Raw genomic sequence first — 144179 nt, forward strand, 5'->3', positions numbered from 1 at the left:
ACACATGGGCTGGTGGTAAGAGGGTAAAAAAGGGGGGTTCATAACATAAGCCAGTGTCTCTTTAAAAAAAATTGAAGTTTCTTGTTGTATTCTGGAATGAGGTCAGACACGAGGCTCCTCATTGCACGCGCTGATTATTATTAGATCCCATTTTCGGCCAATCAGCGCCGAGGGGGGCGTGAATTTGGCGCAGAGGCAGGGTAGCGACAGCGCGCGATTGGTGGATTTTTATCGCCGTTGTATCACGGAAAGGGATAAATGCAAGCAAGGGGGGCCGGGTCTGGAGGGCTGCTTGAAACGCGACTGTGGGTCTGCAAGGTGGACAGTGTAACTCGCTCTAGCTTCTTTTTTTCCTTCCCCAGCATGCATGGCTTTTGTTTCTAGGAGCAGGGACAGAGCTGATGCAGAGAAAAGCACTTACCTTACACACTGTACCTGGGAGCCCTTTGAAAGTGCCCGAGCGCACAGTGTGACACTCAAGTCTGCGCTCTGCAGCTGTATAGACTGTGTTCAGTGAATTGATTTTATAACACAGAAGGAACAGACTGAGACACCGATTACAGGGTAGCTACAGCGTGGATAGCGGGCTATGCTGTCCGTGCTGTTTTAACACCCACAGAACCTGGAAATTAAACTTTTTTTCTACGCATCTAGCCTTTTAAGGCTACTCTGGACTGAAGTTCAATCGACTTTACTGCGCAACTCAGGAGTGAATAATTTCTTGCACTGTTTTTCTCAGCTCAGACTGTGAAGAGGAGGCGAAAAGAGCTGAGTTTGCTTTAAAGTGAATCAGAGGACCAAGGAGAGAGGGAGAGAAAGAGCAAGCACACCGCTCTCCCTCTGTGTGTATAACTTGGCAGCATGGTGCAGAAAATGAGCCACACAGAGAGCACCGCCGAGGCGCTGTCTTTTTTCGGCGGAGATTCGAGCTCCGATTCCGGGGCTTGCATGGACCTGGACCCGGCCGCCTCGCCTCTCTCGCCGGGCTCCACGGCTTCCTCGACGGCCAGCGACAAGTTGGGAGAAAACCCGGCGTGGTGTAAAACTCCCAGCGGACACATCAAGAGACCCATGAACGCGTTTATGGTGTGGTCGCAGATAGAGAGGAGAAAGATCATGGAGCAGTCCCCGGACATGCACAACGCCGAGATCTCGAAGAGGCTGGGGAAGCGGTGGAAGCTGCTCAGAGACAGCGACAAGATCCCCTTCATCAGAGAGGCGGAGCGGCTCAGGCTCAAGCACATGGCGGACTATCCCGACTACAAGTACCGGCCAAGAAAGAAGGTAAAGTCGAGCGCATCCAAGCCGGGCAGCAGCGGAGACAAGGGGGAAAAACTTAACGGTAGCTCTAACAACACCAGCACTAAGACGTCCTCATCTTCGAGGAAGAGTGGATCCAAATCACCCAGCAGCAGCAAACCCCACAAATCACTTTTCGGGAGCAGTAGCACCAAAGCAGCACTGTTTGCCTCTGAGCACCCATCAGAGCACCACCACAACTCTCTCTACAAGTCGAAGTCTGTCTCTTCAGCAGCCAAGCAGATACCAGACAGCAAGAAGCCCAAGCGAGTATACGTCTTCGGGAACAGCGGTGCGAGCCCCGCGTCCTCCGTCGTGGTACCAGCCAGCCCGACGCTCAGCAGCTCGGCGGACTCCAGCGACCCGCTCAGCCTGTACGAGGACGCAGCCAGCGGCAGGGAGGAAGGCGCCGACTCCCCCGGCAGCAGCGGCAGCCTGGGCGGGTCTTCGGAGCGCCACGGCGGGCACACGTACAGCAGTCGGCGGGCTTCCTCGCCTACCCCCTCCGGGTCTCACTCCTCCGCCTCGTCCCACTCGTCCTCTTCCTCCTCGGAGGACGAAGAGTTCGAGGACGACTTACTCGACATTAACCCGAGCCCCAGCTTCGACAGCATGTCGCTGGGGAGCTTTGGCTCCTCCGTGCTGGACAGGGACTGGGATATGAACTTTGAGTCCGGCTCCGGGGGGTCCCACTTCGAGTTCCCCGACTACTGCACCCCCGAAGTCAGCGAGATGATCTCCGGGGACTGGCTCGAGTCCACCATCTCCAACCTGGTGTTCACGTACTGAGAGAGAGGGAGAGAGCAGAAGGTAAAAAATAAAAAGCAAAAAATTACGACCAGAAACAGGGGTTCCTGCTACAGTGGGCGCAATAGTTTGTGTGCACCAGACTAATCTAAAACCCACTAAAACTAGCCTCCGTCCCTTCTCGCCCTCGTAGGCAAGAACTGCAAATCCTTGGAAAGCTCAACGTTAAAGCGAATAACTTGCTTTTTTGTACTTTTCTCTGGATACGTGGAGTGTGGGACTCGGTACAACCACGAAAGTGGAGGGAGTTCAAAACAAGAGGAGAGGGAAGGAGAGACTGACTGTGTTTACTGACAGTTAAACTCAGTCCTGGACTGTTTTGAACTCAACAACTTAACTGTGATTGATTTGCACGTTACGCGGTCCGCCGTTCACTTAATCAATGTCTGTCGCCGATTTAGAGAAAAAAAGGGACATTTCACAACTTTTTACCAATCGCCAAGTGAACTTCACCACTAAAAAGGTACACAAATAGGACTGCCGTGCGACATTTTTATTGTGGTGTGTCACCGAGAGGGATTTTTAATGAAACCGAGGTGGGTTGATGTTTTTTTTTTTTTTTTGTTTGTTTTTTTAAGTCGAATATTTTCTCAAAAGCAAAAAAACGTGTTACGCATGATAGCCTACTTTGTTCCTATCTTGTGCTGAGATTTTTTTTTTTCTGTGAGACTGTCGAACAGTTTAAAAACTAGTATTAGGGTTATTTAAGTGGATAGGTGGCGCTCGCTTCGGTTCTTCTCTTTAAAAAAAAAAAAAAAAAAAAAAAAAAAAAAAAGGACATTGAAATAATCACCAGCTGTCGTATTTTCAGACTTCAGGATTCAAACGCAACTTCAAATCTGTGCTGAACTTTATACACGTGTTCTCTATGATTCAGGACCAAAATTCTTTAATTTTCAGATGATAGCTATAGAGAAATCCTCACCGATTTTTTATTTTTTTTTCATCCTCTGAGCTTTGTTTTGTACATTTATTCAGATGCCATTTTATATGGGATGTCGTATTTATATACTGGGCCAAGCATTTTTGACTTGATCTTTAATTTTTATTTTCGTTTCTTGTATACATGATCTAGTCCTGTTTTTTTTTTTTTGTTTTTTTTTTTTTTTAACACGGTTGTTCGTCAGTATGTCTGTGTCTGTCACATTTCCTTCTCAGGCGAAGGGCTAGAGTTTTAAAAACACACAACTTTTCATTTCTTTTTTATATTTAAATGTACACACTTTTTGGACACTTAAAAGAGAGGAAACAGTTTGATTATTTTCTCAGTGTATTTTTGTACAAATCTATATAGAAAATGGGGGAGTCAACAATCGGTGTGTGTAGCCTACAGCTGTATTGGATTTCCTAATTTTTAATACCCCGGCAGGCTGGCTTTCATGCTGCCTTCAAGTGCTTATGGTGAGCGCGTATACTTATGTTGCCTGTTGAAACGCCTTTGTACGGACAGACAGCAGAACGGAGCTCAAGACTGCGGTGCCTATTGTTTAGAAGTCAAAGGCACCAAGCTACTTTTTGACAGAGCAGAGGAGCTAATATGAATCAGGTGTGTAATTTGTGTTTGAAATAATTGAACAGGCAAAGTTTGTATAACTTCTACCAGCAAGTACTGATAAGAGTTCTTTGATCCCTGAACATCTGCAGTACAGGCAAGACATACTTTGTATGCAATTACGGTTTTTTCCCGACAGCACTTGAAAGCAGCACCAGTCTTCGTATCAGCCTACCTTCTACGTTTACAGTGCCAGACTCCAGACTCCTTAAAGACACAGGAACGCATTATTTCCAGAGGCTATTCACACGGACCATGTGGGTTCAACAGCATCACTAGCTCTTAAGCAGCCGCTTGCTAAAACTGCATTTCCTGTCAGAGATCTTGCCTACGACAACAACGAGGAGATTGTAGCTTTAAATTTGACTTATTTCTTGATGTTTTCATTAACTGATGTCACATTTGCCAATCAGCCACTGGATTGATCAATATAGCAAGCAAACAACAAGGATGACAACATCAAGCATATTCAAATTTCTGACTTGAGTTCCGCAAACACCTACTTGTACTGCGTTTCTCATTGTATTTGAATATATAATCTTTTCTACTTGTCGGCTAACTATTAGCTAATAATTGTTTTAGTATCTTTATGGCATGGTGAATAGCATTTGTATTTCCGATTCAGGTTATTAGCTGTTGTGTTTTTCAGAAAAAAAAAAAATGGAAAAAAATGAGGAAAACGATGAAACGTGAACTCGATCTTTGTATATTTGACTGTATCATAAAGCAAAAAGATTGTGTGTTTATGTACGTTGTTGCTATTGAGGACAGGCACTGTCTAGAACTGCTATCTTTTACACATCCTTACTTACATTTAAGGTGGTCAGTTCGGACTGTTTTTTTTATATATATATGAAAGCATTTTTAAATATATTAACTTTATTTTTCATCCATCCTGTGCAATATGCTGTGTAGAATTATCATTTATTGTCTCTAATCATGCCATAAACAAAGGAACCACCCTTTTTTTGGGATCCAGAGAGAGGGGGGGGGGGGGCAAACTCATGCCAGCTAAATTGTGTCCATTCACTGCCTGTCAGATTGTTGATACAAACTTGTGTACAGAACTTTTTCAAGGAAGGAAATAAATATCAGCTGGAACTGAAACTCTACTGCTCTTCTCTTGATTATTGAATGTTTGCATTTCTATTTGACTGTCAGCATTAGCCAAAAAGTGTGTAGATGACACAGAACTCCACAAATAAGAAAGAAATGACTATCATTAACTCACAATGATCATAATTAACATTGTGTTTTGATCAACTTTTGGCCTCGACACCAGCTTTTTAGTAGTTGTTCCATTCTCTATGGCCGCACATGAATCACTTGGGTAAAAACAACAATTGCTGGCAAACCTTATTATGTGGAGTATGTCCTAAAGTACTTGGAATAACCACTAAAAATGAGCAATGAGTAGAAACAGCTTTTGGACAAATCCACTCCAGTCAGCTGCTACTTCAAATTATAACAAAATGACTGGCGTCTGCCGATTGAAAGAAAAAGGAAAAGAAACACGTTCCCATTCTTCGGAGCTACTGGTGAGTTATGAGTATGTTGATTTGTAATCTGAGGTGAAAATTCACTGCAAAATGAGATTATATAATCCATACATGCACATTTTTGGGATTAGTGTAAATGCCCACACTTGGTCAGCACTTGGAAAAAGCACACTTTTATTCACAGTTACAGTAGAACAAACAGGGCTAAATTTGAAAGAGTTTTACAAGTGACTCCAACATCTATAGACTGGTCTCTGACAGACTTTGGAGAGCTTACGGACCCCACTGTGGATTCAAGAAATAGATGCATTTATATGGACTGAGACAGAGCAAATCAATGAGATGGGTCTTAACCCCACCATGACATATATTTGATAAGTTTTCATGTAAAGCCCCTATAAGGCTTAAGTCCATGTCATGCATTCAATATATATCTTAGAAGGGGAGAGTTGAGCTGGGACCTGGATCTCCCATACCGATGATTATACAACCATATGGCATGACCTCGCTCTGACCAAACCGTATCTGCTCCTTTGAACTCTGTTGTACAGGTTTTTTTTTTTCCTTTCTTGCATCAGAAAGAAACCACATGAAACGATGCGCTTATCTGTTCAAACATCCACGTGATATAGATTTTTGGCTTAAAGGGTTAAAAAAAAAAAAAAAAAATCACATGCATTATGCATAACTTAAATCCATGTTGTCACTGGGTTGAAAACAGAAAATAGGGCATTGTCACTTGTAGTGGAAAGGATGCGCGAGGTGTATTCTCGACAACACTGAGTCACATAAGTGAATCTGCTTCTCAGATTCTTTGGGTGTGAATGAGTTCATTGCTTTGTTAATCACAAGCGGATGTGAAGCTTTACATGCATGAAACATTATAATAAACAACGACGGTTGCACAGACAGATTGATATTTTACAAAACAGTCACTGTGATAATGACGATGCACTAACACCTGCTGATAAGAAACATTGCCTATTTCTCCTGCATCCCTTGGATAAATAATAAAGATAAAAAGCCAAAAATCCAGCAGGGAGATTGCAACTGACCAGATGAAGCCTCAACCTCGTATGTTAAGTTTCTCTTTTAATTCCTTAAAATATATTCATCCTGATGAATAGCAGGTTGCACATTTACCTCATTAGTAAAAGCTGCCTGCGCACCAAGGCCACCTTAATTGGCTGACGGGGCTGTTTATTGGAGGATACACAATGATCAATTCAGAAGTTGAATCTATTATTCTATTATATTCTATTCTGTTCTATTCTATCATTCCAGCCTGTTGTGCTGTTTGCTGGCGTCCAGACAGTCATGATTCCCCCTTCCCCCTCTCCCAGACAGATCCTTATTGTGGGGGAAGGGCTGTTTTAGCAGCAGTCAGCCGAGGGCCCTCCAGCGTAGCTGACAAGCATGTCTGTCTGTCTGCAGTATGTGCATGAGTCCTGTGTGTGAACATTACACCACATGACATGGGGATCTCCGTAGCAAGATATAAAAAAGAAAAAGAAAAAAAAAACAAAACTGTACGCCCATTCTGCATACATCAGCAAAGATTCAGCATATATTTATTTCTTAACTGCTGTACCTCGTCTTCTGTCAGCTGGTCGAAAAGAACAAACTACGCCACTGGAAGCAATGCACTGCACACGCTGTTGTATTTAATCCGATAATGATTCGTAATTGGCTATGCAAAACCATCACATATGACACAAACATCATTATGGTGCAGTGTATTGTTATTTTTTTTTTAATGCTGTAATTGGATGCAAAAATAACAGCAAGACGTTCACGAGTTCTAATGCACAGTAACAGGATGACATGATAAATTAGATAAACATGCAAAACAAACTGTCAGCTGCATATGTTATACTACTTTAAAATACACGGGCTATGGGTGTAAAAAAAAAAAAACAGCTTTCATATTTACACATGTAAAGAAAATACAGTGAGTGTGCTCTAATTCATGAAATCATAACTGAGCCCCCAGCATCAAAACTAAATGCAGATCTACGCCCTTCATTGCAGCTTAATTGGCTCTGTGCAATAACAGTCTTTGTAATACCCGCCACGTACTGGTTTATTTTTTTAACTTTCCAGTGACAAACACGAATCGTGCAAGGAGATAATGTCTTCAGTATGTGGTATAATCTTGCACCTTTTCTGAACGGTTCCAGCACTTCTCTCTCCCCATGCGTGTGTGTGTGTGTTCAACTCCCCTAAGCTGTATGTAGCCTGTTCAGTGTGCAGTCTCATGCCTGGCTCAGCTGACTCCTCAGTGGGAGATATGCAGGCGGCAGCCAGGGCAGAGCGGAGCCGAGCGGAGCAGAGCAGAACAGCCTGACTGCTGGAGTCAGTGGCCCAGTAAAACCACAGCAGGGGGGATAAGAGCTCTGCCGGAGGGGGGTGAGAGAAGTATGGCTGTATCTCTACGCCTGCCTGTCTGTATATGTAGCTGCTCCGAGTTCAAACCAAAGGGGGAGGTTCGTGGAGTGGAGGTGGAGGTGGTGGTGGTGGTGGTGGTGGCGCTTTTTCTTCCTTTGTACAAATGCCTTGCCTTTCATTTGGTTTCAGTACACACACCGTTTCATGAGCAGTAGCACTTCCTCTCCATTATTTATCTGTATCTGTCTGGGATATGAGTAGAGGACACAGTGGTGGTGTCTGTTATCATTAGTTTTGCGAGCCTCTACCTGACTAGCTCTGGCTAGGTGTCCCCACAGGCTTTGCATTCGCACAAACGCAATGCAGGCAGGTTCTGGTCCGTCCGTGGGTTTCAGTCAGGGCAACACACACTGCATTTTTATCTTCCTCTGAACCAGTGGGTGGTAAACGACTCTCTCTGCATGTATTTGCAAATGCACGTCCGTTTTCATTTTAGTTGTTTCCTTTTTATCTGGGGCATGGAATTATTGCTGTGAGGACAACATACCGAGGGGACACACTTTTTCTTCCCTTCTTCCCTGCCCCCCTTTCCCCTCCAACACACAAAGTGGTACCACCATGCAGTGACTGCAACACCAGAAGCATTTTGTCTTATTTTTCCTTCTTGGGTAACTTAATGAAAATAATTTGACCACACCTGCACTGAACTCCAGTTTACAGTTATTCTGTCTCACTATTTGATGCAAGAAGTAAAGTTTCTTAAAACTGATGAAAATGGAAAAAAAAAAGGTTAAGATATCACAGGGTTGTATTTTTTACTATAGCAGCAGGTGTATGCAAATAGCAGCCGGGGGACAAGCCGATAAATCAAATCAAGTAGAAAACCACCAACTTTTCTCATGCATATTAAAGATTTAAAGAACACATTTAGTAAAAAGTACTAATTCTAGGTCCATTATGTGTTGGATGATGTATAATTTTCAACTTTTATGTTTGTGTGCGTGGGCGTGTTTTACACATATGAGGAAGATGACTGGAACCATTTTTTGTTTATCTAAATCTCACCCTGATCAACTCATCATATGTCTTTCCAGAGCCACGTTTTCACCTTGTAGCGGCGCCACCGATTCCTGCCACTGTTTGTATTTACTCTACATGCCACCATTGTGCAGCACAAAAACAATGAGACCTTTTTCTTTTGTCCCTTCCTTTGTTCCCCTGCTACTGGCGTCCAGACACAATGCAGTCTCCAGGCGGTGCATCCAGGAAAGTTTCTGTCAGACGGCCTGCGCCTTGTGTGCACACACAAAAAAAAGACACTGAGAACAAAAGACAAGATGAGGGAAAGAATGATGAAGCAAAAAAAAAGGTGGTGGGACATTTTTTGAGTGTTAGTTTTAGTGGGCACCACAATGTGTGTGTGAGAGAGAGAGAGAGAGAGAGACGGAAAGAACCTGCACAAAGAGGCGCAAATGAGTAAACAAATGACAGACAAGCAAAAAGTATAATAATTACAATCGAATAAAATTAGATAAAATGCAGCAAATCAGTTTGCCACAACAGGTGGATAAATCAAGTAAATGATTTGGGAAACTTATTTAAAGAAGTTGGTGAGCATCAATAGATAAAACGAATAAACCATTAGATTTGGGCACCATGCTCTCTATCCGCAATCAGACGTATCCACAGTCCGATATTGTTGTAGGCATAGTTGTTTGACTTTGAGAGGGCGGGACTCTTTGGAGAGCGAAATGAACTAGGCGCGGCCAAAAGGAGCCCCATCCATCTATCACACGTGTAGACAAAGGGGGACTCCACAACACAAAGCTAGATGTGCCCTCTCAAACTTTTTCCACGACGCACGGCAAGGCGCGCAGAGCAAGCAGCCCCCAGGTGAGTTGCCTCCGAGCGGGATACTGCCTTTGCTTTCTCCCCCGGAGCGATTTTTGAATTTATTTCCAGTTAAAAGTTGCGGCTGTAGTTGGTGCGTCAGCGCTCAAACTTGAGCACAAAGCAGGAGGGGAGAGGGAGAGAGACATAGAGAAATAGAGGCAGCAAGGAGGGAGAGAGAGAGAGAGCGAGAGGAGCGGTCCCCTTTTCCTTTGTCTGATGCGGGGCGCTTTGAGGAGAGAACTTGAGGGGATGCTCTGACACGCATCTCCAAAACGCACAGTAATACCCAACTTGTGTTATTTAGAATGAATTAGACTGCGAGCTTTAGTGGAGGTGAGATGGAGTTTGTGTTGGTGCCGTATTTTTTTGTCTCCTGGGGATGTTGCGACACACAAGACAAAGCAACTGCCTGTCAGAAGTTTGCGGAGGAAAGGATCTTTTACGCACGCTAAGGAAAGACAAAGTGGCAAAAAATTTGGCTCACAGATAGTTTGTAAATAGTTTTATCTCCTGCGTTAGTTTTATGACACTGGTGTGCCCGGTCTTGCGAAGTTGCCCCTCCACTATGGGAATTCAGCACAATGCAATCAGGTGTAAAGTCTCCAAGAAACAAAACGTGGACACAGATTTAAACTTTTTTGCACGAACAAGGGACGATGTTTGGAGAGGGGAGGATGCCAAGAGACGAATCCCAAATTGGTTCGTGTTGTAGATCTTAAAGAAACTTGTTGTAGTTTATTGGAAACGGATCAACAGGTATAAGTCGCTGCAGCTTCTTTGTTACTGTAAAGGCTCCTTTGTTCTCAGTCCATACAAAGAAAAGCAGCAGAAGGAGCGCAAATCCACCGGGAAACAACTTTGTTTTGAACTCGTACAATTAATTTAAAAAAAGATAAAAATATTTTCATTTCATTTAGTTAGTCTTGGTATTCCAAAGTGCTCATTAAGCGTGCATTTGCTTTCCCCCCTCTTTCTTTTAAATATGTTAAACCCGCGGAAACATCTCAAGACAAATAGTTACTAACTTGAAGTGTAATAGACAGTTTCACCTTGGTTATTGTGAAGTAATTACAACATAAGAAATGAAGTTTAAATGATTTTAAGAAACTTTATAAATCTTGTGAAGGTGTGGCCAAACAACTTGTTTGAATTTGCTGCATTCCACAGTACAGTAGCCCTACCCTTAAACTTTTTATCAGGCAACACAGAAGAGAATTTGCACCTAAGGGTTTGGCTTGTAATATAACACAAAATTAGTTTCACATTTTGGAAGAAAAAAGGGAATTTCGTTAGGTTTGTTTTCCAGTCTTTATTTTTTTTTTTAACATAGATATACACATTTCACCCTCACCCACACAGCTCACTCATACCAACTTTTACACAGCTTATTCACACCTAAAGTTGCTAGTTAGATGTTATTAGCATTTAAAATGTAATTTAATTTTCTGCTTTGTTTCATAAGCGATGAACATAAAAAGCAGTAAAGTTTTGATCACACTGCTCTCAGTATTTTTGTTTTTTTCTTAACTTCTCTGTCATTGTCTTTAGGTGGGATTTCTGTCACAGATTAACCAGCAAAGCTTTTCCTCCTGTGAGATGTTAAGGACATAAAAAAATATGTGGAAATCACACGGAAGATGTAAAGTCACCCATCAAGCAACTTTTCAGACCAAGAGGAGGATTAAGAGACTGCAGTTTTTTTTTGTTTTTTGAGAAGGTGAAGACTTATCACAGAAGGATTTATTCAGACGTCTTCAGCAGTAGCAGCCGCAGCAGCAGCAGCGCCAGTCGGATTGTGTCTTAGGCACACTTGGAAATCTAAAACTCCCGGAGACACTTTGAGGATTATAAAAAATGCGTAGTATGCCTCTTTACAAGACACGTCTCGGGCCAGTCCTCGGGACTGCAGGATATTGCATCTCTGATCCTCCTCGGCCCTCTGCATGGGTAGGTAATATTACTTTTTTAGTGGGATGTGGCACTTGTTCAACCACTTGTTTGCAGGGCCGGTAGAGCTGTCCAGCCCACACCACACTCACACACACATACACACATACGCCACTGCATTTATTTTCCTTCATCAGCTGAATTTTGTGAGAGGTTGAATTGGGCCTATACGGTCACATGGGCGTGACTGTGACGTTGAGAATTCTCAAACATGCAGCGGTTCGGAGACCACTGTCTGATGATGATTATAGATACAGAAGCATTGTCCTTGCCTAGGGTTTTGTTAACTGACAACACAACTTAGAGGCTTGGCTTTTCACGCTTGTCATGCACTCTTGTTAAGACGCTTAGTCAATAAAACACCCAAAGCATCTTTAATGAACATGGACAGATTTTCAAGTTCACACCCGACCTAGATCTAGTCTTTACAACAAAACAGAGGGACAAACTTAAATTTCATATGATCAAATGCAAATTTCATATACAATATTAGACGCTACTACATCATGTTTGAAGTATGGATGGCATGCAGGACCCCGGATATTATAACATGCAACTTCATCATGTTTATTTTTTTTACATACATGACCTTGGTCATCCATTGCAGTGATGAAAAAAAAACAGCTGGGCGTAGTCCAAGTGTTCATGATCAGTTACTTTGATTTGGAAACTATATAACACTTGCAGGAGTAGCAAACGTGTAGTATCGTTGCAGCATGGTTTATTGAAAAGAAGAGTGCAACAGTTGCTGCACCTCACCTCAGTGAAGAAGGGGCATTTGTGTAATGCCCGTTGCTTGTTTCAGTTAATGCAGACGAGCGTTTTACACTTAGAAAAGAGTGACAAGAAATTTTAAGCAACCTGCAATTCTACTATACAGAATGTAAGGGAGAGGGGACAAGACTCACCCCTTTCTCTCGCTTTGCAGCCCCTTATCAATGATGTCATTGAGAGCCAATGGGAGCATACTATGGTGCTTGTCGGCATCCAAGCTCCGCCCCCAGCCCCCTTTGTGCATGGCAGCCCACATGGTCCTGCAGCATCACATTTTCACCATGCTTTACTCTGCAGCAGAGAGAGAGAGAAAGAGAGAGAGAGAGAGAGGGGCAGAGATATGGAGATGTGGCTCTTGGCTGTGCACTCTGATGTTAATTTGCCATGTCTGCTCAGAAATGAGTTGTTTATCACTGTAAGCGTACAGCATGCAAGGAACAACATGGGTAGCGAGAAAAAAAAAATGACATAAATTTTTTATATTTTTACATTAAAGATCAGCCAAAAACAAGTGAGCCCTCGAAACATACAATTTAAACAAGAATACAAGGAAGGCTAAAAGCCAGCCGAATAACACAGATGTTCTCTTTTTATATCGCATTTAATTAATGTTTGCCGAATTCTAGTAAATTAGTGTTAAATTATGGGGGGGAAAGATCTAATTATAGGAAATAAATAATAAAAGATTAAATCAGCTCAAGAGAACATGGCGGTACCTGACAGTGTATATGTCAGCTTGAAAACTAATACGAGCACTTGCTTTTAAGACTTAGGCAGAGCAGCATTTACCTGTATCCCCGTTGCTCCTGAGGCGCAGTCTCAGGTCGCAGCCTTGAAGTGGCTGGATCAGCGTGAATCGAGGTCAGTCAACAACGTGGCACGTACATGGGGATATAGGTTAGTGGTAGAGGATGGGTGCTGATGAGTCATGCGTGTGCAGTAAGTACAACATAGGATCAGAGATCGAGAGAGTATGAGGAGAATTAACCATCCACCAGTCATGCTCAGATCCTGACCCTCATCTCTGCGTAAGCCTTTCAAGTTTTTTCTTGAATTGAATGATGTCTGTATCATTTCTACAGTCAATTCAACTTTTTTTATTTTATAATTATTTCAACTTTGGCTGGATCTGAAGATTAGGCTGTGCTCACAACCCTATCCCTGGAGCTCCACACAAACCGTTTACCTGTGCAGCGTATTTACAAGTGAACAGATTCAAACCAGTACACACACACTGACTGAACTTGTGAATAAAAACGGAAACATCAAGTTTGCCGTAACTAATCATGATGACAGGCCCGGTACTGAGCTGCAAATCTACAATGCAGTGGCGTGAGCTCTCTTACCTCTATTACAGAATAGAGGCACTGTGTGCTTAATTACTTTGCTCATCAGCAACACTATTATCAAGTTTAGTGCGTATTTTTTATTTTTTATTTTTTGCCACATCTGCCATTTGGTGGACGCTTTGTGAGACCACACGCTCTTTTGTATAGCTGCTCCAGTGGGATTCGTGGGTCTAAACCTAATCTGCTGAGTTACACAGGACACATCTTCCAGTTCTGTCTCAGACATCTCCGTGTTTAAATCTTGTCCAATTACATTACTAGAACACAGGGCGTGCCCGTATATTGTACTGATGTTATGCAGACTGTATAAGTCCAGAATACAACACTGGGCCTGGAGTATAACTAATCACCACCGTGAGCCTAATTCTCTCAGACATCCTGTGGTCAGCCTCCGGAAAGCTATCAGGTTTATTTTTTTACCACTCATTGCATGCAGCTTGTGGGCACTTCAGCTCGTTGTCCCTCACAGAAATCACTATAATGCATTTATAGTTTCTGGTTCATCGAACAACAAAATGACAGCAGATACTTGTTATGGTTCAATCTGTTTCTGAAGCGTTTGACGGTTACACACGCAGCCCCGTTGACCCGTCGCTGTGCATGTTTACACTATTGAAATGATGCTATTTCTTCACTCTGTAATGTTTGATGGTCTGATACAAGCGCTGACAGATGGCCAAATAAATTTTGTGCTGGATCTTGAAAGCGTAACAGCCGCTAAAACAGATTTGTGTTATATAGTATGTGCCTTGATAAAAAAAAAATTAAAAAAAATTGAATGAATGGGACAGGAAAAGGAAGTTGTCAAAAAGCAGCAATAATAATCTTGTTTAATCCGCTTCCCCCCCTTTTCCACAATTTGAATTTAGGTTGATGCTCCTTTTGTGCACATCAGTGAGTCACAGGACACTACACTGCCGGTACAGTGCAGCGAATTACAGTGCGGTAAAACATTAGGCCCACCGTTACTAATCGTGACGACAGTCCTAATTCTCCAAGCCACAGGCATTCTGTGGTCATCCTGTTGCAAACTATCAGAGCTTAGTTATACCACTCGGCGCCTGTAGCCGCGAGATAAGTTAACGTGCTCTGCTGGCATGCTAATACATACCAGTACTAGGGGACAGGAATAAATTATTTCTCTATGACTGCGCACAAGGCAGAGCGTTTGAAGGAGGTGAGGGAGAGACAGAGAGGGAACATAGGGAGATGAAGCAGAATGAAGAGACGTCGGGTGGGATGGGCAGGGCAGAAAGGAGGGAAAGAGAGAAAGCAAGACGGGAAACACGGCGATGCAGATTGAGAGGGGAAAGGAGATGGAAAGTGAGATGAAAAGGACAAGAATGATCCAGACAGCAGGCTTTAAAGGGCTTTTTATATCAGCCTTTCTTCCGTTTATAGTTACTCCCTTACTGTGACTGTGGTGGGAGAAATAGTCATGAGTGCAGTACTCATTTTCTTTTCAACTGTGAGACATACACTATATAAGACAGATAACTGAAAGCCTTTTCCCAGATAGGTAGCATTTAAAGCTATGAGCTCAGGAACCAGACATTTTCCAGAAAATAAAAGCCGTACAGATGTATTTTACTGCTCTGACCTGAAAACTACTCAGCCTGCACCCACAAACATGACCTTTACAGGGATTTTGCCCTAGTTTTAAATATTCAGATCATGCAAGGAGAAATAGCTGGCAGACAACGTTTAAAAAAAAAATTAAATCAAAGTGAAAACCCACTAGTGTAGCTTTTAGTAGGACAGAAAACAGCACAGAGACAGCATGTAATAGCCACTTTAGATCTCTGAGAAGAAATTATGACTTTATGATGCAGATTGTTTTTTTAGCTACTTTAGATTTGGGTTTAAATGTTAATGTCTTGTTTTGTGCCACGTTGTGTGCTCATGCTTGTATGCCGGCTGCACATTTGCCCTCTGGGATTTTAGTAAAATCAAAACCCAAACTGCACACTATTGCATGACAAATCAGTCGGAAAACACATAAAGGTAAGCGCCAAATCAAAATTCACCGGATGATAGCTTACATGGTGTGTCGCACAGCAGGTCTAACTGTCTCTGAAGATATTGCTTTCTACCCATCTTTCGTCCCAGCCTAGGTACTGATACAGGGACACGGATTCCAATAACAGCTTTAGCCAGTTGTCTGTCTGTCTATCACAGATCAACTTATTACCTCCATAAATGCACAGCATGTTGCTGTCTGGGGATGGACTGATAATCCCTCTAAAGACCAGGGTTTTATCAAAGCTAAATCTGCTCCACACACACACACACACACACAAGGACGGGCTTGCATCAGGGATACCCACACGGGAGCATACAGACACACATGTGGCGATAGACTGGCCTGATAAAAACGCAGACATACATGTAAAGACTGGGGTTTTATCACAGGCAAATCTGTTATTGTCTGGTAGTTATAGGATTACGAAGCGGCGATTTTAAAGGCACAAACATACGCATGTGTCATTAGGGGATGAACACTTTCTTGCATGCTGAAGGCACAGAGTAGTAAGTTAAAATCAGCAGTGGCACATGTTAATACTCTGACTGAGGTTTAATGATATGATAAAAAAACGATGGATGGCACCTTCTATTATGTGCAATTTTGATTTGCTTTTTCCATTCACAGCCAGATCATCGTCTTTACATATATATACATTCTCTAATCACCAAACATTGCAGCTACAAGGTGTCTTTCTTTTTCTTATGGGTTCAGTGGATAGTTTTACAGCATGCTTTTTTTAAATTCCTGAAAATCATGTCTCCCTCTTTGAAAATTTGAAGCAAAGAGCAACGACCCAACAAGTGTTGTGTTGATCCAGTCAGGTGTGGAAAATGTTCGCGCTGCGTCTGAGTGAAGCGGGGGAACTCGCTGTCAGGCGCCGTATTGAACAGTGTAATTGAAATGACACCTGTCTCAAGCTAATTGATCCGTAGCAGTGCCAGACCGCGGTGAGCGAGGAGAAGCTAGCCCTGGGCGCAAGGTTATAGAGAGAAAAGCTGCCGATGATGGAGACCTAGCTTGCGGCCTAGCATGCCGGTGTCCTAGGGTTGAACCGAGACTGAGCTGACGCTGACTTCCCAGACTATCAACTTGAAGGAGGGCAAGGCCCGCCATTAGTGAATGGCTGAAATGTCCTCAGTAGTGCGTACTCAGTCTTATGAGTGCATGACCTGGCTATATCACTATTCTTCCTCCGTATCCAGAGTGGGAGGATTACTCTAGCTGCTTTGCTATGTAATGTCATAGTAGCACCCATTTGTGACCATGGTGAGTGGGCAGGAATTAAAGGATAGCTTTACAAGTGTTACACTTTTATACTTGTGAAATATTTCTCCGGGCTGTGAAATGTCATCCCTTGACTTGTTTTCAGTGAGTTTCCGTAACTTGCAGTGTGTCCTACATGGTCAACACCTGTCAGACCACTGCCTTTGGTCAGACCACTGGCAACCGATTGAGCGTGTTGAACTGGCAGAGTTAGTGAGAGAAACCACTTGGGTTGGCTGGTCAGCTTAGCAAACCAGTGACCAAGAAAAGAAAATGTCGAAAGTAAGCGAATGGCAGTGGGCGCACACAGAAAGCTTTTGTTTATTGTTTTTTTTTTCACCCTCAACTCATCGGAACTTTCCAAAACGCAAATATATTCACAATGACATGGTTCTTTTAAATGGAAGACGTGTACACCAACAGCTGAGGCCAGCGCTGTATCACGGTTTGTTGTTTTTTTCCCCAGTTTACCAGCTAATCCTAGTTCTTTCAGAATCTAGACTACTGCCACTTGCTGGTATAATCAAGTGCAGAACGTACAGTACGTGAAAGTGGTCTTCAGTCTTTGCGTCTGTGTTCAAGTGCAACTTTTAATCCCAGACACGAGGCGACGTCAGCCTTCAATTGCCGGTAGTTCTTCGATGTCGGCTTCAGTGTGGCCAGGCCTTAACCCAGAGCAGTGCTGCACATTGTTGTAGGTTATGTATAGTTTTTAAAGGCAAGGTTAGAAGGGGCTACTTAGCTCCCTTTTCTTCTTGTACACAAATCTGCTGTAATTGTGCGTCACCTTTACACATTCCCCTCTACAACATCCTCCTGCCAACCACAGAGCCATAATATTTCTGTAAATTACGTAGCAACCTGTTTAAACTGTCAGTCACAACAGACCTGAGTGCAAACTCAATCTTCTACCAGCCACGTCTGCTGAACGTCTGCTGAAAATTAAACCGTTATATTCTCCTTGAAACCGATGTCCTTTAATTTTCATGAGAACTTTTGACTGTAATTTTTTGAAATATTTACTTTAGAGAACGAAAGAACAAAAAAACATCACAGAAAATTGGCAAACTTTTTGTAGAGGGAAGGGAAGAATCTGCAGTGATGTAAAACCGTAAAGGGGTGCAATAAATGAGCACACACACTCCAATCCTGCTGGCTCGGAAGTGTCACCTCATTTTTTAGAGAATGGTTTTCAGTTATTTGATTATATCAAGCACTCGTTTTCTCTAATAGTTGGTGGTTTACTTGGGAACTTCAGACTGATATAAGAGCTATTTTTAGAGAGGTATTGCAAGGGGGTGTAGCATTGTTAAGCTGTCAGTTAGGTGTCATATTAGCAGTAAATAGTGTCTTGTATTCCTTAAATAATAACTGTTTATTAGATACTCTGAGCTGTATACTCGTCATTGTTGCGGCAGTAGCATTCGAGCTGATCCGAAATGTTATCTTGCGTCGTCTTTTCTCTGCACCTTGTCAGGACGGTGTACTATTGTTGACTAATACTGAATCTGATCTGTTTTGATGGAGATATCTTTGAGCTTAGCTGGATGTGGCGTGATGAATCAGATTATGTTCTGTAACACGAGCTGAGATATCAGACTTTAACCCGTACCAATCTTTGCTTTTCTGGGTCTAAGACATTTAGTTTTTTCCTTTGCGCATGTGCACAAGTCTAATCACAAGTCTAATTTCCAGGAACTTTTTGTTTTTTAAATATCAAGATTGCAGCATAGGAGGCACATCTCCATGTCATCTGACTCAGTGCTGACCCCAAAATCACATGCTGACGAGTGACAGCAGCCAGAAAACACACCAACTTTAACATGACGACTGGGCCTGGATTTGTTTGTATGTATCTTTAAAATGAATTTTCTGAGCTCCACATATTCACACACAGCTTTAGATGGACTTCAGTATCTACAGTCCACCCAATCGATCCAGTTTCCTTTATTCATCCGCCAATTTATTTATTTATTAATTTTTTTCTGGGAAGCACCTTTTTTTTTTTGATATCACGCTGTATGATTGTGTAATACCACGCTGTAAGATGAGTCAGAATTTATCATTGCCTCAAGCATCACTCATATACGGGAATCTGCGTTTGTATGGACGTGGCATTTACAGCAGCGTGATGCTGAATGTAAAAACGGAGAAAGTTGTGTTTCCTGGACACAGATTATGCCTCAGACTGAAAGCCTTCCCGTAAGAGCATCTGCATTGACACGCTTTTCCAGTCCAGTGCCGGACATAATCTGAGTGCCTGGAAATGGGCTGAATAAGCCGAGGTAAATGTCCCACTCTCAATAATGTAGTAGTGCCTAGCCGGAGGGGGCCTGTCCGATGGACACAGGTGGATACAAGCTCAATTTCCTGTAAAGCACGCCACCACACACAGCAGCTATGTAGGTTTTCATTTTATTTGAGCACTCTTCGAACAATGGGGACATTTACTGAAATAAATATGCAACATATGTAGCTTAGCATGTGGAAAGCTAACTTATTTCCAGGTATCTCATACAAATGCGTGCTTCCTCCATTTATATAGGGTCCAAAAATCCATCTTGCTACGTTAATCTAAGGCTTTTATAGATAATATAAAAAAATCCAGTGGAGAATAAAGGTTGACATATTTCTTTTCAGGTCTTTTAATTTGAGGTCAGTGTGTAATCTTTGGTGGGAATGTGTCTGAAAGAGGCTCAGTCAAGCCCTGTTGTTATTATTATGCATATAATTACTATGCATCAGCTGTTAGCTATTCTTTAATATGCTGTGTTGCCAGCACCAGGGCACAAGGTCAAATTCATAGTACTTGTAAATGTCCTTGCTGAATAAAATTAGATTCTGACTTGAACTATGTGTGTGTGTGTGTGTGTGACTCGCTGACAGTCACTGAAATGATCACACACTTGCACAGCCAGTCCATACACTGAGTTTGGCGTACAGCCTGTGGCCATGTTCACAACACCTCAACTTGATGCCGCAGCTCTCGTTCAGACCAACCATCCCGTGCTGAATCACACGCGGAGACAAATTTCCTTTCAGACAAGGTCAAGGCTTCATCTTCAGCTGAGAAGTGAGCTGAGTAAGCGTGAGTCATGCGTTCAATTATGCATTAGCCTGTTACCCTGCACACTCTGACAGACAAGTAGCATCCAGATAGCTGACACAGCCTGGACTTACAAGTGACCGGTTGGTATATTACCCTTTCTTGGAAATTAAAAAAAGAAAATGGAAACCCTTGCTGTTACATCAACATTAACTGTTTTCTTAAATTGACTTTTGCGTAATTGTTCAACTAGCTGCGCTAAATCTACGGTATGCTACTTTCAACTTGTTAACAAGGCAAATTTCTGTTCTTCCGAATACAATCATAGGCAGTATGAAGATGGACGCGGAAGCCAAAGCAAGTAGAGCTCCCCCTGGTGGCTGTCGGAAGTCTAGGTCATAAGCTCCACCCCCTCCATGTTAGTGGATGTGACTTGAGTCAAACTAAAACACTAAAATACACATCACGGAATTTTTTTTCAAGGATGGTTTCTGTCATTCTAGCTAGTTAGTATAACGCTGACGCATGTTCAAGTGTCAATTTCCTGGATAAGTTTTGTTTAGTTAGTTATTTGACGCTATAGAAACAGGATGTGACATAGTGGCAACCGCCAGTTGCCATGCCAACCGCTCCGTAAAGCAGTCCCATGGGACTGTGAGAGTTGTAAAAAAAAATAAAAAATAAAAAAATAAGCACAGTGTCTAATCCAACATTTCCTTGTAACTGGTGGAGGCAGACAAGAGCGTAGTATTAATTAAACGAAAACGAGTCTGGCGGAAGTGGGGACACATTGTCCATATTTATATAGTCTATGTATTCTAGATCAAATTAAAAACGCTTACAGGCCATTTAATTACGCATCACAATGACTCATTTACTTTTATTACAAATTACCTGCCTTTACGTCACAACTTCAGACAGCCTAGATGAACCTGACTGGCCTAGTTTCTAAAAAGTAATCCAGTATCTTCTGAATATTCTTGCACGGACAAAGTTAATCCTGGTGCATCATTTAGACTACTTTACATTTGGGTTTGGCAGATAATCCACTTCGAGCCGCGACAGTGTTTCATGCGTATCAGTGTGATTCATTTGAGAGCCTCTCTTTTTTTCCTGCTGTTTGTTGTGTGTATGCCCATCTCTGTTCTGATGTTTTCTGTGCTCAGATAGACCGAGGCTGCTTTACCAGCTACTTAGTAAGCTCTCTGATGTCCTCGGCTATGTGTGTGGTAATGAGAGCTGCTGACACAGTGAACTGTGGCCACTCAGACACAAAGATATTCAGTATGAAAGCATGTCGGCACAAGGACGCTTGCAAATAGGTGTTTGCTCTTTCTTCCCAACACTTTCTCCTTTTATTTGACTGCGTTCCCCCACTCTAATTTATTCCATTTCTCTTCCCCTGTTGCCTTCCCCTCCTCTTGGCCTCTGTATTTTTTCTCTCCGACTTATTATTTTTTTTTTTTTCTGCCCGATTTTCTCTATCACACGCAGACACACTGTGAGATGCTGCCTTGCCACAATAGACAGTGAGAGCACCGCGCCAGCCTCCTCTTCAGTTCACCGCCAGTTCACTCGGCTCCACACTGACAGAAATGACGCTGGACACAAATGCAAATTTGACAGCGACAGTGATGCCAGCCACTTCACGTTAGCATTACTTTAGGTACCAATTTGCATTCACTTGAAAGGGCGACTTTCAGACTTTTAGACACGGGTTTGTATTATTCTTGTCTCGTTGGAACTCAGTCGGTTTAAGGCTGATAATGCTCTGTCACTTTTCGCTGATTCATCTGTCCCCGCAGCATCCAAAGAATCTAAAAATATTCTGTCAGACCTTGTGAAAGCAGGAAAAAAAAATCTCATTTGATGAAATTGTCACAAATAGCATCATTATTCTCTCCAAAACAAAGTGCATTCAGGGACACACTCTGCATAAGTTTGATTAGTCACTTTGTAACATCCTTGTGAAATCTATTACTCCAACAATAGTTGGATAGTTTGGTGCATTCACTTTTTACAGTGTGGATGGTTGGTAATCTGGTTGGCTGACAGGGACAGGCTAGCTTACCGACTGTTTCACAGTCCCAGAATGTAAGCTAAAGAGAGTGTGGAGGAAAGACAAGTCGTCCTTGTCATGTGGAGTATTTTTTTTCCTTTTCTGTTGGACCGTGCCCTTAGACAAATGTAAGAATCCCTGCTGAGTTATGCACTTTCCATCATTCTGTGTGTATGTCTCTCTCATCATTTCAAGCTCTCACTCACACACTACCTCCTCTGTCACTTTGTCTCTTTTTCTCTCCCCTCTAGTTACACTTTGACTTTGTCTCCTCTTTTGCCTCCCTCTGCTTTTCTCTCCTTCAGTCTCATGCTGGTATGTATTGCTGTCTTTCAGAATTTGCATTTAAAGTTTCTTTTGCGCCAGAGCGGTCCGCCTGTCACAGTTGGGATGCCTGTCTGTCTTTTTCTCTCTTCCTCACTATTTCTCTTGATCTCTGGCTGCCTTTCTGGCTTGCTGCCTGTCTGTTTCTATTTCTCTCTCTCTCTCTCTGTCTGTATCTCTCTGTTTCTCTCTTCCTCCCACTCGCTACCTCTCCCCGTCTGCATTACCGCATCCGAACATGAAAGTGTCTGTCTCCTTACCACTAATTTTTTTTCTCTTTCTGTTTCTTTTTGGTCCCGTATCGGATTGTCGAGCCGCTCTTCTTTTTGCAGGTGTGCACTGCCTCCGTTTCCTGACTGAGTCACTGTCTGCGTTCATCCGATCTCTGTGAGAGTTTGCTGCTTCAGAAGGTCTCCCTCTTCAGATTACCTCTGACTTGCATGGGAAGGATCATGATTTATTACTTTTTGAGTGGGTTTCAGATTACTCGGGTGACACCCACCTGTTAAACGTCACAGGTAACTCGAAAAATTGAACCAGACTTCAAGATCTGTGAATGTAAGTCCTTAGCAGATGATTCGCAAATGTGCAGCTTGCTGACTTGAACTTGGCTCTGAATACAGACATTGTTTTGTTGCTAAAGAGTAAAATATATTCTGCCACACATCAGCTTCCAGGCCTGACTCTCTCTCTCAGGGTTGTAACTTCTGTCATGCTTTGGTACTCCCTCACATGTGGACTAATCTTGTTGTGCGGTCTTGCAAAAACCAGCAATATTTCTAATGAGAGAATGCAGGAAATACAGTTGTTTTTTTTACACAATATAGTTTAAAAATCAAGGACAGGATTTTATGAATTAGATCTTTCAAATGAGGATTGATTTTTTAACCAGCCCTAAGAGTTAAATCTGATGGACGTGGTGTGACCTTGTGTGTTTTTGCTTTGCTTGTGTCCACGCCATGTTTGTATCCCTCAGTGTCCACATGCATACGCTTACAGCATGCTCCAACTCTCTGCACATTTCTGCAATTCCATCCAGATATTGTCCTTTTGAAGTCCTCAGTGGATCTGTGCCTCATTGGATTTCCCATTCAACCCATCCGGGACATCTCTCAATCACTGGGACGGAATTTCCTTTCAACAAACCCAACCAGTGGGGCCATTGTCTTAAATTGAGGAGCCATAAAACTCAATTTCCCATAGAGACAGGGGGTATTTTGAAGTCCAAATGTTCTTATCTCATGCACTGTTAAGCGAGGCAGTGGGGTGTGTGGGTAACATGGTTTAGAGTCCGTCTGTCGTAGCCTCGGGGTACGCGGCTTCGAGTGCGCACACAGACACACGTGTGCGCGTGTACGAAAGTATGCATATTCACACACATGGGAACACACTCTGTGACACACATGCACACACACACACACACCTCTTTCTCTCAGTAACACCTTAACAAACATGCCCACTGCCCCGGGGCTCTATGGCTCCAGTCCTACTCGGCCTTGGCTGCAGGTCAGAGGGGTCAACTGAGAATCTCACTTCATTAATCGCATCTGGGAAGCTGGCAGCTTTTATGTGCTTATATGTCTCCATATGTATTTAGCCTTTATTCAACTTTGACTGGATGGTAACATATGGAGCTAAAGCTTTCTTTTAATTATCCAACTGGATCGAGGAAGCAAAGCAACTGAGGGAATATTAGATATAGACAGGCAATTTGTCACATTTGCTGTTCAATGAGAATTTCGGGAAGTTAGTAGGGCGAATATATGTTAAGCATGCTCAAACACAGACGTATAAACATGTACCACGCGGAGCAGCATCCCCTGTCAGATTAATTAAAAGCGATGGATTATTGCAGCAGGTTGTTGATCTGAAAATTTGCGTCATGCGCAGGTTTGCCGAGGTTATTCATGCGATAACAACAGAGCTACTAATTGTGGAGAAATATTTAGACTTTTCAGTAAACACATTTCAATGAAAGGCTCCCGAGCACTTAATCTCCAATCTAAGCTGCCCTTTAGGGGAAATTGTGTTTCCTGTCACATTCGATTGTGTTCGTTGAAAATGATGCGTCAACAACAACAATTACCTGCTTAGGTTTTTCACTGTAGCACAAATCCCATCCTTCTTTTTTTAACTCGTGCACACTTGGAAACGGGTAGAAACTTGGATAGCATGCGCCTATCCAAGCATCTTTCAAATTCTCACACAATTCTCACGCACTCAACACACACAAATTGCTGGCACGAAGGTTTCACCTCTCAGTAGTAGTCGACTCTCGGTGGCCAACATCAGGAGCTTCTCTCATGTGCAATGCGGCTGTTTTGCGTGTGCGCGTGTTTTCATGTGACACGGGGAGAGAATTTGTGTCTCTTTGTGTGCATGCCAGGAGAAGTGATGTTTGATGTGTGTGAGCATATGTGAGGTTGACAGTAGGTTGGGGGGTGGCGGGTGGGGAGGGGGTGTATTTGTGTCAGCACAATCAACATGGAAGCCGTAGCGAGAGGAAGTGAAGAATGTCGGAGCATATGTGAGCGTACCTGCGTGTTTGCGGCGCGTCTTTGCCAACATTTTTTTTATTTATTTTTTTAATCTGAACATTATGCTCACTGGATGGGGAGAAGTTAACGAGATCAAAAGCTGCTTGCATTGTATCACTGCTGGCCCCCTTGTGGTTGACGCAATTCAACATTTTATCCACTTGGCAAGCCAGAAGGAAACATGTGCAGCTGAAAGACTGTGTTACCTACAAACATCCTCCTCCCGATGTTAATTCTTTATCCTTCTGGCTTCAGTTTGAGCTCGTTTGAAAACTGGCCTTTTATTAAATGAGACTCCAAACTCAGAATCTATATCTCTTGTTTCTTTTACTTTGTTTCCAGGTCACTCCGGACTGTGTGCTTGTTGGACCGTCGCACAAAACGCTCGTGCGCGCTTCAAGCTTTTGCTGAGTGAGTAACACAGAGCACGACAGACTGTGTGTGAAGTGCTAAGTGAGCAGAAGACTCCATGACAGCCTCTCACAGTGTTCGCCAACAGCATGTTGCCTTGGCAGAAGAACTGTCCTTTTGGCACAACTAGGGGTATCATTGATCAAATGTGTTTGGGTGTATATGTTTGTGTGTGAGTGCAGTTCCTACTAAGCATTTGTCAGTGTGTTCTGAACATCAACTTGAGTCTGAGGAGGCGAGTGGCTTCCTGCTCTGGTAATGGCAGAATAAGACGCCTTTCACCACGAATGTGTCGTATCTGCTGATGACATCACCTCCAGAGAGAGTATGTATTGAGATCAGATACCAATGCGCATATAAACAGAACAATGTCTTTCTGCACACACACACACACACACACACACACCAAGACGCAAGTTTGACCGCAAAACAGCAAATAGCGAAAGCAACATCTTCTGACAGACTGGTGAACCTTAAAGTGGGTTTATCAACAAAGCACTCTGCAGCGGTGAGGAGGAGGAGAAAGAGGACATGAAGAGTCGAAAGTAGCAATAGGGGTCTTTTCTAGTTGAAAGTTTACCTGAGAGAGAGCTTAGGATCAAGGCAGAGTCGGCGGAGTCTCGGCTGACCTAAGCCAGGGGTACAATAGATAGAGAACACACCAATTTCAAACTTTGGGAAGTTATTATCGAAGAATTCAGAGATGTGTCTTTGTCATAAAACGCATTTTCACCACAGGAACTTTTACCAGGAACTAGGAACCTTTGGAGATGCTCACATATATGACAAAATCCAAAACAATTCAAAGTGAAATTTAAATTTCAGCTCGCACTCTACATATTAAGACATTTCCCATCAAACAATGCAGTCTTCTGTTTTTATTCAAGGTGTTGCATGATGTCAGCGGCAGAAATGGGAGATGATCCACCCAGACGGTTTCCTGCCACTGAATATGGAGCATTCGCGCACTGCGCTCAGCTCTCAGTGTGACTTTAATTAATCAGCATTCAGCCCCATCACAATTTTGTAACAGTGTCCCAAGCTATTTTGATATGACCCAACAAGCCTGGCTGTTCAACTAATTAAGCCACAAAGTTGCCATCGCGGCCAAATTTTCAAGTTTAGGGGTGTCCCGAGGCTGCCGTGTTTTTTGTTTTCCTTTTACCACCGCGGTCTTCTAAATTTGGATGAGCGGGCCTAATTAGAGGTTGAATTTGGTTGCAAAGCGCTGACTGCACCGCTGAGTTTTTACCCAACCTTAAAGCGCTCCAGAGGGCTGTCTTAGTGTCTAAACAGAATTAAGTGCATACAATCCACGCGTTGATGCAGCCGAATCTTACTCGTGACACTCTTCATTTTATGCCGTTGGAACTCTGGTAATGGATTTAAAGAAAGAAGGAAAGACACAAATAAGATGAAAGCGGAAACCCCAAATGTGTGAGAAACTGCTTCGTTAGACTGTTCAGCCCGTGCAGATTTGGAATCTTTGACAGCAGAGGTTTGATATCTGCAACAGTCCTTCAAAAAAATCTCACCTATAAAATACCGCAAGAATGACGTCTGCAGGTCATAAAGCTTAGTTATGTGAAGTATCGGGCCCATGGGATGTTAGTTTCCACTTATAATGTATCTGCATTGCCAAAAGCAAAGAGCCTGAAGTTCAGCCCATTAAATGAATCCAAGCTATCCTCAGGCCTCTTTTCAGTCCAGCAGGGTTTTATGAGGGTATATTTCACTGACTCACTGGCACAGCTGAGCAGGGAAATCCTTCTCTTCACGGTCTAGTTGGGATGACTGATGCAAATATGCTGCTGCTGAGTCCAGACACTGACACCATCATCACACTGACCCAGTTAAAGAGAGCGAGGGAGCAAAGGAGAGACGGAGAGAGATGTTCCGAGTCATTTGTGACTGCATTTATTTGTACAACTCCATGTGTTTTAAGCAGTTTCCAGGGCTTTTTAAAGCTTTTAGTCATGCGTGGGATCCCTGTGATGTGGGAAGCAGGAAGAGATATATTGCAGGGTCGTTTCAGATCAACGTACGGGATGTTTCCTGGACACGCAAGAAAGGAAAGGATCGGCCTCAGATCATTTTTGATGTATATTGTACGTTTGCTGCGGAAGTGCACATGTGTTTTCATTCCGCGCCGTATTTTCCTGAATAACACATATGGTAGCTGTTAGGCTTGCATGGATGTTTTGGGCCGGTCTTCTCATTGATACTAAAGCAGTTGTAATGTTTATGACGATATTATGACTGTATCATCTTCTTTTAATAAAGTAAACATTCATCATCTTTATTTGTCAGTTAAGTGTCTGTGTCCTCTCTCTAGCCCTGTGGTCAAACTGAAATTAGTTTAGGGGCCACGTATGGCCCAATTTGATCTCAAGTCGGATGGACCAATAACATAACAGCATAATGACCTATAAATAACTCCAGATTTTTTTCAATTTGTTTTAGTGCTAAGAAATAAGTAAATTAGGAGAATGTTTACATTTAATCAATTATCCAAAAAACAAAAAATAAAATTTGTTTTCGCCACATTCTGCTGATTAGTTGTGGGTCTCAGTGTTCTGTTCTGTCCACTACTCTTACTGAAACAGAGGACAAATTAGAAGTTGAATTGCAGTCTTCTATGTTAATTTCTGCAAATTTATGCCGCGAGCCAAATTAGACCCTCTGGCGGGCCTGTTCTGGCCTGCGTGCCATATGTTTGACACTCCTGTGTTAGACATCGCAGGGCTACCCTTTCCTAGAAATTACACTGACATATTACTAAAGCTTTTTTTTGGACACAAACATAATTGCTGTCTGGATTACGTTCAGAGACAGGCGATTTTTAAGTGTTTGAACTCACAGCACATGCTGGTTGAATTTTCTTTAAACCGTTAATCCCCTCTTTTATTTCTTATTGATGCCATCAAGGCCATACTTTTCCGTGCAGTTATTGTAATTACATGAATATAAATATCTTTCAAAGCCACTGGATGTCATGTGGCCTCTCAGTCACCTTTGTAGGGTTAGGCTTCTACTGTTCTTGTTTGTATTCCATGCGAGCGGTGCTGGCCTTACTGCTCGTTAACCTTTCCTAATACGACCTGCATGTATTAATAACACTCAGTGGGAAAGGTCAATCAATGTATGTGTGCATGTGTGTGTTCGTGTAATTGTTTGTCACCAGATATGCTTATGCAACCTATAAGTGGCTCGGTATAGGAGGTATATGGGCTTGTCAGTGAAATGGTGAGGGTAAATTGAATTTGCTCTTATTAATTAACCAGGACTGAGGGGTTTAATGTTGTCGTGCGCCTGCGTGTCCGGGGCCACAGGGAAAAATCTTGCTAATGATGCCTTGTAATCAAATGTATTGCATATCATTTTGTTTGTCCTTGCTGCATGGTCACATTTACATTTAAATACACTTGCATTGCCATTTGTGATAAGATTTAGAATGACGGGGGGGAAAAAAAGCACAGAACAACCTTTGATGTATGTGTTTGGCAGATGAGTTGACAGTTTACATTTTCAGTGATTGGCCATTCACTCACACAGACTCTCACCTGATTACGATATGACAAAACTACAGCACCTTCGTTTGCACTTTGAGTTTCTTTGGCTGTGGATTCAACCGCTGTATGGAGATAACTTATTTAATTTAATTCGGTTTGACCTTAAGGGTTGTTGTAATGATTGTAAATGTATACATTTGACCTGAGTGACCGGCTTAAGGGAGCAGAATCGATTGTCTCATTGAGATGTTGCATGTGGGTCCCGGCTGACCTTTTTAGCGTGACAGTGTTTGGATACGGCGCTCCACAAAAACGGAGCAAAGACAAACTAATGTCGTCTTCACATGGCCATGGGAAAAGCTGCTTTATACAGTACTGCGTGGCACAGAGTCACGAGAAAATAATGATGAGATGATGTTTACAGTGTGAATTCTGTCTTACACGCTTTGTTTCGTTGTCGCCGGGAGGTTGACAGGTATGTGGACTCAAACAGTCACAAGAAATAGATAAAATAATTGCAGCATGTAACTCCCCTTGAAAGTACAACGCTTTAACTTTCACATTTCTGTACGTGTAGAGAATGAATATGCACTGTAGTATGTTTATTATGTGTGGGTATAGAAAAACACTCAATACAAGATATATTCATTAGTGGACTTTAAAGCCTTTTGGTAGGTGTTTTAACTTCGGTATGCTATATAGTTATTGCATTTACTTGAACAATGGATTATTGTCTTGTAGAAAAGAGACTATGTTGCGGTAGCCTGCTGTCAAGTCTTATCTGAATTTGGATTTCATCATGGAGCATTGGATAGTCCTGCAACCAATCAGAGCCATTTTGTTGTGAACAAATTTAACTCCACGGCGCCCAGATGATGTGCATGACTACGTCGCTGTTACTCTTCTGTCCATCACCATGTAAAGCCCCGTCCCGACGATTTGATTGGCTCAGCAGATCTTTGCCGGAGCATAATCAGTTCCCAAAGGTGCAGTTCCAGCCACTAAAGGTTTGTGGGCGGGGAAGTGCATCTGGCTTCGAGAGTATAGTGGCATTTTCATCGACAATCACCTTCTTTTTTTATACTACAATCCTTCATTTTAACATTGTTTCCTGTTTCCATTTCCAACAGAGGTCCACCATACTACTGCAGCCCACTCTGACACAACGCAGCAGTGCACCGGACTGTGGATTTAGAACTCTGACATGCCGCAAAATGCAGAGAGACTTAGCCGCCGCTCACTCATTTAATCAGTGACAAGCTGACAAGCCCATACACATGTATCTATACTAAGCCCCTTATAGGTTGCATAAGCATATCTGGTGGCAATTACACAAACAAGCACCATGCTGTGAACTCATTTGGCAAGGCCCTGAATGCAGCATTCAAAAAAGTCTCATACTGCAGCTGAAGGACACAAACACACAAAAGCTGTATGGATCCTGCCTGGCTTGAAAACTACACTAGTATAAGAGATCTTTCCTAAGCAAAAAAGTAAGGAAGACCTTTTAGGGTCATATTACGTAAGCCAATCTGTGCTTTAAAAGATAAACCACATAAATAGTTGTTAGTAAGGTTTGTAACCTGCTGTTTCTGGTGACGAATTTTGTCAGTGTGGAGAGTCAAAGGATACCAGTCCTGGAAAATCCAGTATGACTCTCTACAATGAAAACTGGAGCACATTTATTTAGACGACAGCAAATGGTGCCAAATAGCTGTCAGTCACAGTCAACGGCAGCTTTCAGTTTGTAATATGAAGACTTATGTGATGTGAATGAGTCCTGGGTTTAAAGTGAACTTGGTAAACTACTGAGGTAAAAAAAATAAAAAAATAAAAATTGATTACCAGGCAGAACAAAAAACAAAGAATGCTTAAAATAATAGACAGAGCCAGTACTAAAGTCTGTCCACAGAAATGGTATATGAGCGTCAGTCTGTACATGCTGGACTGCCAGGTGGACCCGCCACAAGCCTCACCTTGTCTCTGAAGCTGTACCACCCAAAACCTCTTGGTTTCTTGGTTAAACTATTGTGCAGATCAGTGACTTTGGCACCTCAGATCTTAGCATGCACTCTAAGTTCAGCTTTCATTTAATTGCAACCAACCAAGGACCCAATTTTGGGTCCCAATCCATATTTTAGAAAAACAGCTGACACAACCCACTGCAGATGAACATTTTATGTTTTCTCGGTGTGTGATTTCCAATCTGACTGAGACCCGATAACGGCGACATTGCTGTTACTCATTCCCTCAGATCCCCTGCCTTCGTCTCTCCTAATCAGATTTCTCTGGTTGGGTTATTTATCATCGCCAGCTCTGACTGTGAGTGATGCTTGGCTAATGGGTTTAGCATTCAAATGTGCTGGCTTGATGCGACAGAATCCCAACAAGGGTTGTCATTCCCGTGGCAGGAGCAGCTTCAGAGTGGCGTAAATAAGAAGGAAATAACATTGTTGAAATTTGCATTCATGTCATGTTCTTTTTTTCTCTTTTTTTCTTTTTACATTTGGTCGGATTTATATTGATTCAGATGTGTCAAAATGAAATGGAGACAGAGAGGCGGAAAGTAGGAAAATAAGAAGAGGGATGTAAAACATATTTTGCGATGGAGATGTCTGTTGGTTCAGTCATCTACCCATGCATCCATCCATACGTTTGGGGCAGCTCTGGCCTCGCGGTTTGTGAAGTGGGACTGAAGGGTCACTGGTTGGACGCCTTGTTCTGACAGGAAGAAATAAAGACGTCTCTTCATTGTCCTCCCCCATGACAGAAACTCAAACTGACAGAGCAAAAATAGAATTAAAGACAATATATTCAGTAGGAATATATAACCTTGGTACCTTGGTATATATACACTGATCAAGCATAACATTATGACCACCGACCTAATATTGTGCAGGTCTCCCTTGTGCCTCCAAAATTTCTAAACTGTTTTTGTGTGTGTTCCTGTGTCAGGCTGCATCCTGCTGGGGATGGCCACTGCCATCAAGAAGTGTCATTGCTATGGGGCGGAGGTGCCTGGTCTGGTCTAGGTGGGTGGTACATGTCTAAGTAACATCCACATGAATGCCACGTCCAAAAGTTTCCCAGCAGAACATTGTATTGTCCCAAGATGCTCAATGTTATTTACTTCTCCTGTCAGTGGTTTTAATGTTGTGGCTGATCAGTGTATACACACACTATATATTAACCTCAAGTGCCAGCATACACTGTTACTACCAGTAGTTACAGATGGGTTAAATGATCAAAATCACGTCGGACAGGAAAATCCGTCCGTTCCTACTTTTGAATCTGATTATTTCTTTTGATGTTTTTTTTTTTTTTTTGAAGGTTCATGACTCACTCAGAGAGAGAGCGGAAATGAACAAATGAGCTTAAAAAAAAACCTAAAACAAAAACAGAGAAACTCTCTGACAGGATGGGGTACACACACACATAAATGAGACGGTGTAATGCGATTGACAGTTGTGGTTATGGCAATAATTATAAGTCATAAACCAACAGCTGTGAGAAGCTCTGCCTTCCGTCTATTTTCACGACTACACCTGCGCCGCGTGGTAACATTATGCGGTATGCGGACGTCATATCTCCTCGTGCCTTTTTGTTTAGTATATTCTGCGGTGATGACAGAACAGTAAATTGTAAGACATCTGGTAGTCGGTCTTCACCCATTTCTTTTCTTTTTTTTTTTTTGTTCTATGATATGTGGTTGAGTGTCAGGTGTATCATTTTCCAATGTTTGATCTAAGACCATAAATTAACTGAGAGCAGTGATAACAAGACAGCGTGCGTGCGTGTGTGTATGCCAGACTCTTCAGTCTTCACTGCCCCACCACCTGTTCCATGTAAATAGCTCCATATGTGTGGATGAAAGACTTTATGTGGCTCATGGGAAACATTCTGGACACCCTTATCACCTCATCAGTCATCAGTTCCCTGGTTACAAATACTGACATCGCTTCTAACAGACGGAGGCAAGACAATTAAAACTTCCCACTGATAATAAGGTCAGTGTGGGATATGAGTGACATTGCGGACGTTTCATCTATTTAGTTCCAGCCGTTAATTCTGCTCCTTTGCCATTTCATGAGGGTGTAGATTAGGACAAAAGATTACTAATCAACTACTTCTGAGACATGTCCAGACTTGTATTCTGGTTCTGGGGTTTCACAGTTTGTCTCGTTGTCACTTGGTCTTGTTCCAGGATTGTGTTGACGCCTACCACACGTGCACACGTGCAACCATTTGACCGAGATTTTGTGTCTCCATTAACAGGTAAAAAAAAAAAAAAAAAAAGAGAAAAACGAACAAACTGGTGTTACAAGATGTCACGCCACATCTGTATGACCTTAGAAGTCTGTTTAACAACCTGCTAATCAGGTTGAGTTTGACAAGGTGTGAAGCACCTTTGAGGAGTTCATTATGCATGGTTGCGCGTGTGTGTGCGCACATTTGTGTGTGTGCTTGTTTGTGGTTTTGACAGGTCTCAGCTGGTATTATAATGTTTTGTACAAACATCTAGTCTAGTCGTTGTTGCATGTGCAAGATGAATCATCAAAGGCAGGCTGAAGAGCAAAGCTGCACTATATACCCATAGCTCATTCTCCAGACTCTAATGCTTACTTACGTTTGAGATATACTAAGTCTAATACATTCTGGATCTATCTACACTGATCAGGCATAACATTATGACCACCTTCCCAATATTGTGTAGGTCTCCCTTGTGCCTCCAAAACAGTTGTGACTCATCAGAGAATGGACATGGGCCTTCTGAGGGTGTCCTGGCAACAGAATGTTATTAGTGGGGACTGTTTGGGTCCTATGGGTTGAGGGGAGGGGCCTATGTGGATCATCCCACAGATACTTGATCAGTTTGGGATCTAGTGAATTTGGAGGCCAGGTCAACACCTTGTGCTGTTTTTCATGTTTTTTTTTTTTGTTTTTTTTAGTTGTTCCTAAACTGTTTTTTTTTTGTGTGTGTGTGTGTGTGTGTGTCAGGCTGCGTCCTGCTGGAGTGTCATTGCTATGGGATGGGGGTGTCTTGTCTGGCCTAGGTGGGAGGTACATGTCTAAAATAGGGCCGGGACTTTAACGCGTTAATTAAGATTAATTAATTACACAAAAATAACGCGTTAATTTTTTTTAACGCATTTTAATCACACTTATTTTTGCACCGCGGAACGTTTCTCACTGGATGAGTTTCGGCGGACCGATTATACTGGAGCACCAACTAGCGTTCATTACCAGTGTCCTCAACAAGCAGCGGGTGCTGCCGTGAGCCCCTCTCCCGTCCCAAAGCACTCACAGGCGGTCAGTCTCACAGTAGCCCCGCGCAGCAGCGATCAGAGCGGGGAGAACCACGCCACCGCGTCCAGACTGCAAACGAATGACGCATGCGCAAAGCTGCCGCTGATCGCGCCCTGGTTTACAGAGCGGGATGTAAATGTTTCTTCACTGTCACACTAAAATAAATAATAAAATAATAATCCATTTAGATTGTTAATTTTGTCAAGTAAAAACCGTTTGTACAAAAAATGTTAAAAATATTCTAGTTATGGCAAAAAATGCTCATGTTCTTCTGTGCCTGTGACTTGTAGGCTAGAAACTAAACCAAACTTAAGAAAAACTAAAAAAAAAAAAAAAAAAAACTTAAGTTACTGTGCCAGAGTGTCTCTTTAGAGTCATTTTGCCGATACCAAGCCCGGATAAAGGAGGCGCGTTAATAATACAGCGTCCATCACAATTACATCCAAAAGGTAAATTATGCAAATTAGCAGATGACGTCATTTAGCGACTTCTAGCGACTTTTAGGACAACCAATAGCTACTTTCCTTTCCTGAAGAGTTGGCAACACTGTTCATTACTTCAGACAACAACAAACCACATTGAACATGAAAGAAGAAGCTGATGAGACCGCTTTGGTTGGCCCCGTGGATGGGAAATTTAGTCATTATTCAATGGTATACTAAAAATCCATATGAAAAAAATTACTTCTCACTGTTCTCAGGTCAAATATTTATATGCGATTAAAATGCGATTAATTTCGATTAATTAATTACAAAGCCTCTAATTAATTAGATTAATTTTTTTAATCGAGTCCCGGCCCTAGTCTAAAAGTTTCCCAGCAGAGCATTGTATTGTCTCAAGATGCTATTAGTTGACCTGTCTGTGGTCATAATGTTATGCCTGATCGAAGCCATGGCTACTGCCCCTTAGCCTTTTACTTGCTGGTGTCTACTTGGTTTGATCTGATCCTCTGTTTACCCTTACAATCCATCACATTTAAATCTCAGCATTGTTTTGTCTCACAGGTGAAAATAATCAGTTGTTATTTTTCCAGATCTGCTTACTCCACAGGACGTATCCCTATAGAATTTATTTCCAATGAAAGCTAAAATGGCATTTAATCTTCACAGTTCCTCCTTCATATAGGTTGATGGGTTAACAACCCCTTGTGTGCATGTATCATTTTGATTTAATGGCAGTGTGTGAGTGTTTGTTTGCATAAACGTGTCTATGCTATGCGCCCCAGCATGACTTCAAGTCTCCTACTTAGCTTTGTAATTACCTTTTTTTTCCAGCTATGACTCTTAATTGGAGCACGGGAAAATAAGTGCTGTACACATGCAGACACACAGATTAACGCGAGCACAGTTGAACAGCCTCACACGGAGCGATTGGGACTCTTAAATGTTCTTAATTAAGTTAAAGCTCCACAGTGACATGTATTCGTATTTATCTGTTCAGATTTTTCATTTAGCGATCATTTGCGAAAGCGAATCCTTTGTGCGTATGGAAAGCCCCAGAGAAAGCACAGTGACACTTTGACAGCCTGTTTCTTTTTTTTTCTTCTGTTGTTGACAAGTGCACTACATGTGCAAATGCATTAAAGAGCGAGCGAGAAATCTCATTGTTCATTCAGACTCACAGGAGGTAACGCTAAATGAGAGTGAGGAAGTTTTTGATTGACTGCGGAAAATGGTAATCCGTTTTCTTTTTTACATATTTTATTTCTTAGTAAGTGGGAAGCCGCTCATCAGCATTTGTCACGAGGACAAGGAAAGTAAAACTTGATGTCACCTAATAACTTTTTACAGCTTGAAAAAAGGGACTGACTCTTAAACTATAATTAAGGACTTGTCATTGACACATTTCATGTCGGTGCCACCCAACCAATTCTGGTCAGCGATGTGCTTCAGATCAGTTAAGCTGAAGAAATGCAAGAAACTGGTATAACTGGCATGATAATTACTACACAATCAGCTTTTAAAAAATCGTAGTCAGGTATTTCCTACAAGATCAGCGAGTATGTAACACACCCTGATGTATGCGACGGTGTTTTGCAAAGACACAAAGAGGAAGAGAGAGTTTGTACAATTATAGCCTGTGGTTTGATTCATACGTTAGCATAACAGGAAGAGCTTCCACAGAAGCAATTAGAGGTAAATCGCAGTGGCTTTCTCTTTGTCACTCTGCCAACACATCCGATGTGTCTTCCTAAAGGTGCCACGGCATCTTACAGCTCACTGCGAATCTCTCTCTCTCTCTCTCTCTCTCATTACGTGACTGTCCCTGTTCAAAGGCAAATTCTCAAATTCGGAAAACATTCCATATGTTTTTGTACATGTGTGGTGATTATCACCTTCACTCCACCAGCGACACAAAGTTGCTAAACTTGAGATTTATTCATATCAAAGCGACAAAGTTAGATATAGATTTCGACGGAAGCAAAGATATCGCAGTGCTGACAGAAACAGAAGGACTGGAGTGTGGAGTGAGACTAAATAATAAGGTGAATTAGTTTGTTTCAAATAGAACATATCACTTAAAGAAAGCTGGTTTCCTTAATTCCAACAGTTTAACTACTGGAAACAAGACTTCTCCCACATCACCAAAAGTCCATTTTCAGTGTTTGACAATTCAGGGTTTTTCACACTTGAGTGAAAGGAGTTTCAAACAAATCCAAAATGCGCAGACCTTGAACTCAAGAGTTCAGGCCCTTGAATATACGTCATTCTGTAGAGCGAGTGTCAAACATCCAAAACAAGTTCTTGAACAGAGGTGGAGTTTAAATCCAATTTCTGACTGGACCAAAACTCCCAGGCCCTGAAAAGAAAATAAAGTAAGAAATAAAAGGAAAGTCAGAGTGGAAAGAAAAAGACGCAGATTACTTAAGCGTGTGTTTTGATTTAGTTAGCCAGTTCCAGCGGTGAGGCCGTATTGGTTTTTTTTATTTGCATTCGTCTCCTGCAGTCTGTCAGGCTTTCTATACACAAAGACAGAATGTGAGACCATTCCTCATTTGTGTGTGTGTGTGTGTGTGTGTGTGTGTGCGTGCGTGCGTGCGCGCGTGTGTGTGTGCGTGCCATTTTGTGACAAGAAAGCCACAGATTATTGCACATGAAATGTTATTCATACAAAGCAGCTCTAGCGTGACTATCCCCCTGCTACAGCACTCAACAGCCTATTGGAGAAATACAACAGAGCAAATCTCAGTGAAAATAACAGCCTGCAAATCTCACAAGGGAGATTCTCTCTCACCTCTCTTCATTTCTGATTTAACTTTTAACATTTCTTTTTTTTCCGAGAGAGGTGCTTGTGTTGGTGACAAAGAAAGTGTTTTTCAAATTAACGGAAACGCTCCACACATATGTGTGTTGGGATTGGTTTCGGTTTAGTAGAGAGTGTGTGTTTCTTGAAACACTTGCATTGAGGAAAGACAGAAAGGTCTCTCAAGTCAGGAGGTGGCAGCAGTTGAGTGAGGAGCTGGCAAATAAATCATAGTCTGCTCATTATTTTTAACTGTAGCATTTATCCCATGATCGGCTGATTACTATAGCCATAAACTAAATGAAGTCTTATTTCGCTTCTTTGCATGTTGGTGCATCTGGTGCACAGGAAGTAATTCATTTTATTTACTGCGGTAGCCTAGCTTTATGACACCAGCCCAGTTTTATTACAGCAGCGATACAGCCAACACGGTGGAGGAAAAGGTGTATCCAGAGAAAACCCAGTCAAATATATTCCATATTACAATATTTATCGTCAGAGCAATAAAATATGCTGACATGAACGTTTATTCCATATATTTTGCAATAAATAAAAAAAAAGGTTGCACTTAGAACATCTGTGATTTCTTCAGTGAGATACATACAAACAGTAGATTGTGTCACATGGACACTGTGGTTTGCACTTTCAAGTGCAATTGTTTTCTCGAGTTTTCCTTCCCCAATACTGAATTCTCAGAATTTCACACTCACTTTACAAGCTCTTATTACCGTCTTATCCCCCAACTGAATCACGTACAGTTCCCATCAGCTCTTCCTGCCCACTCAGTTTTTGAAATGCTCCGCAGCGTGACCGTATTACGTAAAACATGCACGTCATGACCAGAACAGTAGCCCCGGCAGTGGCTGGACAAGAACGCAGCTGGTATTTGAGTTTGGTATGTGCTTGCACAAGCAGTTCTGTGCGCTACCCAAAAATGTCTTGAAAATCTCACAAGATTTATTGATAAGCTGATCTAAGATATTTACCGATGTGGATCTCTACTGGCGTTAAGAACATTTGGTCCGCCAAAGCTTTGTGGGGCAGTGGTAGTAGATTCTGATTCAGATGATAATCTGGTAGTGACAGGGGGTTACACCAGCTGTTGTGGACAACAGCTGGTACTTTATTTTTATTTTTTTTATTTTTAACTCTAAATGGATTTAAAAATATACTAGCTTTATTATGACAAGGAATTTTTGTTGTAAGGGAATCCTGCTTTAGCCATTTGGCTGTCCTCTGACTTCACAGGATGAAGAAAAATGGTTTAAAATGCAGTTTCTATGGATCACCACCTGTGATTGTCGGTTTAGTGGTGGCGGTACTATATTTCTGGGTTCCTATGTTCCATTTTTGTGAGCACAATAAATTAGAAAACCTTGAGGAAACATCTTCAGCAACAAGCAAGGTCAAAGGTCACCGTGACCTTACGGGTCTTTAGAATCCATACGGTAAACATTAGACATATTCCTCAAATGTCTAAGAGTCCACCCTCATCTCTTCCATGAGTCCTCTGTGATCCTCTGTTTCTAAGTGGACAGCATACGGTATTTCGCACTGGAAATTGTTCACTGGAATCATTTGAGTTTGAACAAACAAAGATGGAAGCGTCAACTCTAGTCCTTGACTGCGAGCAGCTATTCCGACAGTGCAGGGCAGATTGGAGAAATAAACAGCTGTAATTTCGCTGCGGCGAGGGAACATACACAAACAAGCGTTCTCAGTTCATCACAGTTCATTTCTGCTTCCTTCCTCATCTAAGTTTTTGCTTCTCTCCCTCTCTTTCGTTCTCTTTGCGTTCCCATGTCCTTTGCATCTCATCGTATCAGTGTCATAGTTATCCACTCATCCCTGCTCATTTTGTTTTTATGCTTCCATACCCTTGTCTGTTCCTAAGCCGGATCTTGTTGCCTTTCCTCACTTTGTTTTTCTCCCCTTTGTTTCTTTTCTCTGGCAGCGCTCTGTGATTTCCTCACCCTGCTGTTCTGTTTTTGTCTGTGTAGTCTCTGCGAGTTGTTTATTACTCCTAAATATGCCACTTTCCTACCCCGAGTTATCTTCCCCGAGTAACAGTGTAGAGAGAAATGTATTCATTTTCATGGTGTTCGGCACACCCGTCTTTTATTTCCCTCTAGATTATTTTTTTATGGCTGTTCAGCGTTGTCTGATGTTATATGGTGGGAAGTGATGGGCACAGTAAGGGAAACGGGCTCTCCGGTGTGTGTTCCCTGTGGTGAAGTTTTAAAACTGTACTTACGCATATTCTGCCGTTACTCTCTTCTGTTGAGTTCGACCCCCATGATGAAAGGCTTCTTAGATTTCGCATTGGAACACAAACAATCAGCATTTATGCAGTCGATTAAATTATGATTTCATTGCTTATTGTACCTACACCTCATCTTGCCCTAACGATGGCTCCTGTCTGCTCCCAAAATTGTAAACCACGGCCTTGCTCATCGCTCGGGCAAAATTCTGGTAACATATTGGAGCAATAACAGAAGGTAAAACTGTGCAAGACGTATTCTTTTTAATAAATAAGATTTAAATGTTATTTTTCTTTCCTCTCAGAAAAGTCCTTGAACGGTAGCTAGACAAGCGCCGGTTGCCAAGCAACATCCAAGCGGTAACTTTTGGGTTGGCATGTTGATTTTAACATCATGGCTAATGTGCCTATTTCTGTGCGTACGTGTTTTTTAAACACGCAATCAGTCAGTCAAACCCGCAGTCAACAACCTTGTTTTATAATATGTATTATTTCTGGTATTGGTGTGCGCGCCGTTCTCGGGGTAGCGGCTCAGTCTTGCTAAAAGCATTACGGCACATATGAACAATCCATTCGCATGCCTGTAATTGCATGGATGAATATTAAAAGGATTTTTCAAATTCTGATTCCATTTCACAGTGTTAGAAATGTTCTCGCTCTGTGGCAGTCCTCTATTGTTCAGTGCCTACTAGGGATACGTCCTTACTGTATAGAAATGAACCATATTTCAGTCTAACACTATAGCCTTGTGTGAAAAGAGAAGACAGCTGAAAGAATGGCCTCTGTAGTCGGCCCTTGACGCTTATGATGCCTTCGACTTTTTAACCCCAACTTCCATTGGACAAAGGAGTACCCTTCGTTTTCTGTCTCCTTTTCTCATTCGCTCTCCCCCGTGCCGGTCAACTCCCCCCCGTCTCCCTCTCTCTCTCCCCCCCCCTGTCTCATTACTTCCCTCTGCCCCCCTCACACAATTCCTTTCTTTCCTTTCTCGGTGCCTGTGGTCATTTTCAGTTGCTGATGGAACTGACTCTGCAGCTTGTGTGTGTCTGAAACAGGAGGAGCGGGGAAGCGGGTGAGACGAGAGCGAAGAGGACAAGGCAGTAGACAGTAACAGGATAATAGGAGGGGATTGAGAGAGCTCTGGAAAGTGAGAAAGATGTGATGGGGAAAGAGGGAGAATTGTGCGGCTCGGCATCGCCTTGACGCTGATGCTAGTCTGCTGACGTCCGTCTGCTGAAGTATCTCTTTCTTCCTCGGTGCCTCTTATCTGTCCAAATCCCTCATTAATGCCCACTTGTTCCGTGAACTTTGTGTTAGAATGACCACAGCCAATTAGTTTTTTACAGTTCCACGCTCCACTTTTTTTTTTTCTTACTCCTGCCTAATTATCTTAAGCTAAAGTTCAGTTTACCGACTGTTTCATAAACATTAAAACGCCCTTACATTGCCTTGCTGCCTCCCTTTCCCTCCCTGAATATGATCAATCTTTTTCCTCTATAGGCCTCAGCTGTCTGGTATCACCCCATCCCTCTGCTTATATTCGTCCATTCTACTATGTAATTCGAGAGGGAACACGGTGAAATAATCCCCCCTCAGTCTGACCCACCGTTGAACCTTTGCTTGCTTTGACAGATTGCTGCAACACAAGCCTCTCATTTCATCAGTGAAAAAGAGTCTTTCTCTCCCCACCTCTTCTTTTTTTTTTTTTTCTTTTTTAGATGTGTCCTGTCTTTCACCGCAAATGGACAGCAGTAAAAAGATCAAGTCCGGTGCCATTATAGTGTGCGATACGTGCGCTTTGTCCACCTCGGGTGCCATAGGTGCATGTGACGATTGTGAGTGTGCGAGGGGCGCCCATTTGTGAGATAAGAGTATAGCAGAGATAAGGGACGTGCAGACAGTCATAATGATTCTTTTGGCCTTATGTTGAACACCCTAAAACGCGCCATCCGGTCTCTGTGAGTTCACAGCTGTGGGGTCCAGGGGGATGCAGATTTTTGTGGGTGGAACACACAAATAGACTCGTCAATAGATGTTTTTTTTTTTTTTCAGAAAACAGAAAAACTTTTAGCCTTAATTGACCCCATGTTTAAAAATAAGTACTCTACAGAAATTGAAAAAAAAAAGCATTTACAGCAACCTGCATAGGTGGCTCCAAATCTCAAGTACTTCACTGCCCCTGAATTGTCCGGTTATTGTTATTACCTGGTGTGAAATGCAGCATTAGAAACCCTTGTCAGGTGAGTAAGAACATAAAAGTCCTTTTGTTGTGGACAGAATGAAAGGTTATGGCAGTTGAGAGCGAAATTAGAGGTTATAAATGAAATTGAATATTTCCTCCACGAGGACATTCGGGAGATTGAGAACGCAATCATCGCTGCCAGAGCTGACAAAGACTAAAACGGGTGTGAGCGCTGTTGTGTAAACCAGATTGGAAAAAAGTAAGATCCTGACATTGCGAAGGTTAGCCCTACAGTGTAGGAAGCAAAGGCAAGGGTTTTGTGGATGTGATCGGGGCAGGAGGAGGGAGGGAAGGAGAGAGGGAGGTGAAGGGAAGACGGGCAGGGAGAATTTGAGAAAGGCGAAGGAGATATGAGACAGCAGGGGCTTGAAAGAGGTAAAAGAAGAATTACCTGGCCAGGTTGATCTGAGAGGTCTCAGGAAGGTCATTCATTTGACACGGCTGGCTGCTCTCTGCCAACCCTGACCACCGGGTCATGCTCTCTCTTCCCATTTTTCTCTCTCTTTCTCTTCACGCGGTGTAATGTCTCTCAGGATGAAACTCTGGCAAGATGCCTCCCATAACACCTTCCCCCCCCCCCCCTGCCATGTCCTTCCTCTCTTTCTTTCATAATGTTTTCCTCTCCTTTAAGCTGCATCTCTCCTTCATCTCTTTGTCTCGTCCACGCTAAAACTCCAAGAATTGTAGAAAAACGTATAGAAATAGAAAAGTGTCGGCTATCAGATACACACAGTGATAGGCTTGGGAGATAATTGGTCAAAATAAAATGACTTGATGGAGAAATTATTAACATTTAAGAGGTCTGTTAGTCATCTTCATTGACAACATGTATAATATCTACTTTTTATCAAAAGTGCTGCCTTAAGGTTTGTTTATACTCCTGCAAGCTGTAGGGGGCTTACACTGGTGAAAAGATTTCTACCTGTGCGCTGGAGTGTCGGCATTGTTCTGCAATTACGCCGCTAAAACGCTACGCAGCGATTAGTCAGCTGTGTCGAGTTCCACTCTGCACTTCACACAATAGTGAGTGGAACTGAGCGGCTCATGTTGGAGTTGAAGTTAATTAATGTGGATCAACAGAGAGAAGACGTCTGAGCAAATGGCTTGGGTTGAAATGTATTTTGGTAGAGCCTTGCCTCTGGAACGTAGGTACGATGCAGGTACTGGATAGATACGGCGTAAAACTGGCGCACCTCTACAAACTGAGCTTCATCTGCACGCTCGCCTTTATCCTTTCGGGTCCTAACTACACCTTTCAGTGCTCGTATGATGGGCTAACCTTGCGGATCCCAGCAGTGATTATTTGTGTTTTTCAAGCTCTCTCAGCTTTCCTCACTCCGTGTCATTGTTTACAGGCGGTTCAAATACAGCTTTGAAGTGATTAATCCATATATCTACATCTCGAAACTCTTGCCGCGCTGAAGATGCTTTGCAAAGGGAGGTCCAATGATTCCACGAGAAGCTGGAGCGCGGGGATCCTTCAATCAAACACATCTGTTTACAGATATCGAGTTGTTTCTTCTAGTTTTCTGATGGTGCATTTGAGGGTCAAACAGTACTGGGGCTGTACTGACTTGTTGGATATTTGAACTCAAAAACACCAAATGGTACGAGTAACTGCTGCGGTACGTTTACAGCAGCCGTTCCATTTCTAGTTATAATTGTGCTCTGGCACGCCTAAATGGAACAGGCCCATTATTGATGTTATTAGTTTTATCAGTGCTCTTCCTGTCATAACATGTATGCTGTGAGCTCTGTCGCTGAGTTCATCATGTTTTGGATACCTCTGTGGAGTGAATATACGTGGTATTATTAGACCACTTCACTCGGTCATAGATAGAGGACAGGAAACTGACTGATAGCACTGAATGAACAGGTCGCCTAGGGGTGAACAGCAGACACTACGATACAGACTCAGACGTCTTTTTGTAGTCTTATGTTTTTGCCTTGACAATGTGTAGTCAAGATGAGGTGTGAACTTAACTTGACATAAAGAATAGGTGAGAACCGGATGAACAGAAAGACAATAACGCAGATTTAAAGGTAAAGAGAAGAGCTGTTGAGCGAGACAACAGGAGAGAAATGCGTAAAAGTAAGAGCAACACGAGGAGAATAACAGGAAGCTAAGGGTGAAAGAAAGGGAAAGGTGATGATGACATTTCGCTTTAAACCTGATATACTATTTTGCCACATGGGGCAGAAGACTGCAGCATGGTTTGATACACTGTATTTTTATTATTATTTTTTTTTTTTTGCACAAAAATAGAGTGGAAATGAAAATACAGCGGATGGAATATTAACTTTGAACTTAGCTGTTGTGTCAGATGTAAAACGATACTGGTTTGCCGTGTCAGAGTACAAAATATACGAGCCTTTAAAGTTTCGAGAGTTCATGACTCCTTTGCCCTTTCGGGGTCAGAAGGACATGCACTGTGGGATTGGCTGTACTTGTGCATGTACATGTGTGTGTGTGTTACTGTGTGTGCATTTCAGTGTTTCTAGTCAACTGCACATCTGACACGGTCTGAACCCTTAACCCCTTGCAGTGCAGATCCTTGGCTCAGGACGTGCATTGCTTGGCAGGCTACCCAGGAAACAGCAGTGGTGTGTGCGCGTGTGCATGTAGCTCTGTGTGTGTGTGTGTGTGTGTAATTGCTAGGTGTGTGGGAGAGGTGTTTGCAGTCGGTTCGGTTTTGGGCTTTCGCCTTGAGAAAACCTAAAATTCTTCCAAAATAAGCAGCTGAGCAAGACCGAGTTGAAAATATCAAAAGATATATCAACGTTCAAAGTATGCTTTAAATCCCTATTTTGTTACTTTTATTGGAAGGAAAAAAGACGACTGGGCGGATGCTCCTATGAACTATTGCCTTTTGAGAATCTAATTCAACCTGACACATCTCCGCTGTCTAAAGTGTTATTCTGAAAAACGCGACTTTTGCATTTTCTTTTCAAGTGCACCGAACTACATCTGCATCACTTCGGTTCCCCTCAGCCAGGCTTAGGCTCATTAAAACAGTCAGTAATACTGCATGTCAGTTTTTCCCATATGGACATTTATCAAGTCTAGGCCCGGGTTCATTTTCAGTTCCACCTCCACAGCTTGGAAAACCAGTCTGTGTGTACCTTGCAAGAACAAGGAGTTCCTAAGAAATTCTGAGCTGATTGTGGCTTTAAGCAGGTGATCTGTTATCAGTAATAGATTACATTCTAAAAGTAATCTTCCTTGTTCACGCTATAAATGCTTTTATGAGCCTCGGGCCTTGTACAGTATAAGTCTTTCATCTATAAGACTTTCAGCTGTGTGTTAGCTTTGCCAATAAGACATGCTGTTTAAGACTTGGCAGCTAGTCCGCAGCCCCCACAGTAAATGGTTTGCAGCTGACTTTTATGCATGGTGGTTTTCTAACTTTGCGAAATGATTTTTTTATTTATTTTATTCCATTTTTTTGCAGCCAATTCACTAAGGTTATCAACGTCCGATCCAGCGGCTCGTCTGTCAGCCTGCAGCATGTCTGTAACTTAGGAACCCTTTAATATTTACAGCACACCCACCTTTAGATGAAAATGTTGCGGCCTGTTGTTGAAACTATTACCTTTCGAAATTCGAAACGTGCCAAGACTTCGACAAGTTGATTGAAAAACCGAAGTAACTGAAAGACGCGTTGGTAGAGACGAAGATAAGTGTGTGGGAGCATGTGTGTGTTTATCCGCGGCGGTAAAACCATCCGTGGGAGGCATTCCTTTCTGCCTGCTTCGTAACTTGACTTAGTAATCACACAGAGACGCACACACCTTGCGTTTTAACAAGATGGGCCTGTTGTGCTTGTTCTCTGTAAAAGTGACAGCTAGAATACAGCAGGAAGGGAAGTTATAGCAAAGATAATAGAGGTTACTGTGTATGTGGGTGCATGCCTGTGTGTGCAGAGGGGAAAGAAGGTAGGGGAGGGCCCTGCACTTTAATTATTTACAGCTGAGCAACCGAAACTCCCTCTCTGTCTCCCTCTCTCTCCCTCTCTCTCTCTCTCTCTCTCTCTCTCTCAGTCTACCCTATAATCCGCAGTTAAGTAATAAACACAGTTAAAGTTTCCATCTCTCGCTCGCTCTATCATCCTGGGTGGCCACCAAACTGCCTGTGTGCGTGTCTGGATGCATGTGTGTGTGTTTTTGCCTCTTTGTCATGTTTTGTTTGCCCATCTTTGGCCACGGTGTGACCTTTCGTGACCCAAATTATGGTTCTTTTTACTTTACAGAAAGCAGATTTGATTCCATTTGTTTTTTTAGAAAGAAATATACAGAAACTTAAGTCATTCGAAAAGAAAAGGGTGAACAGATGAAATGGATTTAAATGCACAACAGAGACAGTAGGTAGGATGCAAAAGTAAAAGTTTTGCTGGGTGACGCAGTTGCGTTGCCTTTGCGTTCATTGCTGTTATTACACCTGTGTGAAAGCCTTTAAGATAGAAGAATATCAGGCTAAGGCACACAGCCTCACTTTCATTCTACTCCAAGCAGTCTGTGGAGAGCTCCTCTGGAAGAGGCTTTGAGCTTAAATCTCTAATTGTTGCAGCAGAAGTGGTTTCTGCTTTTATTGAGGTCGGAGGTCAAGCTTTGCTACGGCAAAGCACCACAGCAGGTGGGGTAGGTGGAGGCTGGCACACTCTTACCCTTCAGTGCATTATGCTGCCCGACATTATTTCTGCGTGACTAAAAAATAGCTCTGACTTTTTTTTCATGCTCATGCTGTGACCACGAGTACAGTGTTATTTATTCAAGCCTATGATTAAATGCACCTGCCCTAATTGAGATGCCGTAACTTTGCCCCATTTTCAAAAAAATATTATAGCAATAATGCAACAGGATTGGACTCCGGGGTAGATGCAGGGTTGGGAAAAAATAAAAAAGAATAAGTAATGCGATATAACATGTTTGCCAGTAGTTGAGCGGCGTTCGGTTTTATTTGCTGGAGTAATACTGCTCCAACTGTTCCAACTGTTTCAACTGTCGGTTGGTGGTTACAGCTTCCCGCTTTCAAATGGGCTACTGTATGCAAAGTCGTTCAGTTGCAGGAGTTAGATGCTTTGATAAACCGAGCTCAGTAAAACAGTGGGGCTGTGAAGTTTTACGGCCTCTCTGGGTTGTCAGGCCTGCTCGGTTCGAACAAAAAACAGTGAGCCCCTGTGTGTGTGCGGTTGCGTGTGTGGAGAAAAAAATAAAGGGTGGACGGAGGGCGTGTGCCCTCACCCTCCCGATGTTTTCTCTTTATGTTGCGCTCTGTTTGTCCTGGAATCCTGGGGGTGAAATTGGTCACAGGTGTGCTGCTCTTAAGAGAGAGAGAGAGAGAGAGAGAGAGAGAAACATGTGAAATATGCCATAAAAGTTGCAAGAAAAAAAGAAAAAGGCAAGCTTCAATGTAAATATTTAAATAACTGAGCTGCTGACGTGGTGAGTTGGCCGTGCATAGGTGGTTTTCGCCACTTTGTTTGTGTAATGCAGACATGAATCACAGCATGTAAAGCTGCAGAGGAAAAGTGAAAGAGGGACGAAGGGAGGGAAACGAGAGGGTCTGGGATGCGGAGCCAGGATGGTATGAGAAGTTGCTGACACCACTCCTCGGCCGTAGAGCATATAGAGCGCCTCTATATGGTCTGTGGGTGGCCTGAAACACTTTGCGAGAGTGCAGGAGTTTGAGCTTGTCCCGCGGAAAGTGAAACCCGCCGCTCCTCTCGAGTCCTACATCAACAACCAGAATGTTTTTGATGTGCTCTATTTTAAGGTGAGAGCGTTGAGAGTGTCTCTATCTGAATGCCTCTGTCTCTCTCCTCTGTCTGTGTGTGCTTTGTGCATTCCTCTCAGTGCACTATGTGAAAAAAAAAAAAAAAAAAAAAAAAAAAAGGGCTTGCCTGGGTAACTTTTCCTCAAGTTAATGATTCAGAAGAGGTTTTGGCAGACTAAATTATCACCCTCTGAAAGGACCCATTCATATCCTACATGTGACCGGCACATATCTGCCCTAATATTCAGCTCAAGCCAAGAAAATTTGAAGCAAAAGTGCAACAAACCTCATCTGGTGCTATATCACTCCTGGCCTGAACAAACTAAAATTGCCATCATTTTTTAAAGAAAATGCAGACAATGGATAATATATATTGAATACTGTTGTTTTCTAAGTGATGGCTCCCTGAAAGAGCTGCTTTCAAGGTGTTACTTTCTTTAACCCCTGTTTTTTTCTGATGGGGTACATTCAAATACGTGCTGGTTAACCATGCAGACCATAAATCACTTAACTGGTGCGTTAGCTGGTTCAGCTTCTGAGACGTTCCGCACATGCACCTCTTTTGCCAATCCTCATATGAAAATCATGAGATGAACCCCCCCCCCCCCCCAGATGAAAGAGCAGAAAGTGAGCCGGCGTAATATGACAGCTAAATTGACGGCATTGGGCCGGCTAAGCTGACTGTTCTGAAGGTCTAATGAAAGGTTCCTTTGAGAGGCCATGTCAGCAGGTGAATGGAGGTGAAATATGTAGGCTCCCTCTTTCCTTCTCTCGCTCCCCCTCTCCCCACCTGTCCTCTGCTCTCCCCATCTCTTTCTGCCTCTTTCTCCCGCCTGAAAAGAAAGCCTGTCTCTGCCTTGATAACCAGAGTTATTATCAGCTCCGATGGTGGTCTGAGACCTGTGCATGTGTGACTGAAGGCCACAAACACTCATCACAGCTTGAATTTATACCATGAACAATCCTACTTTCAGGGAACTTGTGTGCAGTGAAGGCTGAAGCAATACAGTTTATATACAGTATCTATCTATCTATCTATCTATCTATCTATCTATCTATCTATCTATGCGTGCTAACGGAGGATGGCATTCCACTACAGCTACCAGCTACCTTTGATGGCCCTTCGTGATTTATAGCAACATTAAAAGGCTGTTGCCGGCGTCTGCATTTTTTATTTTATGCTCCCTCTTCCTTGCATGAGGAGATGCCGTGACTGATTAGTGCGACACAGTTTAGTGAGACTGCAGTCAGACTGTGCTGCGTGCTTTTCAGCGATTCGATTTCAAATCTAACATCGCGGCTTTGGCGGAAAGTTTTCAGAAAAAAAAATAAATAAGAATGTCTCTTTTGATTACAGAGCCACTGGACGTACAGTGTCGGACAGGGCAAAGAGGGAATTCAGTAAACTCACTGGGACGCGCAAAAGTCACGGCTAACGTGTTTACTCTGTGTTTGAAAACGCCTCCGCAACGCACCGCCGGTTTAACTGACTCTGACAATTCTATTAGTTTTTGCAGAAAAAAAACAAAACCAAACAGGGAATAAATTAAATCACATACTTATTGAAGGACATGTTTTTACACGATCCCTCTTTTTCTGTTTCCGTTCATAAGTGAGTAGTACTTCTCACCGTTCAAACCGCAGCTCAAGACAAAAATGGAATCTGACACCACCTTGCATCAGGCCCCTGGGCTAGTGCGAGAGACAATATGTTGTTCTAATATGCTAATTCCGCATTAAGGATTCAGTGAAAATGAGCGTGTGAGATGATCACACCATTAAAAGTTAGCATTAGCAATGTAGTATGTTAATCAGGCCAGATGGGACCATTCTGTTTGTGTAAATGAACTCTCTCCACTTGTTTGCGGGGAGACCTGGAAAGATAATCTTTGACAGGCCTTTGAAAATATTTTAGTTAGAAATACACTGCGTTTGTGTGAAATATATTGGCTGAAGCATATTTTCTGAAATATACAACTTCAAGAAACCCCCCTGGGTACCATCCTGCTATCGACCTGCGATGTGCAGTGCATTCCAAGAGTTTTAGATGATTATGAGCTGTAATTTTTTTAATTTTTTATCCATTCCCCATATGTTGTTTACTTAATATTTTGGATGATCTCCCGTAAGAAAAAAAACTAAAATACTAAACAAGTCAGTGGAGCAAAGCTTTTAAAGGGAAGTGAAGCTTTCTTCATTATCCCGTACACCTGTCTCAGTTAGGCTGCTCTACAGCGCCTACAACTGGTTCAGGATACAGCTGCCGGATTACTAGTCGCCGTGTCCACGTCACCCCAGTTCTTGCATATCTTCACTGGCTCCCAATAAAATATAGGGTCACATTCGTAACCCTTCTGATCACCTTTCAGGCACTACACAACCTTGCCCCAAGTTACACCTCCGATCTTTTAACTTCATACTCTGCTCTCCCACTGCGATCTTCTTATCGGTGCCTTCTTTTCATTCTTTGCTGTGCTGGCCCTGACCTTCTTGAATCAACTTCCTAACAATATCAGGACTCACTGGGCTGTTTTAAGCTGCTTTTAAAGACTCACCACTATAGACAAGCCTTTTCTCAGATTACCATGCTTTCACTACCTGATTCACCGCCAGATTTGCTTGAGTTGTGGATTCATGACACGTTTTATTGCTTTACACCATTCTTTGTTTGTACTTTATTTCTCTTTTACTGCATTCATTTTCTGGGCATTTTGTGCTGCACTCTACTGATATACAATACAACGTGATATTAAATCATGTGGCGCTGCAGGATTTCACCGAAATTGACTGCAGGAGTTCCGTCCTTCAAACTAGTTGTAATCATGTTTAGGTCTTACGCTTAAAATCAGATTTTAGGTGCTTGAGGTCACACTGAGGTCTTATTTGTGCGGTTATTCTGAACTGCACTTAATAAACATATGGATGTACGGTATCCCCTGTGAATCTTCAAGCATGCTTCTCAAACTTTTAATCAATGGCACACATCCAGATTTCTGATTTACAAAATATTGGAGCAAGTCAAGCAGAAACCTGGCAATAGAGTTTTATGGGTCAGTTACGGCAACAACCATGGCCAAAGGCATCAGATTTTGCAGTTGCCCCTCGTCCACCTACCTATGTCCCAATTGCAGTATTTCAGGACCGCCTAACCGGACTTTCTTCAAATTCGGCACAGAAGGTAAATTGGACTAAAGGATGAACTGATGACATTTTAACAGTCAAAGGTCAAGGCCACCGCAACCTCTCAAAACACGTAACTCAGCTCACGAGCACAAAACCACGAGTGAAAACCGTGAGGGAATTTCTTGACATACAAATCTGGACTCAAGGCTGCATGGACTAGAATTTGGCGGTCAAAAGTCACCGTGGCCTCACAAGAAACATTTTTTGGCCTTAACTCAACATGTCATCTGCAAATTATGGTAATAAACAAGTGATGACATTTTATATCCAAAAGGTCAAAGGTCAACTGTCATGCTGCTGCTGCTGCAAAAAAAAAAGACAAACAAACAAAAAAAACTTCAAAGCCTGCATATCTAATGTGAGTCTAAACAGACACGGAAGTAAACCACAGCTTGATTGGTCGGCGGAGGCAAACAACCACAAGGAAGTCATTACTGTGTCTTAACAGGGGTGATCATTTCTGATTTTGTTAGCCCACCACTTGTGGATAAATGCAGGAAAAAACAGCTGTTGGTAGTATAAACGGTTGGCGAGGGCAAATTCCCCCTGTTAAAATGCATTACTTCGTCCCCATAACACTGTCATTACCCTAACAACACTGAACAAACTGTTTCACACATAGCCTAATATCCCTCCTTCTGCCAAAGTCAGTGTGTTTTCCACCACTGTCCCCAGGCATGTTCTGGCTCTCTGGCTCCATAATCCGGGGCATATTCTGAGATCCTCAACCCAGTAGCAAGCTTTGTCTTTGGGCTTAAGACCAGCTCTGCTCTTGGGAGGTCCAACAGCTCCTCCAAAGACCTTCTAGTCTTTTTTTTGTGTGCGTGTGTGTGTGTGTGTGAGAGAGAGAGAGAGAGAGAGAGAGGATTTTTTATATTCAGTCATGCTGTCCCAATCCCCAGGACAATTAGAGGTCTTCACAGAGCAGTTTACAGAAAGTGCAGAGAAGCTGAGTGCTGTTTTGGAAGTTGCAACGGTCCCTTGTGTGACTGAGCAGGCTTGGAACAACAACATTAAAAACGATAACTTGCACAACACAAAATCAGAAAGTTTTCATCTCCTCGCTCAGTGTGCTTTATTCCACGAATAACAACAGAGGTCTGAGGCGCATAGATTGTAGATAGTATCACGCTGTGCTAATACATCTTTACCTGTCAGAATCATGCAGAGTATTTGTTGAGAAGGGACGTATCATGGTTACGTGACCTCTAGCGGTCATGTGAGACGGCATCAATCGCAACAGCAAAGGTCCCATAGTAATATATGTTTATAAAGGGAACAAAGGAGGTCAAGGGATGATATGGAGTCACAATGCATGACACAGTGAAGGGAGGCCGATGGGGTGGGTGGATGCACCAAGAAAACACTGGACTTTAACAAGTAAAATAGGTTTCTGTTAATCCTGACCTTTCCATAACCTCAAATCACATGTTCAGAACGCCGTCATTTCAGCCGTTTTTTTCATAGTTTATTTGAGTTATATCTCTTGCCAAAGCTATGATTCTACATGCGAGGGTTGCAAGGAGGTTAAGGTTGTGCATTGCAAACAACACAGTATGCGCTGCACTGAATATACAAAGCAACTGTCACAACAAATTCCCCACATTCTTCTGATATGAGCGAGTTTGGCCTTCATTTTCACTATCTGTCCTAAGAAAATAGCAAATTAAAGCCCTGAAACCAACCGGCGTTACTCAGCATCCACTTACTAGATCTATTAAGCAGTCAATTTGGAGGTGTAAAATTACCAGGATGCACTCGTTCACCTTTCGCTTGTGCATATGACTCCTGCTACCAAACTAAACACTGCTCTCTCTGCCCCCCCCCTCTTCTCGGCTATTATCTTGTCAGCATGAGGTCATTGTCTGAGCCAAGCCCAATGATGTCATTTCCTTCATAAACAAGTCCAACTTCCTCTTGGGAGTCCGTATCAGCTGAGTTTATCCTGTGAGTGTCCCAGTGGGAACTGGATGTGTTTCAGAGTGTTCTTCCCTCCCCCTCAGTATTAAGAAACACTTGTAGCTTCTTTTCTACAGCTGGATGAGCTGCAGTAATCACAGTATTCTCTCCACCAGACTTTGTTTAGCTCCACAGTGTTTTACAAAGCATAAGAATAGGCTTCTGGTGTACTGCATAACCTCAAAAGGCTAGTTTGGTGAGACAAATGTTGACCTTAAATCCGCACTGTGTATATGTAGAGTCTGCTTTAATTCCCTGACTCACTGAATAGATTAACACAGTGAAAGGATTTTTGGTGGAGCATTGTTTGCTTTGTACAGCAATGTGGATCAACTATGCAATTACAGCCTACACTGATGTCAATGCCCAGGCACTACATAATGACAAATTCAACAGCTTCACCCTGTTTGACAATTTAAAAAGCACTAGATTTTTCAAGCACAGGTTGCAGTTATGTGATTTGGGAAGGTAAAGAGAACGTCTACTGTATGCAATGTTGTTTTGGGAGGTTTTATGGAGCAGAGCACAGCTGTAGCCTGCCTGCAACAACATGGGCTGGGTTATTGTATTTAGCCAATGTAATCACAATCTAGAATGAGCTTTAAAGCTGCTGGTTACTGTTGAGGGGAAAAAGAGCCCTGTTTGCTTTGCCAAATCCCCTCCTTGCTGGGTTTCTCATGGAAGGCTGATATGGGTTAGGAGTTTAGCACCGCTACACACCCATGTGTTTTAACAGTTCTCCGCCACACATGTTATCAGCTGAGCCATGAATGTGGGAAAACCCCGCAGACAGAATGACATCATGCCCCGTGTAAAACTAGATATATTTTAACACACAAGGGCGTTACTGGGAGGAGAATGCAGGAAGTGGGAGAGATTGTTGAAAACAACTTGAACTAATGAAAACTAACAAAGACACACAGTGTGTTTTCCTTTGCATGATGTGAAAAGGTGCAAAAGTGCACCGCAACAGTTTATGGAAAGAAAAATACGGTGGGAGAGCAGTTTAGGAAGATCAAAGGCAGGGAGAAGAAATCCAAGTTGTGAATCATCCTTAAATTAGATTTCCAGCAAGAACTTTGCACCTCTAATAACTAGCTCCCTTGACATTTTCAAAGTAATGTTGACTTTCTGACCTGCATTTATGTGTTAATAATTGATTCTTAGCTTCAAATACTTTTTTTAAAAACTGCTCCTTTAAATGCTCTTTGTCGCTGAAACGTTTTTAACAGCCAAAGCTGCTCAGCATGTGCTATCAGTTTAGCCATAATGAGCAAGAAGCCCAGTGGCAGAATGACATAATTTATAGTTTAGAGCTAACATACAGGGGTGGAACTGGAAAATAGTAGGGAATCTTTGGAAATAAGTGAGCATTAAGAACAATGGAAACAATGATGGCTGCAGTTTTTTTAAGTTTTTTTTTGGAAAAGGGGGATGATGAGAAGCCGTAATTCACTCACAGTAGAAACTTGAGCAAGCCGAAGTAATTGCTTTCGACAAGAACACAAACAGCCGGCGCAGTGTCTCATCGGTGCTGAGTGGGGAAGCTGAAGATGAGGAGTACTGTCTCGCCAGCAGTGGAGTCTACAGTGTAGGCATCTCAAATGAAGGGCGCTGGTGATCGCGCTGGGGCCCCCCGAACCGGCAGCTGAACTTGTAGGAGTTTCTTTCAACGTATCAACTCACAGCTGAGGTTCTTGCAGATTCTGTAGCTTATAATGACCAACTTTCAATGGAAGTCAATGATATGAAGGTGGAAATGCTTGAGGAATACTTGGCCGTTTTGTAAGGCTGTTGCTCATAGTGTTAACATAGTGTCAGAATTGGTCTACATGTGTTACAAGGTGATGCAACAGAGTAGATGGAGCTCCTTTTAAATAGAAGGAGCTATCTACCATGAATGTTTAAGAAAAAATACAGCGTGTCAGAACAAAATGGAATTGATAGTGGGATATGATATTTGGGTGGACATCGTAAGACCAACGCATCATGTAATGATCCAAAGTGAACATAACTTCCCCTCAAATGCATTGTGCATTAATAGTTAATACGTACATTAATGAGGATGCACCATTGATCAACATTTGATTTAAAAGGCTGGAGTCATATGAGCACTGGTACTTTGTAGCACTGCTGAGAGAGAAGTGTTTGGCTGCACACATTATTAAACTAAAAGGGGAAAAAGCTTCAAAGAAGATTACATCACCATCATCTTCACCACCATGACCACTGTACTGACCAGCACCATCATCTGCACCCCCGCCGCCATCATCATCATCATCATCATCATCATCTCCCAGAGCTCAGTGCAGTAGCATAATGACTCTGAGATTTAAAACCCTGCTGGAAAGATGACATCATTCCTTTCCCCCTCCATAACTCTCCAGTGCACCACTGTCAGAGCCGAAGAGCAGGGAAGCAGTTGTGTAAATGATGTGATGTGCTGGCATCTTTGCAGGAATTGTCAGCTGCTTTGCTGTCTACATCTCACAGAAAGTGCCCCGTAGGAAAGTTGACATCATTCACACGCTGCAGAACAATAACCACCATCCCTAATCCTCTGACATAAAATTGACATATGTGCAGAAAAGGGAAACCATATGACAACAGTGGGAATCGTTGGCCCTTCTGCAGGAATCATCAGCTGTTTGGCATTCGGGAAATGAATTGAGGGGATTGTATTTCAGCAGAGCAGCAGACTTGCAAGAGACATAGTCCATGAACTGTGACTGTAAGGGTTGAAACCTTCTCCATGAAATGCCGTCACACATCTCTGCGCAACGCTCCATGTGTATGTACAGTGTAACGTCGAAGATCGCTTAACAACCCTCCAGAGTGTGAGTGCAGTCTTACCCTCAGGCTAAATGACACAATTCATAGACGGAGGAATCTCGGTGAAAAACTTGAAACCGAAAAAGAAAAAACGAGAAGGTCATAACGAAACCACAGAACTCAAGGTTACAAGCCTAAAAACTTGGTTAAAAAGGGTTGATCTGCCTCGGGTGCTTGAGGTTGTTAAACTAAAACCATATGTGCTACAAGCAAAATTAATCCTACTGGGAAGGGTGATGCCAACTGTCTCAGATAGATGTGTGCAGAACTCGTGGATTAGCACCCTGAAAGTGACAGCATGGTGGGAAATCATGACCACACTGCTAGAAAGGTATGTGTTTGCTAGCTGTCAATGTTTTCCTAGGGAGGGGGGATAAAGAGAGAGAGAGAGAGAGATCGTGCGTGTGTTTCTGGCCCCAAATGCCAGAGACACAGTCATGCGTGGACGTACACACAACACTGTAGCAAAGTGGTGTGGTTTCACAGAGAGCTGGCAGCAAGGTGATATCATCTCGCTCAAATGTACTGCAGCTCTAGTAATATGCATCAGCTAATGTGTCAGTGTGCGGTGTGTGTGAGTGGGTACACTTTCATATTTGCACCACAGTAGTCACCAGTGTGACACAGAAGCCTCTGACACATTTTAAATTTTGAATGAAGTCATTTCTAGCATGCAAAGGGTGCCTCCAGAGTGATGTACAGTATACTGTACATGTGTCATTCTGTGCCGTGTATATTGTGTATAGGCGCGTCATGCTGGCCAACCAACCAACCTACAAAAACACATACTGTACTAATCTACACCGATCAGGCGTAACATTATGACCACCTTCCTAATATTGTGTAGGTCTCCCTTGTGCCTCCAAAACAGTTGTGACTCATCAGAGAATGGACATGGGCCTTCTGAGGGTGTCCTGTGGTGTCTGGCAACAGCATGTTCTTAGTGGGGGCCTTTGGGTCCTATGGATTGAGTGGAGGGGCCTCTGTGGATCAGACTTGTTCCAGTGCATCCCACAGATACTTGATCAGTTTGGGATCTAGTGAATTTGGAGGCCAGGTCAACACTTTGTGATGTTCTTAATGTTTTTTTGAGTTGTTCCTAAACTGTTTTTGTGTGTCTGTGCCAGGCTGCATCCTGCTAGGGATGGCTGCTGCCACCAAGGAATGCCATTGCTGTAGGGTGTGTAGCTACCTGGTCTGGTCTGGGTGGGTGGTACATGTCTAAGTTACATCCACACGAATGCCATTTCCAAAAGTTTCCCAGTAGAACATCGAATTGTCACAAGATGGTCAATGTCATTTACTTCTCCTGTCAGTGCTTTTTAATGTTGTGGCCGATAGGTGTAGTTACTCATATTGCTCCCTCATCAATTGATGTTCCTCTGATGACCAATGGCTTTAAATGAAAAAAAAAATAAAAATGCTAGTGACGATTTCTAAAATCCATGTGTTTGGCATTTATACTGTAACACAGTTAAAAATCAAGATGATATGGCATCTAGGGGCGGCACAGTGGAATGGTGGTTAGCACTGATGCCTCAAAAGTTCCAGGTTCGAATCCAGACCGACTGGGGCCTTTCTGTGTGGAGTTTGCATGTTCTGTGTCTGCGTGGGTACTCTCCGGGTACTCCGGCTTCCTCCCACCCGCGACCCTTCACAGGACAGGCGGTTACAGAAGATGAATGAATACGGCATCTAGAGCCTCCAGCACAATATGCTATCTAACTCTATAAATGTCTGATACAGGGTGGCTACATGTGTTATCTGATACATTTGCATCAGTGTTTCATAGTTTTTTCTTCTTTGGCTCAGCTTGTAGAGTCGTTCAGCAGGGTTATCTGTTCTCACGAGTCCAAGGAGAAGGATGAGTATCTCCTTTTATTGTCAGCACCACCGGAAAGCCCGTAAAAGGGTCTGTGGGCTTTAACAGCCTGAATCACTGATACGTAATGAATCATTTGCAGGCAGAGCAGAGAGAACTATAGTAATGAGAGCGGAGTTTGGCGTCTCCACATACCAGTGGGAAACTGCATATGCTGAGCTTGGCTCGGGCCTCAAAGGGGCGATGACATCACTGTATGAATAATGAAAGTTTGATGCCTCAAGTGCTCTGTATATGTTACACTCTCTTTAGATGTGTCCTTAGGAACAATGCTTGGTCTGTGACTCAAGTGAGTCATGTTCACTTCTATACAGAAAACGCCGCGCTTTGTTTGTAAATCAACTGAACAAGAGGGAATAAGTTTGCCAGCTGAATCATTATGAAAACCATGTGGCTCATTTACCTACATGTGAATCAGCTCCAATAGCATGATTTTGCAGTAGGTGCTCGCAATCAGTCACGCGGCTGTGTATTTATTAAAAGTGAAACAGTAAATGATCGTCTCTGACTGAAGTTGACACGGAGTAGTTTTTTTTTTTTTAAGTGACACATCTGGTGCTTTGAGCTCCAGCTCTTACATAGGGATGTGGTGGTGTACGTTACAGATCTAAAGGATTTTTCATAATTTTTGTCCATATTTTAGAGGTCCCATTTGGGTTTAGATGTTCTGATGTTCAGAAGGAGTTGGGAGAGTGTTTGAACTGGAACGGGGATGTAAATCAAAGTGTAGTGTATGACCATGTTCTCTAGGTAAATGGACTAGGTCTCGAAAGGTCTCGAAGCCTTCACCTAATCATTTTTGGAATCCCTCACAGCAGAGACACGCACACATACAAACTGCTAGACTTGTCTTCCTTCCTATGGAACGTCAGCTCTTCCTTGTTTATCTAGTTGCCATAAAAACACAATCAGCCACAAGTCAACACCGAACGACTCCAAACAAGCAGGATTATTGCTCTAATTAAGCTTTAATAAGCCCTTATTAAACGGCCGCAGGCCTCGTTAGGCGCTTCATTAAGCCATTTCATCCTTTTATTCCTTCATTAAGTCTCTTTTTGTTCTCTCTTTTCTTCTCAGGGAGTGTGGGAGTGGAGAGGTCTGGGAGATCACGACCTTAATTCTCTCCAAGACAGACGGTTTAATTAACAGTGGAGGAATCCTCACCGACTCCAGACCTCTGCAATGAGAACGTACGGGGGAATTGGATTGCCAAGGTAAGGCACTATGCTAATGTGTTTTTTTACTGGCAATATACACTAATAACCTTTTAAGTTACACCAACTGTGTTTCCTGTATTTTATGATGTAATTAGATGGTGATATTAAATGCATGAAAACGTGCAGCATTTTTTTAATATATATGTAATTTAGCAGTGTTTTAGAGAAATAACTGTTAATGAACTACACCAGCGTAATTAAGTGTGAACATATTTTTACTCTTTTTGTTCCCCCGCTAAGCAGGAGCTGATCATAAGTGTAAATGCCACTAGAAAAAAAAAAGCAGGTCTGTAGTTCTCCTTTATGTGCACAGCTATGTGCCACTTTCACAAGGCCTAAACTGACATTTTCAGCTGCAACAGCTCTCAAAAACTTCAAAAAGTTATCGTCGCGCCACTTGCGTGTAGGTTGTTTACAGCTAGAAGCAGGAAATGTTGGCCTATTAATTTCATAAAAGCCTACCGAGTGTAAGCCTGACTGTGAAAGTGAAGAGTAGGAAATGTTTACCACAGTTAGAGAGCAGCCCAAAGTGGCTAACCAGCAAAACTTTCTAAATATTCTGCAAACAATCTTACCGACTCTTATGTTTCACATACAAACTTGAGCTAATCTTGAAAGAGGGAGACATTTAACTTCTTCGCTGGTTTACACTTTGAAATGTGTCTCAGGATATAATGCGGTATAAAATAACATCTAGTGAGGACGTGGAGCATGTCATTGTCGTGCATTTTTTTTTACAAATATCCACCGTATGTTTGGATTTGTCAGGTTTGAATAAAGGGAATAACTGAGACTAGAAACCTAAACCAATTTATACGATTATGAATTTCAAACACGGTCTCTTTGAACGGCGCAATGGAAAACGTTCACCCTGCAGCTTTAAAAGTCAAAGATTATGTTCAGTAACACCTGCGTGTTTTTAGTGTCTGCTCTGTGGGGGGATTTCCCGCTCTCTGTGGAATATTCAGAGGATAACCTTGCACACACAGCCCTTCATCCACTCTCACGTGCCTGTAAACAACGCCTGACTGTGTTTGCTGTGCACAATGAAGAAAGTTATACCCATGGGAATCTTAAGGGACAGGTGTCTTCCACAACAATACAGTTTATTATTGCGAAAGATTCACTAGCTGTAAAGAGTTATGCCTTGTGAAGGTGGGAAAGCAAGTAAATTTGCATTTCGGGAAAGTCGTAGCTATGTTAGGCGGCTGCGAGTCCAGGTGTGAATGAAGACAGTGATAAAATACGGAGCCAATAAACAAAGAAGCGAAATTAGCCTTATTTTTAGACTGATAGGCCGAGAGAAAGAGAGACAGAGAGAAATAATGTGTGTATGCGTATGCACACGAGCATGTGTTTGTATGTTTATTAGCAGTCTGGATCCTGCTGAGGTGACAGATGTTCCTGGCAGAGGCAGGCAGAGAGACAGAGTGTCCAAATTAATCCACTGGTGTGTCTATGTGTGTGTGTGTGAAGGGGAGCACGCTTCCCACTGGAAGTCAGAAAATCTGTCCTTCACCTGTCTCTGTTGTCTTCAGCCCAGTGCGTGTGTGTGTGCAGGCTGGCACGCTTGACGGCACACAAGTGAAGCTTCCACCTTCAGCCATGAGGTGATTAGGTATCCTGAAGCTTTTGCAGATGTCCAAACCCCAGGATCCAGCCTTTGCCTCCTTCAGTTTTTTTGATTTTTTAGTTTTTTTGATTTTTTTTCCCTGGCATTGTTGTTTTTGAGTTCTATTAGCTGATGATACCACAGTATACACCGATCAGCCACAACATTAAAACCACTGACAGGAGAAGTAAAAGACACTGACCATCTTGAGACAAGTCAATGTTCTGCTGGGAAACTTTTGTTTGGACCGAGCCTCCTTGATGGCAGCAGCCATCCCCAGCAGGATGCAGCCTGACACAGGCACACAAATGGTTCAGGAACAGCTCAAAAAGACATGAAAAACAGCACAAGTTGTTGACCTGGCCTCCAAATTCACTAGATCCCAAACCGATCAAGCATACGTGGGATGCACTGGAACAAGCCTTATCCACAGAGGCGACTCCCCCCAACCCATAGGACCCAGGCCTATGGGTTGAGGGGAGTCGCCTCTGTGGCCACTAACAACATCCTGTTACCAGACACCACAGGACACCCTCAGTGGTCACACGTCCATTCTCTGATGAGTCACAACTGTTTTGGAGGAACAAGGGAGACCTAGACGATATTAGGACGGTGGTCATAATGTTATGTCTGATTAGTGTCTGTGCACTATAATAGTTCTCTCTTCCTGGTCCCACTCTACCATACTGCAGTAAATCATTCAATTGCTTGTAATTCACCTGACACACACATATATTTCCACCCACTCGACATACATTTGTATACAGAAACGCACACCGCAAACTGTTGATGCTGACTGAAGAAGCAGACAGACGTGCACCCACACACACACATACACACACAGTCGGGAACACAAATGAGCGTCGGTTTGAACGTTATGCAAAATCATAGCTGTTGCATAGGAAAACACATGAGACACACACACACACACACACCCTTATCTGTCAAGTGATTAGTTACACAATTAGAAGCATAAGTTCCATTAAAAAGCAGAAGCGCTGACTGTAACTGCATGGAGGGAGAAATGAAACTCTAAAGTGGTAAGCATATATGAGGATGTATGTTTTACATTTAGATCCTCAGAAAAACATCTGAAAGATGTAACACTGACTTATGCTGATGCTCTACTAAAGGAACCTTTCCAGGCCGTTTTGTGATTTGCTACATAATATTTTATTGTATATCCACAATTGCCTGATACTTTTAAAAAATTAGGACATTCTCGATTTTGGTATAAGTGAGTCAAGCCTGAATCTAAAAGAAAATAGGGAGAGAGACTATAGAGCAAATGTTGAACCCTCAAGATCACGGTTTGCAACCTTGTCCGCTGAGAAACCCAACCCTTGGCCGAGGGACTTAATTAGCTGTAATTGTAGCTGTAGACGACTCAATGAAAACAATCAAAGGGAAGCAATTACAAGACCTTGGTCACCAGCCCTAGAGGCAGAACTTCAGACCGTGAGACAAGCGCTTACAAATACGAAATCGAACACACACATGCTTATATACAGGCAATCACCCACACACTTCCTGCCTGTTTCATGTAAGACAGTCTTTTCTTCCTTCTGTTTGGAGAGGAAGTGTGGGTCTAATGACTTTTCCTATGCGTCACAAACACTGCATGTGGGAGGCAAACAGCCGCACCGCACGTGTGCGCATGTGAGGGCTTTTATGCATAAATGTATGAGTTTGCGAGGGGCTTGACACATGCAGCTTTTGCATTTGTTAGAGGCTTCATGTGTATTTACGAGTTTGTGTTTTTTGAGAAACTTGAGAAACAACGTTAGCGTTTTTGAAAAAAAGTTGAGCGTGCGCTCGTGCCTTCACAGGAAACGTGCACATGTAGCCACGTTGTTTTTTTTTGTTCAACCCCTGCAAAATGAGGTCTTTCTGAGTGGAATTTTGTTTAACTCCTTGCGTTAGATGTGACCCTGTGCACTTGTGAGTACTGTAGGTGTGTAACAGTTTGTTTTTGCAAGTGCTTCTTGCTAGTTCCTTGTAAACACAGCCACCACTGAGAATTCACACATGTTGTAAATCTCACTTTTCTTCAGTGTTTCTTTTTTCATACTACTCACACTCTGTATATCAATGCTGATCAATATTTCATTTCTTGGGAGAATTAGTTTGAACCATGTCAAAATTTCAGCTATAATCTGTTCTGGTAATATATCATATATTTATGATGGTTGCTGCCAATACTTCTCCTAGCTTTCGGTGTCCCACAGCATTATTTTAAAACTTTGAAGTAAAATCCTACCCAGAAATCATCAACAAGCTGCCAAAGTCAACTTTTCAAAATAAAACATTTAAAAGTTTTATGCAGACTCTTGGAGTTTGATAGGAAAATAAGCTGACAGAAAACGGCATCTAAGAACATCCTGTACGCATCCGGCACTACAATACAAAGAGCGTGCATATGTTTATTTAACATCTTTGTCTAACTTAAACAACCGCTATTTCTTACCAATCCCCTACTTCAAACACAACACTGATTTATGTTTGCAAGGTTAGCTTATTGAACTATTCATGCAACCAAACCTGTGGGGGTTAAATATCCCAAGAATGCTAAACAATCAGCTCTCTGGCTCTAAACTACATCACCAGAAGGCTGAATAATTCTTCATGGGTTGCCAGTTTGAAACACACTTATCTAATCCCACAGTTCTCGGCTCCCCAAGCTGCAGCTGCGGTAAGCTTACACGGTTCATCTGGGGCCACAGAGAAGTGTTTTGCTCAAAACAAGTACCCATTCAAAGACCAAGGTTGGTTCTTAGCTATGAGCAAGTGACTATTGAAACATTATTTTAGGTGAAATGAAAAAACAGAATAAAAAAAAAAAAAGTGTTTTGATTGGATCCAAGGCCTCTGCTGAACTCTCCCTCCAAATTCATCATTCCCCTTCTTTACCTCTGCTCCCTGCTGCCAACTCCATCATTTTCTTCACCGTGCCCTACGCTTGCGAACACCCACTCGCCTGTTTCTTCCCTGTCTTTCTCCCTCTCTTTCATGCCTTACCTCCTGTTTACCTCCCTCCCTCTCTCCTTGCCCTTCCATTCCACTCTGTCCTCCATCATTTCATTCCAGACTCCCAACCTCCATCAGCAGCTGTAGCTCTCAGCCCTGACTGACTGTTCCTTTACATGTTTCATCTCCTCATGTGTTTCTCTCTCTTTGCCTTCCCACCCGTGGTATTTCGTGGTATCTGTCTGCCTCTTTACAATAAACTTCCAATATGCTATATCGTCTTTCATTGTACATTTCTGCTCCCGAAGCTACACAACTTTTGGTAGTTAGAGTAGCATTCATTCTGACATTTCACTAAAAGAAGAAACATCTAGCAAATAAAAACTCAATAAGCCTGTAAACTATCATTATCATCTGTCAAGTCATGAGTGCTGATGATTTATTAAGCCACCAGTGAGAAAATGATGGAGCATTATTCATTGTTAAAGATGTTGTGGGGAAATATTTATTTGCCTTCCTAAGGTGGATTAGAAGATTAGTCGCACTCTCCCATTTGTCTGCCACATGTAAAGTTACAGTTAGCAGTTGGTTAGCTTAGCATAAGGTCCGGAAATAATATACATTAAACAAATGAGATACACCAATCAGCCACAACATTAAAACCACTGACAGGGGAAGTAAATAACCATCTTGTGACAATGCAATGATCTTATGGGAAACTTTTGAACCGTGTACCACCCACCTACCAGACCAGGCACCCCAACCCATAGCAATGACACTCCTTGATGGCAGCAGCCATCCCCAGCAGGATGCAGCCTGACACAGGCACAAACACAAAAACGGTTTAGGAACAACTCCAAAAAACAAGAAAAACAGCACAAGGTGTTGACCTGGCCTCCAAATTCCCTAGATCCCAAACTGATCACGCATCTGTGGGATGCACGGGAACAAGCCTGATCCACAGGACACCCTCCGAAGGCCCATGTCCATTCTCTGATGAGTCACAACTGTTTGGGAGGCACAAGGGAGACCCACACAGTATTAGGTCGCAATGTTATGTCTGATCTGTGAATAATGTGCGAGTCTTAGAAGATCTGAAGTGAACCAGACTCACAGCTAAGCTACGCTCATCTCCCTCTGGCTGTAGCTTCGCACAGACATGTGAGAGTGGTATTGATCTTCTCTGCTGACTGTCAGCAAAGACCAGTGTTGAACATCTATTTTTCATGTCATCATGTCTTTTTCAGTCTAATTTCAACTTCTCAAGTGAAAATTGCCCTCACTTTAGCATTTAACAGTGTTTTGGTTTGCGTGGTGCACGATAGCAGGCCTTCAGCAAATGGATTACATACTGCTTTATTGATTTAAAAAAAGAACACTGACTCAGTTTTGCCCTTTGGATTTGTATTCATTTACTCATTAAGTTTATATTATTTTTACTATTTTTTACAGCACATTAATAGGTCTTGAGTTTATCATTTCCACCAGGAACATGTAAAAGGAATGAGTTTCTTTCTCTCCTGCTCTCTTTAGTTCTTCAAATCCCCTCTTTCTCAGCTCCACGTCATGAGAAGTGAGACAACTGTGCAGCTGAGTTGGATTCAGTTGAGGTCAGACACATAATGTTTGCTGCCCTGGGGGATATACAGACAGGCTACGAACCACAGTACCTGACTCAGTTGGAAGTAGATGTCTTGTTATTCTCTCCCTCTCGTTCCACCTCTCTCTCACACACTATCATTAAAGCAAATAACAATGATGAAAGAAACACCATCTCTCATTTTACTATCACTCCTTCTCACTTCCTCTCCATCTCATCTCCCGTGTGCACGCAGACGCGCAGATTTGAATGATTTATTTATGTCAGCCTCAGCAGCAATCACTGGCGCGCTCAATGAGAATCCGATACCGGTGCAGTTTGGTGTTTTAGCAGAGAGATGTTTCGCGGTGCCTCAATTTCAGCTAATTTTGATCAGCATGCGTGTGTGCGTCAGCGTGTGCGAGAGTGTTACTTTAAATTCACTTGGCTTTTCCTGACAAGTTCGATCTGAGTAAACAAGGAGGGGAGAGACCGAGAGAGAGAGAGAGAGAGAGAGAGAGAGAGAGAGAGAGAGAGAGAGAGAGAGAGTGAGAACGTGGTGAAGCAGTGAGACAGACAGAAACAGAGCAAAACACTTACTCAGGGCTAAACCCTGAAGTCATGGGCAGGAAGTAGATATTTTCCCAGACTTACTTTACTTTTTTTTTTTTTTAAAGTCTGATCCGACAATTGTAGCTTCCTCTGAGGGGCTAATAATACAACAGAGCCATTGTGCAACACGGCGTTTCCCCTCGCCTGATTTAGCAAGAGAGAAGGCGTTTGCATGCAATCTATCCACTCCCAGTGCAGTTAGGTGGAGTTTTTACTGCCATCAGATTGGATTGTCACACCACATGGTAATAATGCACTATTATAGTCTGGCTCAGATGAACATGAATACACAGATAACAGTTCTGTAGTTGGTCACCACTGTACAGTTCTCCGTTCCCTGTGCCTATCTTGCCGTGGCACTGTAGTTTCCTTTCAAATAATTTCTCTTTAGATGGAGTAGTCATGTGGAATGTGTGACTAAAATGGAGACAGAATTACACCAAAGCAGATAATGAATATATTCATACAGAGGCCAAAGCGAGGTGCACATTTGACGCTCTACGAAATGAAAAGAGGCCTCTAACAGAGTGAATGAATAGATGTGACGAGAGGAGATGGAAGTTTGAGATTTAAAGGAAATAACAAGGGAAATGAAACTCACGTACTTTTAGTTATTGTGTTATTTCCTAACACTGATCCATAATATAGATCATACGGCGTGCATTGTGGTTGAAATGAAATGGGTTTTTGTGGATGAAATCTTTGTGGCTCCTTTATGGCGTAGCTAAGGCAAGGCAGAATTCACCCACCATTCATTATATCAGTATGGTCCTATATCATCTGCCTTACAGACCTGTAGCTGTATGCTGACTAGTAATAGATCCGCCTGTGTGTGGGAATATGTTTCACATCGGTTTCCTGACACAGTTTCACTTTTGTATAATCATATCAGACGTTCGTTGACCTAAAGCCCAAAGTTATAGGCGATTTTGAGCTGCCCCAGACAAAAGACAGAACATTAAAGAACATTAAAATGAATCATGGCAATGTCTTACTGAAGGTCATGACTTGTTCCTACATCTCACTGTGAGAGAGGGCCAAAAATGTCCATTATAATAACTTCACAACCAAAGATAACCTGAGACAGAATTAAGACATGGTCAGAAATCCAGCATGAGAACCTCACAATATGACCGTTGCTGCGAGCTATGTTAAATCAATCGGGATGGGGCATTGATGAGCTGATCAATACATTGTCACAATGCGGTTTGTTTGTACACGTTGTATGTACTGATGGCAAGCGACAAATTATGTTAGTAGACAACACACACACACACCCACCCCTCCACACACAAAAACTCACTCTGGCCTTTTTTCCTCAGGTCTTCAGTCTCCTCTTGTTTCTCATTGGAATTTCTGAATACACATCTATTACAAGGTCTCGACTTTTGCTTGGCTTCATTCTTTACCACCACACCACAGATCCTACGGTTGTGTTATTGGCCTGCGCACAACCTTTGAGAATTCCAAAATGTAGGTGTCTTTATCCTACATTTGCAACTGTGGAAAAGCGGGTTTGCCAATCGCTCTGGGTTACAATGTTTAACTGTTTCTGTGTCCAGTGTAAAAAGACGTGTTTCCAGAACATAAACAATAAACTCCACTTTATTCAAAGTTCCTGGGAACCTCTTTCAACCCATTTGACGAACTTGGGCAGCTGCAAGGGGAATTTCAGGGATATATAAAACCCAAATGTTATGACTGCATGTACACTGATCAGGCATAACATTACTACCACTGACAGGAGAAGTAAATAACATTGACCATCTTGTGACAATGCAATGTTCTGCTGGGAAACGTTTGGACCTGGCATTCGTGCGGATGTTACTTAGACATGTACCACCCACCTAGATCAGACCAGACACCCCCAACCCATAGCAGTGACGCTCCTTGATGGCAGCAGCCATCCCCAGCAGGATGCAGCAACTCAAAAAACATGAAAAACAGCACAAGGTGTTGACCTGGCCTCCAAATTCACTAGATCCCCAACTGACCAAGTATCTGTAGAAAGCACTGGAACAAGCCTGATCCACAGAGGGCCCTCCCCTCAAACCATAGGACCCAAAGGCAACCACTAACAACATTCTGTTGCCAGACACCACAGGACACCCTCAGAAGGCCCATGGCCATTCTCTGATGAGCCAGAGCTGTTTTGGAGGGACAAACAAGGGAGACCTACACAATATTAGGAAGGTAGTCATAAAGTATGCCTGATCGGTGTATAAAAGTTTGTGGACGTCATCATCTTTCAATTATTTGTGTGTGAAATTTCTTAGTCATATTTAATGGGTGTAACCATGCAGTGTTTTCAGGGACATGCGTCCAAATCTGATTAGCTACTACTGTAGCTACTGTGTGTCGATTGTTTCATTGTGATGCTTGTTAAACTCAAAATAGTACCTGGTTTGTCTCCATGTCTTCTCATTGCATTGAATTAAGACTTCTAAAGTTTGGTTCGTACACTTGAGCCACTGTATTTGCATTTTTTAGATTAAAATGATCCATAAGAACAATGCATGTCTTATTTGTCCTGTGGGATGGGCCTGAGTTTTATTAGAAACTGCATTGTGGGCAGGTGGGGCACTGAAAGCAGTCCCACACAGGCTTGAAGGCTGAATGCAAGATGAAATTACTGGTTAAGATGGATGTTTTTTGTGGTGTGCTTGACACGGCCTATTAACAAATATAAATGGTCTTGCAAATGTAATATTAACCCGAGCAATGCCTCAGTGTTCACCTCACTTCCCTTATGCTATACCTTTACACCTGAAAATGCGGGCCTTTGTATATTTTATGTTTTGTTGACTTTTTAAACACAGAAAGCTTCACTTAATAGTAATCTTTCCTGAACACACACATGATCAATGGTGGGTTGGGAGATTAGATGATAATATGAAGTCAAAAGGAGAGCATTACTCTTGCATGAGTTGTGCGTAAAAGATATTATATGACCCAGACAGCGCAACATTAGTAAGACAAATCACTGTGTATCCCAGCTCACCCTTGATCCCCACAGGCAATGCACACTCAGTCTGTCTGGCCAGGTTGACCAGTTTGTCTGTGTTTTTGTGTATGCATGCATCCGTATCTGTTCATCTGGCTCCTGGCCTACCTTGCTGTTTGCCTCCATGTTTGGCTGACCATGCATCTTTCACCTTATCAGTAAGTCTATCAGTTTGCGTGTGTATGTGTGTGTCCATGGGTGAAATGACCACTGGGTTTCCTGCTGTGTTGACCACATGCTCAGCTCGATTCCCCCTTCCCTCCAGTCCTCAGTTTTACCCCACTTGGCTGCTCTACCTTGACTCTCATGTTGTTCTGTCTGGCCTGGCTGCTCTTTTTGTAGTGAATGGTCATGCTATTCAGGCTTCTCTATGCATGGGTGTTGGGGCCCCATGTGGGGTCCCTGCAGGCGAAAGCGGTACTCCCTAGAAAGAAATGCTAATAGGAAAACAAAACAAATTTAGATTTTACGGCAGTGATTCAACCACTGCTCACTTCCCTAACAATTTTATATTTTCTGCTGACAACATCGGAAGCCAAATACGTCCTTTTTGGATAAAGATCTGAGTCACAAGCACGGCATGACCAGGTATATCACCTTTCACTGGGCAGATAAAGCTATGAGCACTACCTGCACTGACTCACACCATACTAAACAAAAAAGATAGTAAACAATGTTACAATGCTGCATACTGAAAATTACCTAAACTGTATATGTGTATGGTTTAGAGTTACAGTATGATATTAGGATGCCACTGCTGAACGTTATAGAAAGGGGTGGGGAAAACAACTAAGGACAGAAATGGTATGAAAATGCCAGTGGCTATTAGTTAGATAGAGACCCTTGCAAACTGACACTATAACACAATATGCAAGATGTCAAAAAAGTATTTACAATTTAGCCTAAAACTGAAATTTCAGCGTTTGGCTTGTGACAGACTGCTTGCTGCATATAAAGGCATTCTGAGTGCCAGGACCCCACAGTTTTCCCAATTCTTCCTGCTGATGTGTCACATCTCATTGCCTGTAACTGGGTTTTCAGCTCATAAAAACTTAGTCCTGGGTTATTTTCCCTGGTGTTAGTACATCCCGCCACACAGCAGCTTTTAGGCATTTTCCAGTTTTTGTCTCGGCAGATAGAAGTGACAAGAAGGCACCTTGACGTACTTCAAAGTCACCGGAGACTGATGAATTATTTTCCCCTCCAGTGTGGGTGGACTTAATTGAAGAATACACCACTAACGGCTTCATTACCATGAGAAAGTACAACACAATCTCTCATCCCCTCTCTCTCTCTCCCTCTCTCCGCTTGATCTGAGCTCTTTGCCTTTCCTCCTCCTCGCCACATTCTTCTCTAGTCAGAGACAATAAAGGTCTAATTTGTCTTGGCAAGGAGTTCTGAGTGCTAATGCCTGTCCAGCAGGCCTTGTGGTTAGTAAGCGTCAGTGGGTGTGCATATGTCATGCTTTACATGTCTGAAGGCATTGCGTACTTGGTGATGTGAACAGTTTGTGTGATTAGTGATAAAGTGTGCAGATATACTTGTGTATCTGTGAGCAGGTAGTATATATAAGCTAAACTGGTCTTTTTGTTCATGTCTTTTCATTATGGCACCAATTACCCGGGTGTGGCTTCGAAAAGGCCGGGAAGACTTTTAGTCCAGAGACAGGAGGTAAACCGGCGTGTCCCGGCCTAAGACTGATCTGGATGATTAGAAGGTGTGTCACGGTGACATAAAGTAACAAACAGGGGATTTGGCACGGGGAGTGTTTTTGTTTTACCTGCTTCCTTCCTCCGTCTTAACAGTTTACAAAGGATATCAGGAAATGAGGTTCTGAGCTGCGCAATGCTTGCGGCACAATATCAATACAAAGGGGTTTTATTTTCTCTGATCCCATTACATTGTGACATGTTTAACTGCTTCTTTTTGCTGATTGAATTTTTCCCCAACAAAGTGCCCGTGAAATTGTTGAAAGCACGTTATTGACATTAAGTCCACTCAGAACAATTGAAATAAGTTCTTGCACCTCTTTGCCCTGCTGTAAACATTCACTTGTGCCCTCTTTAAACTTTCTTCCAGACTCTATTTAAAGGGCAGACTCCAGTAAAACTCCCCAGCTGTCTGCTCTCTCTCTCTCTCTTTCTCTCTCTTTTCTCTCTGTAAACCTAGCCAGCTGTCTGCCCTCCACTTTTGACCTTGTTTTGATGAACACTGTTGTATGTGTGTGTGTGCGCACATATATGTCAGTGGGCTTTCATTGCAACCTTTGACCTTTCAAGACTGACAGGCTAAATCTAGCCACCCTGCCCCTCTCTCTTGCTCTCGTCTCCTTTTCTTCCCTCTGTTTCCTGACTGATAGCCTGTCAGTGGGACAAGCTCTTGGGCTAAGACTTGGTGTGTGTGTGTGTGTGTGTGTGTGTGTGAGAGAGGGTGGGTGGGTGTTTCATTGCCACTGAGACGGACAGGAAAGGGAGCATGTTCAAGTGTGTTTTTGTGTAAGGAGGTCACAAAGGAAGACGCTGTCCAGACATTTCAAAAATAACAACCTATATAGTTGTATGGTGTGTGCGAGTGTGTGTGTGTGTGGGGGGGGATGGAAAGAGTATCTGGCAATTATTTAGTCAGGCTTTGACCTTTGACCCTCTCTTTTGACCTCCCATATCCTGTTCAACTGGGGCGATGGACATGCATTCATACATATGCACATTCACATGCCCACCCCTACACACACACGCACACACCCTGGGGTCTGAGGGGGGGTGTTAGTGTTTGTGTGGGCTGTGAGTAAAGTCAGACGTTTAGAGATTTTCAGGGGGAGAACAAACATGACAGAAAATTGATCAGACATGTTTCAAACACACACAATTAAGTAGCGGCTGCACACGTCTAGCTTTAATACAGCCTATGTTTCACTTGTTCATTCCTGTATACCTGTCTGGATGTATTTTATGTTATAACTTGTTCGTTAGATGATTACTGCATGCATAGCTCTGCTGAGATGGTACTGTATCAGCCTTATATTAACCCTCATTATGCAGGTCTAGACATTGTGTGTTTGTTGAGAGCTCATGCGTACAGGGCCGTAGCGCTGAAATAGTATAAAGTATGTACAGTTTGTCATGTTATTTATTCATATGCCGTAGCTGCGCATCCATCTGTGCCATGCTAAATATGTGTGAGAGAAGGAGACAGACTTGTCACTGTCTTTTTTATAGCACGGTTACGTCTTATCTCGTTTTTACATTCTTTCCAGTGGGATCACGCAGTCCCCGACCCCTGTTCGTGCAGCACACACATGTAGTTGTAGTGCAGTGTTAAGTTCGTTCATGCTCATGTATTAATGGTTATTAATTGTTATTTGATTTGTAGGCCTGATTGCATGGCCATGACCACAACTTATCATCCCAATTCAGATAACACAATCACCAGACGCTGCAGAATGAACTGTGAAGGAAGGAATGTTGCGGCACACAGCGGGATTCATTTCACCAGCCCTCCCCGAGCCATCAAACGCTAAAACTCACACAATAAAACAGAATCCAGCAGTATAGAAAACAAAATAAAAACAATAAGCTACAGCAGTGAAGTGGAATTCAATAAAATCACTTGAAAGCGCAGACTCAGTTATGGCACGGCTCAAGTTTAGCTGGAGGGAAAACTTTACTTTTAACTGCTAGGGCTGGGTGAACGGGTTGACTTGGTGCTTGTGTGATATATCTGTCTGGGCAGGTTGCGCGCGCGGGGTGTGTTTGGTGTGTTCACAGATGTCTGTGTATGTAAGCCAAACAGCCCCTATCCTTGATTCCAGGGTGAACTTGGACTTCCTCTCCATTCAAGTCTTCTTTGTTGTTTTCTTCTGTGTTGCTCTTCAGCAGAGTGACACAAGACATTTGGAAATGAGTCATCTTTTAGGCAGCTCCCCTCATTGTTCCTTACTGACACTATTAGTGTTCTTTTAAGAGGCCTCCATAGTGTCGCAAACTGGATCAAAAAGTGTGTCAAGAAGGTGCCCACACAAAGATTACAGGTAAACCTAAATAACAACAATGGCATTGGGAAGTCAGCAATGTCTGTCATGAGTGTTATATGGAGATGTTGAAGATGAGTGGATAGAGAGGCAGACAGAGTACATGGGCCATATTTTATAGCTTGGACGTCCCAGGTGAACTATGTCAGCAGACCACCCTCCATGTCAGTCAGTTGCCTGCTGAGGATGGACATCGTCAGCGTTGAACAGCCTGTTCAGGCACTACAATATACTTTGACGGTTATTCTGATCACTGTTTGTAGAAAAACAAAGCACCATGGTAACGATGCTGTGTCTGTGTGCATGGGTCAGATCTGTCTTGGGACTGGGAAGTTGTGCACATTGCTTTCTTTTACAGAGACTTTTGTAATACCTCTAACAGGCGATGCAACCAATGTTTACATCCTCCGCATAGAGGATATGATCTTGTTCATTAGTTTCTACATTAACTTTTAGCTTTTTCTTGAGCAAGCCCTCGTCCCTTAGGGTAGATTCCCATGTCACTTCACCTATTAAATACAAATGTGTCGTTATATTCAATATAATGAAAGTTGCCCATGTGGGATGTTGTCTAAATCCCCGAAGGTGTCAAGGCTGCAGCTGTGTGCTTGTTCAATGTCACCTCACACCAAACCTGATCCTGGAGACTTTTCACCTTTGGGAGAGTGAACTTTGACCTCCGGAGAAATGACCCTTGATCTTAACAGGTCCTAATGGTACTGGGAGGATTGCTGGTGACAGGAGACAGATGGAAACTCACATACATGTAAAGGCAGACACGCATGTGCTTGTGCACAGACACCGAGACACACTAATAGAGTGGAAAGGGTTGTTTTGCAGGCCCGAGGAGTGACAGGAGAACCACAGGGACACACACGCACACACACACACTCAGCTCAGCTTACACAGGAAACTGCTGAGACATGCAGTCCATGTCTGTTTCCATGTTTATGGACCTTGCAGGCATACAAATGTAAGCACACACACACACTCAGACACATACCTAAACACTCGCTATGTGTAATCAATTCCCCTTTTTATGTGCTGCTGGACAAAGTTGGTGAGGGTCGTATTGTCTGTTTGACAAAGTAGTAGCTGGATTTGTTTACACTAAACTACGGGTCAACTTGACAGTGTTTTATTTATTGCGTTTTGAGAACATGTATGCAAGTCTGCACAAACTCCTGAAGAACACGCATGGATGCTGCACATACATGCACCTTACCCACTGTAATTGAGTTTTCTGAAGGTTAAAGTGGACACAAACTAATTTGTTTTGGCCTCCGAGGGCTTCCTTCTCTTAAAATAATGAGCCTCATAGTTTACCCTTTACTAAACCCTCCCCAGTAGACCACAGATGGCCTTTCAATTACCAAGCTAAAACATGCAGAATGGCAATGCATAGTATTATCAAAGAACTGCAAGTGGGACCACATTAATATCTCCCCGTGAACAAGCAGGCAAGCCCACACACACATATGTACGCAAACACACACACTCACACACACACACTTTTGCAAACAGACTCAGGCACATATGCACAGACAAATACGGACGCATATGGCACATGTATACGCACATAAGGACACACACATGTGCACACCCACGGAGCCAGATTACTTTGCTTATTTGCTTAGCAAGCAATCTTTCGTAGGGTCACTACTCCTCACCTCTACGCTGCGCCAATCTATAAATCCAGCCCTCTGGGACCCAGCCAGGCCAACGTATTTGTGAAGCGATCTGAAGTTAGTTACGGTGCTGCTGCTGACTCGTTCACATTGTGCCACAGATTTAAAATTTAAGATACAGTAAAGGCAGCATGCGGCAAAAGAAGACTGTCAGGTTTTTTTGGAAAGAACTGATTCACGTGACACCGGGCATTTTCCCCTCCAGTTCGCTGAGGCAACTTTTCTGTGCTTGCTATGTTAAATGTTGGAGGCCACAAGTTTAATTCACACTAGGAAAATTGGCATTTTAGTCATTTTAATTTGCCTGAGGAGGGTGAAAATTGGTCAGCAAGGGCTGGAATTATTCTTTTCTCCCTGTAAAATCACATTGGACACGAGGAGCATGAGATCAAACCACCAACCCTGCAATTAGTGGCTGACCTGCACTACCTGCTGGGCCACCCCCACGTGCAATAGAATTGTTCCGTCGTTGATATTAAGGCTTCTTAAAACAGTACTCTTTAATATTCATAGCTGACTTAAAGAAATGTTTAATCTAGACAATCTTGTCTAGACAATCTTATCTAGATTAAACAAGACCGTTTATTTTATGATCAATTATGATTTTCTGCGAATGTTAATTGTTACTAAATAAACTGAGGAAGTTGTTTTGAAATGCTAAAATATTCACTTAATATTGCCTTGGCAGTAGATCAACTTTACTATTAGAATCACTTGACATAGTAGTTTAGTCAGTGAGTTCCACCAACAACCAAATGTCACAAAATGTGGTTGACTTAATTAGTGAACCCAAGGTACCACATGGCATAAAGTTTTCATAGGTTTTGCCAAACTTGGACTTTTTTTTTTACTCATTCTAATTCATAAAATAACATATTTGAACTTGCTTATACAATATTTATAGAATAAGTAATAGACGGGAGAAACAAATCATGACAGGAAACCTCTGTAGTTTTTTCATCAGTGTGACAGCTAAAATGCTCCTTTTGGATGCTTTTTGAGTGAAATGTTTTCCTAAATTTGCCTTTTATGGAACTGGCTCATACTGTGACATGACAAGATGAGAAAGTTGAGAAAAAACTGTGTGTATGCAAGTCCTACTGTTTAGGAATATATAATTCTCTATTGATATGGTAAAAAGACATTTGGGATTGGGATTTTAAAGGCAGATATCCACCAGGGAGTTGTGGGCTAGCAGAGGGTAGCTGCATAATCAGCTCTGCCATCAGCTAACTGATATTCTGCATAATAGAGATGGGATTTCTGGGTCAGTGTGTGTGGCGCGCGTGTGTGTGTGTGTGTGGCAGTGGCGGTGTTGGTGGTGGTTGGTCCTTTTATCTGCGTGGATGTGTGCACGTCTGCATGTGTGTATGCATGTGTGCCATCTATGTCTGCATGTTTATCCGTGTGTGTCTGTGTGTGTGTGTGTGTGTGTGTGTGTGTGTGCATCAGGGGCTCTGACCTCTTTCTCCTCAGGGGAGGACGGTCCCTGTCTCATTAGAGAAGAGAGACTGAGAGAGAGACAGGAAGACAGTCAGACAGACAGGAAGGTAGAGGGGGGAAAAAATCAGAGGACGTGGAGAAAGAGAGAAAGAAAGACAGGGAGCAGCTGAGTAAGGGCAGTCATTGAATGTATTAGAGGGTCAAAGGTCACTCATCCATTATCACAATGAGCAGGAAGGGCCGTGGCAAAGGAGGTCATGAAGTTTTCTGATTCACACACACACACATGCACACACACACACACACATATAAAACACAGATGAATGGACATACACATTTCTCACATCTTTCCATGGGGCATACTCTATGTCACAATCCAGACTTGTTTGTGGTTTAATTGAATCAAGAGGCAGTGTGTGGGTGTTTGAGGTTTAGGAAATAGGGAAATGGGGGAAGGCGAGCGTGCATGGTTGAAGCATGTGTGTGCACAGCAAATCAGATTGTCAGGTTCCATATGAGTATAAATGCACCCATGGCTGTCTGTATTTGTACTGGACTGATACAAAAGGCAGGTTAAAGCCAGCAAGTTAAAACCAGTTACAATTCTCATAAAGTATGAGCGCAGCTACAAGCCAGGAAAAATCAAAGGACAAAATGGAGCTCTGGTTATTGCTCACACTCAAGTCATTAAAGGATATCGAAATCAGGCTCTGTTGGAGTGAGAAAGAGAAGGGGTTGAGTGATGGAGAATGTCATGATAGTCTTAGGGGGGAGAAAAACCCAATGAAGTACAAAGCGACCACAACATAAGCCTGAAACCTCAACAAAGCCCACCACCTTATGATCACAGAGTGGTGCGGTTTATCTGACAGGAGGTTCCTATACTTATTACAGTCATAATCTAAACTCCTCCTGTGTTCCAGTTCCAGTGTTTGGGCTTACACATGCCTAAAAGATCAGGTTCTTTAACCGTTTGTGGGGCCGACCGGACTGCATTAACGTCCCAGTGGCTCAGTGTACATGCTGTCACGAGATCTCTAAAGGATCCTCCCATAGCCCTTTTTCCTTGACTGAATTCAGATTGCAGAGCTGTGGACATTCATGCCGGCCTATTTGAATGGCTGCACGCAGGCATGACAATGTTAGATCACCGCGAATGTTATTCAGTGGATGTGTGTTGCCTCGAAGAATGCGAGAGATGAATGGGTTAAGGATGAGAGGAAGATTGATATAGAGAGACGAAGATGCGGAGGAACAGCCAAAGGGAAGCGGAGCGTTGGACTGGGAAACAGACGGCGAGGACAGAGATAGAGTGAGAGTCAGAGACAGAGGAGAAGAGAGGGAGAGAATTAAAGGAACCACAACAGAAGTCCAAAGCCCACTAAGTCCCCTTCTCCTTGTGCTGGTGGGGTGTGGTGTTAGGGATCTGGCACAACTTCCTACAGTGCAGCCCCTTTCTAAACATCTCATATATACACCCAGTCAGACACAAAGTCACAGCTAACCACATCACAACTTTGTGCGTGTGTGTGTGTTTGCGAGTGTGTGTGTGCGCATAACCACTCGGCTCAGCTGCTCCCAGGCTCACAGAAAGCATTCGCTGCCTGAGCGTGTCAGAACTGTCTCTTGATCTCATCTGTCTTTTTATTGCCTAATCCCTGTCTCTCTTCTCATCCTCTCTTCCTCCTTATACACCACCCCCCTCCTCTTTTTGTCCTCTATCTCCTCCCCATTGCCCCCAACAGTCCCTCCCCATATTTTTCCTTAGGATTTGAATATAACCTTAGTTACTCTGGAAAGCACATACAGTATTTTAAGCTGATGTGAATAAAGGGCGTCCCCATTTCTGTTTTTCTCCCACACTGTATCTGTCTTTCTTTCTGGGTTCGCATTTCCATCTATCAAAGTAGTCCAGTTTGCTATAGATGTGTTTCAGATAGTAGCCAAAGCACCATATGGGTCACTCGCGGTTTGCTCATGAATGTTTCATTCTAGTTTACATAACAGTGGCTCAGCTCTTTGGTAGGCCCACAGCGAATGTGTGATTACAAAATGCTGTCTGTTCCGCTCGCCTTCTTCTGACTCGGTGTCTGTCTGTCAGTCTCCCTTACATTCCCTGTCCCTTTAAATTTGCCTCTCCTTTGCTATCTGTCTCATTTCATGAGAACAGCGTCATGTAATCGAGACACATCGCTGCCACGCGGAACCCATCCCCCCCCACGCCCCGCGCATTTTTCAATTTCAACTTGCCTTATTGGCCTGACACGTTGCATTTGTGTTTCCAGAGAAATTAGGAAGGAAGTAGTAGATGAAGAAAGAAAAGGATTGTTGTCATACCAGTGCACCACATTCAAGTAAAACAGGGAGTAATTAAAATGCATTCACACATTGCATGAGTCCGCCAAGCTTCCCTCCCTCCTTTCCTCCCATCCCCTCCCAAATATTTAAATTCACTATGATGATATTGAATATATCAGGGTTTCCCATATAATGTTAATACTATGGCGGCCTGCCAGGGTCTAATTTACTCCGCCATGGTCTCATCACGAATCGGAAATATTTTTGCACGTCTCAAACGTGTTTTCCCTATTGCTCCCAAAATCATCTCTCCCTATTAAATAGATCAAATGTGCTTTCATTTTGGAAGCTGGGGTTTGTATTACTATTGAACTGTTTTGTGTTGTAAGACCCCATTTTAGTCAGTGGGCTAGGCTAAATGACAGAAACACTTTAACTTTAGAGTTTTATTCAGTCCAGTGTAACATCACCACAAACTACATCTTCCAAACACTTGAATTAACACATTTCTTACACATGGAAGGGGCATGGAAGGGGAAACAATATTAAAACTGTACAGACATTCCTGCAGCTCTTAAGAGACTGTAAATAATCAAATAAATAATCCCCAAAATTACAGTGATGCATCCTGAGGGCGACATGAATATCAGTTTCAGTGCAATCCATCTAATATTTATCAAAAAATGTTACTCGGAACAAAAGATCACAGCGATGCTGCAAGGAAAGTCAGGGCTGTTTGCCGCTGACGAGCTAAAATCGACTTTTTAAAACCTTTTGACACAAACTTCATTGGAATCTATAGCAGTTTTTGCATGTTGCCTATAGCAAGACTAAACCCTGGACAAAAAAAAAAAAAAAAAAGATGCCATCCATACGACAGGTAGTATAACCAGTTCGTAGCATAAATCTTAAATAGCTTGTAGTAAGTTCAGGAGCATAGACGATTTGTCTTCTGTCTGTGTTGCCTAAAGGCAACCAGAGACAGGCTAGGTTTCTGTCATGCCATACTTCTGTGCTCCTCCAAAAGAAAAGGAAACAATTTCTAGAAAGGTCATGAAGCCTGCCTGGAGTAAATTTTTCCAAACTTTGGCCATGTCTTATGCCGCCCATTTCGTAATGTGCATACTGTATAAGTTGTTTTTTTTCCCAGTGTTGTGATAGTGTGGCAAAAGTAGAACTTCCAGACCACCGTGCTAACTTTTTACCCCTGGTCCTGAGCTATTGGTTTCGGTAGGTCAGTATGTATGAGGTGATGCCTCAGCAGATGAATTCCTCTGCCCTTGCCTCCAGTTACTGAAGTAGAAATGAATTTTGTCCTCCCTGTAGGTAGCTAGAGAGCTCTCTTGTATCAGTGTCTCGTCTGTCCACTGCACAGCATTTTCAGCTTGCTTATTTCAAACTTTCTAAAAGAATGAGATGAACAAAACTAGACTCTTTTGACTCGAAGAGACAGCTTTCCGTGCACGAAAACACAGCTCGAATTTCATTCTGTTTGCACATGCAGTCTGCTTGTAATTAGTGTCTGATTTACTGAGGCAGCAGATAATTACATAGTCAGAGACTGGGACCGTGTTTCAGGCTCATTCGGTGAGCGAAGGGGGATCAACTTTTGTGTGTTACTGTTTTCAACTCTCATGACCTGATAAACAGAAGAATTGTGATACATTTCAAGTGCAAGCTGCATGTGCGCATTGAACGTATATACAAGCGTGTGTGGCACTGGACAAAGACTGATAAAGAAATGAAATAATGCACATTCATAAACACCAAATAATTACAAAAAAAAAAAAAATCCTCTCATCTTTTACTGAGAATATTTCATTTAATGTAAACACATTATAGATAAGGCAGTGGATCTGCATTAATTGTGATTGCACTGAATGAGTGTTCCATCAGTTGTGGTCCAACACCAGCTCCCAAAGCTGCTATTACGTTTTAGCTGCGGTGCTAAGTAAAGGCACCGCTATGCATGAGTCAGGTCCTCTTCACCATTGAGCCGAGTCCCTCTAACCACCCATAAACGTGAAAATAGTTAATGTGTTTCCATGATGGTTCCAATGTCTATTTCTGCATCAGTTGTGGTCCCAACCTCAGTTCCTTCTCCTCTAGACCAATACTGTATGAGTCAGGTTCTTTTAGCCATTTATAAACATGGTGCTGAGCCGACAGTCTGCTCATGTCTCCACCCACTGCCAGATAGTTAATGCAGGGGCTCTACATGTCTCTGCCCCTGCGTATAGTTTGACACTTTTCAGGATGCGGGGTCATTAAAGGATTTGGGGAATCATGTGGCAGAAGTGCAAATGATCCTTTTTTATATATCCGCTCTTTTCTAAAATGTCATATTTCACCCAGTCTCTTTGTCAGTGTCTTGGACTTAATCTACACGTGTTTGGTTGTGTATGAGTCAGGCCTTCTGGTGTTTATGTATAGCTGAGATTCCCCTTTTGCTCTCTGTCATACCCTGTCAGGTCCTCTTGGCCGTTTAGGAGACTGAGACATGTGCAGACAATGACCATGAATGATGAATGATGACTGGAGGACTGTCTGGTGTCAACAGAACGCATAATACAGAATACATATGACAACCCCAGTCACCCTCGACAGAAAAATGTCACCGCTACTGTATCATACTGTTGCAAGATTTGCCCTCAGCAGGACACCGGGGACACTTAGAGTGGAAACCAACAGCATTCAGGGATGTTGGAATGCTGAATGAAGCTGCTTTGTATAGTGGGCTGTTGAGTTCTTAAACATGCAGTGGAATTACAGTGGACATATAGCAATCTGGGTAATATATATTTATCATCTAAATTTGAATAATCTAAATAGATAGTCCTTACTCTAATTTTATGTTGAATATTTGAGTGTTGCTGACTATACAGGATAAACCTTGCCCCGTACATACAGTATTTTACACCAAAGATCAATCCATATCTATATAAAATCATAATATCTATCTATCTATCTATCTATCTATATAGAGATAGATAGCATATAGATGTGTTTATGCTCTTTCATGGGTGTGTTTGTGTGTGTGTATTTGATAGTGTGTTACATCCGTGGTGTACAGGCATGTTGCTGTACATGTGTCTGCACGGAAACCCCTGTACTGTAGATTTGTGTTGCAGTGTAGAAGCATGTGCATTTATAATACTGGTGTGTGTGCGTGTGTGCGTGTGTGTGTTCCTAGTATGTAGGTCACCAATATATTCCTGATGAAGTCTAGTCCTCTGGAGAACTCTACAGATATGAGGGCCTAAATTAGACACTATTATCTGTGCGTGTGTGAGAGAGAGAGAGACAGAAAGAGAGAGAAAGAGTGTGAGACCATTTTCAGACAAGAGCCTCACAGGCATGTGTTTTCAATTGTGGGCACATGCATGCTTTTGCATATAAGAGGAGTATCATGAGTGTGTTTGTCCATCTATGTGCGTGGGTGTTAAATTACATGCTGTTTCCAACATTATGCATGCGAGAGAAGGTATCATCTGAAAGGCCCATCGCCTGATACCGCTGACCCGGGACTGTAAACCTGGGCCCTCGATTTCTCTTGGCTCCGGGAGCCTGTCCATATTGCCACATTACCGAGCCAAACTGCTAATCAGCCTCAAGCACCACTCCGAGAAAAATATGTGGCCATTGGAACTGCAGAGCTATTGCGCATTTGTTGGGCTGTTACCAGCTGTAGGAGAGACATATAACATCCAAAAGACGTGTGGCAGAGGTAAGGATGAGGAAGGGTGATTTCGTAATGTGTGAAATTCTTGTTTTACCACAGTTTATTTAATTTTTTCTTGCTTAAAATAGAAACACGCTAGTCTTTTGGAAGCAGTGAGCTAATCACAATCACATATAAACCCACGCATAGATATTCAACTTATATCACGGATTTTTGTATAGCAACTGTTAAAGAGCCAAGGACAACCATGATTAAGTTTCTTCAAAGCGCACAGAATTACACTTTTTATGTAACCTTTAGAAAAATGTGGCTTTGTGCACAGCTGCCGGTCTAGGGCAGTTTGCTGAAACATTACATATAATCCCCCTTCATTTCAAGATGTCTACATTTCCAGGCAGCCCACTGTCTGTAAGTCACGGGGACAATACCACATGCGGTCAATCTGTCAAACCAATTCCGAATTTTGCCAGAGCTCAGCCCAAAAGTTATATTCAACCTGAGAGAGATGAATGGGACTGAGAATGTCTACCTTTGAAAAGCTTCATGCTTTGACCAAATCATATGCTGTCACTCCTAAGCTTTAGAAGGCCTGCACTTTTCATCAAAGCCCTTGATGGCTACCTTTCACAGTACTGTCGAATACACCCTCAAAAGCTTCCCTCCCTCCTTTCCTCCCATCCCCTCCCAAATCTCTTTCTTCTTCCCTCCAATGTCTACTACCCCTCTTCCCTGCCTCCTGTACGCCCCCCCCCCCCCCCCCCCTCCTTCAATCCTTCCATTCCCCTTGTCCTTAATCCCTCTCTCCCTCCCCTCCTCAATCAAACCCTCAAATCCCTCCAGGTTTTTTTTTTTTTCCTGTGTCTGTGTGACTTCAGTACTGTCAAGGTAGATGAAACAAGAGAAAATCAGATTCATCACAGTCATAACCTGCCATGATAATAATCCACTAGTATTCTTCCCTTGTGGCGGTAGGCTGATGTTACTGGCCTTTTTCGGGGGTTTATTTGCATATTTGTTTCCCCTTTGTTTCTTTTGATGAATTATTTACAGTGGAGTGAAATGACAGCAGAGATCAGTGATGATTGCTGTCGCGGGTGGATGAGTGCCTTTCTCCTCTTTGTAATTGTTTCCTTCTTTTTTTTTTTTTTTCCTGATTTCCAATCAGGTTTCTGCGCTCATGTTTCCCAGTGGCAACAGAATTGAAAAAGAAAAAAAAAACACACACATACAACATATATACATATATTTTAGCACTGCTAGTGGAACCATTCCACTGTCTAGCAGGGAATGTGGTTTCCTTTGTTGTAATGATTACAGAGTGGTGAAAAGCAGCAAAAAAAAAAAAAAAAAAAGGAGGAGAAAGGGGAGAGAGTTGAGATCAAATGGAAGAATACTGTAATACTGTAATACTGTAAACACAAATGTTCTGGGAGGACCACCTCTAACACACACACCTCCCACACACACAGCCCGAGTGAGTCAAGACACACACATCCTGCTCCCCATCATGAAAGCCAATAAAGGGAAGCTTGATTAGAATCAGATTAACTAATAATAAAAGTTTAGCTCTGCAGTTTGTGATCCTTTTCAGTCAAGTTTGAACTCAAAGTCAAATTGAGCTTCTGGAAGCTTAAGGTTTAGACCGCACATGCATCCGCAAACAAAACAATGTCTTTAGAGTTGTAATCACAGCGCGTTGTGTCCACAGAAGTGCCTTGATTGTAAGCCTCCGAAACTGTGTTCACAGTGTGTACCGGGGATCTACCGCACGTACACGCATTTATACACACACAACGCACACTGCCACCCTGTCCCTGTATTGCCCTATCCAAGAATAACAATGCATTATTCATGTCCCGAAGTCTCGTCTGCAGACAAAAGTCAGCGTTTGCATTTATTATTTATTGAAAGCAGCTCACATGATGAATCCTTTAACAAACAGACTAAGCACTGTACCTATTTCTCTCTTCTTCTTTTTTTCTCCACCGTGCTGTTTGTGTTTTGGCATAGATTTAAGTGGGCTCATTAGCTGAGATGAGGATGTAAGGAGAGGAGAGGGATGGCAGGGGAGGGCGAGAAAGAGAGAGAGAGTCGGAAAGAGAGGAAATGAGGCCAGAGGATAAAGGGATAATTTTTTTTGTAAAGGTATGAATTAGTGAGAGACGTGCACCGCAAGCTAATTCATTTAACAATGAGATGCTTAGGGTTTTAATTAAGTTACAACTTTTCGCACTTCATCACATTTATATAGTCAAAGTTCACTTTTTGCCCAAAGGCTATTGGGTGTTACTTAACTACGTCAAATACCTGGATGTAATAGATTTGTGCACAGCGCTAATCTTTTTGCATGTTTGTTGCGGCGCTGCCACGGCAACTCTACTCTCAGGTAGACTTAGCACACATGCACACACACATGCACACACTTTCCAATGTCATTACACTCGTTGTGCGGACAGCTTGCCTTGAGGATGGGAGCGATTTATCGTAGAATGGAGGGAGCATTTTCCATCCTATGCTAATGCAGTCATCATTTATTCCAGAGTACTTGTATTTTTTTTCTTCTTCTACTCCACCCCTTCATCATCCATCAGTCATCTAAGGCATGAGGTATTATCTTTGCAGAACATTTTATATTCAGTCTCCCCTTAGATTGCTGAGGCACACACACACACACACACACACACACACACACACACACACAGAGTCATTTTAGTTAAATAGAAAAAAAATCAAATCTGGTCTAGCAAGGGTTGAATAATTGATGCGTTATGTTAAAAAAAGGAATGAAATAATCATAGCCTGTTGGATGTTGGAGGAACATCAAACCCAGAGTTGGAGCTTGGCAGACTGGGCTGAGCAGGGTAGGGGCCCTATGTATTTGGGACGGCTGCCTTGTAAAATAATAATGAATGGCAAAGAGACGGGAGATTAGGAGATTTTTGTTCTGCACTGTACCTGACACTTGCCCACCCATGTTTTTGGCTGGCAAAAGGGGATATATATGGCTGCGGTGGAAAATGACATGAACAAGAAGGGCCGATCTAATGGGTGCATCTCAGGGACGGGGGAAAAAAAAAAACAACTTACATTTCCGAATTAATAATATAATTTAATGAGGTGTAATTTATATGTTTTCACCTTTTACAAAAGTGTTGAATAACACTATTTTTTCTACTGACAGTCAAAGCCAGGCCAGACTACATACAGTAATAAATATGCATGCAGTAATGTTCTGAACACACACACTTGACTGGGGAAATGGTTTATTATACACTATCAGCTTTACCGTTCTATTACACTCATGCTGGTGCTGAATGAAATAATATCTGCTTGTTTGCCACTGCAGACTATTAAGCCTCGTTTTCCATGATATATAAAGTCAGCTAAGAGTATATACAGTGCATATTGTACATCTCCTTATAAATGCGCACCCGCCTACTGCACATACCCGTGCGCACCATGCATCGTTGCTTCAAGTGAAGATAAACAGTTTTTATGTTTAAGACCACCTTTTAAGATTGTCCCCATTTGCGATGCAACAACTGCGCGTGATGAACACATTCATCCCGAGCTCCGGTGAGACGTGTGCAGCCGTGCATCCCCGACCGATATCGTTTGGTGGGCCGCACCGTATAGATTTTCCCATACAGCAGCCGAGGGATATAAATGTTTATTGTTATTACCGTTTCAACTTTTGTGTCTGCCGTGTGGTGTTTTTGCAACACCGGTCCAGTCTGCTTTTAATCTCAGGGAGGGAGGTGAGTCGGGGTCAGGAGGTACGTTCGTCCTCTCTTTCGCTGTTGGGGTTGGAATTAGAATTTTTATTGATACTTAAAGACACCACGTGTATAATAAGGGCTGCGGAGGGAGCGGCAAGATGAGTTGCTACGGGGTGAGGAGCAAAGGTGAATGTCAAAATGTGTCCAGTAAGCTAAAATCCGGTGAAAGAATAAAAGGTTAATTCGTAATCAAAGTTGCGTTGCAGAATAGATCATAATCACAAGCCTTTTAATTGAATGCCTGGGTGGAACATTGAGACAAAAGGTGAAATAGTGTAAGTTGTCTATAGCTGAGTCGTTTTTGATTCTGTAAAATTAATCCAGAACACAATTTTATACCTCTGAATGGAAATAGTAGCATTTTATCTGTGGCCCCTACTTTATTCAACAAACCCTTCCCTCCATCTCACTTTTTTGCCATCTGACTGGTGACTTGTGTTGGGCTTAGGGGACTTATTTTATTAATTCACTGTTTCCTCTCTTGTAGGCCCCCCTCATTGTAAATCCACATTGCAAGAAGACCACCTCACAGGGATTTTCCTCTTCACCAGGTAACCACAAAGAGTAAAAGAAGCACATTATCCACATGTACAACACCCTACCCCTCCCACACACGCACACACACACACACACACACAAGCATTCTGGGCTATATAATGCTGACCACCAGCACAGCAGGATACACACAAGCACAGACACACATAACATATTATCTTTATGAGGCGTTATACACCAGTGACCACCAACACAGGGTTTCAGTGTTCTCTAATCCACACTCTGGCTGAAAAGACTGCTCCATGCAATGGAGGGATTACACTGTCGGATTAATGGGAGTTTTAATTTGAGTCATTGTAAGAGCTCTTGATAATAAGAATAGGTGCAGGAAAGAATACCACTGTTCCTACATGATATGAAATGAGGAACAGTTTTACATTATATATACAGTATATTGCATTTACTTCAGTGACACGCATACTCTGCAAATTAAAATAATCTCAGTTTTGCGGTGGCGTGATTGAGGCGACAGCCAATGGGAGGACTGACAGGGCAGTTGACAGCGTTTCCCAAAATCCACCATGCTGATAGCGGACTTGGATTTTTGGGTGACCAGACGCTATTTTTTATGTTCTGCTTGTTGATTTTGGAAACATTTGAGGTGGAAAATAGTGAGGCTCGGCAAGCAGAGGCTGGAATGTCCACTAGCGACCAACAGTCAGCTACAAAGCGATGGGCGACGAGCGAATCACCCCATTAGGCTTTACTGAAGATGAGCCGAAAGAAGCTTTCGAAGACTGTGAAACCTACTTTGTTTCTTTTGTAATTACTACAGATATCAGCACAGCTACAGTTGCTACTTCCATTACTGCGGGACTTACTAAAACACTGGCTTGTAAAGTCACCAGTGAGCCAACCTGTTGGCGAATTTTTAAAGCCATGGTACAGGACCTTTACATATAAATGAATGTCCGTTACAACGTTCAAGCCTTTGGCAAACAGGTCCACACAATGCTGATTAAGCATATTAACACAGAATACTGGAGCTTAAATCTGGTGTCAACATTCCTGCACAGGCTCACTGGTAACAAAGTTTTTTTTTTTTTTTACATGAATCAGCAATTACTGTTTGCAAAAGCAAAAAAGAGTTCTATAGCCTATAGCAACTTTGTCAGCACACATTCAAACAATTCGCAAACCCTTCATAATTAAGTGGCTGCTACATAAACAGGGTCAAAATAATAGAAAAGGCCAAGAGCAAGTCCAAAAGAGACACAGTGAAAACTTTAGCAGCCAAAAACTTGAATGTGAATGAGTACAAAGGAGAGGCAACTATTAGATCGTGTATTTAGGCTTGATAACCGTGGTAAACAAATTCAGGCGTACAGAGCAATATAATATTGATTTTTCCTTCTTTTGTCGTCATCTACCTGTTCATGTCTTCTCTTTGTTCTCTTTCTGCGTCCCAGAAGAATACACCGTCGTGTTAGAACATACAGGCAGAGCTGTATGTGTGAGGAGTAAAAAGAAAAAAAAAAGAAGAAGAAGAAAGAATTGCGCATTGATCACATCAAAGCATTTTTGGATTAATTATACTACGAGGTCAGAGTAGTACATTGTAATTTCATCTCCCTGGGAAAGCAAACCCCAAAATCTCGGTGGTTGTTGTTCCATTTTAGTTATCAAACTACTACAAACGACTGGTTGGAATTTTAATCAATCCCATTCCTTAAAATGAAACTTTGAAACTCAACAAATGTCTCAAGCGGAGAGGAATCAGAGCAGTGATCTGAACGTTTTACCCTCCCTTAACTATGCCGTGCAAAGGTTGGGGAATGATGTGAATCCCATCACTGACATAACAGGACATACCTGTGTCCTCTGTTTTTGGTTGTTAAAAATCACTGCTCAGTTCCACATGCAGCTCAGGCTCAGTAGCAGCTCAGTATTTGGACAGGTTCACTTTTTTTTATTATTATTCCTCAGGCTTAAGCACATTCAATTTGAAATAAAATAATGGAAACTACATTAAATTGTCTAGCCTTACCTTTAATTTGAGGTTTATGAGGTTTATGAGAAGGTTTATACCATTTTTGAAATAACTATGGCCCCTTTAACATACTTTTGTGTCATTTCAGTGGAAGGTCATGCAGAAAAGAGCTCACAAATAGCTAAGAGTTCAATGAGAGTTAAGAAGAACGGAAGAAGATAATAATGAGGTTATTAAAATCTATCAGAGTATTCTCAAATGTAGCTGCTTTGCCAAAATCTGAAGTTGGGTACATTCTGAAAATGCCAGCAAAAAGCAAGCTGGTAGGAAGTTGTTGGGGAAAATCATTGGCATGATGAAGAAGAACTCCCCCTATGAGCGTACACCACATGAACAATGTTCTCCACTATGCAAACTTAGATGCATCCTTTTCAACGGATGAAGCCGTCATGACTGCAATCTCAGAGGATTCTCCGCAAGCTGCAAGCCCACCCTTGATCAAATTGATGGGAAGTGTGTGGAGAAAAAGGAACGGCTCATGGCCCAGAGAATACCACCACATCTGTGGTGATTTTGTTATGGTTTAAGCACTCATGAGTACCAAAGGAATTGGCACACGGAGATTTAACGATGGTTTCACTACTGACAGAAACATCTTAACTGATGCAGATGTGTACAGGAAGATACCGAGTACTCAGGACTCAGCATGTTTTTATTTCAGTTTGAATGTGTTGAAGCAAAGAGCCTGCAGGACGAAAGATGCACAACTGTCCAAATACTTATTGCACGGACGGTAAATAAATTGGACTGGATGCCAACCCGGTCGACAAAACAATTGCACATGCATGAGTCGTTCCCACCTTTATGTTTGCATGAAACTAAAATCGTCCTGCATATGTGACAGATCTCACCATGCATAATACTTTCAGGGAAGTCCGACGTTAAATAATGCAACTGCCGAGGTGCTCTTTCCAAAGTCGCACAAATTATGAATGGCTGTGGAATTCTGAAGACCATTTCCTCCCATTTCCTTGACATCCCACTGACTTAGTATAATGCCCGCTGCCTTGTTGACAGCTATCAGACACACAGAAAGCAATTACTATCGCCACACCGAAAGAGCTATTAACGTTCTTTTTTTTTTTTGGCCTTGTCAAAGAAGATGTATGCGCCGAGCTATGTCGATATTATTATGCAAAATATCACAGTTTTCTCAGATAGTGTCACACAGGGGATGCCAAAGACAGTAGTGCCAGACAAGGGAGAAATGGCATAATGAAAAATAGGATCCTTGATTATCCTTATTCTGTTAATACGGTATTGTAAATACTTCTTTCTTTTTCAATAAGCGTACACTGATTGTGTATTCCCGACCCTTCTGTCATTCTGTCTTATGCATAACATACAATACTTAAACAAAGCTGAACCATGGAACTTTCAATCCAATCAATCTGCATCTTCCACTTGAGCTTTGATAGAAAAGAAAATGGAAAACACAAATTTCCAAGCTTGACATTACTACACTGTCAAGAAAAGATGCACAAATGATAAACCTGGACATTGTTATTAAAGCAGAAGGCTTTACAGGAACCATTTCAACAGTATATATATATTTTATTATCTGGGCCTACAGTACAGGTTTTTAAAATTTTTCTGCAAGCAGCGAAATAGAACGTGTTTTTGATTGAAATAGCCTTTCATGAGATGTAGGTATTTGAATTGCAATGTTTTAAGCGCTGAATTGTGCCGTGCTTTAAAATCTGCAAATTGGGACATCCTCGTTGATATGGAGATGCTTTTGGCAAGGGAAATGGCACGTCTCATATGTTATGCTAAAAAAATACACATTTGAAAGTAAAGTCTGATGCCGTAAGCAGGAAATTGGGGGTAAATTGGCACATTCTCCCGGCTTACGTTAATTGTGCTCGTGCTATTGTCAGGGCGTTGCGGGGTGACAGACAGATGGGTGAGGGCTGACACATGTTTTTTGGAGGAGTTTAAAATTCAAATGCTCCCCATGTGTGAATACAGACACCTGGGGTAATCAACTGGCTGTGTGTATGTGGTGTGAGTGGCGTGCAACGTTGTATTTACCCATAAGCCTCTCTGTCCTTGCCTGTCTTGCTGTCAGGGTCTTGCCTTGCTTTCTGGTGTCAGGTACACTGTCATATTTGCTGAATGATTAAGAATCATCCTGGTAGGGGAAAAAATAAACATACTGTTGCTACAGTTTTATAAAAGAGGTTTAAAATATGGAGCCATGGTATTTATTTCTGTTTGAGCTCCTGGGTACGCTTGATCTCAATGCTATTAAAAATTCATTCATTGGTAATACCCTCCCACTCGCCCTTCTCCAGCTCCCTTCCCTTGTCTCCCTCTGTTGAACGCTCATTTTCTCAATGGTATCTCGGTTTCTTTGTGTCATTTCACTTCATTTTATTGGCATGGGGTGTGATTCTCTGTCTCTATCTCTCTTTGTTCACTTTGTTTCACCTTCCATTCTGTGTCTCCATCCCTCTCTCGCTTCTCCCTTCAAAAATCTGGCATGGAACCGAGACAGGAGAGCGCCTGCTGTGTTTTTGACACACTCTTCCTCTCCTTAAATCAAAACCAACTGAGTTGAAATCAGGTTATTACCTTAGCTGGGCTGCCTCTCTCTCCCTCTCACCCAATCTTCCGCATTTGCTCAAGGTCTATGAAATTTTACACTTTGAAAAGAAAGGGCAGCGGCGGCTCAGTCATACAAACGAGTGCAAGTTGGAAGGAAAATGCTGCATAAATAAGTCAGACAAAAAAAAATAAATACTAAAGTGCAAGACGGATGTCTGACAGGGTCTGACTCTCTATGCACTTATGGACCAAACTGTTCTGGGAACCCTCTCAAGGTTACTTCCTACTGGGGAGCTCCCCCCACCCCAAGAACTACATACCTTCAATATTTTTTGTTTTTCTTTCTTTTACGATGCACACCGCCAAACAGGAACGTGGTTGTGATGGAATAGCCAGCAGGTGGTCAGTGTAGCCCTGACACTCACTTTTGAGGAACAAACAGCATACTGCAATGATACACTGTAAAACATTACGGCCACAGTTATGTGAGTATTTTTCTTCTCTTTAACTCCAATAGTCACGAAAAGTTTTTAAACTCAGTTTTATACGTTTTCAGTCCATTGACTGGACTTTATGTGAGTTTTGTCTGTGTGGTCAATGTTCATTTCACTCACGTACTTAGGTTTTGAGTTAAAAAGAAAAGCAGGAGGAGGGTGATGGCGAAGAAATATAGATCGTCATAGCTTAAGTCATAACTTAAGTCATAACTTAGCTTTTTGAGTTGAAATAGACATTTTCTTCATGTTGAGTTAAAGGGAAACTACTGCTTTTTACGACTCTGAAGTTGTGGACGAACCATAGCAGTAGCAATTACAGGTAAACAAGCCGACCGTTGCGGGTGCGAGCGATGCTCAGAGATGACATCGTCCAGGTCAAAAGACATCATCCGGGGTCTGTAGGTCAATCTGCAGACCCCGGATGATGATAACGGGTAACTCCAGACTCAACGGGGAATGGCACTAGCGTACGATAACAAAATATTGGTGAAATGAACGAGTTTCGTGGCAGATAATGCGTTATTTAGAGGCTGCGTTTCAGTGCCCCAGTCACTCCCACTACATGGATATACGCTGATCTAATTATCTCCCAAAGGAACATGAATTACTCAAAAGTTATGTGGGTGAGTAAACGACCACATTTTATGCCAGAAATAAGGTCCAGGTTGTAAAAAAACAATAATTCCCCTTTAACTCACATTTTCAAGGCAGCGGGTGAACTTTTGTTTCTAAGATTTACCGACTTGAAATGTATGTGTGTTGGATTTGAAAAGCTGACTTCTAAGAACTATCACTGGACCCAGCTCCTGCAGTGTGTACACACAAAAAGGGGATGCTTTTTCAAACAGTTTCAGGATCCATGAAAGCGTGGCTGTGGTCTGAACGTGAATTAAGTGTGTGCTTGTGTGCTTTGGCTTGCCTTTCAGTTTGCCTATTTCCCCTCACACACACATACACTCTATCATATGGTTCCCTGGTTTGTTGTGGTCAAATATCTGTGATTTCTACTCTGCCTTTCATCTACGAAGAGAAATAAGTATAGACCACAATGTTTATCAGTATGTGGCCTAATAAAGAGGGAAATGCATGCAGCATGGCCTGCAAATGAAACCGATTTTGTACATAGGGTAGAGAGAAGGACAGGGTATACAGATGGAGAAGTGGACCGGCAGGGAATCAAGACGAGAAATGTTTGATAAACAAACCCAAATAACTTCAAATAACTTCTCAGAGAGAGATGGAGATGAGAGAGAGGAGATGAAAGGGGGTACAGTGAGGGGAGAACGTAACTTTCGGCGAAGGTAAGCTTGCTCGATGGAGTGATGGGGAGAAAGAGAACGTGCAGATTTCAAAAAGTCTGCACTGAAATGATAGATAGATGGATGGAAAGGTAAAAGGGATGAAAGAAGTTATGATAAATAGGACAGGGTAAAGAGTTGAAGGAGTGTAGTCCAAAAAAGCAAGGGCGGTCAGTAAACAGCTTGGCAGACAGTCAAGCAGACATAAACAACCGCCGCTAAAGATGGATAATAAAGATGGAAGAACGGCGGTATCAATGATGGATGATCAGCAACGATGACGGATGAATGAATGATTGAAGGAGAAGGGAGGGAGGGAGAGGTTGTAAACACGTCTGAATAACCCCACAAGAGCGGCAAATCCACAGGAGGTAGGACGGATGATAAGCTGTTATGCAAAAGATAAAAGAAAGTCAGAAGCAAGTAGTAACCTTGAAAAAAGGAGTCAAAAGAAAAGTACGAGTGAGGGAGGAATAACACACACAAGAATGCACGAAATGAGTGACCTTTGCAAATAAAATAAAATGTTGTCATACAAAAGGTGTGATTAAATCTTTTCAATGGGGCTGCAGTATGTAAGGGCAGGGTTAATTAGTATTTCGCTTTCTTTTTTTTTGTCAATAGTTACTCACTCACAATAGATATAAGAATGTTTCAGAGCTGCATGCGTGTTGGTCTCTGTGTATTTGTGTTTATCTTTGTGTGTCTCTCATTTGTGTGTTGCTACAAAGCCCATATGGTGGGGTCACGCTGACACCTCTTTGTGTCTTGTGTCTTGCCCTGGCAGCGACAGCCGCACATCGTTATCACAGCACACAACTCAGCGGACCCAATGAACCACTTATTCACAGTAAAACCAAGAAAATAAGACAGGCCGACTCGAAGGTAAACCATTCAACACCATTTTTTTTTTTGTTACAGCCGGTAGACAAATTATCTTTTTGAAGACATACTCATATTTTCCTCTGAAACCTGACTATGGTGAATTCAGCAGAATTTGTTTGTGACGACTAGCCTTGCATGCAGTGAGGACGTTCCTTTTCTAGTCCAATTCACCTGATGTGTTTTTGAAGCAGAGGAAACTGGAAGGCCCGGTTAAAAGAATCAAAAGTACCGTGGGTTCAGAATCAAACCACAGGGTGTTGCTTTGAATTGACAGAAAACCGAACCCCTTTAAACCTCTTGCATTTCAGCCATAGAACCAAAGTTGACAGTAATGCTTCTTCAAAGTTCAAAGAGCACATCAAATTGATGTGTGTGTGCAGTCTACAACATGTATGTAATTCATTATATAAATATGTATTTGAGTCACTTAGAATTAAATTACATAAAGATTCCTAATTATGTAATGACTGGTGCTTCAGCAATGTCCTAACCCTGAAACCACCCCGTTTAACTTAAATATTTGTTTTATATGTGTGATTTAATACCTGAACTTGGTCGGGGATTGATGAATGCAATGAATTCATGACTTTTCCAAATGTCCTGAATTCCTTAGCGGTGGGGTGGCTTAACAAGGCTGCTGTATTCATCCCAGCGGCCCATCCTCTCTCACCTGTGCAAATGACTGCGTGTAAACAGACTGGATCGCACTAGCTTCATGTGGTTAGCCACTTCCCTAGCCGGGACATGCTCTACTCAGGAGAAATAAACCATTTCCTGTTCCCTGAGGGAAAGATATACCCAACTGTAATGCACTGTAATACTTTCCAGATGGTGGGTGGATTTTATCTTGTTGGAGAATGTACACTGCTCAACACGACACATGCTCAGTAATGCAGAGTCCCTTTGAAGGAAGAGTCATTTATTTTAATCCATGGCACCTTTTGTCAAACAAATTCATTGAATATCTCTTCACGGTTCACTAGTTCCCTGTTCTACTAATTTGTCCAAAGCCCTGGCTCTAAAACTGGAGAAAAACAAAGTAAGCGATCAATACAACACTAATGACAGTTGTAGCATAAAGTTGTGTTTGTATACAGGACAGGGCTAATGCTAACATCTTAAACTCTGGCTGTGAAACCACCCAAGAGGAAAATATCAGAAGAATATAAAGTGCTGCTAAGCATTTTAACAGGCAAAAGTTTTTGCCTGATCTTTTAGATCAGGCAAAAACTGAACGGTTCATGATGGAGCTGAAGTTGATCAAAGTGGATCAGCAGTTAGTTTCACTGAAATCACTGCAAAAAAAACAGAGAGCAGTCATCTGAGTAGCTGACGTGCAGGACACAGAACTAGAGAGAACTTTCTGTGTTTGTCAAGCAGCTGAGACACGTGAACAACGACATGCACTTTGGACCAATCACAGCAATTGTGATTTGCATTTCCTTGACACATACTTGCACGCCAATCAGACATGACATTACGACCACCTTCCTAATATTGTGTTGGTCCTCCTTTTGCTGCCAAAACAGTTCTGACTCATCAGAGAATGGACATGGGTCTTCTGAGGGTGTCTTGTGGTGTCTGGCAACAGAATGTTGTTAGTGGGTTGAGGGGAGGGGACTCTGTGGATAAGGCTTGTTCCAGTGCATCCCACAGATACTTGATCAGTTTGAGATCTAGGGAATTTGGAGGTCAAGTCAACACCTTGTGCTGTTTTTCATGTTTTTTTTAGTTGTTCCTAAATCGCTTTTGTGTGTGTGCCTGTGTCAGGCTGCGTCCTGCTGGGGATGGCTGCTGCCATCAGAGAGTGTCATTGCTATGGGGTGGAGGTGCCTGGTCTGGTCTAGGTGGGTGGTACATGTCTGGGTAACATCCACACGAATGCCAGCAGAACATCGTATTGTCACAAAATAGGCACTGTTATTTACTTCTCCTGTCAGTGTTTTTTATGTTGTGGCTGACTGGTGTAGTTCTTGGAAGGTGAACATCTGGCTATGCCATAGCAACATTGTATCTATGGCATAGAATTGACGCTTAGCTCTTGGTTGATAGATGGGAAACATGTTTCACAGAACCAAGACATGCTGTTGCAGTGTTGGCTGTAGCACTGGGAGCATGTTTGTTTTTGAACAGCAAATGTAGTGTGCTAACCACCTTGCTACCTAGCTAATATTAGTACTTTTACTTGCTGTGTCATTCACTCTCTCACATTGCCTTGGCAATTTTTGGAGGCCGAACAACTGACAGAGCACTTAAGGGAGTGGTGTGTTTGTTTGACTGTTGTTTTCAATTACAAGCATTCCCAGGAATGACTGACTTTAACATTAAAGCTGCATATTATAGCAGCAATTCTGCGAGAATTATACTTTTTCTCTCCAAGCTTGCGGACATGTAAAGCCTTTTAAGACGACAAACTGGGATTCAAGGCTGTATAGCTTGCTACGTAAACATGAAATCAAATCAGGCCCCAGCCATGAGCCATTGGCCTAGTTTAGCAACATTCCACATAGGCACACACTGCCTGCTTTGGTGGTAAACAATCCAACTAACCACTACCCTACATTTAAGTAATACCGGAAAAATTAAGTCAGCAGCTGCTCACCAGTCCAGTAGAGCTAAGAACAGATTTTAAAGCCTAGTTACAATATACTGAAATGTTATTGTGGATTTTTTGCCAACTGATGCAACAACAGGCATACTTTCATTGGTTGAATTTCTTTAACATGGAATATATCAATGATAAGGCTTATGAGATTAATACATATTACATGTGCTTGTTCTTTTAACTTGTTCTTTTAAATGGTTTAAAGGAAATGAAGAAATTATCCAATATTAACATGTCGGTTTGAGTAAAGAATTTTTATTTTCTTTGTATATATATCTGTTTTAAGTCCCCAAATTAATTTCTATGTCTTGCAAGTATTAAAGTTTTATCTTAATGAATCAGCAAAACTATGCTACTACAATGAAAGACTGAAGGCAAAGCGAGAAGGTCCCGCGTTCGAATCCATGGGCCGACTGGGCCTTTCTGTGTGGAGTTTGCATGTTCTCCCTGTGTCTGCATGGGTTCTCTCCGGGTACTCCGGGTAAACCGAGCTATGCTTTTTGTGTTATTGTTGCACTTAATTGTTTATTATCTCTCTAGAAGAAAATATAGAATACTTGAAATAAATGCAGTCACCTTTCTACAGATTTGGAAAACCTGGAACAGATTTAGTTGTAAACACAGGCTGAAGAAGAGGCTGCTTTGTTTGAAATCATGTAAGATCCTCCTTTAGAAAGCAATCTAAGTGAATACGTCTTCTACTCTTCCACTTATTTATCGCACTGATCATCTTAGAGATCTTTTGAAAAAAAGTCACTATTCATAATTGGTTCATATCACATCTCCTGAAAAAAAAAAAAAAACATAGTTCGCTATCACTTTGTCACATAATTTGATGTCATATTAATGAATCATATTGCAATCTTGGGCAAAACCCTGAATGCTGCTGATGGCATCTAATCTCCATGACAGCTTATTTTGGGAGCTGACTCCTTCTTATCTCCCACAGTGATATGCAAAGTGGAAATGTTCAAATGTTCTAACAGGCAAGTTAAAAATACACAGAGGTTTAAAAAGGTTTAGAAATATATGCTCAAGTTCATTTTATTGACAGCAGTGCAATATTGCATCAATTATTCGCAAATAATCAAATATTTACAGTGTATGCATTAGTGGTTTGAGTTTGAGCAACGTGAATATATGATGTGATTTGTGTTAAGTGCTTTGGTGGGTTCATTCATAAATCTTGTACACTTTTTAACTGGTTTGCAGAAGTAGTCTCACAAGGTCATCTCAAACACTGCACTGATTTCTAAGCCCGACCTTGTGTGTGTGCATGGCTGTCTTAATTGTGTGGGTGTTTATGTGCATGTGTGTGTATGTGTGATAAAGAAGCATTCCAGGCGGAGTGGAGGCATGTCCTGGCTAATCCACACGCCAAAACACACAGGCGGTTAAGTTTCCATGACCTCAACTCCATGCACACACATATCTGTGAAGGTTCTCAGTCATCCAGGTCATTGTTGTTAATTACCTACAACAGTTGGAAAAGGAGAAGGCAATCAACAGACTCCTTTACTACCGGTTGTACCCGGGGGAAGCCACCCCGTGTATTTATGGACTACCCAAAATATACAACGAAGGAGCCCCTCTCAGACCCATCGTCAGCAGCATTAACTCAGTCACTTATAACATTGCTAAGCATCTGGCAACCATCCTGTCTCCGTTGGTGGGCAACACTCCTCACCACATTGAAAACTCCAGAGACTTCGTCAACAAAGTCAGGGACATCACACTGGGTCCAGAAGAAACCATAGCATCCTATGATGTAACCTCCATGCTCTCGTGCATCCCCGCCAGAGAAGCCACAAAAGTAGTACGGGAAAGACTACGAAAGTACGACACCTTGGTCGGTAGAACCAACCTCACCCCAGACCAAGTCTGCGTGTTGCTCAACCTGTGCCTGACAACAACCTATTTCCAATGTAATGGAGGAGTCCACAGGCAAAAACAAGGCTGTGCGTTGGGGTCACCAGTGTCATTGATCGTGGCCAATCTCTACATGGATGAGGTAGAGACCAGAGCCCTGAACTCCTTCACAGGAACCACCCCCACCCACTGGTTCAGGTATGTGGACGACACTTGAGTTAAAATCAAGACACAGGAGGTGGAATTTTTCACACAGCACATCAATGCAGTGGACAGCAACATCAAGTTCACTCTGGAGGATATCAGCGGAGATAGTTCGGCCTTCTTGGACTGTCTGGTGCACGTGGAAGAAGACCGAAGTCTCAACATTGGAGTATGTAGGAAACCCACTCACACTGATCAGCATTTATTATTTGATTCCCACCACCCCCTGTAATACAAACTAGGGGTCATCAGAACTCTTCAGCACCGAGCACTGTACCCACAAGACTGGATGGTAAGGAGAAGGAGGAGAAACACATCAAACAAACACTCAAGACATGTGGATATCCCAACTGGGCCTTTGTCAAAGGTTCAAAAGATATCCCAGAAAGGACAGAGAGGAGGAGTACAACAAGAAGAACTCGTCATCCCCTACGTGGCAAGAGGACAAACAGTCCCCCCTCAATGACAGGTAAGTATCTAGCCGTTAATGGAAATTAGCTGCACCAGTTTCTGGTCATTAACAGAAACAAGTGAAGCAAGTTTCTGATGGGTTACCCACAGAGTTTTCTATTTAAACCTCAAACTTCCCACCAGTTCCTTAGCTACAGCCTTGTTTAAAACACTTTTTGGCTATGCACATACTCGTGTTTCTGTCTTTGAAAGAACATACTGCATTCCGTAACCTAACCCTAGTCCTAACCATCTCAAGTAAAGCCTGTTACATACTCTGCCAAAAGCGAAAAGTTTGTTCTTGCTCCTAGGGCAAAATGACATAATTTTGTTTTCGCAGCCCTTGTTTGGAAGTTCTCGCAGCTTGTTCTCAACACATCAACCGGGCAATTGGATGTGGGCGTGGTTAATGCAGAAAAGCGAAATGCTCACCTCGAGAACAAGAACAAATTTCTCACTTCTCGTGGAGTATATAACGAGCTTGAAGCCCTAACCCCGACCTTAATCTGATTGTAATGCAGGTTTTAACAGGGTGCATGGCCCTGAAAAATGGCGATACAACATTAGTATTCTGTAAAAGTTTGGCCCCGGCAACTAAATAAAAAAAACAAGAATGCATACTTTCAAAAACACACCCACAATTTGGTTTCTTTCGCTCTGTCTTCCTTTCTCCCTTCCTGCTGTCTGTCTTTCTTGTTAAGCTGCTGTCTCTTTCCGAATTGCAACATTTTGTCAGTTACCGTTTCGTTCATTGTTAACCCACCGAGGGGAACGAGTACTGTGTTCTGTAATACCACATGAGTTCTGTCATTTCCAGAACAATTATGTCAATTAGCTCACGTTTAAATGGTTTCCAGAGAGGAGTTCCTTGGCTAATAACAGTCCAATGAAGTGACAACTAACCAATTAATCCCACTCTAATTGCTCAGTGGGTGCAGTCAATCAGTCACAGTGCCCCTCTCTCTGGCTTTGCTTCCTGGCTTTCAGCACTAAGTCTCTGCACTCAGTGGCCTGACTCACCACTTGTCAATCAAATATAGATTCGCCCTGCCACTCCACTAGGGATGGGAGTGCATGCATTCCAGTGTGTGGACATCATGGCCATGCCGCCAGTCAGCACATTTGACATAACACATTGAAAAAAAGAATTTCTGACTAAAAATATGGTTCATGGAGAGGAAAAGAGAATAATAGAGAAGGAATGATATAGAGAGAGAATAACGAACAGTATAAAAACTTGTTTATTTCTAGTTTTTTAAGCAGCGGGTTGACTTTAAGCTTAAGCCCTGCAACGATCCATAATCAGAAACTGTGTTGCCTCGCATATATTTGAAAGCTGCATGCTTGCAGCTTAGATCAAGTTACACAATGACTAACACTGGCTCACTGTCGCAGGCTGTATAGGATACTCTAGATTGCCAGATTGCCGGGCCACATCTTAAAGCCCATCTTTGAACTTATGGTTTCACAAACTCAAATGTTATGATTTGTGTCTTGTGAGATTTACAGTATGCGCAGCTTTCTGCTCTTGGCAATGAACCCTTGAACACATGTACAGAGAAACACATGCTATAGAGCGAAGCGCGGGGCTGAGCAGTCGGCAATATTTCTGGTTTTTATTACAAGGTTTCTATCCCGTGCTCATCCAAAATATATTACATTTGCGACTTGCAACAGTGGAACCCTGAAGACATCTCCATCGCTTTATAGTCTAACATTTTCAACAGCTGACATATGCAGGCTTACAGTGAGTTTAGAGGGTTTTTGGCGTAGTTGATGTAGCCCACGGTAGTTAAATATGCAACTTGTGAAGTCAACATTATGCAATCTAGAGAATAGAGAGTGGCTCATAATGAAATAACTTGCAAATAATGTGTGGGTTGTGCCTTAAAGTACGAGAAGCCTCTCAGCACTCAAAGGAAGTGGGGTATAAAACATGCAACACAGAAACGCTGTCAGAAAATACTGTCGGTCAACAGAATTTCGTAACACAATCAAACTGTAAAGTGCAATCAAATGTATTGTTTATATGTGGATTTCTATCTACCAGAAGATGATTTATATCCAAGCACATTTAAAATAGAATCTGAGTGTGAGCGTATATACAAGGATCAGGCACAATGTTAAAACCACTGACAGGAGAAGTAAACAACATTGACCATCTTGAGACAATACAATGTTCTGCTGGGAAACTTAGGACATGGAATTCATGTGGATGTTACTTAGACATGTACCACCCACCTAGACCAGACCAGGCACCTCCACCCCATAGCAATGACACTCCTTGATGGCAGCAGCCGTCCCCAGCAGGATGCAGCCTGACATAGGAACAACTAAAAAAAACATGAAAAACAGCACAAGGTGTTGACCTGGCCTTCAAATTCCCTAGATCCCAAACTGATCAAGTATCTGTGGGATGCACTGGAACAAGCCTGATCCACAGAGGCCCCTCACCCACATCCAAAAAGAATAAAGGTCAAAAATAAAAGGACTTTTATATTTGGTACTAAAATGAGAGGAGGGGTGAAATGAGCCACATTTTCAGTCATTTATTGAAGTGACAGGGACACGTTATGTGCCCTGTGTGGCACCATCAAACCTCATGATGTGAAATATTGTTTGAAAATATTGTTTTCCCCCAGTGATGTTTAATTGTTCCTCAACCGATTCCCCTTTTCATTCTCGTTCCCACCACTAATTAGGAAAGGAATTTAACTGCCGATGACTTTAGTGCCGGATCAGAACACACCCAGCCATTATAAAAAATCCAGGGACCCATAATGTGGTGTGGACTTGGCCACTAAAACCATGGGGTGGAAAGGCACGAGGGGAGGGGAGAGCTGCTAACGGTTTCTCTCTGCTGCACTTTAAATTTTTGGTTGTGGACTTTGTCGCCTTTGGCCTGTCATGAGATGTTTCTATCTCCCCGTTTTTTTTGGTGTATTCAGCTTGTTTCCTCTGTTCTCAACATCTCTCTTGACCTCCAGTCTCCACCATCCTTTCTCTCACACACTCGCTCTTCCTTCTTCCCACTCTCTCTTGCCACACTAAGACCTAATGTGAACTTTTGACAGGAGCTGGGATCTTTGTTTTATTGCCAGTGTTACTGCGTATGCCCTCATAAATCTAATGGTGTAATGCCTTTGAAACGCCTTCCAATGCTTGCAATCCCCCTTTCTCTCTCTCTCTCGCTCTCTCTCTCACACACACACACACACACACACTTCTCCCACTTTTTCTCACTTCTTCTTCTTCTCCTTCACGTACGCCCAAACACATGCACAATTGCGCACGCACATGTGATGTGTGAACGAGGGCTTTGAGGTTGTTTGTGCTCACATCAGACACAGCAGTCCCAGTGTTTGTTTGCAATTTCCACTGGCTCTGGTCCACTCCACCAAACCCATGGGAATTTGTGGATCAGCATCTTCTCAAAACGCTCCTGGGCGTCAGAGTGAATAACTGAGCACAGAAAGAGTGCAAGGGGTGCAGCGGTGTCGTTACTCCTATGTAGCCCCTCTGATGTGTTCTGTATATCGCAGTGTATTGTGGAAATTGACAGGGGACAAGGGGGAAGGCAAGAAAAGCGCAACATAACTCAAGAGTCAGTCTGATGCTAAATAACCATATAATAATGCGTAATAGATGCTCTGTGGAAACTTAAAGGCGCAATGCATGGCAAAGCCATACATCGACACCCTTTGTAATGGTTTTCAATACAGTTGTTTTGTCAGTTGCTGCATTAATGATCTGTTTAAGTTGTCCAAACAAGGTCACTATGCCTGGTTTGTTGGTTTGCTACATGGAGTGACATCAGATTGTTAAATAACTGGTCCGGACGGTTTAATGATTATAAAGATTGCCACCTTTGTAAGCTATCGCTCATAGCCAACACCCACATTAACAGTGGTTTGCTCCACTATTCTAGGAAAAGCATTGTGAGTTCGGCATCAAATTTAATCCCTTTATCCCATGACCCAAGTCATGCAAGTTTCTGATGGGCAACACCCACAGACGTTCCTATTTAATCCCGAACGCCCCACGAGTCTTTTAGAAACTGAAGAAGCCACGTGGATGAGTGGCGAAACATCTTCAAGAAACTTCCCCTTGTTTAAGATCGTGGATCAGCTGGATTACCATGTCCTGGATTACTGAGAACCGTCACAGACACTCTCGCCAAGAGCTTTCTCCAGCGGTTGAGAGCAATGTCAGAGTCAGCTCGTTTCTCTTTCACGTCCGACACTTCTTTCCTATGCCGCAGAAACATGGTTTCTTTTCCTCGCTCAGAGCTTTAGGCATCACTGCGTTCACACACGACTGTCGAGAAGTTAGAAAACTTTCTCTTATGTTGCACGGACTGGACGGTAAAGTGACTCACTATCGCTTCTGGAGGTTCAGAGTGGTATTACAAGCTGGAACGTGGCAGAGGCCACCTGGGTAGCACGTCAACTTCAGTAGACATGTCTGCAGCATTATACTCAGATTGAAACTGTTCATCCTGTTCTGTTGATAATTTCTGACTGTTTTCAACTCAAATAATACATTAAGACAATGAGATTAATCCTGCAAAAAGTTACGTGGATCTTCCTATTCGTGATGTAAATGTAATCGACCTAAACACTAATAGATAAAACTAGTACTCAAATAGGATGAATTTCAGATGTATGTTAGGCCTGTGCGTTGGGTTTTGAGCAATTTATCTCGAATGATACTGTTCAGAATACTACTTTTATTTGCACAAAGATGTAGTATCGTGAAAGTCTAAAGTGGAAGCTAGTTCATATACTGTGGTATATTTATATCTGTACACTACAGACAGCACAGCAGATATTGCTGTCAAAGTGTGAACCATTTTACTCAGAAACAGCAGCTCTGTGATTATTTTAGTGATGACAGGAGGAGTTTTTAAGGTCGGCGATGTCACTCGATCATGCAAACAGTCCTCATCTTACCACAGAACCACTCTGACAGGTAGAATCGGAAATACTAGCACATGCAATATGTGCTCGACCTAAATGAGCGTATTATTCGCGAGTGGGAATTTAAATAAGTCAACAAGCACACAGTATAACCTTAACTAACCTTTAAGAAGTCTAATAAAGTTGCGGCTTTATGTTTGAGTCTCACAACCGACCAGTTCATAGGACATGTTCATTTGTCATTCATAAGCTGGGGGCAGAAATCTGAAGCTGCACATGTAACCGGAGAACAACACATGTATGTAAACGCTCGTCTTTCTTTCAGGTGTGACAGGACGAGACTCAGTGGAAAAGATCGTCTGGTCTAGACAGGACTGGCGGGGTGAGTGTTACATTCTTTTTGTTGCCTCTTGCGATATACAATACATTTCTGTCTGTGTACATCTCTCTGTTTTCACCTCTGTTCCCCGTCTCCCTGCAGACCATATTTTTTTTATCTTATTGTCCGTGCGTGGATCTCTGCTCCTACAGCTGATTGCATAAATAATTTACAGCATGTAAATCCTCAACAGCTGCTTGCTGTTATGCACTCCTTGTTCCTCTCTCTTTTCTTTCTTTCAGGTTGACATGGGAGGATTTTTCTCAAGCATGTCACCTCTCCTTCCCTCTCTTCCTGTTTCTGTGCCTGGGGTTAAGCTCTCTCTCTCTCTCTCTCTCGCCCTCTGTCCTCTCTCTTTCTCTCTCTCTCTAATTACACTGTTCTCGGTTCCAGCCCTGTGCCTTCCCATGGGTTTGTATATCCTTATGTAAGGACTAGCTGAATGGCAATTTTTTTTTTTGTAATGATGGGAATTTTAACTCACAAGCCCACTGTCATTTGTTTGTATGTGTTTTTGTGCGAATGTGGCTCTTTTCCTGTGTGCTTGGCCGTGTAGACTGGCGCTGTATGGTTTCAGATCTTTATAATCAAGACGCTTGTGGACTCATTGTGATTACAATTCTTCAGCAGCTGCGCCTCCAATTTTATTTATTTTTTTCTGTCATTCCAGGTTTCAAATCCTTCAAAAAGGATCCAAATTCAAATTGTGCTGTCAAATTAGTTTTCCCTCTTTTCTTCTTTCCTCCTCTCAATCAAGTTCCTAGGTTAGACTCCAAGCATATTTTTTTTATTCAAGTACACGTGAAGCAATTTCATGTTGAAAAGAAGGGAAAAAAATTAGTGGTTCCGCGTAAGTAAATCTCTGAGAAAATAGCATGAGGCTAAATTCAAGGAAAAAAGAGAGAGGCAAGGCAAGGAAAGGAAAGCGTTACCTTTGGCTCTGTTAAATAATTTCTTTTCCCCCCATTCAGTTTCCATTGTTCAAAGCCAGGGCAGATCTCTCCAATATTGCTGCTAATCTAACTTCAAAGGGTTGCAGTCATGTTAAAACACTTTTTAATTGTGATAAGGAATATGCTTTCATGCTTAAACCCTTCTGCTCTGTTCGTCTGGACAGAACCCATAAATACTGGGGCCTTTTTTTTTTCATTGGCAATTAAAATTAGAATTGGTCACATTTTTCACTGTCAGCCATTTCCTTTGCACACAAGGACATGTGTGGGCCACACACATGAGTGTAGACACATTCTGAGCCAGATACAGCAATGTATGCATTTGCTGAAGCGCGCACAATATACATGCTGCTTTTTGTTGATGAAGGTAACTACAATAAAACAGCCGAGGATGATGTCCTTTGGATATTAAAACCTTTGTTAAAACTGAAAAAAATTCCCAAAGACTTATCTGTTCTGCCAGGATTGATGATTCACCACGGGCTTCCCCGTTGTTCCGATGACACATGCAGGCTGCGCTGTGTTGTCCAGAGATAACAATAACACGATTCTTGAGTGAATTACTTGCACTCTGGCGCTTTTGACAAGGAAGATTCAGGAGGCTTTGATACATACAGAATATTCTGAAGCAGCGGAGCCCGAAATAATTCTGTGGTGACAAAATCAATTAGGATAAAAGCACATTGTGAGGAGCAAAAGTGGCATGACAATGAACTATTGGTTGCAGTTGGTGAGGAAATTGCCCATTTTGCCTCAAAGCTTTGAAAATGAGGGCAAAATTTGTACAAACACAGCAGGAAGACAGAGGAGGATGAATTACTACCAAGTCTTGCCATGTGATTAGTCTAATCTTTGTGCTTCCGGCATATACACCAATCATCCACAACATTAAAACCACCGACCGGAGTAAATAACATTGACCATCTTGTCACAATACAGTGGTTTGACGGGAAACCTTTGGACCTGGCATTCGTGTGGATGTTACTTAGACATATACCACCCACCTAGACCAGACCATGCACCCCCACCACATAGCAATGACACTCCTTGATGGCAGCAGCCATCCCAAGCAGGATGCAGCCTGACACAGGCACACACACAAAAACTGTTTAAGGTTTTAGAACAACTAAAACAAAAAAAAAACATGAAAAACAACACAAGGTGTTGACCTGGCCTCCAAATTCCCTATATCCCAAACTGATCAAGTATTTGTGGGATGCACTGGAACAACCCTGATCCACAGAGGCCCCTCCCTTCAACCCAAATGCCCCCACTAACAACAATCTGTTGCCAGACACTACAGGACACTCTCAGAAGGTCCATGTCCATTCTTTGATGAGTCACAACTATTTTGAGGACACAAGGGAGACCTACACAATATTAGGAAGGTGGTCATAATGTTATGCCTTATCAGTGTAGATAGATCCAGAATATATTAAGTTTAATATAACTCAAATGTAAGTAAGAGTTAGAGTCTGGAGAATGAGTTATGTGTATACAGAGCAACTTCGCTCTTCGACATGTCTTTATATTCATCAGTTATGATATGAGAGCCGTGTTTGACAGCACCATTGTGACTATCATTATACTTATAATTAAGCTTCCTCTGTTGCCACTCTTACACAAGTCGTGAGTGATATGTCATTAAGGCTAAGAGGTCGGTCAGTGCATCCTCCGTGACGAGAACAGTCAAGCTATTTTTCCACTGATGAAGACTTAATGACCAGTTAAGTGCAATGAAATATGTCAGCAAGACAAAACATACAAACAGGACACAAACTTATAATGTGGGACTGCTTCCCACTCAAGTCACCTCCCTATTGTTAATCGCTGGGATCTGGTAAAAGCCATGTTTGTTATATCAGGAGTGACAGCTGATTTACAAGACATGGGCAATAGCCATGTAAGTGCTCATCTCTCCCCACACTGGGAACTGGAACTTGAGTTTGTACCGGGGGGTTAAAGGTTAAATTACAGAGGAGCAGGTGAGCGACCGGTGTTTGTGGAGGGTCTGAGGCGCCTTTGGAACGCGCAAAAATATTTCTGATGCGTTATGAGACCACGGCGGAGTAATTTAGACCCTGGTGGGCCGCCATAGTATTAGCATTGTATGGGAAACACATCTCCTAAGGTGTGCCGAGACTTAACTCATGAAACTTGGGGGACGGTGAGAACATAAGCAGCACCTCTGGTGTCTGGACAATGGTTACAAGTTCAGCTAGGGGTCGATAAAGTCCCTGTTGTGGAAGAGGCCTATTTGTGTCACCGACATCTGACAGACAGCTCTGCGCTTCACTGCAGCAGCTCTCGCATTTCACCAAAGCATAACCTTGCACTGCAATCTGTCAGGATATTTGACATACTGCAAATTGTTCAAGCCGAGTTTCTCACGGGCAACCTTGGAGAGTTTCTAAGTTTGGAGAGTAAACTATTAGTGACGGTGAAAGAATAGAAGAAGCTTGACTTCAGTTCGTTCCCCCTCACCTCGGCTCAGTACGGGATGCTTTTAACAGTAGAGTCAGTCTGAGTGTTGAGTTTTGGCTGACATGGCTGGTTTGGCTCAGTGCTTGTTTAGCAGTCTGAGTCAAGCATGTATGTGTGTGTGTGTGTGTGTGTGTTTAGTGCATGCCTGTGCTTGTGTTTCTGCAAGATATGTTTGTATGTGTGTGTGCCCCATGTGCCTGCATGACCTGATTGCAAGTCTACAGTATATATCCTCATGTGCAGCGAGTGAGGGCTGTGAACCTTGGTGGAAGTTTTTTTTTATGGTTGTTGTGCAGTGTGGCCTCATTACCCAGGTGTTTACCCCGAACCACAGGAAGCTCTTGTCAGTGACGACTGTCTGCCGGCAAACATCGCCTGAGGGTAAGAAAGACAGGGAGAGAGGAAGAGACAGGGAGAGAGAGAGAGGTGGGGGAATCACAGAAAGACAGACCATCCATCCATCCATCCATCCATCCATGTGTCTATGTAAAGCACATCTTGGCGTGCATGTGTTCTTCTGTGTGTTTCTTTTTCCTAAGTGTGTGTGTGTGTTTATGTGGCTGTGCCAGTCAGACCTTCACTAGCAGGTCACTGGGTTCCTCCACTCCTTCACCAGTGCAGGGAGGGAGGACAGGGAGGGAGGGAGGGAGGACAGGGAGGGAGGGAGGGAGGGAGGAGAGGAGACATACAAGCTGTTGACAGGGATTTATGAGCTGATAGTGTCAGACTGCAAGCACAACAACAGTCTCCCTGTCTCTGCCTGTCTGCTCATGGAGAGAGAGACAGAGACTGACAGAAAGAATGAAGGGGGCGGCGGAGAGAAAGTGAGGCAGCAAAATGAGCTGAAAATGAAGGAGCAGAACAAGGGAGTGAAAAATGGAAAGGAGAGAAAGAGATCGAGAGGGGGATGTAATTTAATTTGTTTAGCGTTTTTTTTTTTTTTTTTTTTCCTTTCTCCCCCCTCTCCTTTCTCTTGTCACAGTGTGTCTTTTCCGTCACGGACCTCCTCTCCCTCTCCTTTCAGCATCATCTTTGCATGACTAGGCTGTTGTGTTGACTGCCTTTGTTTTTGCTTGTTTAGACGCGTGTGAGTAAGGAACCATGTGTTCGTGTTTTCAGTATAAACCGAAGGCTGCAGTTGGCCTCGCGTGACCGTAGAGAGGATGACTGTACAGGGATGACCATGCATGCATACATGTAGTGAACAATGGCACTTCCCTTTCTGTATTGTTGGGTCACATCAGTATCTCAGAAAAGGCATGTGCTTATGTGTTTGATAAGACGACGCTGTTATAACAAACTGTGGTCAATTGTTCACGTTCAAGAACCGTACGAGAAAAAAAAACAAGGCTATTGACACATTTAAGCACATTAGACAACCGTTCTTTGTAGTTGTGTGTGTGTGAGAGAGAGAGTGTTCAGATATGTCACGGTGAGTCACCACTCACGAAATGCTCACTGTTAGATGACACACCCTGATAAACTGTCTGACTGTCTGACAAATGAGTGATGCTGTCTGGTGGGTAATTTTGTCTGATAGCTGATCTAAGCATAAATCCAAAATATCTTTCTCTATTGAAGTGTGATGACTACCACAACATATCGACTTTTACAAGCTCATTTGATCCTGGGTTCTTTTCAGCTGAAGTACAGTATATAGTCTGGAGAGCAACCTCGCTACACTCACACCAAAGGCCCAGACACACTAAACAGACGTCAAGGAAACACTGGCAACAAAGCTCGAAAGTGAAGTCACCTCACAACACCTGTGTCTGGGCGAAAGACATACAGCCTACACCTAGGACATATGTTTTGGCGGCAGTACCTCCACATACCAGCAGGTGGCAGTAGCCTGCACTGTCATTGAAAAGGGGACACCTGGAGAGATTGGACTAGCTAGGAGGCTAGCAAGGGCTATAAATTGTTGAATTTGTTGTTTGCATACTTTCATCATATCCTTCTCGAATCTTTTGCATTGATTTGCTAAGCTGATCAGCCAGTCAGAGTGATCTCTGTCACTGATGTGTTCGACCACCAAATCAAAAAGCCAACGAGCAGGACGACTGTCTATCAGTTTGATGTGTCACAGCTCTAAGATATATCTAAGAAGAAGATGAAGCAAGCCAGTAACTATATATCAAGATACTTCTCTTGTTTTTGTATTTAAGTGCACCCACAGCCTGCTTTAATTTGCACATGGGACACAGACATGACAGTTACTTGTGTCTTCCCAGCTCTAAAAATATACTTAACATATAGAGATCTTTGACAAGGCATTGATTTCCAATTTTAGATATTTTATAGAAGTGCCTGAAATACCATACCCTGTTAAATGTTATGATTGTCATAATAACAGTGATCCAGATGTGAAGTCTGCCAGACTGACGTGTTGGGAGACAGACAGCCTGACAGTGCGCAGCACACATACCCCCTGGGAATAACACAGACCACTAGTGATTTATATGTCAGTTCTTTTTTTAATGATATGGTATTAAAGAGTGCTGATTTATGAGGCGCTTTTCACTTCACATAGACACTCAGACGTGTTTCAGGGTGTAGCTTGCACTTTCCAATATGCTGAGTAATGATCCCATGATGAGTTTCCCAGAATTGTAAATGCCACAAATCCTGTCTATAGATAATGGTTAAAGCCTTTTTGTGTAGCACACATGCAGTGTATATAAATTTGTGGTTCAGTGAAGGCAACACCAGGCACCCTGAGAGATACTTAAGATGCAGATTCTTCTTAAGAAAAGTTGCCCATGTTGGAAATACTTTCAGTGTCCCAGCAACAGTGCAGGCTGCCGAGGTTAGTGCATGCAATGGAGACATCAAGCAATTAAATTTAGCATGTGCTGCGTTGTGCCGGTGCAGCCTAAACCTGGCCTCTACTGAAAGTTGGTACAAATCTAGTTCAGTTCCTTCAACCTAAAGCTGGGTACGCTAAGAATCAAGAAAAATCAAATATGGCAGCTGCATATGGGCATGGTACTTTTTTTTATATGTGTGTGTTACACAGTCCTCTTTGTTTCAAGAAAAACCTTTGCAGGAAATTCAGTTAACTGCTAGAAGAGCAGGAGCAGCAAATAACATCAACAGAGATCTTACGCAATGCCTGTAAATGTCACACAAGTCTTGACTGTGTACTGTATCATACACGGTATAATCACAGGTGCTGTCACGCACTATATACTGTGTATATTTTTATATATTTCTACTTTAAAGAATAAAATGAAATAATAAAAATGTGTACATGCATTTATATCTGTATGTGTGTGCTCTCTCTGCAGCACGTGTACATACGATGCACTTCTACGATGAAGAAAATGGAGAAGAAGATAAAGGGGAAGACAACTCAGAGGAGAAAAAGCAACAGATCAAGGAAGTGCGAGAGAAGAAGAGTGCGTTGAGTTGATATAATTGTCACCAACGTCATCTGCAACTGAGATATCTGACTCTGACTATGGGTATGATGGCAGCATGTGGGGGGTCTGGAGTCTAAATGAGAAGCCGAGGCTGTGCAGCCACATCAATCGGTATTCGCCGCTACGCCGTTGCGTCTCAGGGCCTATCACTGACACTTGATGGAAAAGAAATAATAAAAAATAGTGTACTGATATCATTTTGCACGTGTTGCATGTTAAAAAGTAATGACACTGGCTGGAAAGTTTCATATGGGGAATCCATGTGTTAGTAAAAGGCTCTGTAATGGCATCATAATCATTTTATGATACAGGAAGACAACCGTGTACTTTGCGAAATAGTGAAAAAGCCTTTTCTTGTTCACATTCTTTGTACCATAATAAAGTGCTGTCCACATTGTTGTTCCACCACTGAGGTTCTTTCATGTAAGCGGATTTGAGAAAACATGCGGTCGGAACAAAAGTATCTGATACAATATATGTCACTGTGCCAGATATACACATATATACATATATGGGAATCTGTTAAGAAGAAGCGATCACAATTTGGCCACAAGGGAAGAAGACAGCTGTACTTATACAATATGCAAAGCTCTGTGGAGAAACAGCCCCAGACCGTGGTGCTCTCATGACAATATAAGTGTGAGCGACTCTCCCTTTCATCATCACAGCATGGATTATTAATGAATATTGTATTGTTCTGTGAAAAATCTAGGTAATATAATGCTGAATAAAGAATTTTAATGGTTCCCCAACAGACTCATGAAAACGCGGCGCTACACTTGTCTCGCTGTATGAGATTCTCCCAGCAGCATGTAAATGGTGAGGGGTATGGAGTGCGTCTTCCCCGCGCGACATCAAGAGAGCGAGAGCATTACTTTCTCTTCCACACCTGCGTGTTAAAGCACTTTTAAGTAGCTTAGAGCTGAGTGGCTCGCTACAGTGTGCCGTGATAACGATGGCGGTGACATTAGATGAAAAGTGTCTTACTTCTGCACACCGGGTTTAAGTTTGGTCTGAGGTGTGTTTTGAATTATACAATAAATGATCCCTTAAGCCTCTTAAGCCTCCTTTTACAATATGCTCGCAGTTCGCTTCTTTATCTTTATAAGTCCAGTCTGACCTGTAACCACATTGTGTACTTGCCACATAGCAAGTCATCTAAAATGATGCTTTTTCCCTTTATTGACCGTGCAGTCCGGAGAGATCCGTTTTTAATTAAACACATGATTTCATAGCAGGTTTTATGGTATCTAATTGGCTATGTTTGCCCTAATAATTATATTTAGTTACCTCTTTCATAATACCTGGAAAGGCCCTTGATAATTGTCATAAAAGAGCATGGGCACCATATATTTCCATGGCAATCCATCTAATAATTATCATTTCACCAAAACTAATGCCTCATGGTGGCATTAAAGGCCCCAAAGTCACTAGGCGTCTTCCTCCGGGAACCATGAACGTCTGCACCATGCCTCCATGGTAATCCATTCACAGTTTTTTTTATTTATTTTCTGGCAGATATTTACTGTAAGTCTGGAGCAAAGTGGTCGACCAACCACCAAACAATGCCGTCCCTTGAGCAACTCCGCTGCCATGGCTAATTAACAGCTTTAAATGTCTGGCCCAATCGTACTGTATATAATTAGTCACGGAAGAAAACACTCCTCTTATTTATATAGGAAAGCTAATTTTCAGCGAGTGCAGAACATCCAAAACACCAGAGTTGGGTTAGCCCAGTTTTAGACCTCTCTATCTGCCTCCCTCCATCTTTGTCTGTGGTTACCAACCCCAGCTACAGTGGTCTGACAGGGGCCCCTGCTATATTTTCCACGAGCACTTTATCACACTTCCTTTCCCTCTGCTCTAGGCCCCCAGTCAGTCTGCCAGACAGGAAAATCAAAGACTTTGGGACATATCATTACAGTGCAAATGGTATATTGCACTGTACAGCATGCTGATGATATAAAACCTAAAAGTCGTGTAGGCACAAAGCCGGAAGGAGGTCTGAAGAAAATTGTCATTTAATAGCTATCAGGAGTGAGAGAGAAATGTTTGAATTACACTTTCGACTGATTGAAAATTCAAGCCAAAGTCAAAATGACCCTATACATTTTGAATGACACGGAATGAATGGCAGGGAAAATGATTTCACTTAAATGCTTGTGTGTGCCGTTTCTTTAGAAATGAATGCAACGGATATGTTATTGAACTTAATAAATCATTCGCTGTTCAGTTGAACTCAGTGGCTTTGTACGGTATGGATCGAAATGTCAGGGAAAGCGATTTCATTACGACCGCGGCCAGTTTGTCATGCTTTCTGTCAGTCTGGCCCATCTTCGCAGTCATTCCATCAGAGAATGAGAAACAGAAGCGTGAAAAGAGAACCCACCTCTGGTTTCCTCTCGGCTGTCAAACATCTTACTTTATACATGCAAGCTGCTATCTGCACCATGAACTGTTCTTGGAAGATGTTTTTTTAAATAGGTTAGAAATATGGGAGCACTGGCTTTTGTAATGGATGTGTGAACATATACAATATTATAATCTCCTTCTTTCTCTGTTGCTGACTTATTAATGACATCTTATAAAATAGAGCATGAGGTATAATACAAAGTACCTTGAAGTAGGGCAAACTATAAGTCATAATCGAGTCAACTAGTGCAGTATATTTCATATAACTAAACAGAACATACTGATTTTAAGACCCGCGGTTTTATTTTTGAACCTGTAATAGGGGTCCTTTTTATTTTATTATATTTTTATGATAGAAGTGGGCATGCAGAGATTACCTCTTCTATTGTGTATCTTCCATTTTTGGTGGAACATCATCTCCCTGCTCTTCATCATCCATTCACCCCCTTTGCTGCTTTTTTCACTTTGACAACAAATTCCTTTTCTGTGCAAAATAACATCCGACTAATTAGACACAGGAGGAAAAGTTAGGTCAGGCTTCACTCACCATTAAACAGTGCATGCAAAATAATTTTTTCTGTTTTTTTTTAAAATTTCATTAATGGCACCAATTCCTGCACTCTACAATAACCTCTACAATTATTTTGTCGTTTTTCAGTACATTTCTTCTTTATTTGTTGTTTCGCTGTCTTTTCTTGAGTCGTGCAAAATGCTTACTTGCGAGGTCCCACGCTAACTACCACATTAACAGGCAAAAAGGATGTATCTTGTACTTTTTTCCCCAGCTAGCTCGGGTAGTGCTCAGGCGCAGAATGGGGAAGTATGAGAAATGACAGATTATACGGGACATTAACGAAGAATTACTGTCATCAGAGCTGCATGGTGGTGTCTGACACCTGCTATCTCTAATTAATTGGACTTTTGAGGCAATTACTCTGCAGAATGCAGCCGTACACATGTCATCCTCCACTTGTTAGCTGCCATGACTATTTTGTTTTCCCCTCCTATGTACCTCAGCCAGGATGTGTATGAGCCTGCCAGCCGTTAACCCCACAGAGGAAGTGTGCAGGAAATGAGATCAGCCTTAAAGAGAGGTAACGCCTGAGCCTGAACCACTGACACCAGACCAATAACTGCCACTCACTGCACCTGATGGTGAGATACTAAAATTCAGCAAATAACAGGAAGGTAAGAATAGAATAGGATAAAACAGAATAGAATAGAATAGCAAGGTTGCTAAATTCATCTAATAAACCAAGCCTGACGCACATGTGTGTGTCTGAGATCGTATCTTCTGCACCGACAAAGTGTACTGCATCTCAGTATTCACAAAAGCAGCAGCTTTCTATAAGACTGAAAAAGACTGAAAAAACATACAGGATATATTAATAAGACAGGAGACAGGAAGAGTAATGAAACATTTTCTGTGGCAGCTATCACCTACAATCAAGAACAAGAACCTTTGGATCAAATACATGGATACGAACCCAACGCTTGAGTTTGAGGCATAAAGCTTTACTGCTATAGGCAGAAAACCTGTTGGTTAGGGTATGAAATCAACTCTTGAATAAATTTCCCCACATACATTTATACCAGAACAAATGTAGATGAACTGCTGCTGCAGTCTGCTGCGATTTGTGAGATATTAACGACTGACATGTGCCACAAGTGCTATTAGTCACGGTGCAGCATTTGCAACACTTTAAAGGGGAACTACCGTTTTTTACAAACTGGACCTTATTTCTGGCATAAAATACGGTCATTTACTCACCCATATAACTTTGGTGTCATTTGGAGTCATTCAGACAATATTTACATCGGCGTATATCCATATAGTGGGAGTGACTGGGGCACCGAAACGCAGACACTAAATAACGCATTCTCTGCTGCGAAACTCGTTCATTTCACCAATATTTTGTTACGATACAAAGTCGTCGTCCACAACCTCAGAATCGGAAAAATATTCAGCCATGTTGCAAAAAACTAGCAGTAGCAAATTACAGGTAAACAAGCTGCGCGGGGTGCGCACGGCGCTCAGAGATGACATCATCCAGGTCAGAGGTTAGTAGGTCAATCTACAGACCCCAGATGATGATAACAGGTAACCCAACGGGAAATAGCACTAGTGTATCATTACAAAATATTAGTTAAAATTAGGGTTGCAAAATTCCGGGAATTTTCAAAGTTGGAAACTTTCCATGGGAATTAACGGGAATATATGGGAATTAACTGGAATTAACGGGAATATATGGGAATAAACAGGAATAAATAAGAAATTTACAAAATTGAAGGTTGGCCCTTAACAGGGAACTTAAATATAGTTGGGGGGAATATATTGTAGCATAGTCTTGGCTAAAACAACCAGATTTAATGCAAGTACACTCTTCAATCACATGCACACAGCACACTGCTTACTGCAGGGCTATTGAGGCCACGCCCCCTACATGCACTGTGCATTCCTCCATCACATGCACAGGTGATTTCTTGAAGCCTGGAGGCCACACTTTTGAGCTCAAAGCACAAGACTATTGAAGCCACACATTTGAGCCCGCGGACTATATAAAGTCAAGTAAGTTTTGATAATATCATGGGGTAAATATATTTGATCTATAACGTTATTAATGTTTAACTTGCAAATATTAAATAAAAATGTATTAATACAGTAGCTAACTATCTGGTAAGTTAGGTGCTAAATGAAAGCTATTTTTCATTTCATTGACCATTTAAGAGGCTAGCTAATTATGGTGGTAGCTACCTCAAATTTGATGCTGTTTCTTCTGACTCCTGCAAGACGGTTTTCTGTAACCATACAAGAATTTATACATCAATTGTCATCCCATAATTCCCATAAATTCCCATAAATTCCCATAAATTCCCAATAATTCCCATAATTCCCATGGAAAGTTTCTAATTTGGAATATTTCCAAAATTCCCCAGTTTAACTTCCCATGGAAAGTTTCTGGAAATTTACCGGAAATTTACCGGAAATTTTCCACCCCTTTGCAACCCTAGTTAAAATGAACATGTTTCGCGGTAGAGTTTTGCGGCAGATGGGGCATTTTGGTGCCCCAGCCACTCCCACTATATGGATATACGCGGATGTAAATATCGTCTGAATGATACCAAATGACACCAAAGTTATATGGGTGAGTAAATGACCGTATTTTATGCCAGAAATAAGGTCCAGGTTGTAAAAAACGGTAGTTCCCCTTTAACATGCCTAAATAATAACAAACAAAAAGAAAAGTGATTAATGTGTGAATGACCTATTACACTCGACAAACACAATGAAGGTCGACTCATATTTAAGGTCCAGTACAAACACTGAAATAGATGATAATATCAATCTGCATGTGTGATAATACAACCGCAAAAAAAATAAAATAATAGTAATAATAATTACAGTGAACTACTGACTTTCCCTAAAACAATAATTAATGTATGACGATATTAAAATCCTTGGATCACATTACATGATTCAATGAATGACTGATTAAATGGGTAAATAGAGGAACAAATAAATGAATAAGTAATGAAATGATTAATTATTGAATTAGTTAAACAAACCAAGCGAGTGACAGACACTGTCAATGCTCCAAAGCGTCATTTCCATATCTGCATAATCACACCTTTACAGGAAATGTGTCTGGACAAATGTAACTACAGTGTTATATATAGGTGTACAAGTTACTGTACTGTGTTTTTGTGCATGCATATGTAAATTACATTTCACATACTCTACTTCATTATTTATTCAATTTTCAGAGGTCACCAGTCAAGCTTACAGTGTCTATTTATACTCATATGACACACACACTATACAGTAAATTCCACTACATATAGCACATAGTGTAATTTGCACTGCATACTCTGCTTGCTATTTCGTTTGTTCTGGGAAACAAGGGCAAACTAATTTAGCAAAAACACAGTTGGCTGGCTGATGCAACACAGTGAAATTTTGGGAGCATTCATGCACAATGAACCACTTCTGTCAGACCACCTATTGAGCTTCGTCTCTGCCTGTGTGAGCGTGTGTGTCTCTGTGTGTGTGTGTGTGTGTGTGTGTGTGTGTGTGTGTGTGTGTGTGTACAAATCATCGTCAATATTGTTGTGTACTGTACGTGTGTGTGTGTGTGCTTGCGTATCCACGTGTGCACCTGCCACTGATGTGCATAAGAAATAGATGCCTCCTCTGTTCTCCACTCCTACGGCGCAGCCTGAAGGAAGTTTTCATCACTGCCTCTGTGTTGTTGCAGGTATCTAGCGCGGCCTATTCGTGCCGCCGTGCAGAACCTCTGGCTTTAGGGGTTAAGATCGTGAAACGAGTTCACTTAGCTGCATTATGCAATTCAAAGCGAAGTCTGTAATGAGCCACTGCGGATGCTAAGTGAAAAGCTCCACTTTTACTCGATGATTGTTCTCAATTTCGGGGAATTTGCCCTATTGGTCTCACAGTGTGTGGCAAGAAGACTGGGACCAAATCGCCCCTGGGTTTCCAGAGAGAGAGCTAGGGATGGGGACTAACAAAGAGGACTGTCTAAAATGGCAATTTTAACAGCACAGTTAAAATGCTCATTAGGTTGATCAGTTTACCGCTCTACATCCTAATAAGAGTGTGAGAATTCGTAAACGGTATAGGTCAGGCAAAAGGTTAAACACTCAAAATATCCTCAAAAATGTAACACAAACCTGATTTTTCTGCTTTACACATTATACTTTAAAATCGTGTGTACAGTTGTTATATAGAAATAAAGCACAATACGTTAGTACTACATTTTTTGTAGTCTGTCCTCTGAGCTTCCTCCAGATCCAGGTTTGCATCCTGAACTCAAACGCTCAAGTCTTCCTCGAATAATAAAAAGTCAAAGGTGCTTAGTTGTTTGGTTGTATCGTGTGTAAGTCCTAAAAATTTAAAGAGCCTAAACTTCCATAATCATTTGAGCATAGCGAGCCAGATAAAGCAAATATCTTGCGCTGCGCATCATAACTTGAGCTGTCGGTTCCATCTACGGCAGCACTAAATCAATGGTTCGTGACCCCCTCTGAATTCTTCCTGGACACGTCTCATCTGTTTCGGCCCGGCAGTTGGCTTGAATCCGCCGCTCATTCGTGTCTATCCTCTGCACCATCCCAGCCTTTCACAACACATTTCGGGATGCTCGGCGTGGAGTTGATCACCCTTTGGCAACGTCTTTTTATGATTGGTTTCATCTCCTTATCCCTTTCTGCTAACTCTCTGTCAGCTCCACTCTTGACCCGAGCAGAGAATCTTGGACTCTTCATGCCTACAGGTATCCCTGTCAATGAACTTCTTACATCACAGACAGAATCCAATGAATCAGTCTAACCTGCACTACCGTCCATGCAGTTCAAATGTTACGATTTACTGCATTTTACTTATTATTCTGTGGTGCAACTTCCAGAGTAACTTACTCGGTTTCCCGGAGTTGGGTTCACTCTGGGTCTTTTCATTTAAACAAGACTGTGCATAGATGCAAAGTCATTCAGGTGGTAAAGAGTTGGACACACAGTAACTAATGCAGTTTTTCTAGCCATCCTTTCTACTATGGTATGAATGTTCCCTCAATACTGAAAGCTGGACTAGTACAGTATCATCTGTGAGACCATTACAGAAAAATATCATGAGGCTACTACACAACACAGGTATGGTTGTTATAAAAAGGTTGCAGGGTATAATTGTAAGATACTAGATGGTTGGTTGTCAGCCAATGTTGGGCTGTAAGTAAGAGTCAGTGGCACTATTTTTTATTTTTATTTTTGCCATGTGGTCCACATTTCTGGCGTTAGTCAAACTCCTGGTGCTGGCTTTGCAGCCGGATTCAGCGTATTCACTCAACGGCAGAGCGCGTCAGCGAGGGAGACCATTGTGATTGGCTGTTCATCTCAACTCACCATAGACTGCCTTTGCCTTTTAAATCTGATGTGTCTGGGCCTTAACACACAAACACAAATACTGAAATGAAGTTTAATCCCTGTCTTTCAAGCGTATGTGGGTAAATATATTTGCTATCCAAATAAAAGGTAAATAAGCACATTAGCCTGCAGGTCACAGATGGTGAGTACATATTAAATTACCTTTCAGCTCTGTCTTTCAACAGTGATGAATTGGTTTATGTCACTTTAGAAATACTCCATAAACCATCAGCTTAAAAAAAGAATGTAAATATGATTTGTTTTGTCTACACGCTGAATTACTATAGTGAAGGAAGTTGAAGTTTACTGGTAAATGATATTAGGTAACAACAAGTACAAGGCGTGAATCTGGGGATCAGAATTTGTTGGATAGTAAAACAAGGTCTTTACGGCTTCTTTGACCACTTTTAAGCGATTTAGACTTTTGCGTTAATTTGATGCCGTAGCTACGGTAACAGCTCAGACCATATGCAGACCCTAGCGCTGTAGCTTGATGCGCACCCCCCCAGAAATGTGACTACGTGCCACGGCGACGCTGCGCTTGGTAGTAGTGTGTTTCCGCTTCAGTATTTCCGACTGCTTCTCCATTCTCCACAATTTTCAACTTGATTGTTTTGGATCAGATGGAACACCTCAAGAAAAGGTTAACTGAGGAGGTTTGGAGTTACAAACATTTGCATGACTCGTCTTCGGTGAAAGTCTCAGTCGCCATTGTTGAAGAAAGTGAAGCAGGAAGTGGAACTCGACTGGCAAAAAAGACACAGTGCCAACTAGTGTTTGGGTGACTGACGAGCGCGCAAGTATAAATGGCTCGCACCAGTGCATAAGTTACGGCGTCTTGTCCCGCAATACCCTAAAAGAGCCTTTAAATTGATTCAATGAAACAGTGATGTAAGACCTGAATTCAGCTGTTTAACTTGCCCATCCAAATCTAAGGAAAAACAGGCTTTATGGTCTCTAGAGTGTGGCTTTTTTTTCTTCCTCCTCTGTCTCTAATTGACCAACAGCTTCCTGACAGGACATCTGGGCTGCCTCCTGCTTAACTTGACCCTTCCTATGTGTGCATGCTTCTAATCTGCCAGAATGCAATGTTATAAATACATCAGTGGTAGGTGAGTTATGACAGTATAGCTCATGGAAAGAGCAGAGAGGTAAGTGGAGTCCTCAATGCAGAAAGAACAATGTGTGTTAGACAGCTGAACAACCAGCCACCACTCGGTACAGCATTTGTTATGTAATTATGTTTAATCATCATATCTCTTCACAACATATGCCACCTTCTCATGATAGGAGAGGCAATATGTTCTAATCATATTAGCTATCACATTAATAGTGAGCTGGAACTATATTACACTTTTTGTAAGTCTTTCTTTTTTTTTCAGTCAAACCCCTAGTAATCCTCAAAGTTTTGGTCTTTTTTGTCTATATATATAAATATATATAAATAAAGATCTACACTTAGTCTACACAGAGAAATAAATGTGTTGTTTTTTTTCACAGGTATAAATGATTGTAAAAGTGTCAGGAACGACAAAAACATATTGACATATGTGTTTGCTGTTATTTTAATAGGTTGTGAAAGGAACAAGCATTAAGGCTCAATCTGCCTAATATATAGTCTCCACTCCACTTTGATTTCATTAGGACTACAGCCATATAGATGGACCTCAGGCTGATATATAGCCATTGTAATTATGGTTTGTAATAGTGAATGTAATAGCGACTGAATACAGATTACACTAGCTGTAACGTTGTACTATGAAAATGTATTGAATATTATAACATCAGCTTAATCATCCCGTTGGTAAGATTTCACATACACAAGTCCAAATTCAATAGCAATAAACCTTTATTCTAAATGTCTGAGAAAGAAACCAAGGAATACATTGAAACTATTCATGCCTCGCAGAATCTATTTGTGCATCTCCTTTAATAGTTTCCACTAAATTGATACTTTTGTCGGATTCATAATGTACTCTTTTTAGATTTGCATTATATTGTGTACTGCATCCCTCCCTTCCCCCCACTCCATTGCTACCAGTGTATAGTACCTACTATCCTAATCAGCGTGCTTACTACAGTTTGTATCATCACATCACTAAGCACTGAAGTTCAGGATATTACAGAGGGAAATGCCGTTTGTCCTTAGAGCTCCTCCGTTGGTGTGTTTTCCATTATTCCCTGCATTCTAAGTGTTTGGACAGCGACACATTGTTTGATGTTTTAATTACCTTGGATGTGACATGACAGTAGTTATTTAATTGTTCATTCCATATTGCTGAGCCTTTAATTAAAGCTGCCAGTCATTTACCTCATAATTATTGTGTCACTTCATATTCGGCAAAGTAATAACAGTAGGGAGCCAAAACATCAAACGTTGTGTGTCACAGCCTGAATCTGTGTGGACGTCAGCAATTGACTTTCCACTCACATCAGTGACAATTAACTCTTTTTTTTCTTTCTCTTTTTTTTGCGATTAATTAGTCGACAGTTATTTCACCCAGGATAATAACTGGATTGTCGAAAGAGTTTGTTGAAAGCTTCTTCAGCAAGAAGTTTAGGGAAATCCAAGTTTTTAAGAAACTGAAGGAGAAAAATGCAAAATGTTTCAAGGGATCATTTGTCTATTCATTAGAATGATAACCAGACGCATGACTATTACTGATTTCAGAAACCAATAAGTCCTATGCATATGTATACAAAGTGCTCATTTAAGGATTTTCCATTATTTTATAACTAAACATCAAGGGGACCACAGCATCCGCAATGACACCATCTCATCTGGTTTGTGTTTACCATGAACATCTTTTGTATTTCAACAGAACAAAGACCCAAGACACTTTCTGTACGTTGTTTGAAAATGAAATGGTGTTGGAGTGCTGCATCGGACGATCTGACCTCCACAATAACCCCACCAAAGCTCAACTGAGGTGGTTTGGTTCGAAATGATCTGCAGAGTGAATAGAGAAAAAAAAAACAATTGTATGTGGTAACTTCTTCTAGACTGCTGGAAAAAGGTTGTTAGAGAATCTGAAGAACTGAAAATTTCAAAAGACTTGTCTGCACTTTTTGTTCTCGCTAAATAAATCCACATGTGTCATTAAAATAGTTTAATAGAACATTGTGAAGAATCAGTAAGTGTGTTGTATGTTGTATAGTCACCAGTTTCAACATAACCATTCGTTTTGTTACATTCTCATACACATACATAGATTTCAACTCATATCAGATCGGCTATTATACAACACATACTGTAATTGTGCTCAGCAAGGTTCAGTGGGGTTGTCTTTTGTGAAAATGTCAATAAAACACAATGAACAATGGGTAAGCAACAAAGACCGCACAAGAGTGTTTCTGTATTTGTGGCTTAAGGATTTTTGAAATGTTGCACGTGCTTGTCTACATGTCCACTTAAAGCTCCAGTCCTGGTTTGTTTTCCTTTTGGGTTATTCCCACCTTTCTGGTTGTTAACTGCGGCCATGCGCCAATGCCACTGTGTCCTCAACTGTACCCTAGAAAACATTTAACACCACTGCAGTCAGTGTACAGCCTGTCCTGTTAAAAGATGGTCAACATGCTGAAAGAGGTTTCTCACTCACGGGAGCTAATTTTATTTCCAGCAGCATCAAGTGTGTGGTTGTCAACACATCTTTCTAGAGGCTGCATAGCACAGTGGCATTCTGGTGGTTTTACAGCATAGTCACAAACTAAATTCTCTTTACCTTAAAAATAGTGGGTATACTAGTGCATTCTAGCCTTCGGTCTTTGCAATGGTTGCAAAGCGTAACAGACAACTACCAGACACATTTAGTACAGGACCAAGACAACTCAGCAGAAACCTGCTCCCTGCACTGGGTCTCTTACAGCAGTCTGTTAAAATTATCCACTGACCAGACTAGCTGGACCTGACGGGACCTTGTTGAGCCACATCCAGCAGTCACTCTGGCTGCAATTTCCTCCTTAATTTGAGTTAAAGGCCAATTTAGAGTTGAAAAAAAAAAAAGATATATACTTGAATACAGCTGCTGTTGTTATAAAGATTCTGGGCTTCGGTTCAATATGGAGTCATTATAATCTATTAACCTAAATCAAGCACAAAGAAGAGGTCAGCTTTTTCTTTTCCCCTCGTAAAGTTTATAATCATCTCGAGAGGGCCGAAGATCATATTTCTTCTCGCATTATATATCTGCCAAACAACAGGTGATGGCACACGAAGAGTTGCGGATTGCCAGCGAATAAACAAACCCAGTGAACCATGTTTATTGGAACGTGCCGTGTTGATGCCACATTAGCGCATTTGGCATTTTATTATACTCAAGCCTTTATGTTGTTTTTTTTGTATGGTAAAGTTGCACTCTTAAAATAAGTGCCTTACATTTAGCTCATGACCAATTAGTGAGCCAGGCAATGCATCATCATTGGATCAGATTTCTCACCACATGAATATACACAGTGATCAGGCATAACATTAAGACCACCTTCCTAATATTGTGTAGGTCTCCCTTGTGCTTCCAAAGCAATTGTGACTCATCAGAGGATGGACATGGGCCTTCTAAGGGTGTCCTGTGGTGTCTGGCAACAGATTGTTGAGGGGAGGGGTATATGTGGATCATCCCACAGATACTTGATCAGTTTGAGATCTTAGGAATTTGGAGGCCAGGTCAACACCTTGTGCTGTTTTTCATGTTTTTTGAGTTGTTCCTAAACCGTTTGTGTGTGTGTGCATATGTCAGGCCGCATCCTGCTGGGGATGGCATCAAGGAGTGTCATTGCTATGGGGTGGGGGGCGCCTGGTCTAGTTGGGTGGTACATGTCTAAGTAACATCCACATGAATGCCAGGTCCGAACGTTTCCCAGCAGAACATTGTGTTGTCACAAGGTGGTCAATGTTGGTCAGTAGTCTTAATGTTATGCCCCATCAGTGTAAACTTGATAAAAAATGTAATCACTATATCACTATATTGCTGCTGTACTACTTCCACAATATATTCCACATTCTTTTCAGAGTGTTTTTTTTTTTTGTTGTTGTTGTTGTACTTGTTGGAGGAAAAAAAAAAGGGAAAGTGTACAAAAAAAATGCTAAGGAAACATTATGTCTGCTATTGTCCATTCAATATTCCACGTGCCATCGTTTTGTTATATAAGTAAACCAAAAATAATATGTGGCAAAAGACGCAGGAAAAAAAAAAAAAATAATAATAATAATAGCCACACACATTTCCGAACATGTTCACACAAAGGGTGGCAGGAAATAACCAAACCCCAAATAATACTGTAATTGTTCCTGCTTTCTCAGATGCTCTCTGCCTCTCTGTCTCTCATAATAAAAGCCTGTCTGACAGGCCAGTGCAGTATATATGTGGCACAGGGGGGAGTCTTCTTTTGCAGCTGCACACAAAATTGTATTATTGAAGGCTGCACCCAGCGCAGTGCTTTCTTATTCCTCCCCCTGTGTCTGTCCTTATATTAGAAATGTTTTCGGTCGCCAATAAAAGCATAATGCGGCCTTATACATGCAACATTTGCAAGTGAATTGCGGTGCCCCATATTGCCTCTGATGGTAATCAGAAAAACATTGTGCTATGAGAGACAGAATAGCCAGTCCAATATCGAGTGTGATTGTGTTGAATGTTATCTGATGGAGATGGCGGAAATAGAGGCATACTGTATGTAAACTGAATGCCACACTGCTTGGCCATATGGGTAGCAATAAGATACAGGCATATGAAACAGCAGGAACAAATTATTCTTAAATTATAGCCACGGCACTGCTTGCATGTGAAGCCATAAGTAAATGGGACAAGCATATGGTGCAGAATAACTTAAGAGTGTGTTACGTGTGGAACACGGTTTGATTGTTTACGGGGAAATGTGCGAGGCATTCCTTGGGTTGTCAGGGAGCGGCATATCAATTCTCCTCCTCTCTGTCTCATTTGTGTCATCTCATTTTCATCCCAATCAAGCCTCCGTTTCGCATTTCATTCTTATCTCTGTGATGCCTCAGCCTATTATTATTTCCCCCGTCTGTTTCTCTGTGTCTTCTACTCTCTTGATATTTTACTCTTGATCTCTGCGATTTCTTTTCTTTCCTGTGCAGAATCTCTCCGTTTCATCTGGTGTTGTTCTCTTGCCTCTTGTTTTTTATTTATTTTTTTTTCCTACACATAGAATATATTTTGATTTCATTTTGCACAAAGCATGCTTTGGAGAAAGAAACAGAATCACTCCTATGGACATTTATTCCTACTAAATCTTAAATAAAATGTACAAAATTACTCACCCTACACCCATTTGTGTTTTTATTTTTTTCTTTAGCGCCATCCTGACATCTCAAACACTGACAGTGTGGTGACAGGTGCATGAAGGTGTATCGCTAAAATAACAGCAAACATGAAGATCTGGGGGGGGGGGGGGGGGGCAGAGACAGCAGTGAAATACAAAGATGCAAGACTAGAAGAGGGACAATTAGAGGAAGGAGGAACTGCCTTTGCATCAGAATGAGGTGCAAATGAGTTTAGACACCCGTGGAACATGTTGGACGAGATGTTTGTAACTTCGCCGCGTTGCCACACTTAATACTGTCAGTAAATAGTGCGTTTAGGCTCTTAACATCTTCCAGATCCACGCTGTCGTGCTGCCAGAGGTTCCCAAAGCATTTTACTTTTAACACCTGGATTTTAGCGATAATTAGCTGGAAAGAACATCTTGTGTCTCTAAACTCGGTAAACCCAGTAAAAGCTGCTCTCCGATAAACAGGATATCAAATCTGACTTGAGCAACTATTTGAGCAAATTAAAGCATGCGTTCTCTCGCTTGCCAAAACATTAGGTATGCAAGTGAAAAAAATAATGCTCTTGGTCAAAGTGCGGTCAACTGCAGGGTCATTTCGGGGATTCGGGAACTGTGTTGAATTAAGTTTTTCTGTTGTTTAGCCTAGCTCACTGGCGCAATGTAATTCAGCATGACTCCAAACTACAGCCACCAATATGAGGGCACGGTTAAAACCACAGCTCTCTCGGTTACTTTAAACAAATGCCGAATACCATAACCGTCATGGAGCTAAGATTTAGAGCAGGAATGTTACATTAGAAAGCATTTATTTTTTACTAGTGTACCTAATGAACTGGCATTACAAAAGGTAATGGATTACAAAATAATACTTTTAACTGGAGAAGAAGGAAAGCAAAGGGCAACGCTGACAGATATTGATGATGATGGAGAGGGAGAAAACTGAGACTGACAGAAGCAATGGTGAGAGAGATATAGCCTGTGAGAGAGCAGAGGAGAGGAGGGGAAGTCTGATCTCTACGCTCACTCCCTTCTCCTCCCTTCTGCTATCTCATCTGATCCCTCCTTCGTCTCTGTTCTGTTATGACCCAGTAACTTAGTCGTGAACCTGATTCTAATTGGCCGCGCGTGCACCAGCGAGTCACGTGGCCGTGCACGCACACACGCTCATAAGCCCTGCTCCAGTCCCACCTTGCAAACCGAAGATGCAGTTTTCTGGTCATTTTGCTTCCCATTGATGTGATCGCCCTTGAACCGCACGGGCCGGGTTATTAATGGGAAACTCTGAGCTCATGGAAAAAACTGTTTGGGAAATGCACTTATTGCCTCTCCTGCCAAACGTTAGACGAGATCTGATTAATATACAGTAAAGACTGCAAATGTGACTCCGTCCGAGCTGCCAAGTTTTCGCCGGTTGCCTAGCGACGTCAAAATGACAACAGGGCTTCAGGAAATCACTGTGTCTGGCCAAGAAATAGTCCAGCGCATAACCCCAGCCGCACCCCGAAATGCCAACTTCCGCTTTTGTGTGCATTTAACAAACTTTATTTAGGCTGTTAATTAATCTTTTATTTAAAGGTGGATTTGGGGTAGGATTAAGCCACGGTAGCAGCCTCATATTTGCAGTACAGACAGTACAAAAGAAAAGCGGTAATAATCTCCTCATTTAACTCTTGGCAAGAAACGGAATAAGCACATTGTGGGGAAAGAAAGATATTTAATTCTGCAAACTGGGAATGGAAACTCTTTTTTGATCACTTTTAATGTGCTATTGAAGAGAACAGTTTGTTAAATAATTCAAGAAAAGGTATGAGTACCAAAGGCCATTTTTGTTATGTATGAAGAAGGAATCTTCTTATTATTGTAGTTCATGACTATACCGTTTATTTATTTATACATTAGTTTGTTTTTGGGCTTTACAGGCCAACTGTGCAGCCTGATGCTGCAGTGAAGCAGAGCCAACCTGCTCTGTCATGGGAAGCAAATCTGTATTTACTGCCCACATGCATGTCAGTTTAGCAACGGCCAGACCCACAGCTAGCTCAACTCCACTTTCCCACAATGCATGTCATTTCAGTCTATTATTCTTTCTTTCTTTCTTTCTTTCTTTCTTTCTTTCTTCCTGTGGCACTCCGCCTTCTTAGTCATCTCCTTCTCCTTTCTGCTGTTTCCCATGTTTTTATGTGTGCAGCTGCAGCAAACCTGGGAACTTTCTTGCCCTCTCCCGAAAACCTTGACCTCCGGTGTGAATACCTCGGCTGAAATTCTGCCTCGTAACATGTAAATACTGTAATACAGCTGGGGCTGGGGCTTATTTTCATTCAGAATTGTCTGTTTAATCCGTTCAACGTTTGTTCATTTTTTTTTTTTTCACCCCGCCACTCCAGCTGAAAACAATTTCATCCCATCTGGACTTCTTCAAACGTTGCTAATGTATCTTCAACTCCACAGCCTCCCCTTTGTCTGTCCTTATCGTCCTTTCATGCCACATCATCTCCTTCCTATCTATTCTTACCTTTCGTGAGACCCAAATGAAAAGGCAGCTCTTATCTTAACAAAACCTGCTTTATAAGCAACTTTTGACCTGGCAGCGGTACTTAATTCTTAATACCGTTGGCTTTGTTTCAAAGGCTTATACAACACGGTAATCGCCGCGGCTAGAGGACATTTTTATGGGTTTGCTTTTAGTTCAGATGCTATCTTTCTTTATTTTCCTGTACTTTTCAGCAACTAAACTGTGGTGCAACATAACTGATCTGAATCTAGTAAATGAGGCTTGCAGCTCCAGCTGCTGACGAGGCCAGACACGTACAGGGGTCTGGTAGTTGAGGCCTCAGGAAAAACACAGTACAGTGGTAAAGTAATGGCTATTAGAAATAATAAACAATTCAACCAGGTTATTAGATATTATCACAGTACCTGAGGGCTGTCACTTGGGATGTTGCATACACTTAGTTTTCCCAGTAGAAGACGTTTAGCTGCATTTAGCTGAAGACATATAGTTGAACTTCTAATGTAAATAAAGACTCAAGTGGATTGACGAAATATTTAAGAGCGAATCATCTTTAACCACAAACATCCTCTTCCAAACTGTCCCTTCCAGCCCTGCTTCTCTCAGGGCCCTGTTTGATGCAATCATGGGCCCACAGAAGAACCATGTGAACCAGACTGTAGACGATGAATGATAAGATTCATAAAGTGAATATCTGACGCTGGAACTTTCCCCTATAACAACCTCTGCAACGCAACACCTCAACACAGTGGAAGCTCACCTGAAAGCGGCACTCGGGTTTGACGCGATTAGACGCCACATCAACATCTTGATGCAACTCACGAGATACAACAAGTAAAACCGCGCGCTGCTCTCACTGCAGAATGTGAAAGTGAAGATAAGCAAACACTTTTTTGACGACCAGTCTCTGGTTTCAAGCTGACCTTTGACCTCCCTGCGGAGGTTTTTACATAAAAACAAGAACAGACAGATCGAGATAACAGTAGTGAAAAGGAGAAGAAAAAAAGATGCAGAGTGGAAGAGGAGGCTTTGAAAAAGAGGACGGCCGCAATATTCGGTCTGTGTGACGGAGCACACGTCCACCCAGCTCGCGCCTCTGTGTGATTTCCTGATACGAGAGATGACTGCCACTGTTAATTGCATTTTAACACAGTGGGGTTGATCAAACTTTTAATTATACAAATGCTGTCGGGCACGTTGTCACACGCGCTGACATCTGGAAATAAAAAATCAATAAATAGAAACAATAAGAAACAGTTCAGCATACCTGAAGTGAGTTTGTTTAAGAGAGCAAACCTGCGTCAAATGAAATAAACCAGTAATATATGACAAAATAAAATGAATGCACAAAAAAAAACTAGAGTAATAATAAATCTAAAACCATAAATTTCAGCTCTTCTAAACTGAACTGACTGAACACACGCATACCCACTTACCAGGCACCAACCAACGGCGACTCTTCCGAACTCAGACTACATGAAAGCACAGCTGTGTGTGTGTCTGTTTAGTATCATGCAGCTTAATTTTGCCATGTGATGTCTGCCTTGCCCAAAGTCTTAAATTTCAACGTCCTGCCTTTTATTACACTGGCATTAATTATCAAAATGATAGGGATCCGATCCCTTGCAAGCGTGTGAGTGTGTGTGTGCGCGTGCGTGCATGTCTGCGCGCGCATTCCCTAACGTTGCTTGGTAAGAAGGTTGAAATGCTAATTATACAGCGACTCTGGCGTCATTTGGGGATTAGCTCCATATATCATCCTGTTTGCTGTACGAGATCCTCTGGCGTGGAATCACTGGCCGTCCCTACTTGAAGATCTATTCATTAACCAAAGGAAGATTATATGTGATCACTGCATTTTATTCAGCACTCTGCTGCATTCCGGGTGTGAGTGAGAGAAAACTGTCTTGCGCGTGCGTAATTATTCCTCCATGTACACGCAGAAAACACGTGTCCCAGCTTAAAAGTAAAGGTCAATCAAAAATTTTAGGTTGCTCCTTTTCCTGTTTTAGAATTCTCTTAATGTAACCACTAAAAACAAAATCACCTGCCCCGTTTGCCTTGAAAACACTGCTCTACCATATTAAGTCATTTTAATTTCCAATCATTTTTTCCAGTTATCCTGCTCCAGCTATCGTATCAGCTCTATCATGTGTATTTTTATTTTTCATTTGAGCAGAGGAGACTACATCACAGGATTCGGTCACATCTGACACACGCCCACGCAGTCTTTTATCGGCAGTTATATTTTAATCTTCAAAGCTTATGATCCTCTTCATTATCACAATCTTGATTGCGATCACTTGCCACCATTCATCACAATCTTGGTGAAAGCTAAAATTCAGGTGTCTAGAATATTGCGCGTTGATTAGTTTCCGTGTGTTATTAATTTCTGAATTATGCACGCTCGCAGCTGACCTCTCGCCGCCGCCGCCGCCGAGATCGCAGCTGTCCCTCCTCGCGTGTCTCATTTACACTTGCTTGCTTCTCTTGCTCGCTTTTGCCTTCTACATCTCCCACCTCTCTTTATCCCTATCGCTTTTACAAATAGTTCAGAACTCCAAGGGAAAGGCCACAGTCCTGCACAAACACACACACACACACATGCTCGCAGGGAGGCTCTGCTGTGTGTTGCTGTTTCCAGAAACTGGAGGGGGTTCTGGGAGCAAAAATAATGAGCTCATCAGTTCAGCCGGGAGGTGGTGCTGACAACACACACACACACACGCGCACCCATGCACACACACACATGCACAGACATATTTTTTTCTTTTTCTTTCTTTCTATCCCATACACAGACACAGAGGCAATTACCACGATCCATGCTCTGTAGGATATTCCATCTCTCTCCAGCCGACTTCACCGTGACTCACTGTAAAGACTCTGGGCCGCTGAAGAGGCTGCCCCCATCCCTCCACCCACTTTTCCCTTTGTTGCTGCAAAGAAATATATATGTAGTTTTAGGAGAGGAGTGTGTTGTGCGTGTGCGTCGGTTGGTTAAGATGCATGAATGCGTGCGTCTGCGTGCATGCAGAAATCTGCCATGGTGCAGCCCTCGCATGGAGATTTGCAGTTGCATCCGTGTGCATTCATTTAAGTCTCTGCAAGGAAGGGATATAGGGCAAGTGCACGTCCGAACGCAGCCGCAAAGGTATGAGAGCGACGCCGATGACGCCGAGGAGCAGGAGGCTGCTGATGGAATGTTTTCAAGTGGTGTCTGCAGGAAGTCGTGGCTTGTTTGTTTGAAGTGAGGATTATCGTCTGAATGAACTGCGTGAACCCGCAGTTAAAGCGTGGCAGTTCTAAAAACTGAGGTCATGAACTAGCAGATTGAATAATTGCCTTGGTTTTTTTTTTTTTTGGTTTTTTTTTTCAGCGCTCACGGCAAAGTAAAACATCAAGTGGGTGGTCTAAATCCATACAAATGGGGGTGAAGAATATCCATAAAGAATCCTTGGATTTTCTCATTAAAACATTGCTGTGAAATTAGTAATGTTATAATACTGAGGGAAAGACGGCGGCGGAAAGCAAATACTGTTACAGAATTAATGATTAAATTTAATAGCAATGAAAAAAAAAGGCGAATTTCTTGAGACTTTCTTTCGTTCACTTTGAAAAAAGTGCAGTTTATACATATCGCAAGTGTTATTATAACTGTTATCGAGCTTTGCTTCTAATTATTGCCTCACAACCCAGTATCGGCTGTACGGTAGCGCCACTGTGTCTCGCAAACACATCCTAACTCAAAAGACAATACATTTGTCCTAAATGATCGATTCCAGGTTAATAAACACATGGCGGTTTGTTACAGCTCATTAATCATTCTCAGCTTGGGCTCTTTGGCTTGGTGCAATTAGCTGGTTTAATTGAGATTTCTTCGTTGGAGTGAAATACAAAGACAGAGGATGTCCTGTGGATTATTGAGTCCCTTTTCTTGTCAGTCCTCTCTACTGTCTCTGCTAATCTCCCAGCAGTTGTGCTTCCTACGTCTCCACTTCTCCCCTTCACCTCTGTCTTTTCCCTTCCTCTCTCCTTCACTTGCACAAGCTGCTTTATTTGCGCAGTGGTAGCCCACTACGTGGTCTCACAGCTCTGCTTTATTACCTGTATTTCTAATATAATTTCTGAGGCAATAGATGGGAGACAGCAGTTGTGTGTATTTTATTCTTTGGCTTTTTTTTTTTTTTTTTTCATTACCCACAGAACGTATTAACAAGCTTACTTTTTATCCTTACAGGCTCAAGTTTAATTACATTCAGGGAAACGCCACTATCAGCCATGGAGCAGAATAAGTAACGAAGGCTTTTTTTGATTAAGACCAAAGTGTCTGTTTTGGTTTCCATTTTTTTATTAGTTAATATCTGGATTCTTTGTGATATTAGTCAAGACTGGAAGTTGGAATGTATTTTTCAATAACCTGGCATTCATATGGAAGGCTAAGCTCTTCAAATCCGGGATGGTGAATATTTAGCTAGCAAAATGTCACACAGAAATATGGAATTAACCTTCTGATATTGAAGCACTTATTATGCAACTTGCAATGTCAACTTTTTTCTCTCCAACAGGAGCCTCCACACGTGTGCATCGTAAACTGCATCTTTTTTTCTCAACACATGCAGAAAAGCAGTTATATATTTGTTCTTCTTTCTCGTAGCTGGTAATATTTACTTATGGTAGTAATAGATTCAAGCTTTTATAGTCCCAACCAAGACGAGGGTCTTTCAGAAATACTGTAATGTAAGAAGGCTAATAGAGGGTATGCACCAGTCTTTTTGATTATATGTCATGTTTCTATCATGTTACAGGAGACATGTATTTATCAAATACACGTGTAGAGATTCTGTAGACATTGCTTGTACACCGATCAGCCACAACATTAAAACCACCAACAGGAGAAGTAAATAACTTGCCATCTTGTGACAATACAAAATTCTGCTGGGAAGCTTTTGGACCTGGCATTCATGTGGATGTTACTTAGACATGTACCACCCACCTAGACCAGACCAGGCACCTCCACCCCATAGCAATGACACTCCTTGATGGCAGCAGCAGCCATCCCCAGCAGGATGCAGCCTGACACAGGAACTACTCAGAAAACATGAAAAACAGCACAAGGTGTTGACCTGGCCTCCAAATTCACTAGATCCCAAACTGATCAAGTGTCTGTGGGATGCACTGGAACAAGCCTGATCCACAGAGGCCCCTCCCCTCAACCCATAGGACCCAAAGCCCCCCCCAAGAAAAAAAGCTTTGAGAATGAGTGCATCTTAAAAATATGTACAAACACGGCAGGAAGACATAGGCATATACACCAGCCATCCACAACATTAAAACCACTGACAGGAGAAGTAAATAACATATTGGTTTGCCGGAAACATTTGGACCTGGCATTCATGTGGATGTTAGACATGTACCACCCACCTAGAGCAGACCAGGCACCCCCAACCCATAGCAATGACACACCTTGATGGCAGCAGCCATACCCAGGAGGATGAAGCCTGACATACACACAAAAACAGTTTAGGAACAACAAAAAAAAAAAAAACAACACAAGATGTTGACCTGGCTTCCAAATTCGCTATATCCCAAACTGGTCAAGTGTCTGTGGGATTCACTGGAACAAGTCTGATCCGCAGAGGCCACTCCCCTCAACCCAAAGGCCCCCACTAACAACATTCTGTTTCCAGACACCACAGGACACCCTCAGAAGGGCCATGGCAATTCTCTGATGAGTCACAACTGTTTTGGAGGCACAAGGGAGACCTAACACAATATTAGGAAGGTGGTCATAATGTTGTACCTAACTATAACTGACATGTTATAGTTGTGTCACTATAATTGAAATATTTCATATTACTCTGATTCTTTTTAGACATTAATACATAAGTATGATTTAAATACCCAAGGGAAATGTGAAATGGGAGATTTTAAAAACACGACAACAACAACAACAACAACAACAACAACAACAACAACAACAACAGGTGAGTAGATCAACAACACAATCAGGGATTCGAAAGGTTTCTATAATTTTCTTGTCACAACTATCTTTCACCAGTTAAGTATGTTGTAACGGCTATGACACCACAAAGGTTCATTGTGCTATGGAGAAAAATAGAGTAATATACAGTGAGAGGAAGTGGAATTAAAGGTTGAGAAACAAACCCACAGAAGCAGACTGAGTGGTTTAATTATCATTATGTAAACCAGTTCTTTAAATTTAAAAAGTATTCCCTTGAATAATTAACTGTGTCGTAATTAATAAATAATTGTTCTGGAGCACACATTTAAAATAGATTATCGCACTTGTAATTCTGAGGAGGGATTGTTGTTCTGGCAGTCGTCTGTATCCTACTAACGCAAATAAGAAAATGTATGCCACAGTCTCGCTGTCATTGACTGGTATTAATATCAACTCAAAGACAGAGGTCTGAAATAAGGTTATGTTTTGCAGAAGACGGCGTCTGAAGCCTTACGTATTAGTATGTGTGTCTGTGTGTGACTGTAAAAGCAGGTTCTTTATTATGAATAGATATCAGAAGTACTTCCACTGTCTGCATATTACCAGTATAATACTGACCTCATTGAGGGCTGAGTTATTGGTGACTGTTCCACGAGAAAAAAATGTCACTGTCAGAGCTGATCATAGCCTTAATACTTTGCATAATGTAACCTTTTAAACATTCATCTTATATGCACTTACTGCACATTTGCATGGATATAGGTAATGTTGATCTACTGAATGCATGTGTCATCACGGTAATATTGCCCACAGAGCCATAAGGATTTGAAATTAAGTGAATGTTTTCTCGTTGAAATGTGTATTGGCAAAAATATAAAACAAAACTAATAAAAAAAAAAAAAAATCAAATGATGTGTAAAATGATTCATTCAACCACTAAACATCACACTTAACATTTTACAATGTCGTAGGAAGAGCTTGCTTTATGCCTGTGTTATAAAACCTCATTATAAATTGTCAGTGGTCATTTAGACAAAAATTGAGATACAGTTTTTAAAGAAAACAGACTGAATGGCGGCAAAAAAAAAAAAAAAACGCAACCCATTCTGAAGCTTACTTTTCTCTTTTCATGAATACTGATGTGAACTACAATCCATTTGCAGCCGCACGTTCGCTCAGTCTGCAATTTATGATTCAAGCTGTAACTACCTCATTTGATCCCATCCTTGTTATGCTAATTTCCTCTCACAATGGTAGCAAATCAGTTTGATTTAACTGTGCAAACTCTGTGAGTAGAGGAGTGGCTGCTTCTGCAGTTGTGTTTGTGTGTCTGTGTGTGTGTGTGGACTGTGACCGTGCGTGTGTGTGTGTCATATGCAGCATACAGTTGTCACTGAAGTGAGAGGTGTTTTTGTGCCAAAGCCAAAGCTCCCAATCTGCATTTTGATGTCATTAGCTTGCCACATCAGGCTGCTTCAGTGGTACTTTAAACCCAGATTGTGTTTTCAAGAGCACTACACAGAATATGGAACGAAAGGCTTAAAAAGCATCAAAAAGACCCTTCTAATGAAATCATAAATTATTTTAGGAATTGGTTGTTTAGTATTCTAAATTTTGGTGAAAATTGTTTTTCTAAAATCAGTGTAGTGCGAAACTGAAAAAACAAATATTGGTTTATTTGCCGTAATCATGCTGTGTTTCGTACCCCGTATAGGCTGCACTGTTTTTTTAGTTGCACACTGCTTTAACTGAAAACAAAACATCATCCAAAGCATCACTACCTGCCAACACACCTTCTGTTTTTCTTCTGCATTTTAAGGCTAAACTGAATGCCCTTGAAATTGTGTTGTTCCTCCCGGGGAACCATCATAATTTGCATTTTTGCCCCCAAACTTTTCTACAAATATTCTGTCGTGCAAAGATATATAAGTTAGCCAAGTTGCCAGAATGTTAATGGAGAACAATCTACACACACAAGCCACACAATTCCAAACCCTCTGTCAACTGACAAGACACAGAGAGATTATGAGGGGCAAATGCTGAATGAGTTAGCCAGCTGAATGAGATAGCCAGCTGAATGAGATAGCTAGCTGAATAAGTTAGCTAGCTGAATGAGATAGCTAGCTGAATGATTTAGCTAGATGAATGATTTAGCTAACGTCTGTTGTTGTCGGTCACAAGGATAGTGTTCGTGTTGTCACAAAAAAAAGGAGGTGAGACAAAATGTCAATCTGCATCACAGAGGGACAGTCAGTAGCAGAGGAGAACGTCTTAATGGTGGAACTAAAGATGGATATTACCCAAAACTTAACATATTTTGAAGCCTAAATGTTGGCAGGCATGATTTCCTCTTTCTTTAGCACTTCCGTCACACCACCAGGCCATTCATCAAAAGTAAAGAAACAAAGAAAACAACGTGTGGATGGTGGGTTTTTCAGTCTAACCTGTGGAGACCTTCTCAACACTGGTCCAGGGTAAAGTTTAGAGCCAGATGGCATACGCACACTCTCACTAAATTAGCATCTGAGTAGTTAGAGGCTACCAGCCCGTGGTGACCTTTGAACCTAATCCTTATTTTTCAAATCTGACCCTCAACGCTGTGACTAAATGTTACTGTTCTCTGAAATGTGTGTGTGTCATACAGAGAAAGCGAGAGAGTACAGGTGAATCTATTTTAGCTGTCTGCTATTTCTCTCCTGCTGGGGACCGACTTAACATGCAAGAAACACTCTCTCTCTCTACTAGAGGCCTGGAGCTGACTCAGAGTATACCACAGTGAATTGTGTTGAGCCAGTATTTCCTCATATGATTGCAAGGCAGTACGGATTGACAGTTTCGATGACGTATACATTTGGTACATTACACGCTCTACCGCAGGCACATCAACATAACCACTCAGCTTTGCATCAGAATCATATTGGTGCTGCTCTTTGAAAGAGACAGCAGCAGCGTGCATCAATCACTCTGCAGAGCATTGTCGGTTATCACTTTTTTTTTTTAAGACTGTGTTCTTCTTGTGTACAGCCCATCGTGCCCTAATCATTACTGTAACTTCTACAAATCTAGTTTGATGCTGTGTCAGCCTACCTTCTTGTGGCATCTTCTTCGCAGGGCCTTTTTCCACTGTCTCTCCCTTAACAGAAATAAAGAAAAAGATGCAAGTCAGCCATTGTTGCTGCTCTCAGGAAGTACTTCTCAGTCCATTATATATTTTATACAAAATTTATATACGCGATAACTTGTATACCTCACAATTTATGAAGCTTATATAATTATTCTGTACAGTAGTGTGTAAACTCCTGAACAAAATCTTAAGACCAGTTGGAAAAATGACAAGAATTTGTATTTTGCACTGGCGATCATAACCAGGTTGTACGTAGAGCTTCAAAATGCAGAAAGAAGAAACTGGAGCAAGAGACAAAAAAGTTCAGTAGTGAGTATCCCCACCTTTCTTGTTGATCACAACCAAGAGGCTGGTGGAAATGCTTCATGTGGTGAAGATGTCTTCAAGAAGGGCATCCTTGATCTGGAACTGACTTCCGTTTTTGTAAACTTCCCTTGCCATCCACCCCCAAACATTCTCAATGGGATATAGATCAGGGGAACACTCAAGATTGTTCTAAAGAGTGACGTTATTCTCCCGGAAAGAGTCCTTGTTAGGTGGGCATTGTGAGCTGCAGCGTTGTCCTGACAGACCCAGTCATTACCACCCAGACGAAGGCCCTCAGTCAAGAGGGATGCCCGCTGCGGCATCTCCACATAGCCAACCGCCGTTTGATGCCCCTGAAGGAATAAAGCAGCCAGATCATGATGAAGCCTCCTCCACTGTGACACGTAGAAAACATCTCCAGTGGAATCTCCTTGTCCTGTCAGTAAAGTTGGAAGCCATCAAGACCGTCCAGGTTGAATTTTTTGCATGCTAGAGAATAAAAGTTTCACGTGTACCATGTTTGGTGCTCCCTTGCAAAGTCTAAACGGGCAAGTTTGCAGCGCGGGAGGAGACGTGGCTTTTGAAGACCTTTTTAAGCCCTTCTCTCTTATGGTCATTGGGCTGTAGTCAGCATCAGCAAGGGCATTCGTTTGGGTCGAGGATCGCCCTGCGTCTTCACGGACAGCCCCGTCGGATCCGCCATCTCAGCGGAGGTGAAATGTTTTTGTATCTACCACTTGATTTTGTTGTCCCATTACCCTCAGGATCTTTAAAGAAATTTAAAATGACTGTCTTGCTGCATTCAACCTCGGCGGTGAGGGCACATTGCGAGAGGCCTTGCTTGTGCAGGTCATCCATCCTGACACGTTCAAAGACAGAATGTCTTTTTGCTTTTGCCATCGGGAGGTCATGACAGTGTGAATGCCTAAAAGAAAATAACATAAAAGCCAGGTTTTGCCTTTTTAAGGTTTTGGTCTTAAATTAGCTGATGAATAGCCTGTTTGAGCTTAAATGCAGTTTTTAATGAAATGTCTACTCTTTATTTATTGTCTCTTGCTCCATTTTCTTCTTTTTGAATGGAAATTCTTGTATTTTTCCCGCTCTTAAGATTTTGTTCAGAGTGTATATCTTGAATAGTTTAATAAATATTCTTCATGTACGTAACCTCTATATATTTGTATGTAATTTTTTATATCAGACATATTTATCTACATATACACACAGTATACCTCATGTCCACTCCATGTTTTACACTCTTACATATTGGATATATTGTATATCAACACATGCTATTTGCCCTATATATATTTGAACAGAAGCCTCTACACAACCCAGTGCGTGTCACTTCCTGGTCTGGTCTGTGTAAAACCGAAGACTGGGAAAAGTGTTTTTTTTTCTTCACGCTGAAGTACCAGCTCTTACGTACTTTAAGTTCTAAATCCGACCACATAAGCCTGGTCACTCCATGATGAGCACTTCACTGTACACGGACTCGACCAACAAGTGTGTTCCCTCATGCTGAAACTCAGGTTTAAGGTATTTGTCTCACATGGGGGCTCAAGCTGACAAGTACATCACAACAGTTACCTACAAAAAAAACTCCAAACATTTTGGATCCGGATCTGTGGTCCAAAGACACGCACAAAAAAAAAAAAAGGAAAAACTACTTTCACATATAACTTTTTCATTAAGCTATAACTTTCAGTCTGCATTTTGTTTTATTTTCGTTGAATTAAGTGGCCATGAATCAATAAAGATGTGGACTGATAATGCTGTAATGGGCAAAGCTAAGCTGTGAAATTAAGGTTTGGAATTCAAGGTTGAAATTAACACAAGTGAAGCATCGAGAGGGATAGCGCAGCAAGACTTGTTAATCCTTAAATCCTTAAAACCCTCAAGAAGGAAAAATATGATTTAACAAGGGCCATATTATTTTAACAAGCTTTCAGTTTAGCAGGGCAAATGCATCCTAAGTCAGCTGCACTCTCTCAGTATCTCTGTGTTTCCTTCACCCTAAATCTAACGGGTTGCTTGTTTTTTCTCCCCCCCTCCTCTACTTCTCCTTCGCTCTGTAAATCAATTTTGGGCTTGAGGCTGCTGTGCCTTGCAGGCATCTCTCTGTTTGATAGCGTTCCCACCACAACTCTGTATGTGTGTGCGATAGCAACCCACCACAGCTGAACAGAGGAGCTGAGCCAGATTTCAAACTTCTTTGTGGGGTTCTGGTGTAAACTCCTGTTGTAGCCAAAATGGAAACTTAAAGACACTCGCACACAAATGGCAACATGCACGCCCTGCTGCATCTATATGTGCACCGTGTTTTGAGCGACGGGGTGGTAGAAAAAAATTTGGAGTTCTGTTCTCTTGCTGCACGTGTAGGCTTAAGCAATAAACAGATAGAGTCAGACAGAAGGAGAGAAAAGGAGAGGCTGAGCTTTGAAGGCAGATGTACCTAAAGGCAATGTCCTTCAAAGAGTTTGCTGCTCAAAGGATTTTAGCAAAAAAAGAAAAAGTGTTTACAGACAGACCGGGTGGAGGGAGAAATTATGCACAAACATGAGAGATGATGAGTTGATTCCCACATGTTGCAGCTTCTCAAACGTACACACACACACACACACACACACACACACACGTTACCTTTCCCACGTGGCATCGTCAGTGGTGAAATCTTGGGATTCGTCCAAGCTCAAACAGCATCTGTGAACGTAATTAAATTATGATTTGAAAAAAGAAAAAGAAAAGAAAAAACATTTCACTCAAAAGTTTTCTTTGTTGCTGTCATCTTTTTTAATAAGAAGTTAAGATTAGAGTAAAAATTTGTGTTTTATATTGCTGGCAACGCACCAACAGTAGATCTTACAGCTTTTCGCTTTGTACAAAGGTCCGTACACATGTTTACTATTTGTAATTCCAGATGGTATACCATATACCCAGGTGCCAACCCTTTACTAAATGAAAAACTAGACTGAAACAATTGGATTAGCTTTGCTTCCCCGCACTATCTTTACTTGTCTCTCTGGCCGGCAGTGTAACTAAAGCAGAATGCACCACACACCATTTTGTGAGAAAAGCTTCTGTCTCTCCCATCTGACTTGAGCCTGACTCATACCCTCAGGTCAAATGTGCCACACAGTTCCTGTCAATCAGCTCTCGGTTTTTCCAAAACAACTGACTCCACCAGGTTGTGTGCGAGCTTTGGAAAAGTGCTGCGGACGCATCCCCCAAAGCCTCATGCTAAACCCCCCGGTCCTATTCTGAACCGCATTTGCAAACAAATGCGCGGAAAGCTCCGCGATAAATAAGCGTGGAATGTAACACATAAGCTGACATCATGGCCACCTGTCATGCGAGAGGTCCCAGACTTTGAACTGGCATTAGCAGGCTGCAGTCAAGACCTCACAGTGGGTCACATCAGTTAACTGTCTGCGGTCTATCTCGTGTGGAATAGCTCCACCTGTTGACTGACTACTGTATAGCTGGGGGAAGGTTCACTGTTGGACACTGGTGGATACTGTAATGTAATGTGTGGAAGCCAGCCTGGCTACATTTGCAGTTTGCTTATAAATTCCAGAGCTGACAGATGACAAAATGAGTTTCTGTCCAGCACTGAGACACATTTTATCTAAATAGCGGGCCATATATATATGTATAAGAGTACAGTTTTCTCACTCCTCCAGCAGGAGTAGCACCTTCTTAGTAATCCCTCCATCACTGACGTGTAACAGCCCTGATATTACATCAAACTGGATCTTTACCTGTTTCTAATAGCACGTTTTTAGAGGTTTAATGGTGTTTTTAGCTCTCTACGTATAGCTTCTAGATCAGATTTGCGCATCAAGGTTTAACAATACTCTTCTCTATACTAGACTTCTCTATACTACATTATTGATGAGGGATTGCATAAACATGACAACGCCCAAACAAAACCATACATCACGTGTTTCCGATATAACAAGATTATAAGAAGAATCAGTGGGCAAAAACACTGTCACCCACCCTGGGTTAGTTGACAAAACGCTCAGGCTGTTTTCTCAGCCTCTGTTCCCGTTCGCAGCTGCTTTCTCTGATGAGGTATTTTTAGCAGTGAGATGAATTAAAGCTTCCATAAAAGAGAGAAAAACCACGTGTTTCTGATGATTTTTTCTACTGAGATCACGAAACAGGAGCTTTGAAGTTGCTACATGAAGTCAGAGCATGACATCATGACATGCTCTAGCAGGCGCTGATGTCAGATTTCTCTGCAGCGCTGTTTAAAGTCAGCGAGCCCCCGGTGGATGGAAGTGATTTCGCGAGATTGCCTGAACATAATGAGCTGATGTACCCCCGCGCAGATGTGATCTTTTCCTTAAAATATCATTCTAATGATGTGCGTTTTATTTATTTATTTTTCTCCACAGTGTACGGGGTGCAACGTTGGCAAAGTTTACGAGGAGATAAGTGACATAACTTGTGGCATCTCAGCTCCATGGGATGTTCCCCCCTAACACCCCTCTGCTTGTCATGTGACCTGGAAAGCCTGCACAATAGCTCCAACGAAGACCTCCGAAGTTGTGGAACCTGAAATCCACCATGTGTTTGGAGCTCATTAGACCTGCTGCTTTGTTAATGTTAAATACTCACAGATGAGTCTCATAAAATCCTTTTAGCTACTTGGACTACAGATATCAGTGAGCTGGTTTATACACTTTAATGCAATAAATAGTGGCAGATTTGTGTTTAAATCCTTCTGTACTTGATGATGAGATTCCCGACGTGCCGAGAGTTTAACAGAACATACCGGTGGTTTTCTATAGATTATACTTTAATTCAAGAAACTAGAACAATTGACGTTGTTGCAGTTTCTGTGCAAAACATTTCTCCCTTGTGAAAACAAATCAAAGGTTTCTATGGGAAACATGCGCTTGATTAAACACTTTCCCAGTGAAGTCAAAGGCGCCGTTTCCCATATTTCCCATCCTCCGTTCTCTCTCATTAGGCCTGCTGCTTTATTAAACCTAAATACTCACAGCTGAGTGCCAGTAGTTTTCAAGTTTAAATCAAAGACCTTTCGCACGACCAGGAGGACGGAGGTAGAGGGCTGGGAGAAATGAGATCCAGAAACCGGAGCAACAGCAAAGGCGCGACCGGGAGCAGGACATGGAGGGAGGCCTACTGAGAAAAAAAAAATAAAAGTGTGTTCAAACGCATTTGTGTGATTAAATAATCTAAATGTCTGTTCATTCCTGATTGGAAACACCGGGAAAACCCCTGATTAATCTGCCCTTCAGTTCTCTCATCTTGAACAATATCAAACAGTTCCAACACATCCTGAATCATTCAGCTGCAGTGTTTTATAACCTCGTGTCAAAAGTCTTAAGCGCTGCAGCAGAGCTCTTTATGATTCAGCGCCAGGCCTGCAGGTCTCAGCAAGACATAGCGGGGTCAGAAACTATCAGCGGCGTACTATAACTCATTGAGCTGTACAGATCCTTCCGAAAGTCTGCGTCCAGGCTCACTCACCCACACTTTTCTTGCTTGATCTTTATCTTTATCTGGCATGACAAAAACAAAAAGGGCATTTTTTCGCCACCGGAAACCGTTATGGTCTACTAACGATCAGATGGTGACTTGCAATTGGATAAGATTTTTTACTTCCTGTGCTTAATTTTGTTTCATTGCACTTCAAATGGCATCACTTATTCAGCTGCGTAAAGAATAAGTCATGAAAACTGTGACAGATATTGATGCAGATTTTGTGGAAAGCGTCGGGGAAAATCTGTCCTCATGTTTTATGGATGATTTCATTCAAACAGCTGAATCCGCTGGAGCCGTGCAGACGTTTGGGATGCCGACTGGAAGTCAGTGGAATACCAGGTATTTCATTGCAGATGTGAATCCTGAAATAACACAAGTTTATCTAGAGCGTGTCATGCATGTGGGGATTTCAGTGAGGACTTCAATTTGAAAGACTAACCGCAAACTGCAAGCTGGCTTGAAGTCTTCTCCCCTTCCCACGCTTCGTTTTTTGGGGTGTTTTAGGTATCCATGCGGTGCTGTGTGCAACTGAATGTCCAGTGGGACAGAAAGGAATGTACAGTTGGCTTTGTACATACAGTGGGGCCTCTGTGCTGCTCAACTCTCCCAACCCTGTTGTGTGTAGATGGAAATACCTGTGTTTAAGAGCGTGTGTGTGTGTGCCTGTACGTACTTGCATTTCTACATATACAGACAATCCCTCTCTTTCATGTACACTCACAAGCACACACATGTGCCCCCACATATGACCCTCATGACCTATAAAGGGATTAAACCACAGCAGGGTTCTGTGTCTGTCAACCTGTCCTCGGTCCCTAATATGCACATGTGCGGGTGAAAACTCACAAAACACACACACACACAAAAACCGCGTGGCTGTCATCCTGCCCTCCGCCCCTGTAACCTTTTTCACAGACATGCAGATGTTTCCTGAGACCAGGCTCTGTTGATCTCAGTGGCACTGTCCTGCTCAATGCTACGATGCTATCTCAGTAACTGCTCTTTTCGGGTCTATGACGCTCATCCTGTGTTTGACAGCGCGACTGTCTATTATATTTGGCTCCCCGTGTGGCACTGTTGTTCCATTCCATCAATTAGCGGGGCCTCTTTCTCCGTGGAGTCCATCGTTCGGAGTGGGCGCCTATAAGAAAACAAGCCTGACGCACGGCATCCTCTCGGTTAAACACACTTGTTGTCTGCGAAACAAGAATTGCATTATTTCAGCTGAATGACTGCGATTGCACACGCTGTTGAAATTCTGCATCACAGGCTTGCAACTTCACACATGATGACGGTGCCACCTAGAGGTACATTTGCATGCTGTTGATGAATGAGCCTGCACAAACTGCAGCATGTTTTGCACATTGCAATTTTAGCCTCTCTCACATCATGGTATATGTATATATACGCAGGTGTTATCCTTTGTGAGGGCTTAATACAAGAATGCCCCTTCACCTTTTATCTGAAAATGATGGATTTTGCTTTTAATGTCGCATTCACAGTCCAACATTTAGTAAAGTGAATTTTCAAAATGAATCTATAATAGCTGACCTGCTAATAAATTGTAAGATGATCCCATAGAACAGTAAATACATGCCACCTTCTGTGTTAACAAATTAGATTGCTGTTGCCAATCCTAACCCAGCTATTAATTCTAGTTAGTGATTAAAGTCTCTCTCTCTTTTCCCTTTCTCTTTCTAATGCATTAACATCTCATCCCTTGCTCACTGTCTTTCTGGGCTTCAGAGATAGGATGACCCCCCTCGTGTGTAACAATGTGTGTTGG

At 42.2% G+C, this 144179-nt stretch overlaps 1 protein-coding gene and 1 long non-coding RNA gene across 2 annotated transcripts; both read left to right on the forward strand.

Annotated features, from left to right (window-relative positions):
* Positions 1-303: 303 nt before the first annotated feature.
* On the forward strand, positions 304-4863 carry sox4b (SRY-box transcription factor 4b). Its single transcript, XM_084557307.1, has one exon. It carries the CDS (start codon positions 862-864, stop codon positions 2086-2088), a length of 1227 nt encoding a protein of 408 aa, XP_084413433.1. The 5' UTR covers positions 304-861; the 3' UTR covers positions 2089-4863.
* Positions 4864-9080: 4217 nt separating this feature from the next.
* On the forward strand, positions 9081-112189 carry LOC311497635. Its single transcript, XR_014699385.1, has 6 exons — positions 9081-9438; positions 10987-11385; positions 58445-58581; positions 85763-85826; positions 103423-103479; positions 110204-112189. It is a non-coding gene; the product is annotated as an uncharacterized lncRNA (long non-coding RNA).
* Positions 112190-144179: the final 31990 nt, after the last annotated feature.

Source organism: Chelon labrosus (assembly GCF_963514085.1).
Source record: "Chelon labrosus genome assembly, chromosome: 12".
In the NCBI taxonomy this organism is placed as follows: Eukaryota; Metazoa; Chordata; class Actinopteri; order Mugiliformes; family Mugilidae; genus Chelon; species Chelon labrosus.

Excerpts from the sequence above, each read along its gene's own strand:
- sox4b (XM_084557307.1), top strand. The coding sequence starts at position 862 with ATGGTGCAGAAAATGAGCCACACAGAGAGCACCGCCGAGGCGCTGTCT.